At 39.5% G+C, this 144,179-nt stretch overlaps 2 protein-coding genes across 5 annotated transcripts; one reads left to right on the top strand and one right to left on the bottom strand.

Moving 5' to 3' along the window:
• Positions 1-39,670: 39,670 nt before the first annotated feature.
• EEA1 (early endosome antigen 1) lies at positions 39,671-124,532 on the top strand. Of its 4 annotated transcripts, XM_059471502.1 has the most exons (31): positions 39,671-39,797; positions 47,595-47,687; positions 50,185-50,307; positions 61,531-61,658; positions 65,518-65,572; positions 65,707-65,772; positions 66,613-66,652; positions 67,460-67,567; positions 67,649-67,770; positions 69,197-69,352; positions 71,835-71,951; positions 73,953-74,291; positions 77,656-77,805; positions 78,815-78,934; positions 79,163-79,366; positions 80,026-80,226; positions 80,431-80,544; positions 81,746-81,901; positions 83,655-83,794; positions 84,336-84,666; positions 86,086-86,187; positions 87,274-87,468; positions 88,677-88,859; positions 94,445-94,630; positions 95,051-95,182; positions 96,982-97,167; positions 97,475-97,713; positions 99,166-99,286; positions 99,627-99,725; positions 100,829-100,960; positions 124,394-124,532. In XM_059471502.1, exons 1-30 carry the CDS (start codon positions 39,774-39,776, stop codon positions 100,949-100,951), a joined length of 4,353 nt encoding a protein of 1,450 aa, XP_059327485.1. In that variant the 5' UTR covers positions 39,671-39,773; the 3' UTR covers positions 100,952-100,960; positions 124,394-124,532. The 4 variants fall into 4 exon arrangements, with proteins under 4 accessions (XP_059327485.1, XP_059327483.1, XP_059327486.1 ...); XM_059471500.1 differs by lacking the exon at positions 124,394-124,532 and having other exon boundaries at positions 100,829-107,647; XM_059471503.1 differs by lacking the exons at positions 50,185-50,307; positions 124,394-124,532 and having other exon boundaries at positions 39,704-39,797; positions 100,829-107,647.
• On the bottom strand, positions 109,409-138,564 carry PLEKHG7 (pleckstrin homology and RhoGEF domain containing G7). Its single transcript, XM_059472563.1, has 15 exons — positions 138,110-138,564; positions 131,187-131,314; positions 129,902-129,942; positions 128,282-128,377; positions 127,116-127,265; positions 125,020-125,115; positions 122,696-122,791; positions 121,287-121,400; positions 119,339-119,513; positions 117,842-117,957; positions 116,986-117,079; positions 116,441-116,520; positions 115,002-115,161; positions 111,019-111,116; positions 109,409-109,516 (listed from the first exon to the last, which is right to left on the bottom strand). Exons 1-15 carry the CDS (start codon positions 138,562-138,564, stop codon positions 109,409-109,411), a joined length of 2,007 nt encoding a protein of 668 aa, XP_059328546.1.
• Between the last annotated feature and the right edge of the window lie 5,615 nt (positions 138,565-144,179).

Here is a 144,179-nt window from a genome sequence, read left to right as displayed (position 1 = left end):
AGAGCTTTGGACAGATTGTCTAGTATGTTTAGGGAGTTCTGATATTTTTTCCTTCTTCAGACATATATAAAGAACTTACATTTCTTCCTTTACAGCTCAAGATGCATCAAGATATTTCTCTGTAAGTGAAGCACACAAGCTCCTTTTCTGTGGACTGTGCTCCTGATTTGACAAAGAACAAAGGTGCTTGGTGGCACACTTACCACTTCATCTTTCATGTCTTGTTATAAGGGAAGTATCTTAAGTTGTGGTCTGACCAATTTTTAGAATTAGCTAGAATGTAATTTCCTAAATGCTTATGAAAACTTCATTTATGATCAAGCAGTTCTGAATAATGTTTTGCTGTGATAAGTCTCAGTGATTTCCAAAATCAATGTGTCTGTGTTCCGCATGATTCCTCTTGTGCAGTCTTGTACTACTCCAGACACTAAAGCTGTTCTCTCAGAGCCACCATTGTGTCACTGTTTGTGATAGTTGCTCAGCCTGATGTTGCAGGTGTAGAAGCTGTGATTTCTGTTATCTCCTTTCAGGTACCTAGATTTGTGAGTCTCTTTTGGTTTCTTTTCTTTTAAAGTAATTTCACAACTTAGGAATTATTCAATTGCTAGTAAAGATGCCATAATCATAGAATACTTTGTGTTGGAAGGGACAGATCATCTGTTGTGGGCAAGGATACCTTCTATTAGACTGGGTTTCTCAGAGCCCCATCCAACCTGGCCTTGAGCACTTCAAGGGATGAGCATCCACAACTTCTCTGTGCAACCTGTTCCACTGCCTCACCACCCTCACAGTAAAGAATTTCTTCTTACTATCCAGTCTAAACATACCCTCTTTCAGTTTAAAGCCATTCCCCTTTGTCCTATCACTATGTGCCCTCATAAAAAGGTTGTGTGGACTGAAATTTAGTTATGTTTTTGCCTGTAACTTTGTAGAGTGATTAGTGCTTTAAAGATGTGCAAAATCATGGATAAGCACCATATTAAGGATATGAAGGAAGTAAATTTTATTTTTTTACTTCCTTGTACAGTTTCTTACAGGGTCTAAATGGGACCACCTACTGGACCACATTGTGATGCCCTCCCACTCTGCCTGCCTACATTCTCTTCTTATAACAGGATGAAAAATGAAAAGAAAGCAATTTGTACACCTTTCCTTCCTTGTAAGCTGGATGCCAACAAGTGGCTCAGGCTCTTGATACACCCCAGGTCAAGATAAGACATGCCACATATGCCTGCACCTGAGATTTACAAAACACTGCTGGTTCCCACACTATAGACACAGCTTGAGAGAATTCTTTGAGGAGATTGCTGTGGTAGCAAAAGGACCAGAAGAAGCATAGGTATCTGTATTGAATAGGAGCAATCAAAGGCTGGGGAAATTAAATTTATTTTACATTGAGTCTATTGCAACATCAGGCACTTCTTCAGTTCTTTCCTTTTAACTATTTGGATCAAGATTTCTGGAATAATTTCATGCCTTTTGTTTCACCACATGAGGAAAAATATGAAGAGAAGAATGCTGTGCTTAAATCTTTATCAAGGGTTTATGTTGAAGTCATTAGGATCTGATTCAGAACTCTTTTAAGAAAGTATACAGACCCTGAAATATAATGGAAGCAATGCTTCTAAATTCTCAGCAAAGGCTGGGTTTATTTAGGTATTTTTCCAAGGTGTTGTGCAACTATACATGTTTGCTGACAAATCTCATGGTAAGGATTTGCTTAGTTCTTAATTATCAAGAACAAAAATACTTACACATGCTTACAAACGAGGCTGCTGGTGACCCTCACTTTCTGTTTTGTAGTGTTTAACATGCAGTTTGAATGTTTTGAATTTTTGCTTAGCAGGATAAGAGCTGCACCATAACTCTTTTAAAAATAGTCTTCATAGCTGAAATGTTAATTAAAGTTTCTATTTCGGATGTTGAGATTTAAATGCTTCCGAAATAGCTTTACATGGAGCAAAGTAAGAATTAGGACAACGTGAAATATGTGCTGGTGTTGCATCAAAATCAAAATATGGAGTGCTACCAAGCCTAGACTTGTGTGGGGCGTGTTGTATAGTATCTATGGGATAAAATTGTTTCCTTGCAAGGCAGGAGACAATTGAATAAAACCCCTTTTCTCCCATATTAGCTATTTCCTATTAGGAAACACTGGATATTGTTTTTCATAGCTACACTTTATGAAGTGCATGTTATGATAATTGCCAAGTGCTGTGATACTTCTTCTTATTTGGTAAATCTTGTACATGTGGATGAAATATTATTTTTCCATGGATATGTTTATATGAATTCCAGCCAGTGCCTCTACCTAGAAAACTATGTCAATGTAATGCAATGTTATGTAAGTTTTGTTTTGGTTCTTATATGCTGCACATCACAGGGTTGAATGTCTTCCAGAAGTGCATTAACTGGTGCAATTGTCATCTGCTAGATATGGCTTTCCCACTCCCATTTATTCTAAAGAGGACTTTTGTGCTCTCTTTATTTTTGGCCTCTTTTAAAATAGTTATATGATCTGTATGTGGTTCTGTATGTGTGTGTGTGACTCATATTCAGAGTAGAAGATAGTGAGCTTTGTGCTGGAGATAATTCCAGTGGAAACTCATCCAGAAATCTGAAACTGGTCTGGGAAAGCCCTATTTTCTGCAGAGCTTTTCTTTGTAGATGGATAATCATGCTGCACCTGCACAATGAAGCTACTGTCTGTTTTTCCTCATCCTGTCTCTCTCTGCAGGCAGCTGTTCAAATGAGTGTCTCAGGTCCCAAATGTCTGAATCCCTCTGGAACAGGGATGCACTGGGAGCAACCCTGCAGATTAAAACAGGTCTTAGACCTGTGCCCGTCCAGGAGTGGTTGTCACTGCAGCTGAATGTTGCCTTTGCACTCATGCACTGCTGTGTCTCTGCAGCACACAGTGGTGAGAGGGATGGCAGAACCCAGGTTAGAGTGCTCCCAGGAGGAGCCCACATTGGAAACTACATTTCTGTGGGATATCCCTCCTTTCCTTTCTTCCATTCTTTTTCAGGCTGAAGTCTAACACCGGATCTTCAAATTCAGATGATAAAGCTGAAGCAGTGGCTGATGTGTATCACACAAAGAGCAGCTCAAACTCTTCTGACCAAGAATTACTGCTGTATAGTTTTTTATCTTTGGGATTTTTCCCCAGCTGGATATTGCTTTTGAACTGAAATAATCTGTGTTTCTCTTAGGAGCTGAGCTGTCTGGAAAACATGTTGATCAAATTCCAACATAGTTTTTCCAAGAGTGTTTCTTTTGTCTTTTGCTAGCTGCTTCCTGGTGCTGTTTATCCAAAACCCCACCTGCTGTCAAGGGCAGTGCTGGCCGTGTGAAACATCTTCACAGCCATGAAGCAGCTGTACTTATGAGGCCTAATTTCTGCAATGAATTACCAAGTGTGTGTCATTTAAAACCCCCTCTTCTTCTCAGCCTTCCTACCACCACCAGGCATCTCATTCCATTTGCAAGCAGTGGTAGACCTAGGTTGCCAAGAACTTGTGAGGTTTGCTTTCTCTGCACCAAGTTTAGCATAATGTATGTGTGGCTTGCACAAGAAGGACAGTTTTTCTGTTTACCTGCCATATCACATAATCCTGGAATTTATCCTCTTCATCAATAGCAGCAATAACTATTAATTTTTGTGTATTTGAAGAAGAAGGGGGGGAAAATGGAAATGAAGACTAAGCTTGGGAGGGATGCAATAGGATGATACAATTCTCTAATAAATATTTCAGAATTCCAAGACAATCTGAACTTGGAACTGACAAGCAAGAAAACTCACATGATTTCCATATGCTGTGGATGTCCAGAAAGCTGTATCAAAGGGAAACTGAGAATATAGTTTTGCATTACAGTACTCTGTGCTATATTTGCATCAAGCAATGAGAGAAGAAAAGAGAAACTGAATTGTTTGAAACTACAAGTGGAGATCATAACCATTTCAGAAGTTTTTTTTTGTTTGTTTGGGGTTTTTTTGGGTCTTTTTTGTTCAGGAGATCCTCAAGTGCTGTACTGTGGAAAAATAGAAGAGTGTTAATAATGGATTTGAACATAAGCTGCCAGCAAGCTGGATGAATTTTTTGCCTCTTACATTCACTGAATGTCCTGAAGTATCCCTGTCAAGATTTTGATTTCCTGCTAGTGCAGACTAATTTTATTTTGAATTTTTTTTATACATCAGAAAAATTTTAGCCTCTAAACTGTATCCACAACTGAAAGGATCTGAGGACTAATGTAACAATTTCTTCCAAACAGGCTACATAGCTCTTTGTTTCTCTTGTCCAGTATCCATGAACATTTAAGCTTTAGAAAGCCTTGAAGCAGTCATTACAGTTGTATTTGACCAATGGATTGCTTGGATTGCTCACCATGCATATGTGTTCAGTACAGGCAGCCCAGTCACTGTAAGGTTAACAGTGTGGCCCTTCGAAGGATTCTGATACTGGCTTAAAAATCATGGTACTGTGGAGTTTAGGGGACAGATTTTTTAAGTTGCATTTTTAAAGTCACATTGTCACTGTTTTCTGATCAAATACATTCATCTTTATCAACACATTTTTCTCCTTCCATCCATGTGTCCACATTCCTTTATCTCCTGTCAGTCAAGTTTTTGAAACTGCTTTTTGCAGCATTCTGTTAGAACAGGGTGTTGGGACTTGTGACATTTCTGAGCAACTCGTAACTGAGAACTGTATTGAATTCAGTGGGTCTGTTTTAAGAAGGTTTTCGTGTTATTTCATCAGCTCCAACATTTGTTTACCTGGCTTTCCTGCAAAAACCACTTTTCTCTTTTTTTCTGGGGTTACCACTAGATATCACATCTGGTGTCAAAGTCTGTGAGACTTGCGTAGGTCTGTGAAAATTTCTCAACCTCACTTAAATAACATTTAACAAAAATATACATTGCATACTTGGCACTGGAGAGATGCCACAGTTAGATGACAGAGCCAACCTATGAAAAGGGACTCATGATGCATTCCCAAAGGACATATCTTGTAAAAATAAAATACAAGGAAAATGAGAACATATCAAGAATAGTCTCAGTATTTCAAAGGGAACATGGCATGCCAAGAAAAACATTGTAATCTTGCTTCTGTCTTGAAAGAAAATTTAGAAGCATTTTAAAAGCTTTTTACTTCAATTTGGTGCCACTTTGGGTTTTCAGGCTTACAGGGCTTTTTTTTTTTTAAATCTAGATGCACCATAGAAAATACGGAATTAAAAAAAAAGCATTCCTAATTGGAACAGTGTGAAAGAACAAAAAACCAGGATGCCTTGGAAGAGAAAGAAAAATGTCCTAGAGAATGGATTAAAACCATGGAACATCTACATTGGGTGGGTTTATATACAAAACCAGACAATCAAATTGATATTAATTGAAAAACTAGAAAAGAAATTAGTGTTCCTTGCAATAATGATAATAAGCTGGTGATGGAAACTCTTTAGTTACCTGAATTCAGGGATAACAGTATGAGCTGCAGTTCTGTCTTCAGCTGCTGTTCTCTCTTCAACAGAGAACACTACACAGCAGCTTCTGCTGGATACACACTGTAGGTTCTGCTGAATATTTTTTCTTGAAGCAAATATTAGTGGAATAGGAATGACACAGAGTTGGAAAAATACCCACTAAGAAGAATTGCTTTTTTCCAAATCACATTGTTATGAATAACTGAAGAGTGTGACTGGTGAGGGAATGGACATGAAGAGTAAAAGGGATAATGCTCTACAGGTTTAGGTGACATCTAGCAGAAGGTGCCATCCAGAAAATATATCTGGTTTGGGCAGGATTGAACTATGGATGAGCCAAACTGAGTAGTGCTCAGAAAGGAGTATCAGGGCTTGTATTTCTGGTCAGCCCTGTGTTGCCATCTGTCCTTGCTCTAATGAGCATAGAAACCCTTAACCTTCATGTGTACCTGCTTAGGCCACTACCTGAGCATCTGTTTTGTTTTGCTGGAATTTGGTATTCCCACCAATGAGCAGGAGTACAGAACTCTAGAAAGTGAGTCTATATAAGTAAAAGTAACCTAACCCAGCTGTAAAGCAGGAGGGGAAGGAAGGGCATTGCATTCTTACTGCTTACTGCTTCTGTGCAGTGTGCTGTCCACTCTGGTCCTCTTGACCTCTCCAGTTTCCGTCTCTTTCCACTTTGGCTGCATTTATTTGGTGACAGTACATTTTGTTTCTCTGTGTGTATAGTTTAAGCTACAAACCTGAACATTATTCTATGCATTTGTTTCCATATATTTCCAAAGATTAGAGGAGTAAGGGTTTGGGTTTTAGATAATGATGTTTGTGATGGTCTGGGAGACATGAGTTAGAGCTTTATGCTCAGCCCCACTGGAGCAGGCAGCCTAGGACACTCCAGACCAGGCAGCTTCAGCACTGTGAGACTACCTTGTCCTATTTCCATCAGGATTTTAAAATGTGTCAGATAAAACAGCCAAACCAAACCTTTGGAAGAAGGCAGAAAATGGAATTTCAGTAAGAAGAGCTATAACCAAATTAAAAGTTTCTGAAAAACAATGAGTTAAACACATGTCTGGGAATTATCTAGCTATTAAAAAATAAATAGACCTCAGATTTTGTCTTCATTTTTCTAGAAAGTGTCTGAAGTTTCTTAAGCTGCCTGATGGGAAGCAGTGACAACCTAGGATCCTGTAGGCTACTGTGTCAGGGGAAAATGTAACTCTCTTTTATGGAATTATTTCATTCTGCTTTTCATATTACTAGATTGTTTTGGCACTGGGCATGTTTAAATTACATTGATTTCAGAAAACACACAAACAAAAAAATCCAAACAAAATTGGTTAATTAATTTCAAAACCTTTTATTTGAGAAATAATGTATGAATAAAGACTGTCAGATTAATGCAGTATTAGATAAGGAAGAAGAGACTTTTTTTCATTTGCATTAAATGCTTAGGGCAAGCATTCATGTCTGAGGCAGCCCAGCTGATGAATCCTGTGGTTTCATCCACAACATCACCCAACCAGGCCACCTAAACTTTTTCTGTAGGTAGCAGAGAATGAGACCATGAACCAGGCAACCAAAACCACCTGGGTTAAGAGTCTTGATCAGCCAGTGAAGGAACTTCCTCTCTGCTGGATATGGTGAGAATTGCATGCTTGTGAAGTGCCTAAAACTGGGTGATGCCAGTTATCCTTCCTATATCACTTTTTAAACAGCTAATAGATTACCTTGAGTCTTCTCTGAACTGCCATGAAGACACTTATTTTGTGTTGTTTTAATTTCCCAGGAGTATATTTTTATTTCTTTCAGTTTCCTAAATTCTTCTTAGCTAGATTTTATGTGCCATTTGTTGCACCATGATGATAAGATCATCAGAACAACACTTCATGATTTGGCTTATCATAGGTGCATCAAAACTGATGTACACTGGGAAGTATTTCTTGCTAAATTTAAACATCAAGGTGAATTGTTATTTACATGCAAGACAGCTTTATTGTTATGATCATTTATTTATTGCACTTTTAGTGTATTGGGAGCTTTGCAGCACATATTGGTAGGTGTGCTCTCTGCCCTTTGAATACTGCTATTTTGAAATTCACCTGAGGCTGGTTAATTTACTCTTGAAGCTTGACAGGTGATATTCTTCTTTATCTTTTGAAAGTGAGAAAAACAACAACCACCATTCTTTCTGAGCATCTGGAAAAATGTATATAGCAGGTGTGAGCAATTGCAGTTTCCTTTCTCTGTTAATCACACTGTGTAGGAATATATACAGGTTTTATGATCTGATTGCCTTCTTCATGCAGTGTAATTCACCACCACAGGGATAAATATTGCAGGGAAGGTACTGTGAAAAGTAAAGTATACATTCTTCTTCAAGGTGGTGCATTTATCTGCTCAATAAACCTGGTTCACTGCTTCCAAGAGCTATAGCCAGGCATTAATAATGTAATTTGTGTCAGTCCATAGGGGCCTGGCAGCAGAGGAATCAGGACACCTGGCCACTGAGCCAGAGTCATGAGTACAGGCTGTGCTCCAAATGTGTGCTGACAGTGGTTCCCAAGGGATCCTGCTTTAAATGAAGGCTTAGTCATGCAGGCTGGCAAGAGAAAGGTGGGCAGGGGTGGTGCCAACAGCCTCATAATGGTCCTTACTGCTTCTGCATGTTTCTGGGCGTATTTTTAATTGTATTCACCCAGGTCTTACCCAGGACTCAGGAAAGTGATGGATGTGTTGTAGGTATATACCACTGCCTTCTAACAGATGGACTCAGTGGTAATCAGGAAAATATTCCTGAGTCCCCCAGCAAGGTGCATGGTATGCTTCAGATTGAGAAAGTCTCTGTGGAGCAAGGGGAGACAGCCTTAGCTTTCCCAGGGGTAAGATGTAAGAGCAGTGTCCTGGTTTATGGAAAATTTGGGAGAAAACCTCCAAAAGGGCCCCCCGCCCCCAGAAAGCCAACCCACGCATCCCCTCCCCCCAACTGGTTCTGGAAGAATTTCCTTGGAGCGAAGTGGAAAAAAACCTGTTTATTTAACAAACCAAGCACTCCCCAGCACACAAAATGAACAATACTGGATGACAAAACTCATTCACTACTCTGAAGAGATGGCAAATTCAGAGTCTCTCCAGTGGGTGGTCACTCTGCTATCAATCCCTCTGCGAAAGGCTGCTGCCCAGAGCAGGCCCCAGCAGGCCACAAAGTGTGAGCTCTCGGTGCTCCCTGGGTCCCGGTCCAGAGCAGGTTCAAACAGCTCCAAAAAAAGGGAAAGGAAACCAGTCCAGGGAACTTCTCTGCCTCAGCTAGCTGAGCTAACTAAACACCAACAGAGCCATGTTCTGCCCTGTCCGTGCCCAGACACCACTGTGGAGGAGTGAGAGCAGTCTCTGATAACAAACTCTGTGCCGCTTCTTCTCCCCAGCTTCACTCTCAGAACCAGCCTTGAAGGCACAGAATGTAATGTCCAGCATAAACAGAGCACCCCACTGGGGATACAAGCATCATTATGTCACCCTAGGACAAGCAGTATATGCTGTAACTCTGCTAACACAGTGGTTAGAATTTTCTGGAACATTATTCCAAAACTAACAACAATTCTTAATGTGGTACTGGATATTCTGTTGGGCCCCACTGGATGCAAAGGCATCTAGTCAACCAATAATGTCTTTAATAACTTCTGCTGCACAGATCCAAAGCTTTCTCTTGCTGAAGATGGCCACTTGGTACACCCTTATTTAAATGCACAGGCTGTCCTTGGAGCATGTTATGAAAGCAAAATAGATTAGGAAGATGATATTATTTGCAAACAAACTGAATAACAGTATCAAATCTGGTGGGGTAGCACTGTGCAGTCAGTTGAAACCAAGACTTAATAACTTCTCCGGTAAGGGAAAGAGGGTATTCTTCTTAGCTGGCAGTAAACTTCCCTGCCTATATTTTTGGTCTGCTACTGTTTCAGTCTCTAAAAAAGAATTATATCAAGCTCCAGCTCAATTATATGTTTGCAAGCTCCTTGTCAATCTCTTGGGGTCTCTTGGAGTTCTGGATGAGGCTTTGATCTCCACTCCTAGCACAGAGCAGCTTCTCCTTTTCTCTGTGCCTGTGCATCTGAGGTGTCCATCAGTCAGGGGCAGTTACGTGCTATAGCTCCCAGTCTAGTGAATTATTGAAGAGGGAAGATCCTGCTGCTCTCCCATGCTCTATTCATCCTTCTTCAGGCTGCATAGTTCCAGCTGTCCTCTTCACTGTCTCTAGATATAACTGTATCTAGATCTAACCTGATTCAACTTGGCAGCACTAAATAAAAACATAATTCCAAAAGAAAAGCAAAGCATGGGGGTTTTAGTGCTTAGTAAGTTGAATTGGCTTTATTTTTCAGATAGAGCATCATAAGTTGCACAAGAGAGGAGCTGAAGCTCTGTCTATGAGAAAATGGAAACGGACAAGGAAAGGGTGAAAATGCTGGAGCAGGACCATTGTGTCTTGAAGCACCCAGCCATTGCTTTAAGCAAACAAATCCTCTTTGTTACACCTCTGGCTGTACTCATATCATCTCAACACCTCTCTGTCTCCAGGCTTCCTTCTGCCGTGCCCATGATGTTCTGCTATTGCCATTTTACAGCAGAAGGCACAATCAGTGGGTCTCTTGACCTGACAAGAAATCGAAGTCAGTTGGGTGACCTCTGTGAGTGTCTGAATCCCTGGCCATTCCTCCTTATCAGAAGGGGGAACTAATCTTTCATTCTCCCTCTTAATTCCTGCTCTTTTATGGTAACTCTAGTTCTGCTTATGAGCACACAAGAGTATTTTAATACTACACCGCAAAACCAGAGTTTTGGTATCTTTCTCCTGTCCTTTCATACATGAACTATTATAAATAATCTGCTAGCCAGGGAGCAGAATGCAGGTTGCCTTCATGTGTTGCTGCCCTGCTGTAATCTCACTAGTTAGCTGCCAGAATTTTCTAATTTCTAATATAAATGTGCTAGCACTTGGATATCAAATTGCAAAACCCTGTTGAGCATATTTGTATCCAGGAGTGCTACTAATTGGAGTTTTTATTACATTTTTCTTTGTATTCAGGACTAGTAACATGAAAAGATATTATGCTGTTTGAAAGCTTGAAGCTAATATACACAAAAGATTAGCTTGCTTCTATATAATAACCATGTGTCACTTAAAAGTCACTGTGCAGACTGTACATGATACTCAGGGACATGTTTAAAAGCAGTGTAATCAGCTTTTAGTCTGGTCTTTCCCTTTGCATGCATTTAGAGTAGTCAGACAAATATTCTACTCACTGGTCTTGCAGAGCTCACTTTAACTGCTCACTTATACAATCTTGTAGTGGCATGGTACAAAGGCAGAAAACAGCTCATATAACATCTTTAAAAGGAAGTAACATGCTGGAGTTAGAATGCATCTGAATGATGATATATTAAATGCATTTCAGATTATCCCAAATAGTTTTAATTATCTACATTTTGGTCAGTAGCCTCTTTGTCTTATGGAGTTCATGCAGACTTGACTGTACTTTCTTTGTTCATGTTCTGGGAGTATTTTTGCAGTATGGAATACTTGGTATCCATAATACAAGCTGTACTAGTTAGCTATGATTAGTTACTTAAGACATTTGTTATTATTTCCATTACCTAATTGGAGGAGAATAATTTATAATTAGCAGGGTGAGTTTGGCTTCCTGAAAAAGGCAGTAATTTGTGGGATGGGACTTAGCAGGAATTGGAATTAGGACATTTTCCCTTTCCTTGATTATATAGGTCTTGTCCTTAAAATCAATCCTGGAAAGTTAAGTTATTCTTAACACTTTAGGTAGGGAATATCTTGATTTTAAATACTGTATTCTATTTTTAAAGGAAGGCAGCTCTGCACTTGACATTTACTGTGAGAAGTGCTGTCAGTACAGTTTGGTTTAGGTCCGGGTGTGTACAACATGTGCATTGTGTCTATCGCATACTTGGATAGCTTTGATCTGTGGGCTGTGGCTCACCCGTCAGTTTGAACCTGTAATCACTGACAGAATTGCAGACAGAGGGTAAAGGTTCGGCACAGGGCTCTAGATAAAGCTACTCCTTGCTCTTAAGGTGGCTTTGGTACCCTCTCTTCTGTGGTACATGTGGGGAAATGACTTAGGATTTTTGACAGTTAGGAGCCAGGAACTTATTGCTCCTCCCACTTTTGGTTGGACTGGAAGTGTCTATAAGGATACATTTAATGTTAAAGTCGGGGTAATGATGAGAGTCAGGAATGGTTGGAGACTTCAGCTTCTGCTGAATTGGTATTGGAATATTATACTCTGGGTAGGAGTGTTATCTTTAACTCTGGACAAATGTCATTAGGTTGTTTAAAATATTATTTCAAGCTTCAGTTTTGGATTAATTTTAGTGAGCTATTCTTTGATGTATAAAGTTTTAGTTCAGTCTGTATTTGGCTTTCAAATTGCATTTGAACTCTGACCAGTAGAAATGAGAGACTGAGGTTGAAATAAAAAGTGACAGGACAGTGCATGGAGCCTCTCATTGGTCAGTGATGAGAGTGAATGTTTGAGTATTGCTTGGAGGGCAGTTTTGACCTCTGATGAGCTGGTAAATTAGATGTTGCAGTGAATTATTTTCAGGAGGTGCTTGCTACTCTTCATGGATTACACAGAGGGACTGGTGTGATCTGGTTTCTGACTCAGGTGTCTGCATTAAATGGATGCTGCTAGATGGAATTAATTAGGCCTTTTTATTTTTTTTTTAATGTTGGCAGTAGCACTAATGAGGATCAATTGCCTTAATTTTCAGCAATCTAGTCCTTATCTGGAATTTACTCAGATTGTTTTTGTCAGTGATTGATCTTCTTGTCAGTTATTTAAAATCATGTTTTGAGTCCTTTTGGCAAATATGGAAATACTGTGAAGATGAGAAACCTGGAGTGAAGGTAGGTTAGTTCATTCCAGCTTTGTTCAGGCTTGATCTAATTCTGAAGCAAACACTTTTCCACAAAATGTTGGGTGGAGACATCCCAAATTCTGTAGCTCAGCCAGTCTGGCTAATCCTGTTGGAAAATTTTATTTCTTTCATTCTTCTGTTCAGGTCAACTTTCTGCTTGTTTCTTCTTTCTGACACATATACAGACTCACCTGGTTCCTATACATTTGATAGAGTATTCCCAACAAGTTCGGGTGTGTGAAAATATTCAATAAGCAATACTTAATCACCCTGCCCCACACCTGAAAAGGAAATTGTAGTGATGAAGAGGTTTGAACGGGAATTGAATCTTCCTTCTCTGAAGGCTGGTATTAACACAGAGTTCATTAATCTGCAGCTCTGGCTCAGGCAGGCATTTTCATTGCTCTTTCCTCCTCCTTTCCCTTCATCCTCTTGGCTGCTTGTCCTTGTCTGGCTCTTCCTCCACCCTGATTGTGAGTATGACTACAGAATATGTTGGACTGAGGAACTGCTCTGGAGAGAAAAAATTATTATTATATTGGTGGTACAGATTATATTTCAGCTGATTCACTTCCTTAGGAGACTACACAAATGTTTGTGCTGGGAGGACACTGTGAGAACCAGGACTGGAGGTGGAGTAGGAATGGCCTCAGCTGGCAAAAAGCACCAGACTGCTGCCAAAGCCTCAGTCCCAGGAAAGTGCTGTGAAAGCAAAGGCAAAGCTGATCAAGCAGCCAGATATGGTGTTGGCAGTGGATCTACTTGGAGCAGGGTGTTGGACTAGGTGAGCTCCAGAGGTCCTTTCCAACCTTAATTATTTTGTGGTTCTATCATTCAAACTTAAATCCTTTCCCTCCATCAGGCATTTGCATGCATTTCATTCAGCACAAATACAAAGCTAATATCAAAACTGTTCAACAGAGATAGAGGCCTTCTCAACATTTGGTATGCTCAAGACTGTAAAAAACAGATCACATCCGCACAATTTTCATTTATTAAGAAGAACTTTTCTTTATTCTTTTCTGCCTTATTGCACTATGTAGGCTGTTGAATTTTGATTTGTTACAATTTGTTAGTTGTAAATGTTGTGAAAGCTGAAAGGGTGATATCTAGGTACAAACAGCAGGTAACCCTGTAACTGCACCACTGTCAAATTTTCTGTGATACCCATGCCTGTTCTTACCATAGCCAATGACAAAGTAGGCAGTGCCTTATGTGGTATGGGACTATCCTTGAAAGCTCTGGTATCATCTCTCAGGGTCAGTGCCACAGTGTAGTGGTAGTAGGCTGTATAGTGATGGTGAACATATACCTGTTCCCTTCTTCCTTCCCACAAAGCTGTTGCTGAGAGCCCTTTTCCTTTCCAGGTGTGTGGCCTCATGTGCAAAATGCAAAAGAGAAGGCAGCACCACTCTAGCTGCAGTAATGCAGATACCAAAGAAAGGCTGAAGTCCATGGCTCCCATCCATCTGGTGTGTCCCCTGGGATTCCAACTCTGTCAGCCCCCGCTATTTTCCAATGAGATGTTGTCCAAAAAGACCACAACATACTGCACAAAGAGATCCAAGGCCAAAAAAGGAGTACTTTGTCCAGGGCTCAAAGAGATGTACCATGCTTTTTCAGCAGCCTGCACAATATCAACTGAATAAACCCCATAAAATTCTTTTTAGTATGCATGAAAGTAAAAACAGGACATCTAATGTTAAAATGTCAATACAATGTGTATTATTTTGCTGTATGGTTTGCTGCCTCATGTGGCTCTGCTTCCAGGTGTTCCAGGTGGTGGGAGAAGATCCTGTGTACTGACCAGCCCCTGCCTCCCCTGAGTGGGGTGAGCCAGGCTGTAGTCACAGCACCTCCACTTGTCAGTGATGTCACTGGTGAGGCAAAGCAATCCTGAAGGACAACTTGCTCTTTTAAAGGAAGGCAGGGAGCCATTGCACATTTAATGTTGGCATGATACATACTGGTTATTTGAGCTGGAGTGGCCAAAATACCTTAGGTCTGTTGCTCAGGCTTTATGAGTTTATCTGGGTATTGCTGATAGCTTGCTGTCCCCAGCTCTGTGCCTCACCCAGGATGTGCAAGGTGCCTCTGAGTCAGCTGCTGCATCACCTCAATTTACATCATGGTTGTGGTCTGGAGTGTAATAGGGCTGATTCATGTTGATTCACCAGCAGCTCAAATCTCTATACAGTCCATGCTAGACAGAAAACTGGGACATTATTTTTCTCCTTTCATCCTATCTGAGCTATTCCTATTCTTCACCACTCTTTGCCCTTAGCCAAGCTTGACAATGGGGAGATTCAGTGTTCAGCAGTAAATTGCTAGAAGTTCTTCCTTCTCCTGCCCCACCCTCACCTCCCCCTCATTTCAAGAGACTGTCTTCAGTTGCAGAAGCACAGTATCAGATGGGTCCTGCTGTGCTGCCAACCTCTGCATGTCTGCAGGAGGCTGCCCCTTCAGTTCTTGATAGCTCATTGAGGCAAGTATTTGGCAATTTTCTCTCCTTTGCCATTTTTTTCTCCCCTTACTCAACTGGGTCCTAATCTGTTCTTGTGCCTTTTAACTTCATGCAGAACTGAAGAATATTATGACACAAGTAGATTAAAAGTATTGCAAAATGCTCCTATATTTTCTGCACAGCAGCTGTATACAAAATTCACGAAATAATATGTTATTATGAGGTACAGGGAAAAATAATACCAGTTGTACACAGGCTGCTTCCTTGCTACTGTGAATGCTCCTTTCTGACCCCCTGAGGATCTCTACAGGGCAGAGGCACCCTAAGCATTTCTCTAGCTCACCTCACCACTTTCCTCCTTCACCCTATACTCAGCCTTTCATTCCCACCCCTACTTCATCCTGCTGGCTTTGTCCCTGCAACTGTGTGCCAGGAAGTGGATTGAACCCTCTTGCTGAAATGACCAAAGCTGAAGGGAACTCCATTTCTGAGGGTTATTTATACTCCTGATGGCTGCACCAGGACAGCACCATCATCCAGTTATCAGGCAGTGCCTGGCAGAAAAAGTGGCTCTGGCTGGATGGGAACCTCTCTGGTGGCTTTGTCTTTTAGAAGGCTGAGTTTTGTGGAGCTGCTTCTGCCTGACAAGGGCCTGTCAAAGGAGCTTCAGCGTAATAAGAGTAGGGGATCTCAAGAGGATTGGCTCAATGAGGCCTTGAAGAGGTGGTGGGGCAGGGTGAGAAAATGGGAAGATAGGTGGAAATGAGGGTATGAAAACTCAGTGCATCCAGACAAGGCTGGGAGTGCTGTCAGAATGGAGATAGGGTTAGAGGAAGCTTTACTGGGGATGGAGAAAGCTGAGCATCAGATCAAGTAGAGGGGTGTTGATGGGGAATGTCATATTTTCCTAGACAGATATAGATAGAAAAAACTCTGACGCACTTCCAAGCGTGGAGATGAGTTTATGTGCCTGAAAATCTGTCTGGTTCCTGTCCCATTAATTTAATAAAAATAGGGCCTGCCCTTACAAATATTGCCTTGGTCACATTCTCAGGCCGTCACAGCTCCAAAAGCCACGTGAATACAACCAGAAGTAGAGTTGGTGGAAAAATGGCAGTTGGTGGAAAAATTCAAAGACAATTCTTCTTGCCAGCTTTCCTGAGGATGTGTTAAAAACAGGCCTCTAACTTTCTTAAGCAGTCTCTGCCCAGCAATAGATTTTACATTCTCTGGGCTCCCAGAGTTCAAACACACTTTTAATGGCTAAAAATGCTCACCTCACAGTTCTATAGCTGAGTCCCTCTTGGCTTTCATCAAAATTAGCAGAGCTACCCAAATAGTAGATGTGATGAGGATCAGTCCTTTTCTGTTACCTTTCTGCACATTTTTCTCTGATCTTTAGTGCCTGATGCTAAGTATGGCCAGCATTTGTGTCATAGCTCTGTCCCTAGGCTTGCCATGGCACAGGCGCTGTTTGGAGGAAGTCCCCTAGCCTATGGTAACACACAGCCCTCGTGCTTTGGGTTAGTGAAGGGTAAGCAATGATATACAATTGCAGGGAGGATCACTGGTTTGCAATCTCTCCAGGAAATTGTAATGTTCACTTAGACGCTATCCTTAGTCTGAATATGTTAAGTCCCTGGTGAAAAGATAGCCACAATTTAAGTTAATTGTACAGTTACTGGAAACAATAAGAGTTCTCTTTGTAGTCAGTCCTCCCACTCATGGCATTAGCTGGTTTTGTATCCCCACTATCTCACACCACAAACTAGTGGGGAGAAAACAGTAATTCTTGACTCTTTTTTTTTTTTTTTTTTTTTTTTTTAGGTGGAGGAGGCAACATTTTTGCCTTCTGTGCAAATTCATTTTCCCGCAAGCTTTGATTTAACTTCAATTTTCAAGTGTCTCACAAATGATTATCACGCGGGTCCTGAGAAATATCAGCAAGGGAACTGTCACTTTATTGTGAAGAAAGAAAACAAGACAAAAAAGAAGTGAAACTGAGGGAATTGGTGTCAGGACTTTCTGTCTCTAGTTTAAGGCTTAGTTTGTTAAAAACTATTAAATGGGGAGGTGAGCTTTTTCAAAAGGCTTTTTGATAAAATGCAATCCAATGGTAATGCTTTCGTGTTCTTCTCCCCCATTTACACCACAGGGCTGTGGAATAGGTAATCAGGCAGCATTCTGTCTCACCAGTCCTTGAATCCTGAGAATGGAAAAGAGAAATAGGCTGTTTGCATCTGAAGTGCTAAGTTGCCTCCAAAGGATCCTTAGCTTGTCATTAATAGGAGAATGTTCTTCTTCAAACGGAAGCAACTGTTTTGGACTTTATGGACTTGGGCACCAATGCTGGCAAGAGTTAGATATTGCTGTGCAAAGGACTTTTCCCTGGGCTTTCAGAAGGAATTTTCAATAGGTCTGCATGTTTACTCCTCAAAGCAGGAATTTCTATGTGCTTTCTGTGGACAAATGCTGGTGAAAGCAGACGCCAAACCACGGCACCACATTAAGGCCAGAAAAACTGCTTAAAAAACCAGATTGTTCCTCTTCCCTTTTCTCAGTCAGTCATCCCTATTCTTATGGAAACCTTCTTACAACTGCAGCATAAGCATTTGTATGACTTTGTGGGGAACTATATTGCAAAAATTGCACATTTTTTCCCAGGGGCTGTTTTTCATTTGGATCAGTTCCTTGATCTGGTTAACCATGCAGCCACACAAATATTTATGATGGCACAGCACAAGAGATGATCTGGGAGAAATTGTGGGAGTGGGAGAAAGTGGGGAATGCTTTATTGGTAATCATGTCCACTTAAAAGAATACCAAACTGTAGCTTAAAGAAGAAAGGAATAGAAGTGGGATGACATGTCTGAGAAGGGAGTTGAGGCATGTGCATTATTCTTCAGAAATGAAAACACAGCTTCAAATATCAAATGGTGTCATTACAGGGGGTGAATATCAGCTGACACAGCCATTTCCAAAAGTTGCAGTCTGCAGGCAGGGAGACTTTTCAGAGTTGCAGTCTGTCTGAAACTTCACTTTGAGGGAGCTGGGAAACAGAAGATCCAAAGGGCTGCAAAAGTAATGATCTGCATGTAGATGACCCTGTGCCTCCATGTAATCCACAAGATCTGAAGTGAGGTGCTATGTGAGATCGTTTTGGATAAATATGCTGGTATCTCTGTGTGTTTCTGAGTGTGCACAGATGGGTTCTTGCATGGTGTTCTTCTCCTGCTCTTCTCCTGTTCTTCTCCTCCTTTATTGTAGGTTTCTTTTGAACTGGTTTGTCCAGGACAGCATGGCATGGCCCACAGATTTATTTACTGCTATTTTCTTAGGAAGGTGTGCTACTTGCAGCGCTCTTCTGGGCCCTGCACTCTGCAGTGGCACAATAGCCTGTCAAGTCCTCACAGAAAGATGACGTGGCCCCTTGTTCCATGTTGCTGGTGCTCATCCTGACTTCTGTCACTTGCCACTTGGGCTTGTGTGGCTTTGGGAAAGGACCCTCTCTCTGCCTGCCCATACTCACCAAAACTGACCTTGCTGAGCCTTTGATGGCCTCTGGACATTTGCTTAAATATATCTGAGTTTTATGCCAAAATATCCTAGTTCCAGTGCAATCAGGTTGAGAGGGGAGAAATTGAATAAATGTTGTTTCCTGCTTCCTGAGACTCTACTACATTTTATGAAACCCTTCAGAGACAATTCCTACCCAGAAGGGAGCTCACAACATGCTTCAGCATTATTAAGCTAAAGCAGTTGCCAAGTCTATTCAGAGCCTTATGGCTACATGTGTGCTGAAACGCCTTTCTGGATAGAGGTCCAAAATACTGGGCTATGTCAATGCTGCAGTTTCAACTCCCAGTTGGTATCTTTTCTTTCTCTACAGGACCCAAGGTATAACTTAGACACATCCAAGCTAATTTTGGACATGTTAACTCAGTTGCCTACAGCAGTCTAAGGAGCAAGGAGTTCATAAAAAATGTCCTGTCAAAAAAATCAAGCTAGATTAAGCAGCAATGAGCTCCATGGTGCTGCAAGTTTATGACTGTTCCTGGTCTAAAACACAAAAGTTTGGTTCTTTTCACACGGTACAGTATTTTGAGGGCTGTCATACCTTTATATTGTGAGGAACTATGCTTCTTGAATACTGCTGAAATCAGTATTCTCTGTTTACACCTGCCTTTTAAGAGATTTTCTAGCCCACTGCTGCATAGTCTCATAGTTGTATGCAAGGTAAGAGAAGGGGCTTGTGCTCTGTAGTCAGTGTTGTGGCAGGATGGACTATGTTCAAGTACTTTGATTCCAGACTAAATGCCACGTCTGGTTTAGCCTGGCATGTCTTGTGTTAGTGTTTCCAGGGACACATGAACCAGTTCCCTTCAGAAATGTTTTTTAATGAATGAAGGTCTGAATATCCAAGTGACACTTCATTATTCACAGCTACTTTATTTCAGTAGATGCTGTTTCAGTCAGTATCTCCCTAGCTTCTAAGTGAATAATGTCATTATACCTTCACTTCTTCAGAGGCTCTCAGGATCAAAGATGTCAGCTACACTGTGATCTTCATTAGAAGGGAAAGACAACAGGGACAGGGCTGGCTCATACAGTGAAAAAAGATATTTTAAACTCTTTGTCTCTTCAGACCATAATAATAGAACAGTGACTCTCACTGGGTAATGGATGCAGGGTAAGAAGCTGAACAGGGCTGAAATCAGACAATTTGGTAGTTTTCTTCTTTAGTGCATGGGGAAGGTGCTTTCCAGATCATTACAAATGCTTTGTTGCTCCCACATTTAACTACATTGTAGGAAATCTGATGGGAAAAATGACCTTGGAATAGGTTTACAGTTCCAGCTGCTGCAAATTTAAGGGCAGGGTTGTTGGCTTATAAAGCTATGAGTGAAAAAGAAGCTAAAGTTAATCCATTGCAGCACCAGAAATATGAACAACCTTTTTAGTACTAATGTTGCATCTCTGCATAATTATATCAGGGCCCTGAGGGCACCCCCATTTTTGACTAGCCTTGCCCAGCCCTCTGGGGCTCCCCCCACACTGCCTACAGCCCAGGATCCCGTGTCAGCCCCCTGGGGCTGTTGGTGTCTGCCCCAGATGCTTCAGCAGAGGCACTCTCCAGCTGCCCACAGCCCTGCTCAGCTGTGAGTGCCCCAGGCTAGGAGCACCACAGGCCTGTGTCCCCATAGAGTTACCCAGTGCCCAGGGCTGGGACTCTCTTGACTTTCCTGGTGCCTCCCAGCAGCTCTGTTTTGCCATCTCATGGCAAGACCCCAGACTTTGCAGGGCCCTGACAGTCAGGTTGCCTTTGCTGGAATTCAGCCAGCACCTTTCTGAGGGCTTTTTTCCTGGTGCTTTGTCAGATACATGAATACATCTGAGCTGACTAAAAATATTCTTATCTATTATTCAATAATCTCTTCATCTTTCACCTTGCTGCTGGGTTGCTTTGTAAAACTTTAACAATAAGCTCATTTGATTGAAGTGGAGATAAGGAGTCAGCTCATAAGTGCAGATTTTTGCTGGAGAATGATCTGTGAAGCCCACGTGTATTTGGCCTGTCTGCTTGTTTCAAGACCTACAAACCCTAGTGTAGGTAGTGCCCTAAGAAGGGTACTTGTTTATTTCCACAGGCATTTCAACTATGTAACATAGGACAAACATATTCTTTAACCTTTATTTAAAAATATCTACTACAAAAGCTCTGAGCTCTAATACCCAGGAATAGCAAATGAGCTATTTACCAATATGAAGCAATGTTCTAAACAGAGTATTTTCATCACCATACTCTTTTTATTTGAATGATTCTTTTTTATCAGAATATTTGGTGAATGTATTTGACAATGTTGCCTTAAAGAGTTTATGACAGCCACATGTTTGGGGCTGGAAGAGGGGGAGGAAGGGAAGGTTGCTAATGTGAGAAGATATTGCAGACCACAACAACCCCCTTTCCTCTTGTCCTGTGTTGGCTATTATGACACAGTTCTGGTTTTGAAAATATGTGGTTTCTATTTTTGCTCCTGAAAAAAAAGGAAAGGAATATATTTTCCAACAACATTGTGATAAGAAACTGTCATTGTTCAGTGTGCACATGTGCATGCACTATGCACAGGTGGTGTGAGAATGTCTGTTTTATGAAGACCTTGTTCAGGAGTGATAAAGGAAGCCCATCTCTAACCCAGGCCATGGTGGTATGTGTGCTCTGAAACACTTGTCCTACCTGTCTCGGAAACCTGCAGGTACTGCAAAGTATCTGAGGGGTTCCCCCAGTACAGATTGGTGGATATTTGTCACCTTCTGCTGCTTTGTCACCAGTGTGATAGGTGTGATAGCAGTGGCTTTTCCATGCTTACTGAGGAATCTCTTTCACTTGAGATATCCCTCCAGGTTTCCTGTGTAAGCAGTACTGAAAAATAAACTATCTATTTTCTCAGGACTTCCTGGAATCATGGTCCCAAAGGAAGAGAGGGTTAAAAGCATTTTTTAAAAAAGACTTGCTAATTAAAAATTAATTAAAATATCTTATTAAACTTCTTTAGCCTTAGCTATACTGAGAAAATATACTGATCTAGCACATAACTTGTTGTGCAAGTTGTGTTTAATATTCTAAGAGCATGTCACAAATTTCTGTCCTTGCTCATTCCAAGGACAAAATGATGTTTAACAAAATGATAGAAAATAATTTTACCTCATATATTTTAACACTGCATTTTCCTTGTAGAGTGTTGAGCTTAGTTATTCTAATTTTGTCTTCAGTAATGTGTTTCTAATTTTGTTGTTGTGGCTGTTGTTCCCTAAGGGTATTTGGTAATGAGATTCAGCATTTAAAAAAATGCTTAGATGTAAAAGACTTCTAATAATGAAATCAATGAAAGAGTATTTCTAACTAGAAATCCTGAATACTTTATAATTAATACATGAAAAGTTGCTACTGTTTGTTGGATACTGAGTTTTTAATTTCTGGTGCATGTAACCACTTAATTCTCCTGGGCATATTCTGTGCACATCTGGAAATCTTCATTCAGAAGGGCCAGTCGACATGTTTTCCACCAAAGTGTATGTCAGATGTGCTGAAATCCACAGGAAACCTTTTAAAACAAGAAGGCTGTGTGGCCAGTACAGTGTTATGGCTTTATGACCAAGAAGCTGGTTTAATTTGGAAGCAACAGCAGAAATCTCCTTTGAGACAGAAATAAGTGCAATTTTTCTTTCGCTTACCTGGAAAAGTTGGTTTACTCCAGATCTGGAAGGAGGCATGTATGGCTAGGCAGGATTCAGGAACTTTCCAACAGTGGCTGCGTGCAAAGGTGATCCATATCTTGCTATATATTTTGCCTTCTCAGAAGATGGATTTTTCTCCTGGGGGAGCTCCTCTCCATGCTTCCTTCTTGACAGCAGCTTGTCTGCTCTACCCTGTCTCCCCAGCATTTTTATCTGAACCATTGAGGCCATCTGGAGGTAAAAGGAAAGTCCCAGACCAAGAACTTTGGGATGGCCAGTGCTCCCTTTCCCTGATGGCCATAGCATCAGCAAAGAAGAATCAGCAAAGGTGTCAGTGTGGTCTGCACTTGCAGATTTTTTCATTGACATACCTGTAGATTACTCAAATAGGATAATGTGTTAAAAAAGGGATTATCTTGCTGGGTCTTGTTTTCCAAATATCAGCCCAGAGCAAGTTTTTAGAGCTGATATACAATAGCCTGATAGAAATACTTATGCTAGAAATTCTGCCAGCTCTTTATTGCCAGCAGCACCACTTAGTCACTGGGGGACTTTGTTGTCAAGATGACTCTTTCTTTTGCAAATGACGATATGTTTTGGCAACACTGTTTGGTGCTTCTAAGAGTAGGGGCTCTGTGCAGGTTGGTGGTTAGCCAAGCCCATAGCTCCTGGGTGCCAATGTCCCCATGCAGCTCTGCCAGGAACAATAAGGTTGGGTGCTCAGGCAGCACTTTCCATCTTCAGGTGAGTTCACAGAGGGTGTGGGACCCAGCTGCACTCACTGTGGGCTGCAAAGCTCCAGTGGCAGCTCCTCTGTGGCTCTAGGCAGGAATGATCCTGGTGGTACATGGGACACATGCTGCCTGTCGCTTCACATGTTGCTTGGAGAAAAAGCAGCACGTGCCCTAAGGCAGGGCATGCAGCACAGCCCAGCTCAGGCACTCACTGCTGTTCATGGCTGCTACCACATCATGCCTGCCTGGAGACAGGACTTCTCTATCAGACTAGATAGGTGAAAATATCTTTATTCAGATATTTTTAATGGAAACACACCCATGAAACATAAGGCTTCCTAAATCCTTTCCACCACTCTGTGTGTGACTGTGGGGGATTTTCTAGCTCTTTTTGATCCTGATTTAATTTCCCAGACTTGGAGCACTACTGGTAAAGAATGCCAAATATGTAAAATTATATTCTGTGTCTGAGTAGCATTTAGTGTCCTCATGGAAAAAATGTTGACATGGCAAGCTCGTGACAGGGCACTCTGCCTTTGTGGAACTGCTGGACAGCCTTTCTGTGGACATGCCCTTAGGAGATGTTCAGAAACAGTGGTCTCACATGCTGGTATGGACAGAAGCTATCACGAATTTGGATAAAAAGGCAAATGTATTTACTGAGCCATTCTTGGTAACATAACAGCTTGCACGGTAATCTATTTGTTATCATTGGCCTGATTTAGCAGCAGGTTATGTTCAGCACATAATGAATAAAAACCCATGAAAAATAATATTGTGATCTAAGACTACTGAGCTTTAGCTAACATGGTACATTGCCTGCTTTCAGTTAGGCTCAATTCAATGAAAATTAGTGCCAGTTGTGTTTCATTAGTGCACCAAAAAGAGAGCTGTGTTGTTGTTTTCCAGAAAGTTGCTGAATCACATCACTGTGCAGAGTATATTCCTCAAATGGCCTTTCTCTAATGATGGAAAAAAAAAAAAAAAAAAAATAAAAAGAAAGCAGCAGCAAACCTATAATAAAAGTCAAATGATGAACCATATTATGAGAAAAAGTAATAGTATCCTTTTATTTTATTATATTTCTCATGCTGCATTGCCTTGGAGTTGAAGGGCATAGTGTATTCCTTTTCTCTTTTACTGCTGCATGGCTTGTGCTTAACTATTTATGTTGCAGTGCTAAGACCTGCTCTTGCTCCCTGGGAGAAGCACGCTAAAGTATGATTAGACCTAAGTGCATGGCAGGGAAAGCTTTTAGTACAATTTTTTATGTATAAATATTGCATACTTTATACCCATCCTTAGACTTTTACCAAAAGATAAGTTATCTGATACACTCTGGTGGCCAGTCTTCCTACAAGAACTCACCGGTGCAACATGGTGAATAATGCATGTGTGTTTGGCATGTATTGTGCTCTGTTTTTTATTTCTGATTGTTATTTTTAATTTAGGAATGCATGTACTGATCGATCAAGCTCTGAACAGGTGTTTTTAGCTGCTAGTCCTTTGGTCTCTAAGACTGAAACTGGGTTGGTTTAATAACACCCAGTTTCTGTTAAACTTTCTTTTTCATCACAGCTCTCTATCTGTTAAAAAAAGAAAAAGCTCTTATCCTCTGTTTTTTTGGACTATAATAAACACAGTAAGGTAGAGGATTTTGGTACAGATTTGTGTCATGCTCAGCAAACACAAAGCTGTCTAGCACGGGCCTTCTGGGCTTTACAGCCATACAAATAACTACCAGCTTTCTGGACCTTCAGTACAGGTATACATGGCTTAAAGACTTAAACATTTTTGTGTATGCACATGTGAATTCAAATACACATAATGTTCAGTTCAGTCACATAGCCTCTACTGACAATAACTAACTATGACAGTTCTGTATATTCTATCTTCTGAATTGGCTCTGCTTAATACTGCTTCTCTTACGTTGTCTGTGACATGATTAGCCTTTTTTCAGTTTTTCTTTTTGTTCAACAGGAAATGCCAGGCTTTTCTGATGGCATCTTTCCTTTTCTTCTGGGCACTACTCTGTTACTTCGGCCATAGGTGTTGGAAGATGAAATTCTACTCAACTTCCAGGCAAACAAATCTCCATCCTGCAATGTGCAGGGAAGCTGCTGAAATGCTGGGACAGAGACCAGGGGAAACACTAAGAAATTCCTGACTCCCTGTAGGGCACAAAGTGTGCGCACAAAGAAGAGGGAGGAGGAAGATGGTAGGTGTGAACCTACAGCTCTCCTGCCCAAGCCCTGAGAGGCAGCTCTGGTGCTGCTCCCCCTGTTTGCAGGGCAACTGCTCTGGCCCTTGCGTAGGACTCTGCTTCTTAAGACATTTTCCTCCTCTACCTTTTTATTTCCTTTCTCTCAGAGTCATCAATTAAGGTTGTAAACTCCTCTTGCTGAGGAAAAGAAGGCGGCCTGCTCCCTCTATAGGCTTCTCTGGTTGTTGCTTTCATGAACCAGCCATCCAGGGGAACAGAGCTACATGCTTTTGAAGACTGTCAAAAACGCTGAAGTGAGATGTATTTTGCATTTATTTTAAATTTAGAGATGGTTTTTGTGTGTGTAAATGGGTGTGAATATGCATCTGTGTGTGTATGCAGGTGCATGTATATGTACATATGCCCACACACATTCTCTAACACCCATGTATATAGCTACTTTTGCTGCAAAAGTCACATATGGAGCTGTTTTACTGTTTAATTTTAGTCTTTTTTTAGAGCAGGTGCATGATCCTTTTGTGTGAACTTGCTGTTTGTTAATGGTTTATGACAACAACCTCCTGACTGCATCTTATCCTTATTAATTACCATCTGAGCCAGCAGTTCCATGAACTCAGGCACGCTCCCTCTCCAGTGTCCTCTATCCCAACTGCCTTTCTCTCCTCTCTGTGCCAGGACTTTGCCTCCTCAGCTGCACCAGCACTGCCATTTCTGGCATTGTTCTGGTAAGAAAAGCAACCTGTATTAAGAACAACTCTGTAAACAAAAAGCCTACTTGTACTTTGGAATAACTCAGTGACCTGATTTACAGCACAAACCCAAAAAGAGTTGCAGAGAAGCAAGAGTGTGAAGAAGCAGCCGGAGGCGAGGCAGGGATGGGAGACAGATGTTCCCAAGCTGTCCTTGCAACTGAGTCCCCCTTGTGTATAACTACAGCTGCCACTGTACCTTTGCTCTGGCACAGATATCAAAGGGAATTCCCCTGCACTGCCTGAAGTAAGACTTTAGGGAAAAACTGACACATTGGTGAGTTATATATTAACCATTCTAGAGAGTGGCAGCGTGACAAGGCAGTGAGTTACTGATAAAAAAAATAGCAACATTTCCATTATGCAGAGCATGGGGAATAGCTCCTAGGAAAAAACGACCCAGCTCTTTCCACTAAATGATACTGTGTTCAATTCTTCCATACTTTCTGAAATGTGAATATATTGTTCAGATGTTTTCAATGCTAAATAAATGCCTCTGGCTGTTTCTTGTGGGTTGCTGAGGGGAGAAGGCAGGAAATGTTTTAGCTAAAATGATGCAGCTATTTCCAAGGAAGTGTCAGCAGAGTAGCATACAAGATTTCAGGAGTTACAGAAAAAAAAATAATTGTAGCAGTCATTCAACACTGTGCTCAGTTTTCCTTCCCAAGGTCTGACCTTGCTCTATGTTCAGCATTATCAGAGATCTACTGCAATGAAGTTTAGGTTCTTATGTCTCATAGGACACAAATTAATTGCTTTAACTTAAGTTTAAAAGCAGAACCTTGCCAGAGATGACAAATGGGAGTATTATATATCACCAGTTAAATGACTAATGTTTTATTTGTCTTTGAAGTTTCTGGTGAAAGCTGAAGCATAATGGTGAAAGAGAAAATAATTTAAGTTACATAACACCTCACATATGGAATTAATAATGCTCTGGTTTTATGTGAAACACATTGCTCTTCAGTGGTTATATACATATATATATATATACCTGTCTAATGAAGATGATTCCATTTGGTGTTCTAATATGTGCTGTGCATTTATTCAGGAGATTTAAACTTTTTGACTGAAGATGAGAATTTTTTTTATAGAAGATCCTACTTTTGGTCAATGTATTCCACTATTTAATGAAAAGAACCCAGTCCATGTTTCAAGTCAATTGTTTGGTTTTCAAGAGATTTTTTGGCTTTCAAAACCACAAAAATGATCCTTGCTTTAGATCAAAATGCCATCTTTTTGAACTAAAAAAAAACCAAACAAACAAAAAAAACCCCCAAAAACCAGCCAACCCCCCTTTTTCCCCAAAACTCTTCTTATTTCAGGAGTAAAATATTTCTTTAAAGTTGTATGTTTGGAATTGAATTGCATGGAATTTATGTAGTCAAGGCTTTAAGCACACTCACACAATGAATAATTTAACCAAAATCCCTGAAGTCTTTTTATCAGGAACTCAGCTAGACAGGCACTTAGAGAGACCCTTTTTCTATTCCCAATACTATGGGAAGTATACTCTGCACTTGACAAGGTGAAATAAAAAGGAATTCAGATAACAAAAGGATGGTATGAAATACTAATGCACACAGGAGAGCTGAGGGTAGGCCATATTCAGGGCAGGATATTGCTCAAGTGTGTTTGGGAAGGGAAGTACTGACAGGGATTTCCTCTCCACCCCTCAGATGTGCTGACCTCTTCATGTGGGTCAGGGTTGCCCTGGCATGTGGAGGCTGCATCTCCTTTCATCCCACCCTGACCTCTTGAAGAAGACAGAGGCATGAGTAAGGGAGATGAATGATTTTGGTTAAATAGCTGGTGCTGGCTGCCAAGGAGGCAGCCTGTGACAGGGGAGAAGAGCAGTGAAAGGCAAAAAAGGGTAATCAGGATTAGGTCAAAAGAAAGGCTAAGCCAAACCAGAGAGAGAACCATTTAGGTAAAGACTTAGCCTAGGGATGAGTGAAGCAGAGTTTCAATGGGATTGATAAAATCCAGGATACAAGTATACTTAGGAATAGTGTGATTGTTGTTTGGATGCAAGGGCACTGTATGTGTACTAGCATTGCAGATACTGACCATCTCTAGGCTGGTGCCAGAGGTCTGTCACATACACCAATTTGGAATCCCTGCCAGTTTTCTGAGTACAGTGTGTCCAGATGATTATTACAAGTCTGCAGTAAGAGGCACACAAATTATGCTTGTATCTGATATTCAGACCCCAAGAAAAGGGCAAAGAAATGTAGGTCTTTTATGTGACAATTTTGATCAGTCTTATCAGGGGAAAAAAAATAGCTTTGTACTTGCCCATAAAATAAACAGCTGTTGTGATTAAAATACAACAAAGTCAGTTTCTGCTTGTTAGAAATGTTTTGCATAGAGTCTTTGGCAACATCATTTCTCCTCACAGGAAGAAGACTGTAAGACAACCCAGCATTACTTTTGAGATGCCATCACACTACAGTATTGCACCACCAGGGTGTTGCAAAGAATGCCCTACAATGCAGAGCTACCCAAACCTAACAAGGCTTGGGAGTCATGTATTTGTTACTGTATGCATGACCTCATCTTCAAAGGAAGATTAGCATTAGCTAAATTAGTATGATGGAAAGGGAGGAGTTGGTTTAAAATTCATTTCAGCAACAATAGGGTTGAATAAAAATTCATTATTGTCATTATCCTCTTTGCCAGTTCTGCATGTAAGTGTTCATTTTATTTCAGCAGAGACAATTGCCACAAAAATCAGGACAAACTAATTTCTCATGTGTGTGCCAAAGCAACATCAGTTGGTATGTCTGTTTGGGCTGCTCAGCGGGCCCATGAAGATCATGCTTTGGGCTGGGGGCAGGCACCTGTGACTGAAGGACAGGGGAGGGAGATACCAGTAGCTGCCAGCAGTTCTGGTGTCAGACTCATGCAAAGCATGACTAAAACAATGCCACTTCTGAATACAAAATTCCCCCCTTTCTTTCTTGCCCTAGTGAGAAGAGCTCTGCAGATGTGGAGACAGGGACAAAAGCAGCCAGTATTTCCTCTCTTTGTACATGCTAGTCAGCCAGTCAGTTCATGGGGCACTAGCTCATCTCTCTGGCTTCTGAACTGAGAAAAGAAGATGCTCCTCTTCCAAGTAACTAATGAATCATCCCTTTTAGTACATAGCATGCATGACTGCATTGTTAAAAGCAGTCTTAATCACTCACTGAGAAAAATGTTATTGATCATTTCTCCCTTTTTGTTGTTAAGTGGAAGCCTTGGGAGTTGTGACTCACAGCCCATGTGATGTGGCAAGACCAGAAAGACTTTAGCAGATTTTTAGATAATGGTAGGAGCCCTCTGCATCTTATTCCTCACATCTTCCTACTATAGCTATAATTTGGAAAAATGGTAGATCTCTTAGTTTTATATTATTCTAAAATCACTGTTTTGCAGATGGTTTTGGCCTGAACTTTACTCAAAATTCAACTAAGAGAAAGATTTGTGGCAGGCAACTGACTTGTGGCAGGGGATAGAGCAAAACAGCTTCTGGGCTGGAGGAAGTCCACCCCCCCCAGTTTGTCTTTAGCTCTGTAGTGGTGTTGGACATGTTGTGCATACAGCACTTCACCCTGGTTTATGAGCATAGGACTATGTCAACAGAACAGTGAAATAAGGAAAAAAAAGTAGTAAGAGTAAATTGGAAGGTTCTTGACAGCTTCCTGGAAAGAGAATGAATGGATCTGAGGTAAGAAATAAATTGTCTTGTTTACTTGGAATTGCCAAAGGCAGAGAAAAGTGAATAAGTAAAATGTTTTCAATGTGATGTGGGAAAAAATGTATCTGTAGCTATTTTAAATGTTGACAGATATACTGATTGACACACTTGTGTATTAACTGCATTAAAAATACTTACGTGAAAGATTATTATCAATGCCAAATGATAAAGTTTTCAACTGGTGCAGTATGCCATAGTTAAGACAGTCCATACCCTCTTAAATCAGTCTTTCCATGTTTGTATGTCTATTATATGAGGATAATACAGCTGTATTCTATTACTGCATCCAACTTATTTAATTGAACTAGGCATTTGTTCATTCCTCCACAAAAGCAAAAGAAGCTACAGGGCCTCCATGGAGGATGAGGAGTAAGACGTGGGGACATTTCTAGTGGTGAGTGATTGAAGCATGGCTGTTGTTATAAATTTTTTTCTGTTATTTCTCCTAAATAATCTTTCTCATTCATTCTGAACAGAGAGTTTCCTACATGCCCCTCCATGACACTACATGACATATTGCTGGACAGCAGGTCCTCTGCTCTCCCACCAGTGCCTTCCTTAGCTTCTGGAAAGTGGAACCAACCTCTGCTGTGAGCAGACACTCGAGAGGCAGGGGTAAGAGGGGTAAAAAGGCACCCAGCTAGTAACTGATTGTGTAATGATTCTAAAACCCATGCATTACAAGACTTCATGTTTGACTCTAGCTGGGAGCAAAGGTGATGTAAAATAATGTATGATAATAGTTTTCTTTCAGCATCTTTGCCTAGCACCGGATAAGTAGCTTTTTGTTTCTTGGGCTGCCATTGTTGGAAAAAGTATTGCCATCAGATGTAGGTCTTAAAAATATCCTTTGATATATGGAAAGGAAATGGGATTTATTTTGAGACAGAATTTTGCCCCCCTGGTGCATTGGTTGATGAATGTGGTCACTTGATGGAAGCATGCTGCCGTGGGGGAACAGCTCTTTGAATCTGTCCCTGTGTCAGCTCAGCTCTCAGAGAATTTCAGAAATCCTTGTGGAGGAAGCAGATGTTCCCAGTGGTATCACAAAGAAAGAGGAGACAAGAAGACATTTGAGAAGGAGGGCATACTAAAGACCATAGCAAAACTTCATTTGGCATCTTCAAGGGAGGATTCAGTGAGAGCGGAGATTTAGAGTAAGCCTTGCTGGGGGACAGCCCTGGAGTAAAGCTGAGAAGCTCCAGAGGCCTCCCCAGCCATCACAGGCTGTTGGTGGGAGTTCACATTTTGTGTGATGACCCTACAGATGCAGAGAAGTGTAACTTGTAGAGCTCAAATCCCAACCATCCTCTGTATAGGATATAAAAGATCCTAAAAATTCAGGGAGAAGCAAATAATAACTGTACAAAATTCTAGCTTTTACATAGTTTTGTCTTGGGAGGAAATAGCCTGGGCCTTGACAGGTGAAAGGGGACAGACCTGATATAATAATCTGTAACAATTTTTGCAAAGATAGTTATAGTAGTTCTTGTTCTTGTTCTTTGTGAGCAGCAGACATCAGGAAACCAATATCTTTTATAAGAAACAGCAATTTGAATTTCTGACTGTGACTTCAGTTTGAAGTCTCTTTAATACTCTTAAAATATATTTCAGTTTAATAACCTCATTCAGCATCAATTTTTGCTTGGATTGGAGAGCACCTTTTATTATCTGCTATTTTTTACATTTATAAGAATAGTACTTAAACATCAAAGGAAGCATAAAAAAATAAGCTGTTTGGATCACTTCAGTAAATTGCTTATTGCTACTAATTGCCCACCACTTCATAAAATCCCTTTCTGTTTCATGGCTCTTCCTTGCAAAGCTCCGGTGAGCCTGAGATAACTCCATATCTGGTGTTGGGCAGGATGAAACAAGAAAACCTTTCAAATATGACTGCCTAGCAAAAGATTTTGAGAATATAGAAACTATATGCGAGATTGAAATGAAAGCAACCTTTGAGATACCTTAGTTGTGACCAGTTGAATGTAATCACCCCTGGAGGAAACAATTCCCTCTGCAAGCAGGCAGACCTAAGATTCAGAGCAGGCCTTGCAGCTTGGCAGATAAGCCCAAAGAATAAGATTTAGGGTTTAACACATAAACATAGTATGGTAATGTAGTGATTCTTATAGGTTGTGTGGAAATGTTATAAGATATGCATGCTGTAGTAGATTGGTTAATGAGAATCTGCATATTCAACACTGAAGACAATTTATTGTGTTGTGACAGGAGCTTCGCTCTCTTTTTGCTCTCTTTTTTGCTCCTTTTTGCTCTCTCCTGTTGCTCACTCTCCGTGCTCTCTTATATCTCTTCTCCCTTATCTCTTTGCCCGCCCTCATGCTCCTCTTTGCGCCCTTTTCTTTCTTTGTCTCTTTGTCCTCCCTCTGCACTCCTTCACCCCCTCCTTTTACATGCTCTCTGCTCTTAAACTTTTGTCTTTAACTCTCTTACTGTTTAAGCCTCTTTTCTCTCGGCCCTGCTCCGAGCTGCGGCTGGCAGCTCGCAACAGGGCCCTTCACCCACGCCCTTTGTAATAAACCAATAGTTTCATGACTTGGCTTCAAAGAGATCTCGTCTCCATCCATCCCTACCGTGCGTGACCCTTGTCACCTACAATCTGGTATCTCAATATTTAAAGTATAAGATTGTGACCCTCAATTCATTTTTTTGCCTTCCTTTTCCCATGCACTTCTAAGTCTCAGGTCTCCTTGTGAAACTTCAGAGCCAGGCCATTGCATTGTGCATCTGGAGGATTCCCACTGGTTCCCATACTCAACCATGTCTATGGTTATGGTCTCATACACCTCTCTGACAGGAACACCCTCATGCTATCCACCTTTCCCTGTCAACAGAGGCTCAAGCTGTGTTTCTCCCTAACAGGAGCGCCCATCCTTAATGGGAATCAAAAGTCAGGATGACCAAAAAAGCCCTGCTCAGTCATGAACCATGCGTAGTGGGTTTTCTCTTCCTTTAGTGTAGACTGGAATATTGATTTCAAAACCATACTGGGATCAGGTCCCACTGTGTGCAAGAGAGCCAAGACTCCAACGTTCAATATTGGGAGATTTCTTTGAATGTCTTGAAACACTGAATGCCTCCTCATTTCTTTTTCTGCCTTGGGCCATGCTACAACATGGATGTTCTGTACAAATTATTGTGACCATAATATTCCTGGGCAGCTGGGAAATGATGTAGAAGTAGATGATCCTTACCTCCTGCTTAAAGACAAATGACATTTTAACCTTTGTATTTTTGCAACTATACTGCCAGAATCTGGGAATACATTACACAAGCTTAAAAATTTAAGATTTTCACACTAATCAGTATTGTCCAATTGCCTACCAAAAAAAGGGCTTTATTATTCCCTATGGGAAATCTCTATACTTGATCAGAAATGTCTAATTTGAATAAAATGCCCTAACTTCAAAGAGTACACTTGATTTTCCATTTCTTGATCATTCAAATCACCTGGCAAACTCATCAAGAGGTTTTGGTGCCCTAAACACATTTTCTAGTCAGGTAGTTAAACCACCACTGAGACATTTTTTAGGTTGGATGATTTTATTTGGTTTTGTAATATTAAATCTTAAAAAAAAAATCTTTATATGATGCTTTTCTTGCTTCTTTGGTTTTAAAACTTTTTGGGGCAGACATGGTCCATGCTAAAACCTTCTACAATACATATCCAGTTTTGGGCGAGCCATTTCAGTGCCAAACTGGAAGTTAGGAATGAATATTTATTTTTGGAGCAGATACATCAGTGGCATTGCTCTTACTCATCTAAGAGAAGAGAGGTATAGAGGCCAGGCTGGGGTGACATGGCTTGGCAAATGGGACGTCAGAGTACTTAACTGTAGATCAGAAAAGCTACCAGCACAAACAGCACAATTCAGGTGTTTTGCAAATTTATTCTACCTAACAAAATGTATTAACATTGTTTTAAAGCAGTTAATGTCTTCTGGCCAGCTTTATAATGAATTTGATGTGGAAGATTTTTTGCCTGCAATCAACTTGCAGTCAACAGAAAGTATAAAACTGCTTTAACACTATAACCCACACTCAGCTTAGATAATACAGAAATTCAGTGGTGCATGTGTATTTGTTCCAGATTAAATCTGTATTGTTAGTTGACCCAGTAATGCATCTAGCTGGCATTAATTGAAAGGAGCATCAGCTGTTGAATGGCTGATCCTTGATAACTGTGTAACCATGTGGCATTTCATCATGTCACAGGAAGTGCATTTGTTACTTTTTCCTTCACTGATAACCAGTGCCTCTTTGCCCTAGGCTTTGGTACATGCATTTTATTTTCCATTAATAAATTAGATGGTTTGGGTTTTCCTTTTTGCTTCAGTATTTTGTGAAATTGCAAATTGTACCTGCTCTATGCCAGAAGAAGATGAGTGAAAGGTCCTGCTCTTTAGTTTTTTAGTACAAACATTTTAGCTAACAAAAGAAAAAAATAGAAAAAAAAAGAAAAAAAAAGAAAAAAAAAAGCTTAACTAAGAAAGATTTTTAATCCTCCTTTGTTTATACCCAAGATCCTTCCTTGTGTCTAAGTCATTACTACAATTTCTTCATGGACAGGTTTGGCTAGTACTGCAAGAAAATCAAGGGCTGGCCAGCCAGCATTTTGCAGTGTGCGCTTAGTTGTACACCTTAAAAATAGCATTTTAGTTCCTAGATGCAGTACACATTAAAATACAAATCTGGATGGCTTTGAGAGGTTATCTTTATAATAAGAGATATCATTAAGCATTATGGGATTAGTGTAATGCTGTGGGTCTATTTGTTTACTGTTTTAAGAAAGCCTGTTAACATCCTTGTATAGTTAAAATTCAGCCTCTTTATTTAGCAGCCTGTATTCTGACAATTTAAAAATGTTTAACTGAATTGCTGATGCAACACATGTACACAGTGACTCTCAATAAAGCCAACATTTATTGCATTTACTTACATAGAAGGCCATGAACAAATAGTGCATTAATGTTCAGAGAGAGGGAGGACAGTGTTTGAAGCAGTGCTCCATGGACCTTTCTATTAAAAATAAAAACAACCAACCAAACAAAATAACCCAAGCAGAAGCTTGTTGTTGCACTTGGTTAGATTTATGTTTGAAATAAACCAACCCATGTCAGACCTTCAGCAGTTTTTGCAGTTATGCAGAAGGGTGACCAAAATGATGTCCTTAACTATTATCATTAAATCTTCATACACTGAAAAGTTATCTAATTTCTGATTTCCTAGTTTCTGCTGTAACTGGGAAAGCACTACTAAAGTTAATTTTAATAACCATTAATACTGACATGCAAACGATCACTATTTCCCCTACTTCTTTCATTTGGCATTTAATCCATTTCGCTTAAAAATCTTTGAAATAGTCTCAAACGTGCCTAGACTGATTGAAATGAATAAGTTTGCTTCTAAGAGGAGGGAACGAGAAGCGACATATGTATATTAGCACATCCCAAGGTAAACAGATAACTCCAAAGAATCTGTTATTCAAAATATTTTAATTTTACTCTGCAGTGGACTTCCACAAAGGCCCTTTCTTGTTCCCTTTGACCCATTTTCTGTGCCATTTACTGGAAAGTACCCAGGCAAATTGTCAACAATTCCTAATGTCCCTGGAGTAATGGGATCAGAATGGCCATGGTATCACCACAGCTTTTTATGGTGGAATTAGAAAATGTTTCTTTTGTGGCAGGCTTTCAACTTTATGCGGAATAATTTCTTAGCTGAGGCATTTGGCTAAGAGTGCTCTGCATGACTCAGCAGCAGATCTTCTCCATCTCAGATTTTGGTTATATTAATATGAGGTTTATTTTTTACATGAACTTATACATATTTATGACTTAAGCTCCCTTGCATGCTGCTGGGCTTTCTCTAGTTCCAGTGCCTGCCTCTCCAGCTACTCCAGCAGAGCCACATGACATATGCTACACAGGGGTTCAGTATTGAGGTGGATGGAAAAGGAATCCGTGACTGAAGCAATTTTTTCATTGATAAAAGAGATAATTTTGTTATTCTGTCCTTAATTAGGGTTTCTTAAGGGAGAGCTGTGCAAATTTTCCAACATTCTGTAATACTAGAATGAAGTCATGACTTGGAGCTCTTGGATTTGTTATTGATGCTAGCCATGCAACCTTTATTAGCACACACACTCATTACTCATGCAAGCAATTGCACTGACTTGAAAGAGGCTCTCTGTAGCACAGGAACCAGCCTCGAGTCACCAGCTCTTTGTTAGAGACATCACCACAGAGTCAGCCAGGTTCTGAAGCAGCTGAGCAAACACACTCTCTATAATACACGCAGAGGGAAGTACTGGTACTCTGGCCAACCTCCTCAGTACCATGAGTGAAGAATTGGAGAGCTGTTATTTTAAACTGTAGTGAGAAGGGAATGGGTCAGGAACTATTGGTGATTAGTTCAAGCATAGACTGAAACTACCCTATGTGTTGCTAAATAGCCCTGCCTTCAGCTGAAAATACATTTTTGCTCAAATCTGCTCTTGATAAATTTTCCAAATTTTGTTGTACACCTTTCATAGAGTCATTGAGGTTTGTAAAGACCTGCAAGATCATCAAGTTCAACCTTTGACCAAATTTCGCCATGTAAACTAAATCATATTCTTTTAACAAACTGTTCAACTTGAAAGGAGAGAGCTTCAGCAAAAGATATGGGTAAATTTGAAAGCTCCTTACTGAAAGTATATAGAACAGCACACAGTGACAGTCAAAAGTGTACAGTTGAAGAGCTAGGAAAAAGAAAACAAACCAGAGGCTGATATCAGGATACTTAGAAATAACATCTTGAAAAAAATGGCATACTTTTCCAGTGCAGCACATCTTGAACCAAATGAGCTTGTGACCATGCCATTTTGAAGTTGGGAATTTTATATGACTGAAAATAGTCATCTGTATGAACACTAAAAACATGTAGGGCAATAAATAGCCCAGAAACTTGTAGGCTGTAAGTATAAGGAAGCATATGTACTGTGCATATACCACATGTGTTCCTTGACATTTTCTACCAAATTACAGTGGTTCCTTGTAGCCCTCAGTTGGGGTAGAAGATTGTGTGAACACCAATTTTTGTGAACCATGGTCCAGACATAATTGCTTTTTATTTGACTATATGCATAGCCATTAAAAACAAACAACAACTCCCTGAAGTCCCAACAAAACCCTGAAGCTATCTCTTGGAAGATCTGAGAAGTGCTGGTGCACACTGGGCCATCCTGAAAGCTGCTTGTACAGTCGACTGATTTCAGTTCTGTACTGAAAAAAAAAGCTGGCTTTGACAGATACACAAGAGTTGTTGTAGTTCGGACTCAGCCTTCAGCTTGTGTTTAAAGGAAAAGGTACCTGTTTCCAGCTGGTTTTGGAAAATCTTTGCTGTGATTGTGTTCTGAGACTTTCTACTAACAATTGACTTTTTAGGAAGGCACCTTCTAACCCTCTTGTCACCAAACCCTTAAGAGAGCTTGGATGAAATGAAAGTTTACAGCTCCCATGCCTGAGGACACAGCCTATTTACCAACAGCCAAAGATTCTACTGAATTTTAGGAGAGCGCATGATATGAATTCATAGATATTACCATACACACAATAGTTAAAAACAAGGACTTCCACTATAAGTGGGACAGATTTAATTTTTTCCCCCTAGATCCCTGCCCCAAGGATGAGTTTTTATGTGCATTCTCTGGTATGTAAAAGCAGCCACACTGCAGTCTTTCCTTGTGGCCAGGATTCAATAGGATCTCTCTTCTCCCTGGCTAACTATTTAAATTTGTAGGCACTTTGTATCTTTGAGCCTTATCTGACTCTGTTGTATTTGAAATTGGCCCACAGATTAACAAGTTACTGAGGGAGTGATATTTGGACAGGGAGACATGTGCATGTGTTCTAGTATTCAGACAAGGAAAGGATCATGTATTTCCTTTCAAGTCTTGCTGAGAAAAGCCTCCTCTGATATAAGACTGTTGACTAGTGTCCTCAAATCATTATCATCTTCCTCTGAGCACTCAGGAATTGCTAACCTAGAAGAGTAAAATACATTCTACAAAGATGGGTTAGTCAAGTTACTCAGGCCTGGCAAATCAAGCAGTCTGGCAGTTTGTTGTGTAGGCTGTCACTCTTGTTGAAATATCTATAAAACTTGCAGTCATTTCTGTTTAGATTCAGAGTAAGTATCTATGGTCTGCCTAAATATTTAAAGATCTGTACAGCTGTACAAAACCAATCTTATTCCCATTATTAATCCCAAGTACAAAACTCCCAAGACCCTACCTGCCAAATTTCAAAGCCATTTTGTACTATGGACACATAAAAATGATGTCATAGGTGTGACCAAACTCACCACTCAGCTGAAGCCATTACCAAGTGTGTGTGCTCTTAATGTGCCTCAATTGTGGATCCAATGACATGAACATGAAACATACTGGAACCTGTAGCTGGAGCAAACTGAGTGCAGTCATATAACACTGCTATGCTTGAAGCCTCCAGCTGTGGCAGCCAAATTCTTCTAAACATGTGCTCACAACTCACACCACGTGTGAGGATTTTAGAGTACTTAGAAATGTCAGCCTCTGGATGGAAAAATGGTTTTGATCTTTACAGCACAACTGGTGCTCTGCTGTGATATTTGTTCTAGCCGGCACAATTAGTCATTGACCAAGTTTATTATTTACTCATGACCCTTTGCCTGGCATCCAACATGTGAAAATTGCAGCTTTTGGACAGAAAGGAGAATTGTAACTTGTTGAATTACATATTCTAGAGGGTACAGGTATTCCGGTAACTCTCCTGCCACGTCTGATGTGGGGTTTTGTCTCAGCACCTATGGATACTGATTCTTTCTCAGTTAAACTTGTCAGGAAAATTAATCCATAAACACCAGAGGTTTATGTGCAAAAAGGAGACAGAGGAGTCCTGTAACTTTATCCAAATAAAGGGAGAGATCATGGGGCATTACTCATGGTGCCTCTCAAAATTTTTAGGGGACACAGCTCCTCCTTTTTATCCTAATTTCCTGGCTGCATTTTCTCTCTTTGTCCATTGGCTGAGGTACTTGAGAGGTACAGACTCCTTAAGACACTGAATACCTAAGATGCCGACTACCTAAGGCGCCCTTCTAATGTATACCACCCTCCTGTTTTTCTTTTTCCTTGTGTCTTTTTTTTTTCTTCAAATCTAGAGATTTAGCAGTCTTAAGTGAGTAACAGTCTGTGTCAATTAATGGAATGTGTACGGAATTTATGGTCCCCCTACCATCAGGCTCACAGTTTGTTTGTAAAGATACTTCTTTCTAACTCCTTTTAACCTGATGCTTTTTTGTACCCTTTTTTTTCTTTTTCTTTTTTTTTTTTTTAATAGGTGTGTGTGTGAGTAAAATGTTCTTTTCTAATATTTAAAAAACACCTAATGGGTCATACCACAAGGTCGTCTTTCCAGCTGAGGGCTTGAAACAAGGAGCTGCTTCATCAGAATTAAATTTGAGGTTAGTTATCCAAACAAGTTCACTCCAACAATCCTCCCTGAACGCTCATTTGTCAGTACTTTCCGTGCCGCACGAGTGATAAAGTAACACAGGGCTGCATTTGCGCTCCGCCTCCTCCAGTGAGCCCTCAGCCGCAACCTCAAACTACAGCCCTTGTCCTTCTCTCGGCCGATGCCAGACTGATGCCAGTAGCAAGGGGCCCGCAGCTGACGGGAGCCTGGTGCGGCCCCCGAGGGGAGAACGGGCGAGGGCAGGGGGCAGAGACACCGCAGCCCCCGCCCTGCCCTCAGCAGCCATGACAGGGCAGCGGAGACCCCGGGCACGGCGCAGGGACAGACCGAGAGCTGCGGCGCTGGGCCCGGTACGGGGGGAAGGAGCGGGGCCCGGGCCCCGCGGAGCGATCAGGGCGCAGACCCCATCCCGTCGCGGGAGCAGCCCCCGGCACATCCCGCACCTCTATCCCGCTTTGCCTCCCCCGCTCCTCGCGGCCGGGCGGCGGCTGCCCCTTCTGCGCGGGACCCGCCCCTCCCCGGGGCGGAGCGCGGCGGCTGCCCCGCCTCCCCGGCCGCGGCGGCTGTCACGGGGCTAGCGGGCCGCACCGGGCTCCTGCGGGGCCCCGCGGCTTCCCTTCGGCCTGGCCGCGGCTGCCCGGCGGCATCCGCGCTCTACCACCATGCTCAGGCGGATTCTGCAGCGGGTAAGGCAGCGAGGCCCGCCCCAGCGGCGAGGGCGGTGTGCCGTGCCGTTGCCGCGCCGGTGTCGCTTCCTGGTGCCGGCCGGGCTCGGAGCCGCGCTCCCCGCGGCAGAGCCGGAGCCACCGGCCCTGTCCGGCCCGTCCTGCGGCGCAGGGTGCGGGTTAGGGCCGTCGCGGCCCCGGAGGCCGTGAGTTTGTCCGCCCCCGTCCTCTCGCTGGGGGACGGCCCGAGCCCCGACGGGACAGGACGGGCCGGGCCCGCCGTCCCGGCTGGGGGCGGCGTCGCGCCCCGGGCTGGGCGGAGGTGCTGGCGGCGGGCGGTTCCCGCGGCCCGGCCTGTCGGAGGGGCGAGGGGCGGCCCTGGCCGGCGTGGCTCCTTTCCGTAGCGCGGCGGCGTCTCCGCCCGCCGCCTGCGCCCGTTGCCGCGGCTGCGGCCGCCCGCTCATAGGGCAGGATAAAGGGAAGCCCGGCCTGGGGAGAGCCGCCGCCGCGACCTGCGGTGATTTCCTCGGGGGCTGGCAGGCAGCAGGCTCTTAACGCCGTTCGGCCGCCTCCCGTGTTTTAGGAGCCGGCTTTTCCGGCAGCTCTGCCGGGCCAAGTTGTGCCACTCGTTTTTGAAACCCTTCTGGCTTGCCCAGATCCCCGCGCCGGTGCTGGTCCCCTTGCAGTTGGCCTGCGGCTCGGGGGGCGCTCCGGGGAGCGCTGTTGCGGGGCAGGTGCCGGCGCGGTGCCGGCTCGGTGCGGCCGCGGGCTCGGCGGGGAATGCGCCCAAGAAGGGTGAGTCACGGCGGCGGGGGGCAGGCAGCGCTCCAGATCCCGCACCGGCAGGGAACCGGGTCCGTGACACGCAGGAGGCGCTCACGGCTAGAGCGAAAACCAGCTGCTCTCCCCGTTTTATCCGCTGTTGCTTCCAAAGCGTGCTGTCTGTGTAACACCTCTGCGAAAGAGTGTTTCGTTGGAAACGCTGGCTTGCTCTCCTTATCTGCCTTACAAAGAAGCCTTGTTACAAAAATGAGAGTTAGAGGAAATAAAGTAAGCATACCACCAACTTTTTCAGTGTAAAACATTTCTCTGGTTATTTTTCAGTCGTAGACCCTGAGCAGGTGAAGATCTTGGTCTATTTGGAGCTTCGTGTTTACAAGGAAGAACTTCCTTCCTGAAGCTTAATGGGAAGCCTTGCTAACGAACAGGGAAACTTAGTACGGACTTAATTAAATATTGGCAGCAGTTAACTGGGTGTTTATTGATTCTGAGAAACACCAGGCCATCAGGGAAGGCTTCTGTAAAAAAGGAGAAAGCTTCATACAGTGCCAAAGGATATTTGCCCCTAAGTAGGAATTCTGCTAAACACATCTTATTAACATCTAAAGTCAAAGCAAAAGTTTCTGTGTGAGAAACAGACATCTTTTCCTAAAAGATTGAACAAATAGTTCTCCAGTTGCTCCTGAAAATTATGAGATTATTGTCAGGAAAGGTGAAACAGACTTCTTTCTGCCTAAAAATTAAACAGAGAAATGCCAAGATTTTTGAAGGTGTTAACCTTTAATTGCTGAAAATAACTAGGTTTTTAAAAATTCACCTCATACTAAAAGTGGCTTTAGGCATTTTGTAAAAATGGTGATTACATGTACAACCTTGTACATACCTACCATTTTGACTTGCACTCTGGTTGGCAAACTGTGAAAAATACTTCTGCTGTACTTTGATATTAAAAATGAACCTTAGGTATATGTCAGATATTTTAATAAAGAACATAATTATTAATATCTTTCATGTGTGTTGTGCAGTAATTTGAAGGACAAGGAACCTCCACTTGACCATTTGATTGTCCATCATTTGTATAGCTGGCAAAAAACTCCTGCCTTTCTGTCACTGAAACATAGTTTCTTGTGTATCTGTTTGGTTTGTTATATGCTTATAGGTGATGTCACTCTTTCTAGCCAGAGAGCTGGTCATCTTGAGTTACAAAAGCATGTTTTTTGAAAAAAGGAATTCTTTATTACATTCCTTTTTGTTGCAGCTGGCTGACAAGCTGCAAAGGAGGAAGACAACAAAGATATGGTTTATAGTTTCTGATTCCTGAAGTTTCTAAACCTCAAATGTTTATTTTTTATACTACTTCTCTACCTTGATCACCTTTCTGTTTCATCCCCAGTTGTAATTTCTGTTTTTAAAAGCATCTTCACTGTGACTTTGAATGACATATTTTCAAAGTAGAAAGAATTATATACTAAATATTACTTATTTGGCTTTTGAGGTTAGCATCTCCATGCTGTCTTCAACTAGCTTCTCATTTTACATCTTCCCTACAAGCTTCTAAATTTTTTTACAAGTTTCTAAATTTTATGTGTGTTTTCAACATGGTATCTCAGAGATCCACCTGTGTTGTATGTTTGCACCATAACACCCCCTTTGGTATGTTGTTGTCACTTCCTGGTTTCATGCATTGTTCATCATACTGATCTAGAAAAAGGTAGTTTTTCCCAAAGGCATCTGCATGGAATGTCTGAGATGCCCCTTTCCTGCTCAAATAATTTGAGTAATAGTCTTTTCTTTATTGTGTTCAGCTTTGATGCCCTCTGTGGGCATTGTGTCATCTCTCTGTTAATCTACTATGGGACAGTGGCAGTTGCCTCTGGCCTGTTAAAGCAGAGCTCATTTCTTGTATTGGCAAGGAGGAGGCATTTATTTCCAGCTGGTAGAAAACTGATTACTTTGACCTCCTTCTGAGCCTTCTTCCCATTGCTCATGATTTTTTACTGGGCGACTCATCTATTGGAGCAGTGTGACTACTTTTGCATTAGTTTTTGTCTCCATTATTTGTCTTTAACAGTCTACAACTGTTGGCTACTCTGCTCTGTTGGGTGGGTGCTCTCTGCTCTTCTATTGCTTTCTGTTTCTAACTAATGCTCGAGTTCTTGGTCTTGAGATCTTGGTGTCTGGGGGAGAACAGGGCTTTTCAGGCATTTCTGTAGCTCGGGTAGTACAGTCACCTTTTCTCTTAATCCAAGCTCAGGCACAGAGGTATTTACTTGTCTGAAATCATTGCATCTCATGCCTGACTTATAATTTTCACATTTATAAGTGCAGGGCTCACTAGATAGCATATTTACTTGGATAGATGCTGAACTGCAGCTGTGCCTCTGCCCTCTCCTCAAAGGGAGCACGTGTGCCTCTTCTTGGGCACAAAGTGTGCTTGTGTGAAACTGATGGCATGATGAGAAAGAAAAGTTTTATGCCCTCTGAAGTCAGGAGTAATTTCATTTTACAGAGTCATAAAGTAGCATCACACTGCTTTAGAAGTAAATGGTGATACTGTTCTGTATGGCAAGATATACTGTTCTGAGCACCGAGAGTTCTTTGGCAAAAAGGGCTTTGGCCCTCTTACCTTCTCATTTTTGTGCCTTGTTTGTTGCTTCAGGACCTTTTTATGGTTGTAGTAGTACCCTTAGTAGTCATATTTAAATCTGTGCTGGAAAAACTGTTAAATCCGTATTTTTTCACATTTTCTCAAGGCTTTACATATTTTTTCAAAGGTTTTAATTTATTCTGAATTTAAAATTTCTGAAAAGAGTCTTCTGACTGAAAGGAATGTAGCTATAGACAGATAAAAGACTATGCAAAAATGACACAGTAGTGGTCCATATTTATACTCCCTCATATTAAAGCATTAACTCAACTCACTCATTATATAATTTTCTATTCCTTTTCAGAAAACAAGCTGTAATCATTGTCATAATTTTTGTTGTTAATGATGTTTCTTTATATTAGCTTGCAGTTTTGAGAAAACATAGAGAACAGCATGATGAAGTTTAGCATATTACTTCTACAACTCTAGGGCTAGCAGTAGAAACACAGGTTTCTCTGCAGAGTAAACAAATGTAATTGACAGCTAGGAGGGAACTATGCTGGATCAAAGACTAACTTTGCATTAGTCTTTCAACTCTGGGTATGCCTTCAGATGTCAAATGCTACTTTTATAACTATACATACACAGAAGCCTGTGTGGAAATTTCCTTTTTCTCTGGGATTAGTAAGTCATTTATTTGCTCCCCTGTATAGCCCATCTGAAAACAAAGAATATCATTCTGAGTCCTTTCATAGATCACAAAGTCCAAATTGTTCAATGTGTTGTGATTCTTTTTTGTTTAATGGAATGTGATACCACAGTGGTATGGGAGCATAGCATGACTGTGTGTGTGAACCCATTTGATGATGCAATGATTAATTAAAAAAACACCTTTGCAATGTCCCATTCTTTATATGGTAGGTGAAGGATATTTAAATTACATTACAACCTTGAAAGATAAATTAATTTTGTTTTTGATCTTGGCTTCCTTAACATTCTTCCAATTTTTTATTTAATTTTTTGTATCCATTTTGCAAATGGATACTATGAACTATAACTTGAAAGTTACTTAATGACCTCTTTCCTTCTCACTCTTCTTTCCCATGCATGGCGCTCACCAGTAAATGTCACCATTTGTACTAAGCTTTCTAAATCTAGCCTGGAATTATGCTTTCTCTTTTCAAGAGCACACATTGATTTTTGAAAGGTTAAAGGATTTTACCAGGTACTGTGTAATAACTTCTGTCATACAATGCATGCAATAAGACATGCCATCCAGTGCTTATTAGTGTGATCATAGCATGCCTGAAGAGTTTCATAAAGCAAGTACTTTGAGCAACCATGGAGTAATAGCAGTGTAAAGTGGAGTAATAACAGAAGAGCTTGCAACCTGGAGGTTGTAATAATCTCAAATTTGTAGTGCTAGAACTAGCAAAACTTAATATGCAAATCTCATTGCAAAATGGAGTCAGCTCTGGGGTGAAATGGGATGGGCAATTAAAAATGTGCAGTAGTGTTGGATAAGGAGTTACGATATGAGGTGAAGAAAATTTTATGTTAATTGTTACAGAAGATTCTTGGTTTGGGGACAAAATGATTCATTAGCTATGCTGAAAGTGTTTGTTCAGATATTGCAAAAGTGGAGGTAGATGCTGCCTGTCTAAAGACACAGTTGGACCATCTCTTAGTGCCTCTGAAACATTAGATGCAATATTCTAACTTACCTGTCTTCTTGGGAGACCTGGCTTCAACTTACCATTTGTTTTAGATATTATTCTTCTGACTGTCAATGGAACACAACCCACATGTTCATTCATGGAGTTACTTACCTTGCATTTCAAAGCTTTCCTGCAGGGTGTGTGTTTCTGTGGGCAGCACTTCTTAATGCTACTGAACAGTTGGGGCAGGAAGGGAGCTCAGGAGCTCCCTGGTCTGAGCAGTTAGCAGGATCAGCTTGGAGGTCAAGAGCAAGTTGCTCAGGCCTATCTCATACTGGAAAAGCTGTTCTTTACATCCAGTAGGAATCTCTCATTACAGTTTTTGTGTCTGGACTTCCCACTGTGGTCTTCCCAAGCTTAGACCAGCTTGGCTTCCTCTGTTTGATGGCCTCTTCATGAGTGGTGATGTGCCTGCTGTTTGGCACTCCCAAAGCTGTCTCTACTTCCAGGCTGAGCTGGCTCTGTTGCCTCAGCTTCTCACATGGGTCAGATGCTTCATCCCCAGATGTGTTGGTGGCCTTTTGCTAAACTCATGTTTATCAGTGTTCTCCCTGGACTGGGAGAGCAGTATCTGATGTGCTCCACTGGCTGCTGGCCAGTGGGGAGTGGTCACTTCCTTTGATCAGCTGGCTGTGCTCCTTGTTAGCACAGTCCAGGCTCCTGGCAGCCATCTCTGCAGACCGGGCACGCTGCAGGCTCCTGTTTGGCATGCTGGCTGACACAAGGCCTCAGTCCTTTTCAGCAGAGACCTCTGTTACTGCCAGGAGTTCTCCTTCCCTGGCACAGGACTCTGCATTTGTCCCCGTTGAATTGCATAGGGTTCCCCTTGGGCTGTTTCTTCTGGCATTTCTAGGTCCCTCTGAGTGGCAGCCCTGCCCTCGAGTGTATCAGCTGGCCCTCTCAGTTTGATGTCACGTGGAAGCCTGAGGAGTGTGCAGCTGTGGTCCATGCTGGGATGCACCTTGTTTAGTGTCTGTATCAGTAACCCTGGGAGGAAGTACCAATGCCTGCACTTTGACATATTTTGTATGTGTATGGTATGTCTGCTTACCCCCTTTTTTGCCTCTCCTATTATTACCTTGCAGAGCTTGCATTGCCTTGCCTATTCCTTTTGTATGCTGTGCTAGAAGGAAGTGGTGTTCATACTTTCTTTAGAAATACAATACAGCTAGAGTGAAAAAGCCATGGAGTAGGAAAACCAGAGTATGTTGATCACATAACTGATAACTTCAGAGAAGGCTGGAATAAGGAAAGATGGTTGTCTTCTCTTACTGTCACCAGGCCCCATAGCTTAGTGCTTCACTCCTCACTTCCCTTTGGCCAGTCTTCAGAGCCTTTCCTAAACTGAAGTGTATATCACTGGGAATTAGGTCCTTAATCAGTAAACTTGATCTGTTTATAACATATTTTTTAGATTTGATAAAAAGTAAAAGGCTTTGTTATCTTTGTTATCTATGAAAGTTGAAAATAAAACACCTTTTTAAAACAAAGCAGGAAAATATACTTAATATTCAAAGAATGTGAATAATGTGTGCTTCAGATTTCTTATAATAGGTTATATAACTGATTTGTCTTAAAAAAAAAAGGAACTATTTGAGTAAGAGAATTCTTTTCCAGATAAGATTTTGGAGGCACCAAGATCAAGAAACTAAAATTCTGTCCCTCTCTCTGTAGATTTCAATCTATATATTTAAATTCTTTATCCTCTTAGATTAAAATATAAAATCCTTTGTAGCATTACAAGTATTTCCAGATGGGCCAAAATACAGCCATAGCATTACTTTATTCCATTTGAGATTGTCATACTGGAGCTAGATAATGAACTTTTTGTCCTTTGTTGAAACTAGGATTGTATATACATATTGAGATAATTTTTTAATGATGTTTCCTTTGAGAATGCTTACTCTTCTGCATCAGTTAAGCAGTGACATTCTGGAGATGAGTAAGAGAAGTTAAAACAAATTTAAATCAAAGCTATAGTTAAATAAGGATTATAAGATACAATCCATCTACTCAGATTTTGAATCATGTAGTATTTAAATTTTATTCGCTTATTTTATCTAAGTCTGTAATTTCAAATCAATGCTGTAGTTTTGATTTTCAGCCTATTCATAGAATATGTCTTTATAGGTTGTCTTACTGATTAGCATGTTTTAACTTTACCACAGGCTCGATTATTACTTTTATTTTTTCCAATCAAGACAGTGTACCTGCTTGGGTGCTTGTTGGATCAACAGGGTTCTCAAACTTCAGTTTTCTGTCTTTCATATATTTAAGGGCTTGTCCATAATGTAGACAAGTTATCAAGAAAGTAGGATAATACTAATTTACTACTAAAGAAAGTTTTTAGATGGTAATTTCTACTGTTTTCCTGTAGGATACAGTGACCTAATTTAACATCACCGAGAGTAATACAATGGCAGAATTTAGCCAAAGTTTTTGTTTTGTTGTGAGCATTTATGAGAGGAAGTGGTTTAAAATCCTGGCCTTTGCTTCTGGTATCTGCTTGGATTTTTATGAATGGAGAGTGTTGGATAGAAGCTCTTTTTGAAGTGTTGTGCTGAAAGTTATATAATTGCTTGTCAACCTGTTCACTTCTTGTGGAGGGAAAATACCTCTGTATTCCAACAAGTAGAAGAGGGGCCTTTGCATAGGATATGTATTGTGCTTTATTAAATATTTATTAAGTATTAAGATGTAGACTCTCACTTTTGTCTTGCCCATCTATTTCAGACTCCAGGTAGAGGTGGGTCTCAGAGCTCGGATTCGGATTCATCTGCCACGCCTGGAAATGCTGTGGACGTGAACAACGACGGCTCCTCAGAGGTACTGTGCACATTCACGGGGCTGGTGTCTTAAATCTTGGATGCTGCTTCCATGGAGCTGTTGGAGTAACTTTTGATGCCCTTCTTAAATATCAGGTTGCAAATGTCATATTCTAAAAATTGTTTGTTATTTAAATAAAAAAAAGACGAGGCCATGTTTATATGTAACTATTAATTAGGCTTATCTATCCAAGTAATCACAAGCAATTCTTCCTGTAATTCTAGAGATGAATTATTAAAATTAAAAGCAATGAGATGTAAGCTTAAGACTCCTTGTTAATAAATCTTTCATGAGAGCTGCAAAAAACAAGGATTGACATTTTATCATGCCTGTACTTCAGTTTCACCTTGCTTCTGCTAAGCTATAATGTATACTGGAAACCTCTTCCTTCATGTGAAGTATCAAATATATTGAATTTTATTTGGTAGATAAATGTATTTGGAGTATAAATCCTATCAGTGTTTCATGTGTTTCATGTGCTGCATGCCATACTTAATCATCAGAATAAGTTGTTATTCTTGCTGCAATCCCATATTTTAATGTCTTTGTATTTACAGTGTTGTCTGTCATTAACTCTGAAAAATGCAAACTGACTTCACTGGCTGTTGAAGCTCATTTGTGCTAATGTAGCCTGATTACCTATCTTGGAAATGTTTTGAGCTTAACATACATACACAGTGCAGGGTTAATTGCCCCTATTGCAACATTAAATGGAGCGAAGTGCCCTTTATTATACTGAGTAAAATGTGTGATGATTCAAATATTCCAATGTCTGATACAAGATAAGAGAAACTTTCACTGTGCTGTTTAAAATCCTATCTGTGCATCTGCTTATTTCTACTTTCTTAATGCCTTATTGCAGTCAATGTAATCAGACATTCCATAATATTTTGCTGCATGTTCTACATGTCACACATTTTTGAGTCCTAGTCTGTTTTGTGTGCATATTTAACAATCCCTGAAGCAAATAAATATTCTTAAATTGAAGACTGAAAATCTTACTACTTTCGTAGTTGATTAAGGCATAAAAACATGCAATGGGATGATTTCTCCTTTCTAAAGTTTGGTTAAAATGATACAGATCTGTTAATATGAGTGCAGCATCGCTGACTGTACAGCTTGTGGGTGCCATAGGGTACCTCACTACTAATGGAGCGGTGTTTTCTTGGCATGTGTGGTGATGTGCCTGCACTATTGCCCCATTGGCTGTTCTTTCTACTGAGTTGAAACTGGGTCAGACCAAAGGCTGCCTTGTCACTCTTGACATGCATTTGTTACATTAAAAAAAAGTAAATTCCATCATTACTTGCATTGGGTATTATCCTTAGCATTGAATTCCGTAGTCTGTTTGAAACTGAGCTCCGAACCTGGTGATGGGTTTTTAATTTCACATGTAACGCTACTCGAATCTGTTAGCCTTCCTTTTCCCTCACTGCTTCCCTGAGGTCTTGTCTCTCCTGGAGCTTCTCTTCAGGAGCACTATAGTTGGTCTCTGCAGAATGTTTGCTGTTTGTTTTATCTTGATATTCCACATTATTCTGCAGTCAGAAGTCCATTAACTTGTTTTCACTCCAGTTTCTTAGCTAGATTTTCTAATTTGTATTGCTGCAAGATTCAAATGGAGAATAATTGTGAAATCTGTGCAGATTTGTATGTTTCCTTTCTCCTCAAGCCTGGTTGAAATAAATCCTGATTTTTGAGAATTGTAGTATGAAACAGAAGGAGTGGGAAAGTCTGAATTCAGACTGCTCAAACTGCTCAAGAAGAGGTAAAAATTTGCTCATGTCCTGTCTGTGACCATATTGGCACTTCAGGTCCCAGGCAGACATATAATGAAGTCTTTTATTCACTGTGCAATATGCCCAGGGAGGAAACATTTCAGTTTCTCTTACCTTTGCAGCTTAGGTCCCAGTGCAACTGTCAACAGTACAGGGTTGCTAAATACTCCATGCTTGCAGTGAGTCTGCCAGTGAGATGGTGCTTTCCTTGGTGTAATGTAACTGTGTTAACTAGACAGGTTTGCCTCAGCCTCTGCTGCTGCTGTTGCAAACTTGCTTATTAATTTATAGAGGCATTTCTGCAGTCTCACTGCACCACTCCTCCCTTTTTGTCTGAAACATCTGAGCAACCTTATGGGAAACCTTGTGATGAGGTGGCTTAATGCCTTGTAATGCTTCATTCACAATATTTTATGCAGCTTGTTCCTGTGTCACATGAAGGGGCACCAGGAGTGTAAGGAAAACACATAGTGGTATGCAGCATGGTTCTAGTTTCTAGGGCATGTTTTAGATTTATTTATTTTCATGTCCTTAATAACTCTTCCTTCTTGCTTTCTCTATGGTATTGCTATGGTTTTTAAAAATTCTCTCTCCAAAAGGAAAACATACTTTGCTTTTGGTGATTGTAGAGAGCTTTCAACAAAGAATTCAAACTTTTGATTCCAGATCTGCATTTTTTGTCTTTATTAGTTTCTTATAAACAAATATGCGTTTCACAGGGCTTCATCTGTCCATTGTGTATGAAAGTGTGTGTAACTCCCACTGATCTGTCTGAACATTACCAGAGTGAGCACACTGGGACAGAAGGAAGACAGGAGCTTCGTGACCTCCCAGCTACTAGTGTGGGTCTTGTTTATTTTGTTTAAATACCTTTGGTGATGGGCTGCTTTAAATGAATGACATATTTTCCTGGTGTCAGCCTTTTAAATTGTTTCTTTTGATTCCTTGCTTAAACAAAATTTGATCTCATGTGCATGATTCCAACGTATACATTCACCCGAAGAATTAATTCATGTCTAGTTTTGTGGTTTGCAGTTGTCTGTCACATGAAATATTTGCAGTATTGGAAGACTTGCATTACTGATATATACACTTCTCTTTTTAAACTACTTTTGCTTGATTTTCTTATTAAAAAGACTGTTTCCTTATTTGATTGTCTTCACATCAAACTCAGTATCATGATAAAACATGGTGTTGGATCAGGCACATCCTTTGTGAAAAAAAGTGTTTTGAGTTCTTATTAGCTAACTTTTTTTAAAAGTGGATTTTTAGTGCAAGATAGGTACATTTGGTAAAGGGAACAGAGGGTGGTAATATAAAAAAACTCAGAAACTTCTCTTTTTGAACCTGTTTAAGAGCTTATGTATTGCAGCAAAATTATAAAAATAGTTAGGAAAAAAAATTAATAGATACTCTTACTGGATTTTTTTATGCCCTCAAGAAAATGTAAATGCTGTTTCAGTTAATAGATGTAAATTGTAGTGCATTTCTGAATTCTTCCAATTGTGCAGTGTAAAACTCACACTAGCCTCCAGCTGCACAAGGCTATCTGATTCTTTTTGCTGCAAACCTTGAGAGAGTAGATTGGACTTCTTGGGGTAGGCAGCTTGCTGTGCACTGAATGGGTTTGTATAGAGGGGAAGTTTTCCATTGCTTCTGCCAATGTTACTTTTGCTGAGTTTTGAAATCTAAGTGTTTATTCTAGGATGTGTGTGTGATGTGATTTTATTGGGTTTGGTGTTATATTTGCTAGGTAGTGCCTTTTTCCTTCCTTATACTTGATGTGTATTTACACTGTCTTTTTGAAGGGAAAACTTAAAATTGTTGGATGTTATTCCCAAAAATGACGGAAGGAGTCAATACATTCTTTATTCTAGAGATAGCTTGAGATATCAAGTGTGAAGTGTCAGCTGATAAAGTGAGGAAGATCTGTGGTAAGACTGACCTGTGCTGCTCTCTTGGAGTGGTGTGGGACCTCTCAGAGCCAAGGCAACTTGAGTATGGCTTTTGATGGACTCCTCACTGCCTCTTGTTGAAGCAAAGGCTGTCAGTAGTGGTCTGTTGTGGTCAAGTCAACTTCTTCTTTTCTTTATTATCTGGTCATGATGCAAGTGCTGTACTTGAATAAGCTGTGGCATTCCTGATGTGATGGTGTCAGTAGGTTGTGGCATGTGAGCCATCAGAGGTGGTTTGATTACCTGAAGAAGTTACTGTTTTATTTAAGCTGCTTGTGCTTAGCATATTTTATGGAATTGACTGCTGGGTTTTTGCCCACTTTGAGTTTTTGTTTTTCCACTGACTTTTTGTCAGTTCCTTGGTCAGTACTTTTCCCTTGAAGAGCTGATTACATCTTGTAACTTGATAAACCTATGTGTTGAGTGTAGCACTTGAAATACAAATTCACTTGTTTCTAGCTGTTGCTCTTTCCTGTTGCTAAAGCTGTGTTTCTTTGTACTGTCGTTCAGTAAATATCTGTAAGAGGTGAGAAACAAAGAAAGAAAATATATGTGGGTTTTTTTTTTTTTCAGTTTGATCTTTTATTATGTGAGAATGCCTAGAAGCATTGGGGAATTCTGTTAATAACTATAGTCAATACTAGTATGAAAAGTTTAACATGTTTGACTGCTGAGAAGTTAACAAGCAAGCTGATTGTTTGCTGCTGGAAAAGAATAGTTTGCATTTGTAGCAAACACATAGAAAAAGCAACACAGCCAGGCTGTCACACCTCACTGAATCTCTGCCCTTTCTGGGACAGCGTTATAACAATGATAAAATGTTATCAGTGTCATCTTATGTAGCAGACATATGAAACATTGCTCAGTTTGCCTTATTTAAACTGTTAATATTTAGTAGTATTGCTTGTGATTAGTACTGTGGATAGTACATAGTACTGGGAACAGTTCAAATACCTTTTGTTGGAAAGAGTGCTGAAGAAGCTTGTGAGTTCAGGATTTTTGCTAGTGAACTCTCCTTAAGCAAGGAGATAGGATGTGTTGCAAGGCCAGTGTTTAGATACACTTTGTGAGACCTGAAAAACTGTTACACGATTAAAAAAAGCCTTTATACCTTGCTTTAGATTTCACATGTAGTTTCTTTGCTAGTTCTCCTTCCATTGGTACACCTATCAGCTGATGAAAATTTTAGCAAGTGCCCCTGTGTTTTCCTTGCTTTTCCTTCCTTTCTGACCTCCATGCAGTGAGAATTGTCTTTGTTTTTCAGTAACAAGCATTCTCACCTGCAGTGTCCTGTTGTGGGAAAGGTTTCTTGCCACTCACCTGTAGCCTGATTTATGGCCATCTTCTTGAGCAGCTCTCTGCAGCCCTCTTTTGCAAAGTAGGGGTTGAAACCTATGATAACTGGTGAAAATGTCAGTGTAATACTTCCCCTGCCCCCAAGATGTGATGAAGCCTTGCTTTGAAATACAGTGGCCTATTCAGCTGCAGGAATAACCACCAAAATGTTGGCAAATGTCTGTCCATGTGTAGCAAACTTAGCCAAACAAATGATGTGTGAAAGTCCCACACATTGCCAAGTTCCCAAACATTGTTTCCCAACTTCCATGTATACAGTGGTGTCACTAACAAAAGCTGTGTGGTGGCTTCTGTTTTGTTTTCTTTTCTTTGAAAGGAATGATACATTTCTAAACTGTGTCATGCATTTCCTGACAGTTTCTGTTGGATGTTCAGATGATCTAAACAGTGAGTCAGTACAGAGGCATAGTTTGAGACCTCCTGTGCTGTTTTTGTCTGAGGCATCCAAAGCAACCACTGAATGATGCCCCTGCAGCATTTAGAATATAGTGGCTGTTAATATCTGTTGTCTTATCCACCATTGGGCTAAATCTAAGGCAATTTCCAGACACTTCTTTTGGGTAGTCTTCATAAATTTCCAGACTTTTGGTAGGAATGTATTTCTTGGCTAGTACAAGCAAGATATGACCTTGATGTTTTCTGAATAGGCTTTTCATAGCAGAATTACAGAGAATGTAAATTGGCATAGTAGTTGTGCAAAAATGTGTGGTTTTTAAATCAGTCTTTTAAAAGATCACATTCTTTATGTTTTTTCCCGCTGACTGTCTCTTATTGTGGATGCAATTGATTGAATCTTCTGTTTCTATGCATGCCCTTGGAGTGTTGCAGACTGTTATTGCACAGAACATAATGTCAATGCTTTAAAGCTGATATTTTATTCTCTTTCAGTTGCTTCTCAAATTAGGTTGTGGTGCCTGTTTTCACCTCAACAGTACTCGCCTGCTTTGCACACAAACAAAAATTATTGATTGAGTTATATTAGTATATTAACTTCCTTCAACATCTGAACAGTATTAAGAGAATGAAGAATTAGAGATACTGATTTGATTTGACTTGGCCATGGAATATGACTTTTCTTTAAGAACTAGAGATCCCACTGGATTAGAATTTCTAACTGATGACAAAGTTGTAGTCTTGCAGGTTGTGACACAATTTTAGTCTTACTCATCAACAGCAGTAAAAACATAAGACAACTGAACTAGAAATTATGTTGGTTCTATTCTTCTCAGGAAGAATCCAGCTTCTTTTCTAGGAAGAAATCAATTCTACATTCTGGTATAAAATACTACATAAATACATCTTTGCTCTCTTTGTCCAGAAGTTTAAATACTTGTAAAATTGAAATGGACTGCAGGTCTTAATTATACTCAACATGACCTTTTTACCTACTTTCCTAGTGATTAAATAGAGATGTTATCTGAGAAAGCCACTGTCATCTTAACTGTTTACATAAACACAGAGGGAAGGGTTTTATCTGGTGAAAGACATGAAAAATGTCAACTGTATTTTCTTTTTAGCAATATATAAAAGGAGCGACCTAATTTTTTTATTCTTTAACTTAAAATATGTCATGATTTTTTAAATCAATATGTAGGCCTTCTGAAATAAATTATGAAATGTAGTCTTGCCCTTGCTGTCTAGGCAGACTGTTTAAGCTGCTTCTGAGAACTTCCTGAGGATTCAGTTAATTGCTTTGATATATATTTGGAAAATACAATCTAGAAGCTACTTGATACATCTTTCAGCTCTGAAATATCACTTATGTTTCTCTCCGCTGGCCCTAAATATATAGTTTCTGATCTTCCATCATGTAAAATGTTTCAGCCTTTAAATCACTGTGTAACTGGGGAATATCTGGGTTTTAGCTTGGATTTACTGTTTGAGTGCTGGTGAAGATGTGTATCTTATATTGAGGAAAATTTTGGAGGTTCATCTGCAATGGAAGAAACATGAATGGTGAGTTTACTTTCAGTTTTCTAAACATGCTGGACTTTATTCACAGCATACAGCTTATTGTACAGTACAGCTGTGTGAGAGTAGGTCTGTATTCTGAGAGATGGACAGACATAGGTCGTGGCCAGAAGGTGTTGCAGCCCTGGGCTTCAATCACTGCTGTTGGCTTTTTGGTCATGCAGCTCACTGGAAACAGGCTGTAGCTAGGAATGCTGGCCTGGTATTTCTGGAAGGCCAATAGTGAAACTTAGATACTCAAATCTATTTAAACTTAAAGCCTAGTCATGTGAATGCCAAGCATGTTAAAGTGCATCCTGGGTTTTGGTTTGGGCTAAGCTGTCCTATAGCATGTATATAGTAAAATAGTCATGAATGTTTTCCATATGGTAAAGTGTCAGTTATCCTGAAATGGTTCTCTGAGGTTGTGAGGTCAAGGTGTGGCCTTTTTTGGTTTGGTGTTTTTTGTTTTGTTTTATTCTGTTTTGTTTTGTTTACCATAGTTCTTAAATATTTTCCAAGAATGCAAAACAGTGAAGCAGTGAAGTTCCATGGTTCCCTAAGCTTGACCCACTTACTTGTTGTAAGTGCTGGAATAAAAATACAAGATGTTGCAGGAGCTTTGTTTGTATTAGTAAATGCAGCTCTGTGCTATATGAAGCTATTTGTGCTATATGGCTCTCTACCACACACAGATGTAAATCAGCAGCAATCATAGCATCCTAAATAGGAGTACTTATTCAATTCTATGCAGTTTTAAAATGGGATTGACTTCACTATCCTCTAGATCATCTTCTAGATATTGCTAGAAGGTGCTAAGGAAGCTGAGTTGCTATGGCTCTGACTTTAAAACTTAAATAAGGTGCCTTATTTCTTGTATTCTAAGGACCTGAGCACAGCTGAATTCCATCCTGTAAAAACTGTTTTGCCCATGGGGCTGTCCTTCAACCGTCCTCCAGTTTTAATTTGTGAAAGAGGGACTTTGAGTAAAGTAAACTGTGCTCTCACTCGTTAACTAATTAAGGCAAGATTTCATATTGGCTTTAAAAGACCATTTCATTAAAGCTTAGGGCAAAAGGAGAGCAGTTGGCAGAAGAAGAGAGATTGAAAGAATCTGTATGGAGGTGTCTGAGTTACAGTTACTGATGATGGAGCCCTGGGAGGTGTTATGCTGACCCTACCTAAGGTATTCACATCTGTTCAGTCAGGTGACTGCTTTCTTGCTCCATTAACTGTGTTGAATAGCTCTGCATTGGTAGTGACTGGGGAGTAGACATCTACATGTAAATGTTGGGGGTTTTTTAAACCTCAGTTGGGAGCCTTCAGTTAATGAAAAAAACATCATTAAAAGTAAGACAATATTCTGAAAAAGCTGACATTTTTGAAATACTTCTTTACACAGCCAACCCCATCACCCCTAGTTCTACAGAGCAATTTAAGAAGACAGAAACCCAGAAACCTTTCAGTCCTACACATTCATTTTCCTGTTACATGATTTTAAACTGGGAATAGTTTATGTGAGGATTAGGAGGACTCTATGGTAGCCTGCAGTTGGTCTGGTTGTGCACTTGTCTGCCTGTGGGTCTGTGCCCTGCTTTTGCTGGGCACTGTGTTTCAATGTTGTAGGTCAAAGTTATTCCAATAGTTAATAGCTCTGTAAATTATTTTAGTACAAAAAAACCCCAAATCCCACGCTAGTTTTTGTAGTGCGATTTTCCTTCTAGTGTTGCTTTTAGTATCCTGGCATACTTCCCAAAGAATGCTATCTTAATGATTCATACAACTATTAATGTTACCAGAAAGAAATAATTTACCTTGAATGGCTTTAAGGAGATAGAGCACTGAGAAGCTTAACATTATCAAGCTTGAAAATAAATCTCAACTATTAGAGGAGATAAGTAGTTTTTTGTTCTTTGGGCTTATTTGTAAGTCTATCTTGAGAAAGGTAGGTGAAAAAAATCTGGTGCTTTCATGGAGTCTGAGATCTTTAGTGAAATTTGGCATTATAACTCAAGCTGAGGCAAGATGCTTTCCTATAAAACTTCTGTGTAGCAGTTTCTGTTCTGCTCTGAGTGAAACCCATGTGTTTTGGAGTCTTTGCACTGAGGAAGGCCTGTCCCACTACAAACAGCATGGTACTGTGGTGGTGCTCGATGCTTGGCATGGCCCGTGGGCCTCCTGAAAGAAAAATGTTTCCTGTGGGATCAGAAAATTGGGATTTGAAGTTTAGCATCTCACTCATTCTCATTGGAATGCCTGGACTATTGTGTCAGGGTCTGTTTTGAGCTGTAAATTGTGTGCTGTCTCCTAGTTGTTTGTTTGTACATGTATATTGGAGTTTGGTTTGAATGCCTTTTTAAAAAATTGTTCTTTCTGTGCATGGCTTCAGAAATTCTGTGGTGATCTCAATAACTTCTTGCTGATAAAAACTAGTGCATGTAGTTGTGGATTATGTTTTGTTTTCTGTGAAACTGTCAGGCATCTGCAAAAGTCCTTGAATTCAATAAATTGTCATTTCTTGGTGAGAAGATATAAAAACAAACCCAAGTAATCATTATTTAACTTCTTTTAGGCTCTTTGCTTTCTGTGTAAAGTGAAAGATAAACCCAACCAGAAACTTCAACTAGGCAATCATGAGTTATGGTGTCTTGGAACTCAGTACATCCCTCCGGGTGTCCAGAGTTGCCGAGGCCCCTGCCGGGGGGCTCGGACAGCCTGTGCACAGCCCAGAACACCTGTGGATTTGATTTTGACCTGTGGAGCAAATTACCAGCTTTGTATGAGGACCTGAAAGTCACAGAAGTTTAAATAGTGTAATAATGAAATTATCACTGGGTGAAAAGGTAGATTTTGGGATTTTTAGAATGGGGGTTTGGGGACAAGCTGGAGCAACTTTGGCGTGTCTAGCGTTTTTTCTTGGTCTCCATCTTCTGCTATCATGCTGGCACTTTGGGATTGGTTTAGAATAGAAGTTCACTGTCTAACATAGGTGATAGGTATTGGAAAGTAATTGTAAATATGATATACATTGTTTGTAGTATAAAAAAGACAACTCTGCCCCCAGGGCGGTCAGAGTGCCGCTGGCTGTCCTGCTGAGCAGATCTCGGCTTGGCAGAAAGAAAATTTTATAGACAAGATTTAATAAACAACTTCAAGACCAAAAACTGAAGAGCTCTGACTTGTTCTTCGGATGCACAGGCCGAAACAGAGACATTTCACACATCTTGGGGCTGCAATTAACAACTAAGCTCACGAGATATTCAAAAAGTCAATGGTGCAGCACTGAAGGGGCTGTAAGTGATGTCTTTGCTTTTATTAAATGGAAAATGTGAAATATCTTTTGCTTCTCTGTGGCTGTGCTTTATGCAAAGTAATCCCTAAGTACATGTTAAAAGGAAACCAAAATTCAAGATACTTTCAACTTGCTTCTTCTGTAAAGGAGTCTGTTAGTTAAGGTATCCATCCAGGTGCAGGCTTACTGGCAAGGATGCCTCAGCTCCTCCCCTAGGCTCTGATGACACCTCTTGGTTGTAGCTGCTCCATCTCCTCTTTATCCAAGACAGGTGTGGTCCTGATGTAGGAATATGTTGGACCTGATGTAAATTCCTGCAAGCTGACAGAAATGTTTACTGAATTTAAGCACCTCAGACTATCAGATTTCTTCCCTTCTTACATGTTTGTCTTTAGAATAATAAAATACACTTTTCAACATATTTAGAGTTCATCTCAAGATGATACTGAGAGATGTTTCTATTTGGCTGTATTTAATTTTAATTTTTTTTAAGAGATAAAGTTAGTGATCTACCAACCCAGTTTCCTAAACAAAATTGTCACTGGGGCTGATAGTTACAGATCCAGGAAACTTACATGCTTCTATCTGTTACTGACTGCTGCCTGAAGGATCCTGATGATTCTGATTTTCCTACTGTAAAGCCAACTGAATTGGTGCTGCTGACATCAGAGTTGACATTGGATATTATCAGTCTGTGAGGTGCAGCTGATTCCTGGGTTTGTGCAGTTTGAGGCTCTGATGTATGAGTGCTAGTTGCCTGTGTTTGTAGGAGCTGGTGTTCCTGTCCACCTCTGTACAGGAAAGATGACATTTCCCATGGCAAGGGTACCTTGTTGCTGAAGGGTGCTGGCTCATTCTGTTAGAGCCTGTGTGTCAGACCTCCAGCAAAAGCTGCGTTAGAGTAAGGGTGCATCTGAGAGCTGACTCCAACAGTGCCAGGTCCCCCAAAACTGAGGCCAGCCACAATCATGACAGTGCTGGTGGAGAGCCTGTGGCTGGTGGGTGATGCTTGCTTTATCTCTGCTTGTATGGGCGGAAGGCAGTTTCTAAAAAGAAGAGGAGGAGGTTTTGTCCATGTTTCCCATCTACCAGTGACAATATGCCTGCCTCCCTCCACCCTGCAGGCTCACAACTGCAGCACATTCCCTTTGCTCACCAGCTCTGCTCTGCCTCTGGCTGCTTGTCCTTGTGGACCTTGCCTTCAAATCTGCCTCCCTGCCTGCCTGGAAATCTTGGCTGGCTTTGCCCAATAATTGAGATGAACGATTGCTGTCCCCCTGGGCTAATTGCACATGTAATCTATTCTTTCCTCTTCTCTAGGGCTCCTATTTGCATAGAATAAACCCCAAGCACAAGAAAACCACAAAAAAGAAACCCAAGCAAAAAACCAGATTTTGCTGTTCAAATGAAAAGAGATAAAGGGCAAAAGGAAGGAGAGGCCAGAGCAATTTTCTGCTCTCATTCTTTCTAGATGCACTTACTGGAACTGTGAGGAACACATGCTTTTCTCTATGAACAGCTTTTCTCTATGAACAGCAGACCTTCCCATCACTGGGAAACTAAACACAACACGGAGAACTGCTTAGTAGAGTTTCATCCTGAAAGGATGCTGTCGTTGCACTGTGTGAAATTGACTTCTTTCTGTATAAAGCTTACTAGGAGAAAACCCAATCCTATATTTTGTAACCCCCTGTAACCACAGGGGGTTGGCTGTGTGCCAAGCAAATCCCTCTGGTTCTTGCGCTCAGAGTGACTCTCACTGGCATCCTATGCTAATTGCATTAGATAAACATTACTGGGAACATAGTAGCTGAACAAATTCTGTACCTATACTTATATATTAGTTAACTTGGTTTAATCTTGAGTGAAACTGTGCTGATCAACTCTGCCAATAAATAAATGGTTGTTAAGGTTTGATGCCTGTTTCCTGCTTAGGAAAGAGTACTCTGTTTTGTTTGGTCTAGTTGTGACAAAACTAGTTTTCCATATGATATGTGGTGGACTTGACAAGCAACTGTATTTAGTAATTAATTTCTGAAGCACGAATAAATAGTAGAAGTTATGAAGGCTCTGTTTAGAGCTGGGGTTACATTTGAGTAGCTGATCATGGTAGTTTTCTTGGGTTAAAATCATGTAAATGTTGTTGAATTCTTAGTGACTTGTGAAACAAAATACTATGAATGCCAAATTAATAAATTAATGCTGTTTGTGGTTATCAACATACGCATTCATTATGTTCACTTTGTCCTAATATTTAAATCTGTTAGCATCCAGATGCAAAGTTAAGAGCAGTAAAGTGCCAAAAGTCTTCATGTGTACTCCATAACTCATATGTGAGCCTGTGGTAGGTGAAGTGTGATAATCCCATTTAGAGGAGTGCTCTCATCTTGGATGCTGGAGAGCCTTGGTTTAATGTTGGCATACGCTACAGTTTGTAGCGGCATAAGAAAATTAAGGATAACATATAAATGTAAAAATACATATTTGAAATTAGTTAAAGGGACAGGGGGTCTTTAAAAAGTTAAAGACAGGCACCCCACTTACATGAGGTCCCTTCTGCACTGCTTGGAATTACAGGGAGTCTTTAATGTGAGATGAGGTTTTTAGCTCTTACTCTGGGAATGTCTCAGTGTCGCTGCTGTTATGGGCTGAAGTGTGGATGGGAATTGGGCTCAGAGTTGGTATGATAACCACATGAGTGAGGAGTCAGTGTGTAGTCCAGCACTCAACACCAGATGTAATAAATGGTGAAAAATTAGGCGGATGGTACTTCTGGTAAGTGGCAGCTTGAACACTCCATGAATGTTTAGAGATACATAAAGAGGAACATAACACTGTTTTCATTTGTGGGCTAATGGGTAGAATGAGGGCATTGATCTGCTAAATTTCCACTCTGGTAAGCTTGTAGTATGTATGCTGGAAAGAAAATTGAGGGTTTATGATTCTTAAGGCTGTAGAGATCTGATTTTTTTGATGTGGTATTTATTTGAATGGCATTTACCAATTAATTATATGAAAGGTAAAAGGTGATTCTTCGTTGTCTGGCCCATATTAAAATCAGTAGTTTCAATATGGAGATAGTTGGTTTATTAATAACTGTGCTTTAGAGTGGATCGTTATATCTCCTTTTTAAAGACCAAACTCCAGATGCTACCTTCTATTTGGAATAAGAATGTGATTTTATGAAAAGTTGTGTGGAAAATTGTTTTGTTGGAGGAGGGGGAAGGAATTGCAGAACAGTCCTTTTTGTTTTGCTAAGTAAAATTTTGTTGCTGGTATGTAATACTGTTGGGGGAAAAAACTCACTGAATAATGGAATGTGCCTTTTGCAGTCATTTTCTAACATTTTAATTACAAAAACTCTTATTAGAGCATGAAAGAATTAGCATGAATCTTCAAAATTGCATTTACTACTTGAACGCACAAACAAAATTTACGGTTCTGTATAAAAATAAGAAGGAAAAGAAATGTATTTCATATTTTTGTTTCTTTGTTTTTCCTTTTTGTAATAGGGCTTTATTTGTCCTCTCTGTATGAAGTCTCATGGATCAGCAGAGGAGCTGTTCAAGCACTATGAAGCAGTTCATAATTCTGGCATTGATTCAAGTCACGGAGGGGAAGGTCATCTGTCACCAGAAAGGTGAAACAGTACTCATTTGTGCATGTGCCTTTGTGCTGGTGTTGAGCTGCTTCTAGTTACACTGAAGGTTTTATTAACTTGAACTTATGCAGTCAAGTGTTTAAATGTTCATGTCCCATTTCCAACTAGAATTAAAAGGCATCTTGTAGCTTACGTTGTCTGATACTGATCTGACAGTAGGTGAAAATCAGATACATATGTGGTATTAGGCCACCTGTTTCTGATTCTGCAGACAATTCAGCATTAGAGACCAGAATGATTTTTACAAGTGTGGCAGAAAAAAATGTGGGTTTCTCCTAATTTCTAACATAGAGCTGAAATATCATCATGGGAGAGTGGAGAGGACAACCCTAAAGACAGGGAAGAAACCCAGTTTTGTCCCTAGTTAATTAGGATACTTACTGGGGAATTACAACATCAGTATTTGCCTAAATAGCTTCCCTAATTACCTAGTTATTTGCAAATCTGAGAAATTTCTATGTGTGCCAGTACGTCTCCTTCTGTGTTTCAGAAAATCCATGCTGATTTTCAGAAATCTTAACTAGTTTACTGATTTTTTTTTGGTCAAAACTGTATTATTAAATGCATCCCTAGGAAGAATATCAGGTTGTTTCTTTTTTGAGAGCAGTGGTATGTAGCAGGAATTGATAATGTGAAACTTTCTCTAGAAATATTAACTGAGTAGTCTCAGTTGCTTTGGGAAGGTTTTTCTTGGGTGTAACATTTTTATAGGTTTCCTCTTGCTTCCTGCTAATTCCTTTTCTGTTCAGTGCTTGTTTTGTGCTGCTGTAAAGAGCAGTCCATGCTGCTGTTTTGTCACATTCCCCTGGTTTGTACACAGGAGATTCAGAGCGAGCAGCATGGAGGTACATAGAACATGACCCCGTGGCTTCTGCTGATCCTGGGGAGCAAACAGTTCAAATGTTCTCTCACAAGCACAAATACAGGCCAAAAAGACAAATAATTACATTGAAAGAAATACATATATTTGTGTAACTAACTCAAGAGAGGGTCACTCTTTGGTGAAAAAAGAGTGTGGAAGACAACATGTTTCAGTTGTTACCCAAATGCATATCTGTATTTGATCTGACCAAAGCTGGCAAGCCAGCACTGAGCAAAGCTGGCAAGCCAGTAGGAGCCAGCATTAGCAGAGGTCTTGGATGACTCTTTTCTTGTGGGTAGCTGCCTTTTCTCTCAGTTGCTGCATCAAAAGAAATCAAAATTGAAGCTTTATACAGGATAAAGTGATAGGGTACTAATGAAATCATATTGGGCTTCTGATGTGCACATTTATTCAATACTATTCTTTTTATGCCTAATTTAAGTCTTTTTGGAGTAATTCAACTTAGACCTGAAGTGATACTTTTGTAGGATAATAGCATTCACGTGGGAGAATTATTGGTCATAACTATATTGTTTATATAGTTTATGAAATTCTTATTTTTATGCCTGCAAATTTCCAAAATCAGCCAGATGTTGGCTGGTGAAATTTAGTTATTTTTCCCTGGCTCCTGACAGTTTAAGGACAAGTAGTTTTGTTTTCTCTCATGTAATTGAAAAAGTGGATGAGGTCTGGGAGTTAAGATGGAATAAAGGGAATCTGGTGAGAGCCATTGTGTAACACATGAGCTGCATTTTCCTATTAGTGTGGCATTCTTTAATGCTACTCATTTGCTTGTTTCCTTGAGAAAACTCTCATTCAACATAAATATGTTTTTCCATGCCTTGGAATTCCATATTAAAGAAATATTGTAGCCTGCAGCAGGGAGCCACCCCACTTGTTCTCCATGTGTGAAGCTTATGTGCAATTCTTAGGACCAAGAATGGGAGGTGAAATTCCATATGTAGTCAATAGGAAAAGTTAAGTACTGGGAATTGCACAGTTTTCTCTTCCTGCCATTCCCCAGTAAATGATGATGAATAAGTTTCAAGAGTAAATCATGTAACTCCCCCAGTGTGATTCAGCAAGGCCATCAGAACTCAATACTAGGGTGGAGGCACTGGCTTTACAAGTGGAAAACTGAATGGACCATAATGAAAAGGCACTAAGGATTTTCTAGTTGGTAGTCTCAGATGTGCTGAGAGGAGGAAGGGATTGTCACAGTGCTAGCAGAAAAGGAGATTTGGTGAGGATTTGGATGATGGGAAGAAAAGCAAAGTTACAGTGCCTGTAGCAATCACTTACACTAAATCCCCTCAAACCATCCCCCCACCCCCTCCAACCATGCACTTTCCACTGGTTAAACTAAATTCAGGTTTCATTTTAGAATGGTTTAGCAAAATTTTATTTGGGATATGAAGGCAACTACTGTAGAAGGCCCCTTACATTGCAAACTCATTCCTTTCTCCTCCCTTATCTCTACTACCTTATCTCTACTACAAACTAGCTTTATACAACTCAAACCCTTTGATGCATTGTGAAGACCAGGGCACATTAAATGCTTTGGTATTGCAGGTGTGGTATATGTTCAGTCCAACTTCAATACAGCTGACAGTTCCACCTGCTTTTTTATTTATAATCTTAGATCTGAGTCTTACCTCATTGACTTGTACTGATGAGAAAGTGGCTCCCTCTTCTCCACCCACAGCCAGGTTTTGGAATGCAGCTACACCTGCCTCAGTAAAGTTGTATTTGCAAACCTCCAGTAAATCTGTCACACAGGCAGAATAATGTGTACATAACAAAATTTCCCTCTGAAAAAAGTAAATCTCCCAATATCCCATGTTTGTTTTGTCATTGAAATTGGTCCACCTTGGAGTTTTTGCTCCACTGGTTCAAATGCATGTTTCACTTGCTACTTGATGACCCTGACCCTGACTGGTGAGGAATAAATTCAATCTACACTAACATATTAACATCAGTTAATATGCTAATGTAGATTGAATTTATTCCTCACCAGTTCAGCTAAGGAATAACTTGTTTTGGTGGTTTATTTTCTACTAAGTATGAGATAATTTGAAAGAACATCGGTGGAGGAGGGGATAATGCACACTAGCAGCAATAAAATTATATGGTATAAAAGTGAGAGGATTTTTTGGCACTGGTACCCTGACATATATATTCTGTGTAACCCTTAGTATTGCTACTGTACAAACAGTAAGAAAAAATATTTTTACATTATTTTAATGACCCTTGTGTTCTTGATTTGGAGTGTCTATCTCAGTAATGCAACATTATTCTTGTGTGTATAGTTGTGCAACTCTGTAAGGAGACCTATGATTTTGAAGGATTCTGTGTGAATCAATTACTAACAGTTATAGCCTTGGATTGTGTGTTCTTGTATGGCTGGAGGCTTGAGCATGAAATTTGAGAATTTAAAATTCTAAGGCTTTAAATATTCAGATCATTAAGTGAATATGTCTGTGGGGCATACCAAATTGCTGTGTGGATGAAAAATTATGTAACTGCATATTTCAGGAGTAAGATAGTATGCTGTTGCTTACCAGTAGTCCATGATATGGAAAGTGAAGGAGAAGAAACCTGTCCTTTTTTTAACAAAGGCATGCAAACCCATTAAATGTTCCAATGCATAGGTTTGTCATTCTGAACTCATGTGGCTGAGCTGATGCACTGATTTAGATTTACATTCTGTTCTCATGAGACTTTTTATTCTTATCTATTTCTTTACTTATCCATTTAATATGTTTAGCATTTCTCAGATGTGCAAAGTGATATTAATCTTGTTTGTTCTAAGTTAAAAAAACCCCTAAAAATAAATATTTATAATTATGTAAGTTACATTTATGTAGTACATGGCTATCAGTCTGATTATTTAACATGCATTACAACTTGTATGTAATTGACAAAATGTAACCACCGTCTATTCATTTTCTCCACTCTGTGGATATATTTATTCAGAGATGAAGTATCACTGCTCCGACAAGAAGTCCAGGACTTGCAAGCTTCACTGAAGGTTGGAAATGTATTTTACTTGCACTTGGTTCTTTGTTTCAAATTGAAGTGTTCCACTGTCTTGAGCAACCAAATTTATAGTCTCACTCCCCATCTTCTTTTTTTTTTTTTTTTTTTTTTCATTTTCCCCCTTAGGAGGAGAGGTGGTATTCAGAAGAGCTGAAGAAAGAACTAGAGAAATTGCAGGGGCAGCAGCAGCAAGTAATTGCTTTAAAATACTTGAAGCAGGTTTATCGTCAGCATTGACATTGAAGATTAAAACCTTTTTTGTAAGGCACGTGGCCTGATTTAGTTAGTTCTGTAATTTAAATATTGACGTGTTCTTGCAAGCAAAACTAGTTATCTCTACACAATGTAACTGTGTATATAAATGTGTATATGGAAATGTAAAGAACAAAGTCAGAATAGATAATGATTCTTCCATACTACTCACTCCAAGTTCAGTTCAGACTTTTACTTCTGTTGAGCTTATTCAGAACTCTGTTTATTAAAGAAAGTAAATTGAATGTGGTGTTTCATCTTTTATGAAAAAAGGCTGTGGAGTCCTTGTAAAGAACTTTTGGAAAACAGTGGTGTTTCATAGGTATCCAACTGAGCTCAAAAAATAATGCAAGGCAAATTGTGGTGTGTTGTGCCCTAAAAGAAGCTTGCTTTTTTTATTACTATGAGCTGCTTAGATGTGGGATAGTTACAAACCTCAGAAAACCTCTGTCAAAGCTCCCTCTCAGGATGTTCTTGATGTCTGTAACCTCTGTTTTTAGGACAGATTTCTATATAGAGGAAAGGGAGGGGGAGGGTATTCTTTCTGGAGCCTTATGAGTGGAAACCTTAATAGTGTAGTGATATATGAAATGAAAAGTCATCTTGGCCTTTTCCAGTCTTCCAAATATAAGTGTTTGAATTCAGGTATTTTTATACTGCTGTGCAGTATTTGAGCACAGAAGTCCTTGTTTCCCTGTCTTTTCCAAAAAATGGATGAACTTTGGAAGTAGTAGTTTTTATTCCTACTGTCTAATGGTGCATTTATTCTGTTTTCTTAAGGAATCTAAATCTGATGGATTGACAACAGCTACGTCTACAGGTGGCTAACATTTTATTATAATAATTTCTGCACTGCTTTGGAATTTAGTTTGGTTTAGCTTTTAGGTAAATTAGCACTTTTGGTAAATTAAAGAGCTAGAAAGCTGGAATGTTACAGTTACTGGCAAAAAGTTAATTGTAAGATCTATTAAGAGCTATTTATGTTAAGCAGTGGTCTGGGGAAATGTTCCAAGGGCTCAGGATTTGAAATTTTTAGAAGCAAAACAGGAGTTCTGAATCTGAAAGCAGTTCTCATGAGCCATCTGGAACACTTCTTTAATAATTTCATATATTGAAGCAGTGAGCACTACTACAGCACTATACTATATCAACTCTAGCATTTTTCAGTGATGGTCTTATGGAGTGTTTTTCTGTGCTCATTGCTAGCAAAGAAAACAGTGAATTTTTGTTTGTTTTGATGACCCATAATTTTTGGTCCATTTTTCTCCATGAGGCTCTCACAGAATAAAATTTTCCCTATTTGTACATAAACTATCTGACTGATATTGATTAAAGGTTTTAATTACAGTTCAGGGCTTGGAGTTTAACATCATGTCACAGTGATCTGCAGGGCTATTTGTGACCAATGAAAACCAATATGTACTTAGTCCTGCAGAGTACTCAGCTAGTGACAGTGACATCATGCTTGCAGATATTTAACTTCAGTAAAGTTGTTCACTTTGCTAAGATGATTGGATGTTAAGGGATTTTGGTTTACATATTCACCTCTCATGGTTAGTTATGGGCATGAGGAACTGTATTGTCCTAATTCTTCTAGAAAATAATACTGTTCTTTTTATGGAAATAGAATCATTAGAACGGCAACTAGAAGAGATCCAAGTAGAAAATTTTAACATTAAGCAAATGAAAGACTTATTTGAACAAAAAGCAGCACAACTGGCCACTGAAATTGTGGGTAAGTGTATTAGCATGAGATCTGATTCTCTTCTTGTGCAGTTTGTGAAAGGGATCATTTATTCAACTTCTTTCTTACTAGATCTTAAATCAAAGTATGATGAAGAAATCAGCCTTCGGGAAGGTGCAGAACAGAAGGTGACAAACCTGAGACAAGAACTGCAGAAAGAGAGAAGTACAGTAGAAGACTTAAAGACAGAGCTGGTATTCACATCACATTAATGTTTTTGTTGTTTTCAAGTCAAGGGAGGCGTTTATGTAAACGCTTGCAAACATGGTTTTAAAGCAGGCAAACTCTGTCAAACTTGAAGATGTCTGCTTGTGGGCTGAAAAAATCCAGAGTACCATTGTTTTTGATCTGCATTTTCGGTGTTTTTCCAGTGAGAAATTATATGTTGTTTCTGACATGTATTAAAATCCAGCCTGCATTATGTTGCAGTCTTCTCATTTGATGCTCTACCATTCAGCATTTCTGCAGTATATTACACATATACATGTGCTGCACAGACCTGAACTTGGAGCATGCCATTGCTGACTTCAAAATCTATCTTTAGGTCCCTTTTTCCATGAGGTGTTATGCTCTGACTGTCCTTGGGCAGCTGGATTTTTAAGAAGTGCTCAGAGAGGTGTTTTGTGACATGGTGGTTGAAAATCTGGCAGCTGTCATCATCATGCCTATGTTAATCTTGTCCCTCTTGTACTTGGCTGATAATACCAATGTGTGTGTATTCCAGGATTTGGGCTCTTGATGACTTTTATATTCAGCCATGGCTCCAGGGAGCAATCCCAGTGACTCAGCAAGTTGGGGCACTTCTAAAGCAGTAATGCAAGGAATTTCCTAGTTTCTCACACTCAGCTACTGCTTAGACTCTGGAGGAAAGTAGGACTTGTTTATCTCCCTTCTTCCCTGTAGCTGACTGCCCTCAAGGGCCTATTGGCCTTGCCCAAATGCTGGACCTATCCATTCCTCCCTATTCAGTTGCTTCTTGTGTTGCCTTTTCCTTATTATTTATTCTGTTCCTTTTCTATTCTAAAGATGCCAACACTCCTTTTCGCTGCTTTCTTTAGTGCTCTTAGTTGCCACCCCTCTCCTTTCCCTCCATACTGTTTCCTGCTGAGGGATTTTATTCTGCTTGAGATGCAATTACCAACAGATTTTGCCTGTGGGTTTGGTATGAGCCCCATCTGATAGCACCTTCAAGATGCTGCCTTCAGCTGCCCTTTTGTTTTGTCTGTGGTGATTTTCTGAAATAATTCTGGAAGACAGGGGCAGTATCCTGTATCTAGCCATCTACCTACATAAAAGTTACAAAAATTAAATCTTTGAGACAATTTTTGTTTTGTCAGATTTGGTTGAAATCAATCAGCAAGTTCAAAATTTAGCAGACAAAGCCTAAAAACTAGCCCTTAAATCCTGTTTTCTTTGGGAATTATAAGCACTTCTCTGTTTTTTTGCTAGTTTTTTGGGGGAGGGTTTTTATCTCTTTTTTATTTATTAAGCCTAGCTGTAATACTGTATATGTCACCTTGTCTATAAGTGGATTATTTGATAGATTTTTAGAAATGCCATTGACTCTGGAAGCATGTCTGCCATTGTGATGTTTGTTGCTCACTGTTCCCAACTTTTCAGCTACAAAGGCCTGGTGTGGAGGATGTGGCTGTCCTGAAAAAGGAGCTGGTCCAAGTTCAAACACTGATGGATAAAATGACCCTGGAACGTGAAAGAGAATCTGAAAAGCTGAAAGATGAGTGCAAGCGCTTGCAGGCTGAGCAGGCTAACTCTGAGGTACAATAATCATGTATTATAATAGTCATAATCTTACATAAAGATGTGTGTTCTAGCTTTGCTGCGATTATCATGTGAAAATGGAAAATAATAACCAATCATAATGAAAAAGCATATTTCATTATGATTATTTCATTATGATTATTAATCATAATGGAAAAGCATTTAATTGAATCTTCTCACTTCTTCAAAAGTTTTGGTTATTCTGCTCTTCCATCAGTTACAACTTCCACTTCTATAACAAGCAGAAGAAAAGGGAGGCAGCATCTCAGATTTGGATCTTTAAGGATATCTTCAGTCCTCAAACTGTCTCAAACAGCTGCTGGCTAAAACACAATTTTGCTAAGTGTTACTCATAAGAAAATAAGAACTGGAAGTCCTTCATGGCCACATTGGCTGCAGTGCTTGACATGAATGTTTGGCCATGTTTCATCTCAGCTTTGCTCCTCAAGAACACATCAAGGACTGAAAGTTCAAAGTGGTTTATACACCATTCTTGGCTGGTTTTACAGGCTGGCTGAGAATATACATATTAATATTGGTTTCAAAGTAAATATCTGTAAAATAAGGTAAATGCTCAGTATGGGTGAAAATAACAAAAATCATATTAGCCCTATATGAGAATCTTCAAATACTGCAGGAGAGGCATGTGAAGAACAGTGTAGTCTACAATTGTCACCTAAATCTGCTGGGTGTTTATATCTTTTTCAGAGCTGTTCCTGAAACTAGCATCTGCATCTTTCACATGAATATTCATACTGAGTGGTTCCTTTCATCTTTAGTTTTTCACTATAGTTGCTCCTGCATTGTGAATGTGTAATGAAAACAGCTGCACTGCTTTGGAGCTAAGCATTGCTATTGAATCTCTCTGCTTATTGGGATTTGTTTCACTATCTTATAAATCTTCAATAAATGAAGCAGCTAGGCTTGATTGTTAACTTGAGTACCCAAAGAAGTAAACAAAATTAGTAGCCTAAATTGAGGGTAAATTTAATAAAGCCAGGACTAGTGTTTTTTTTGTTTGAGGTTTTTTTTCCCCTCCCACTAAGCAAAGGCATTAGAAACACTGGAATATTTATAAAATAAATTTGAGGAAGTGTGCAGCTTTTGCAACTGCTTCTTTCTGTCTTTCATCCATCAATTTTATCCTTCTGCTTTCTAATAGAGACACTTAAATTTGAGGTAATTTTTTTTCAAAGCATTTAATTTTCATAGCAAATTTCTGTCATATCAAGACAATTTCAAGACATTATTAAACAGATGCATTCCTGGTTTTTTAATGGTTCGTTATTCATACAGACTCATCAGCAAGAAAATACCAGGGCTGAATATTTACCCAGGATATATTTCCCTGTTAAGAAAGAAATGTGAGATTGTCTTACTGAATTGTGAACAAGAAATGGATCTTTATGCATTTAAATTATGATTCTAGTTGGAAAGGCTGCAGTGGTGTCCTTTGTAAGCTACCTGCACATTTTCTGCATTATATTCTCTCAGTGAAATAACCATACTGTTTTCTGATAACACCCTGGAATGTTTGGCCAAAAAAGACCAATCCAAGGATATGTTTTAGCTAACAGCTCTGTTATGAGACAGCATGGTGAGGCACAGAGTTACAGAAAGTCAGTAAACTATATGCACTATATGAAAATTGTTCTTATGTTCTCTTTGGTGTTCCTTTTTCTCTAGGAAGGTTGTAAATTGGATGGTCATTGTCTATTGCTTCTGTTCTGCTTTAGTTCACTTTTGGATTCAGTATTTATGCATTTGTGCTGAAATCTCTGCTTATGGGAACAATAGGAAAGAAAGCTTCTTTATAAAAGGTCACTGCTATATAGTATATTTTAAATGAGTGCATTAATACACAACATGTTTTAGGGTAGCTATGCCCAAAAGTGCTTTTCTTGTTTTTTTCCATTACTGTATTCAAATACTGTGCAGTCATTGATATATTTTGTTCTGTACTGATCCTGTTTAATGGGGTAGTATTGTTCCTCTGATTATGCTGACCTGCAGGGTTGATGTGTCCAAAAGTCACACAGCAAGTTTGCATCAAATGCCAGATGCTCTTGCTTCTAGAGCCTTTTCCAGCACATTTCCCTTCCTAGAGGGGCCAAGATTTTGGCCATGTAACTGCAATGATATGGAAAGGTTTCACCTTTGGCTAGAACTGTGATAATTATCAATGGATAATCTGTTATTATTTTCATAATTTTGGGTTCAAGCTGGCATTTGCTGGCATTCTGGATTGAGTCAGATTTTTGTCTTCCAGAACAGGATATAAATGAGTCTCAGCTGGGAAATTACACTCAGTGATACTTCTGATGGTGCTTTGAGCTTAGTTTACTGGTGATTTTTTTCCCTAGGCATTTTATTTGTATAGAAAATGTATTTTTTATTTTACTACCAGACTTCTTGCTTTTGTTGGATTATGCATGGAAAGCTTTGTTTTAAATGTGGATTTTTCTGTTTGTCTTTTCAGGCTACTATTAACCAATTAAGAGCTGAACTTGCCAAAGGACCTCAGGAAGTAGCTGTGTATGTTCAGGAGCTGCAAAAACTTCAAAGTTCAGTCAAAGAGCTAGAACAGAAGAATCAGGTGAGAATGTTATTATTTCCTATGCTTGTCAGCTCACATTAAAATGGAACCACATCACACAATGCCTTTGGAAACACTGAAGACTATCTTCTTGCAGAAGTTGAGAATTCATTTGCCATTTTGTTTAACAATTGGATTACTATAATGTGCAAGCAAACACCATATTTTAATGATCATCATACCCTACAACTGAAATTCTTTAGGTTGCTATGATTGCAAATTTTTAATAGCTGTAGTTCATGCTTACCTATCATTAAGCAGAATTGCCATCTCACACATTAAAAGTAGTACCCCTGGAAATAATACATTTGCCTAAAAATCATAATTTGAAAGATATTCTTGGTTCTCTTTGTTGGTTTTCTAGTTTCTTAGCTTTTAGATTATACTTTCATCATATTTTTCAGGCCATTTACTGGCATAATGAATGGTAGAAAATGAAAATTTATTCCAGAAATTTCTCAACTTACATTCTTTGAGAGCTGTTACCAGAGCTTTTGAGCTTGCTGCATTTTGTATTTGTGTTTAGAAGTCATGTATTGTGGGGGTAAAAATGGAACTAAAGGGGGGCAGGAAGCAAGGACAAAGATGTGTACTGCTTAATGTTGCATGTAACACTGGATATGAACTGGATATAACATACAACATACGTGCATTTACTAGGAACCTTGTCAGCCTTGGAAAAAGGAAAGGGCAAGGACAAAACAGAGTCTATTTAATGTAATCTAATATTAAAACATTTGCAAAAAATATAAGAAGGTGAAATAAAAATTTGGCAAATGAAACTAGCTTTAGCAGGATGACTCTGTTTGGCTCACTAAATCAAGTATAGAACTGAAAAGTAAGAGTTGTCATGATGTAATTTTCCATAGACCAGCAACAATGAATCAAGCTTTTGGCAGAAGTGTTGCTGTACAACATATAGAGCCCTATTCTGAATCTGTTGGTATTTCATTAACAATGAGGAGTGAAACAGATTGATGCTTAAGATAACCACACATTAAGAGAGAGTCCTCTGCTATGTCAGGTTAATGCCAAACACCACTTGAGGAATTGGAAGAGGAGAAGTGGCAGTGAGCTGCTTTTCCTCTTGCAGTTTTAGTGACTTAAAGCAGTTTGCAGCCATCTTTTAATGCAGCTTTTTGTAAGGTGGTATCCATAAGAATTATGTGCTAGCTATGGAATTTTGGCCCTGGAGGAGTTGGACCTAGAATTGGAAAAGGTAAGACTAGCTTACAGTAGGAGAAATTGCTTCCACTTTGAACGATGTGTCATACTTGAAAAATGTATCAGGGAGGAGCCATTAATTCATGATAGAGCACATTATATGGAGAATATGTAGAATATAATACATTTGATGTGAGCATTGGTTTATAATCCAGTTGCAGTGTGAGAAGATATTTCTGTGCATTGATGTGAAGTTTTTCAAGCTCATGTACAACCTCAAGCAAGAAAGCTGTTTCTTATATTTTCAGGAGCTATACTGAGAAAAACAGAGGGATATATAAGTATATATATAAGTATATAGGATCAGTTTTCTGAGCTCAGCTGGAGCTCTCTCTCTGTCATTTTTAAAGCACAATAATTATGGGGCTTGGCTTGCCTTGCAGAGGCCAGTAAGGGCCTGTAGCCCAGAAGATAGCTTGCATGGAAAACTTTTCAACTTTTCCCTAAGCAATTGCAGTTGTAATTAAGTTGGTTTGAACATTCAGGGAAAACAAATTAGTTTTCAGGATACAGAAATGGAGTTTGTGTCGTGTTCTCAGTAAGAGGAAGTGAATTTATGTGAGAATATGAAAAACAGTATTTCCAGTTGAAACTGTGTGCTCTATGGGCTTTAGAACCAATGTGTGTGATACAAGATACAGGTTAATATTTTCTTTAATACTGTTTTTTAACAAGCTCTTCACTGTTCAGCATCAAAACTTAGAAAGAAATTTGAACAATATATTGAACAGCTGCAAACAGAATTGTACTTGAATTGCTGTGTAACTCTCTTCACAGAGTCTAACTGAGAAGCTGCTGAAGAAAGAACAGGACTACACCCAGCTGGAAGAAAAACACAATGAAGTATCTGTGAGTAAGAAGAATGTGCAGGCAAGTTTTCACCAGAAGGACCTGGACTGCCAACAGCTTCAGGCAAAGCTGTCTGCTTCTGAAGCCTCGATACAGAGACTGCAGACAGAGCTAGGCGAGAAGGCAGAAGCAAGCCAGAAGCTTAAAGAGGAGTTATCTGAAGTAGAAACAAAGTACCAGCATCTCAAGGCAGAATGTAAACAGCTCCAGCAGCAGAGGGAGGAAAAAGAGCAGCATGGCCTGCAGCTCCAAAGTGAGCTCAGTCAGGTAAGTTTCCTTAGGCCTCCTTGATGGTCTAGGAATGGTTCCTTAAAACCTTCTCACGAGTTAAAAAAACTGCATATTTAAATGTATGTGCATATTTCTTATGAACATGCACTTACATTTCCTTATTTGAAGGAGAGTAATTAACCAGCACTTGTGTTTTACTACTCTGTAGGAAGTCTGAGAAAAGTAAGTCTTGGTTTTGCATTTGAACTGAACAGTGCTTGATTTAAGTCTGAGTAGTGAATGTAGTAGGGAATACCTAGTGGGAAAAGCCAGGGTAATGTGAAATGTTGATATTGCTTCCTTAGTGTTTCTCCCCAGACAACTTCTCTTTATGTTGCTCATAGCTGGGAAAGCATCCAGAGCATACATCCCCCCCACCAGAACCTATTATTCTGCTGAGTCAAATGACTTAGAGAAGTAGGACTTTCATATAACATTGAGCATTTTGAAACTTGAGGTTGGTTGAATTCAGTTTATCTTTTTTTGGAGAGTAATGTGTTAGGAGAAATATGTGTGTATCAGTAATCATGTCCAGACTTGAGATGTAAAAAATTATATCTTTATTTGTTAGTATGACATACTTCATTTTAATCTTGCTAAAGCTTATTGGTGTTAAAGTGAGTGTTTCTGAGTTCAACCCTTTGTAAAATCTGAAACATATCAAGTTGCAAGCTCCCTATGTATAGTTTATCTTGGAAGAACTGTGACTTGGCTGAACCACATTTATGTGTGTATTATATCCCCAGAATTGTCTTCCTTCTCCCATCAGTCTTCTGTCAGGATGAGAGGAGATAATTATGTTAGTTATCTGCATTTGGTGAAACTGCCTGGGCAACAGAATCATAGCCAAGAGGTTGAGCTGAAATCTGTCTTCAGCCTTAGAGGACATTTTCAAGATGATTTTTGGGGTGGGAAAATTAAGGAGGAGGATGGTGAGTAAAGCATTGCTGAATGAATTCCTATGATAGGAAATGGAGGCATGACACATTCTCTGGTGATACCATTGGGAAGGAAGACAACCTAACAAGCCGCTGAACTTCAGGATGTGTTGTATGGTAAAAGAATAGTGCAGGAAAAAAAAATCCTTTGTACCTGGTATAAAAGAAAAGAAAAGCTAAGCATAAACATATTCTCTTTTTTCTTCCTGCAAAGGAGAGTTCATTTACTATTGCAATGAAAAGACTAAATTCCTCATATTTATTCACTTGGTACTTCACTGGAGTTACCTTTTTATGCATGTAGCCCATTAGCTTACATTTAGCATTATGAATTCTGTTTATGGAGGTATATGTAGAGTTGTTTAGTCAAATCACATTTTTTAAGAATCCTTGTCATCTTCTCAAAATTCATTTGAATGAGTGCATATCTGCTTAAGTTTGTACATGTTAGAATTTGGGTGATGTGGAAGAAGTGATATTAATGGAAGAAACTTCAGTTATAATGTTGGTTCTAACACAGCAGTAGGAGGAGGGTGTGGACGAGAGAGTATGGACTCCTCTAGTTTTGAAGAAGTGTTAATTGCTACTAAATTTTGTGCAGAAAATTTGAATCTACTTGATTGTATCTTTAAAAGTCTAGATATTTTCTCATTAATTTTTTTTTTTGCATTCTGTATGCAAGAATGCATTCTGCATTCTTGCATCCGGGTTAATCCTGGATTTTATGGTCCCTTTTACTTAAATGTCATCTTAAAGTTCTTCAAAAATACTTCACCACGTCTGTAATAAAAGTAACTAGTGTAAAATATTGTTACTGATTTCCCTTTTTCCAAACATTTTCTCCTAGTATCAGCATAGCAATGAATAGTTATCTTGTTGCACCCTTTCTTCAATAGATTTTTTCCTACAGTTCTTGTTTGTATTTTTGGTGATCCTGCAAGAAAAGACAAATGTTCTTAGTTACTGTAAGAGAGATATGGTCTCTTTCCTCATCCTATCCTCCCTCTTCTCCTATCTCTTTTTTAACTGTACAGTCACTGTTAGCAGTCGCCATCTTGGCCATATGCCAAACAGCTTTTCACTCATGATTTTTGTGGTTGTGTGGAGATAATTTAGTTTGATTTTTTAAGAAGGTAAGTCATAGATACATTTATTTCTCTGTCTCTAAACCTTTTAAACTTTTGCAATTTTTGATAAATTGAGCTAAATTTTGACACATGGCCCAAAGGACTTCAGTGTTAAATTCTTTGGGAAACAGGCAGCAGGAGAGAGGCTTCACTCCAACTTAACACCTGGGTGGAAAGTGTAATGGTATCACAATTACTGTTCCTTTTTCTGCTCCACTGGGCAGCCAGTTGGTCAAACAGTGATTGCTTGCAGTGAACAGTAAAATTGGGCTGCCTTTTGCATAGATATTAGTAGGGATTTAAGGGAAGCATGAGGAAGGTTTAGGGGTATTGAAGGGAGGATCTGGAGTTAAAAGGTGAATGGTTCAAGGGCCTTGGACATAAATGCATAGGAGGATCAAGCTTCATTCATAGCTTTCCCACAACCTATGGAAAGTTCTTGCTGTGCTGCAAGGTCTGATCCTTTGTCTGGTTTTGGACTGAGTTAACATGTCATTGTGTCCTTGAACATGTTCATGTAGAAGTAGGCAGGAGGCAACCCAGGACCTATAGCAGCAGTTTCATGTAGAGTCAGCTGATTTTATGAAAAGAGCTTTTTAGAACAGTGAATTGTAAAAGGTCATCCTTGCACTTTGAAGATGGTGCAGTACTGCTTTTAATGACTGATAAAATCATGAAGCAGGTTTGTGTCCAGCTGGAAGAGCACATCCACCTACTTACTCTTTGCTGCTGGAAAGTGCTGGACTATAAGCCACCAAAGCTGCCGTGTACCCTACAGTGACTGTATCTCTTCTCTGTGGAGAATGAATGCCATTGATGTAGCCAGCTCAAGCTAAAAATTGCACTCTTAATATTCTAGCACAACAGTGTATTGTGGGAGGCAGTGGAGCAGGTAAAGGCAGGGTGCTTCAGCCACTGGATCTACAGGAGTCAACTGGTGAACTGGATAAGCCAAGGTGGCTCAAAGCATCATTATTTTACACAACAGTCCTTATGCTTTTGAAGGACCACCCTCTTTCTGTTAAATCTCTGTGACTTGTTTTGAAGGGCTCCTGTAGATAAATGAGGATGTTTCTGAGTCCTTCCAACCCACTTTTTAAAATATTTCTTCTTGCCTATGCCGTTGATGCTGTTTTTTAACATGATTTGTGTTTCTGAGGTACATACATGACTTCAGGAGGCCATGGACTTGTTTTGGTCTTGGTTATGAAAACTTCACATGAACATTGCACAAAATGAGTCTGTGTCACTGCTGGCTAAGGAATGACTGCAAACGTGGGTGACTCTTTTTTGCAGTTGCACAGTAAACTCCTAGAAACAGAGCGGCAGTTGGGGGAAGCACACGGGCGGCTCAAGGAACAGAGGCAGCTGTCCAGTGAGAAACTGATGGACAGAGAGCAGCAGGTGGCTGACCTACAGCTAAAGCTTTCTCGTGCTGAAGAGCAGGTAGGGCTTTTTATGCAGATTCTATAGTTTGTTCTCTGTGAATATGATATGTCTCTACACACACTTGTGGTGATAGTGCAGTTTATGAAGTTTTTTTTCATGGGAATTTCTTTTGACTAATACTGTCAAGGACTTACGGTAAAATGATCAAAATCTGCTTTAGACACTGTTTGTCTTCACAGATGTATGTGTGTTTGTGGTGCTTAGCAAATAAAAATTGTGCATTTTGCACTTAGGAGCTTTGTCTAAGGGTCTTGTGAAAAAATAACTTAGGTGCACGAAGGCCGATATAGGTAGTTTTGTATGTAGATATTTTTTTAAGATAAAGCCCTACATGAAGAAAAAGTAAGCATGGTGCAGCAGGTCATTGATAGTTAATAATCAGTGTGGGTTGGATAGGCAGAAAACACTTGTTTTATTAATTTTTATTTGTTTTAATGAATATCTTGTATATGTTGCTGATTTTCTGCTGGCTGTAGGGGGATTGGCCAAATATCTGAGTGGTATGTTGTCAAAGCTTTAAACTTTTCTGTAGCTAATTTGCAAAGCCTTGACTAGTATAGAAGTTGAGAGACTGCTAAACTGAAGTTGCTACTAAAATAATGACTGACAGTTGCTACTGAAGTTGCCAAAAAAAGTAATAATAATGTTGTTTTACAGGTATCTTTATTATCAGTCGTGTTACATCTTAACAACTATTGCAAAAAAATACTAAAAATTTCTTATGTTTTAGATTATTTGAGAGCTAAATTACATGCATCTGATAATTCTTTTATAGTTCTTGCTTGTGATATAGAATCTCACCAATTAATTGTAATGAATGCTTTGATTAGATTTTGATCTAGTGTTACAGATTTTTGTTTTTATACAAGTTTTTAAAAATCCATGTTTACACTAAAATAGTTTATAGTTAGAGTAAACATTGAGTACAACTGGCATACTGAGTGGTGCTTTTTTTCCACTTATTAGTCTGGTTTGTTTGGTATTTGGTTTTGGGCTTTTTTTTCAGCTAAAGGAAAAAGCAGCAAATTCCACAGAATTGCAACATCAATTAGAAAAGGCAAAGCAGCAGCACCAGGAGCAGCAGACCCTTCAGCAAAATACAACAGCAAAACTACGAGAAGCCCAGGTAATGTAGTTATGTATCCTCATGTGAAAGTGGGTTCCAGGGTTTCATTATGCTAAATACTTCTTCTTCCTAAAAGTGACTTGCAGGAATTATATTAGTTTCAAGAAATTAACTTCTAAATCTGGACTAGAATATAGGGAAGGTGTTTGATAAATTTATCTGATATTTTATGCATTAGGACCAATTTTTAAGGTCCTTTTAAATAAACACTATTATCTTCTTGTCTAGAATGATCTGGAGCAAGTACTACGACAAATTGGAGATAAGGACCAAAAAATTCAAAATCTTGAGGCTTTGCTTCAAAAAAGTAAGGACAACATCTCTCTGCTAGAAAAGGAAAGAGAGGACTTATATGCAAAAATTCAAGCTGGTGAAGGAGAAACTGCAGTTCTTAACCAGCTACAAGAGAAAAACCATGCATTACAAATACAGGTAAGAATGTCAAGATCTGGTTCTTTCTCATTTTGGAATTTATTTCCTTTTTTTTTTTCTATCTCATCAGATATGACACTAATCGTTTCTATACTATTTCATTTCTTTAAACTTGCTTTAATGATCTTACTGTAATTTTCACATGACATGTGTTTTGGTGACTTCCATGCTATCAGCAGAGGGAAAGGAATTCCTAGATATTTCATTTGTACATATGCTAGTAATATGTACTTACAAATAGTCATACACATAACTTTATATATTTATTTGTACATGTGTATGCTTGTAAAAAACTATAAATATATTTATAACTGTATGTAAATAAAAATAATAGATACATTTGTTTCACTCATTTTAAAAAGAGGTTTGATTCTGGCTTTCAAGACCAAAATTCAGTTTAGCTTGCATCTGTTGTCTCCTTAGTATTTTGTTTCTGTTACAGTAAGGCCAAATTGACAATTCTCTTTTGCTTCTATTTTCAGCTGGTAACCTATTTAAACTCTGGTGTTGTGAACAATATAGCTTTACTGTAATGGTTCAGGAAAAGAATTGTGATAGCATTGAGTCTCCAGAGCCATAATAAGACACACTAAAATTAAGTTTTTACTTCCTTGGACATGCTGTTCCAGCCTTCTCATGTTGTTTCTTTTCCACTGCAGGTAACTCAGCTGACAGAAAAGCTGAAAAATCAATCCGAAAGTCATAAACAAGCCCAAGAGAATTTGCATGAACAAGTGCAGGAACAAAAGGCACACCTAAGAGCTGCTCAAGATCGTGTGCTTTCCCTAGAAACAAACATCACTGAACTAACCAGTCAGTTAAATGAAAGTAAAGAGAAAGTGTCACAACTTGATGTGCAGGTAATGGATCTCTGTATTTTATGGTGATGAAAAATTCTGGTTGTGATTTCCTATTTGGGAAAAGGTGAATTTTTCTACAAGGAAATATATGCACTAACACATGAATACTGCTGATTTTACTATTAAACTTACTGATGGCTATCAAAAAACTAGAATGAGCTATGGTAAAACAGATGTTTTAGTGAAGTACAATTTATCTTTCAGGTAAAAGCAAAGACTGAATTGCTACTTTCAGCAGAAGCATCAAAAGCTGCTCAGAGAGCAGATCTACAGAACCATCTGGACACTGCCCAGAATGCTCTGCAAGATAAACAACAGGTATTAAGCGACACATAAATTTTCTGTGTTACCTAAAAACTGCTTAAAAACCTAAAAATAGTCTATTTACAAACTCAATGAACATATGAATAAGCACTGGGAAATGATAATTTAGGATATTTTAACCATGTGGCATGCATTCAATTCCTTTTGCTGCTCCGGAGCAGATATATTTTGCAGTGCAAGGAATTTACTTGGGAGTCTGCTCCTTGCTGTAGGGTTATTCTTCAGAATCTAAGCTTTCTTTAGGCATTCTGGAGGTATTATTCAATTCATGTGTGTATGCTATGAAGAAAAGATTGTAGAACGCACTTACTAGAAGCAAAAACTCCTAACTCTTACTGCTGACTCAGATAAATTTCCTGTCAGCTGCTGGTACTCAAAAATAATTCCCTGTGGGCCAAAAGGCTGGTGATAAAATGACATGTTTTTTAATGTGTTTTAATCCTAGGGAAGCATTTTACCATATGTTGAATCAAATATTTGCATAGTTAAAATCAGTGCTGCTGTGGTCTTCATGGAAACATTACCAGCAGATGTTAATATGGCACCATTTTGTAGCATGGGAATGTAATTAGTTACTGTAAACAGGAGACAACTTTTTGCAACCATTAAAGAATTAATTAATAACTAAATACATCAGCTTGGTTGGAGAACAGTGAAATTCGATGTACCTGTTTTCATACTAGATGAATGTGTTTGTGTCTCTTGCAGCATTTATTTGTTTTGTGTTGGACAAAATGTTTTGAAATCATCCCTGGTATGTGGGGAACTGAGCATTTCCATATTATTGGCTTTCCTCTTTGATGGTTGATTTCATGAGAAAGAAAGACGTCAAAAATTTTATCTCAGTTTTTTAATGTCATTTGCTAGTTACTGCTGTACTAACTTGAGGATCTAGCACCTTTATTATCTACAATTCCTTTTCATTTACAACTTCAAACACCTTTGTTAACATTTAGGCCAGGGTCTGTAAGGTTTGAGAGAATATTGAGGCTTTAAAATTATTTTTTTCAGTGAAACAGAGGGAATTTGTGCATGTGTATGTGTTTCTCCTTTCAATATCCTGCTCCTCAGAATAAAAAATAAACATTATTTTCCTTTTTAATTTGAACACATTAGATAATTTAAAGCATATATGACATTAGTAATTTTTGAAGTTACTTAAAAAGTAACAACCTTTGTATTTTGTTTTACCCAGGAGTTAAATAAGGTCAGTGCTCAGTTGGATCAGGTTACAGCTAAGCTGAATGACAAGCAGGAGTACTGTACTCAGCTGGAAGCCAATCTTAAAGAGTACAAAGAAAAATGCCTTTCTTTAGAACAGAAAACTGAAGAACTAGAGGCACAGCTTAAGGTTTGTATTGAACACAATATCTGGACCTACAGAAACTGATCTCTGCTGTTAGGCAGCATGTGGTAAAAGCTGTGCTCAAATTAGGGGGGAAGGATTATATCAATATCACTATTGTGGGTTTTCTTTCTCACTAATGTTTCCTGATTCACCATTTAATCCTGTTCTCTTCTTCCATACTAGTATATCACATTAAGAAGATAGGTCTATGACACTGCCACTATTGTGTCATTTTCCTGTCTGTGTGCTTCTACCGGCCTTTCTGCTACCTGGAAATCTTTATGTTAAGGAACATGAATATATCCCAAAATTTGAGTTTTCAAGTCGAACTTGCACACTTTAAAAGTAGTAGCAGGGAATATGTGTTACATTGGCTAGGCTTGCTTAACACTGCCTGTCTGGTTTAATTTATTTCTGAAGCCTTTCAGCAGGCTATTTAGCAAGATTTATTTCTCACTCTTTCATCTCTTAACTTGATCTGGAGTTTTGCGTTCCACTTCTGAAATCAGTTTTTATTTTAAAGTCCACATAACTCTGGCAGAAGGTTTGCAGAACTTCATGGTGTTTTGATATACTAGAATTTTCAGTTAAGGATATGAATTAGTCTTGATGCTTGAGAGCTTTAAAATTTAGGAGAGAGCTTTGACTTTTGTTCACTATTTAAAAAAAAATCTTGGTAGTCAAAATTCATAACACACAAAAGCATATGATTCAGGGATCATGGGAGCCATGCAGAACTGGTTTTGCAGTGTTGTCTGTCTCTTCTGAGGGAGGTTGGTAGTCGTTTTGCTCAAGACTGAGTTGGGTGTTTTTCCTAGCTTTTGTGCTCTGTAGAAGAGGACAAAAGCTTTTTTACCTGTATGAAATTTTAAATCCAATGCTATTAAAAGCTGTCATGCATTTAATTGTCAGCATAATTATTTTGTTCTTGCATCTCTTCTTTTGGACACTGGGATTTTTCTTGCCTACTTTGATTTTTGTTTTTAGTTTTCATTCTTTTGCTGAGGTTTCACAAGTAGCCAATGGACACAAATGCTTGGGAGAAATACAGAGCGTGCTTGTGTAAGATTTTATGGGGTTCCTGGTAGCTAAAGTGTGAAACTGAGCAGGGTTGTTGATGCTGTCAACAGGAATGCAATTCTATGTAAAATCTTGGCATCATCACCATTCTTTGAGATTATTCCAGTTGAATATGTGGCATTTAAAAAAACTTGAAAACAAAAAGCCCTCAGGAAATTTTATGGAGAAACTTGGCCACTTTGTTTTGTGGCCTCTGTGTGAAAGCAGAAGTGCCTGTAAAACAGTCAGTATGTTGAAGAGTCTAAACAGTGCCCATTTACTGAAGGCTTCTGTGTTCTTTATATTCTATGTGAGTGAAAAAGTAGCCTTGGAAAAAAACAGAAGAAAAACCTCTTCCAGGCAAGCACAGAATTTCTTCACCACTTCAGTTTGTGTATTTGCTTCTGCTGTAAAGCTTTTTGTCTATTACTTTGCAATAAAATGCCTGCTTGGCCTTTTATTTAGAGATGCTTTTAAGAGTGTTTTACACAATAATTCAGTTCTGGAGGAGCAGGTGATTAGCAGGAACTAAACAATGAAAGATAAATTGCAAAGTAATGAAACAGATGATATGTGAGAGTTGTCACTGCTTTCTACAGTTAATGCACTCACAGACTAGATGACTTTGCTTTTTATTGCTATTTTTATTTTGTTGGTTGTGTTCTGACGGCTCTATCTTTTTATTTTTCTCTCTCAGAAACTTGAAGGTGACATTCTTGATGCTAGAGCAAGTAAAGACCAAGCTCTTCAGGAGTTACAACAACAGCAACATCAGAACAAAGAATTAGATCTCCGGACAGCAGAACTGAGTAAACAACTTGAAGCAGCAAGAGAAGCGTATGCATTTCCTGTGTTATAGTACTTTTCAAAGTCAGACATAAAACCGAGGCAGTTTGGACTAGAGTTGAAATTTTCTGCTTCTCTCCTGTGATTTCAAAAAGTCATAAATAAGTGCTGTGTCCCCTCTGCTACAAGAAATGTGTTGTATCCCACCTGTTGTCTTTCACTCCATCTGCCATGTTGTCTCACAGGAGTCACTGACTGCTGCGATTCACTACACTTCTTCATTTTATTCACTGTGCTTGTTGTCACCTGAATGGCTGAATAGTCTGATGTAGTGAGGTCCATCTTGAAATATCTATACCTCTGCAACCTTTTTCAAATACAAATTTGCGATTTTTGCATAAGCAGCAAAGGGGTAGTTTCTGTTCATGATAGTTGAGGAAGAAGGAACCATCTCAAAACTAGTTTCTGAAATTGGTGTTTTGCCTTAACTGGAGAGATGTAATGGCCATGGGTGAAGGTAGAGAAATTTAAGGATACAAAAGAACCTGTGAAGAACTTTAAAAAAATATGTTTTATCCTTTTGTATTTGCAGGATGTCTAATGCTCAGCTGGATTTGCAGAAGAAATCTGAGGCCCTTGACCAAGCAAATCAACAAATTAAAAAGCAGGAGGCAGAAAAGGCCAGTCTCAAACAAAACCTTGAGAAATCAAATCAAGATACAAGTAAACAGCTCAAGGAACTTGATTGTAAAATGCAAGCAGCCACATCAGAGCTGCAACAAGTGAAGTTAGAGAAGGACACTCTATTAAAGGACCTTACAGATACCAAAGATAAGCTCTCAAAAAGCTCTGAATCCTTCAAAAAAAGAAAGGAGGAATTAGAAAACGAAATTAAAAAAGGAAAAGCAGCTATGGCAGAAATGGTTAGTAGATTCTTTAGTTAGGCATTAAGTTTGGTGTATATACATTCTGATAAAATGACTTTGCTTTCTGTTTGAAAACAGTGTACATATGATGAAAATGCATGAATATTTAGTACTGTGAGGAAAACCAAATTGTGATTTTTAGTAGTTCATACATGTTTCCCACCTTAAATTTTTGCCTAGATATTTACAGTAGTAAGCATCAGTCATATCACATAACAGAATCCTTTCCTCTTCCTGCACACCTTTAACATAATGAAGAAACTAAATGGAGATGACAAATGGTGGTGAAACAGTTTGATGGCAAACGTCCCCTTTTAAAAAATGCATCAGCTGTATTATAACAACAGTTTTAGAACTTTTAGAACCTTTGCTAAAATGCTGTTGTATTGAAGAAGTTATTTTTCTGAGACCATTTTAATTCCCTTTCTGAAGTCTTCGTATATAGAACTTCCTGTGTGTTTGTCTGGACATGCTGGAAAGCTGCAGGCAGAGAGTAACATCATCTGTCATTTGGGGAATGCCTAGCTTAAGGTATTATGGGAGTACTAGAACTATTTGAATTTCAGAAAGGTCTTAAAAGTAACAGTATAACAAGTACTTGACCACCAGAGCAACCTATTATGGTAAAGAAAGTAAACTATTACTAGGGCTTTTCTTACCTCTTCTGCCTTGGTGATATGAATGGGCACTGTATGAATACAGTTGTTCTGACAGCGTTGTCTCAGATGTGGCAAGGGCTGTCTTCCTCATACTCTTCCCATCTTACATGTCACCATTTTCCAGAGCCATTCAGAGCTGCTTTTATTCTGATCTGCTCCTAGTTAAAAAGAACATTTTTCTCTTATTCATTCAGCTTTTGAAGGAAAGCTCTTTTGTTTGCTTTTCTTAGTTACTGCTGTTTAAAGATTTGTTTCTCCTAAAAACTTGAAGGATTTTCTCCCCAGTTTAGACTTAAAGGCAGTAGTCCAGATTCTGCTTCTAGTTCTGGAGTCTTTTAGAGGCTCTCCACTGTCTTAAATATGTAGTATTTGGACTTAATATATGGTTGCATATGCGTGGAGGTCTGCAAATTTACTTGCTTGTGAGTTTTAGAACATGAAGGAATTTTAGACCCTGAGTGAGACCAGTGAGCCCACTACTTCATCAAGAAGGAGAAGCTTCAAACAGGGAGGCTATCGTTAATCAGAGAAACTCTGGCACCTGGCTGAGTTTATTAGTATAGGGCATCTAATGTGTGGCTTAGATTTGCCCCTTAAAGTTTTGACAGGTTTTGAGCTGAAAGTGTCTGCAGTTGAGAGGCAAGATTTTTCATTGGAAATGAAAGCGGTATTTTTCAGAATGTGGAACTCCTGCAAAAATGCTCCATACACAGTCGTAGAAGCTAACAGGAATATTTCCTTGCCTTATGTTTTTTAGGAAAAATCTTGCCAAGAGTTAAAACACCAACTTCAGATACAAACAGAGTCTGTAGCTAAAGAGAGGAATGAATTGAAAAACTCCCTGGAGAAAAAAGAGGTGGTAAGTTGTCTGCTTAGTTTCAGAAATCTAAAAACCAATAATAATAAATGTTCAAAAGATTGATTTTCATTCTCACCTGCTGGGACTGATAAGAGATAAAGATGTTTCAATTCTCAAATTGTATACTATCTTTGGCACTGAAATAAGGTGATACTAAAACTTTCCTAGAGGGTAATGTGAAGCTTAAAATATAGGTTTTAGTCATAGTTTTCAGTGCTTCACATACCGTAGCAGGGGATTTTAGCCCTTCAGGTTTTTTCATTAGTGAAATGGTTATGTGGTATTACTGTGTCCTTGTTTTTTTTTTTTTTTTTTTTTTTTTAATTTCCTTACAATAAAAGTTGTTATTTCATATCCTTAGATCTACTTTATTCTCAGGCTTAGTCAGTATGTTCTCAGTGTAGTTGGCAGGACATTTTCAGATATCCTTCAAGGATTGAATTGCTTTTTCAAACTTGTGTAAGTTGCTTGTGACTACATAAGGACCAAATGTACTTCTTTTTCAAAGATAGCATTCAGACCATGCAGTGCAGCTGGCAGCCTGAAGGACACATCTGCTTTCATGGATTTCTTTACCTAAGGCATCTTCTGTTCCCTAAAGGAATCAGAAAAGATTTGATCAATGGACATAGTTTGATAGACTGTGATGGACACTTAATGTCTGAAAGAGGTTTGAGGGTGTGCAGGTGTGATGGTAATTGCTCTGTGACTATTGCTGCTCCTTCCCTGGCTCCTCACTTGTTCAGCTGAAGTGCTGTGGTGCTCAGTGGAAAGTGCAGAAGGATGAGCTTGGTGTGTGCTACAGTTGGCAGCAGGAGAGCCCAAACCACTGCTGGTGTGAGAAAACTTGCCTGATCTTAATTTAGAGTGGATAAAAAAGACTGCTGTTGATCTCTGGGTAGTAAATTTGGAATAACAGATTATTTTAATGAGTTATGGCAGTTCTTAAAATCTGCTTGCCAGTGTTCAACCACATAGCTATGAAACAGCAGTGGCACTGTGGGATGGTCTGGTTCTGTGAACAGCATGTACAAAAAGTGATTTAAATTTAAATTATATACAGTTACTTAATATTTTTGAATATAGATTTCTAAGCAGTTGTCTGTAGACCTTGATTCAGCAAGAGCACAAGTACTGGAAATCCAGGGTCTTCTGAAGGAAAAAGAAAAAAGTGAGCAACATCTCCAGGGAAAGCTGAGAGAGTTAAAAGAATCTTTTGAGCAGAAGAAAAAACATAGTGAAACATTGCAAGCTGAATTAAAAAGTGCCCTTTTAGAAAAGGTAAGACTGTCCTTTCTTACTCTTACAAGAAAATGAATGTAAATTCCTCTGATCAATATTGAAGCTTTTATGTCAATAACTTTGTGATAAACTCTGTTTCTGTAGCCTTGTTGGAAATGGTAAGGTCAGGATATGGAAGTGAGGTCTTCAGATGCTGTTGGAGATAAAAACAGCAACATCAACAGCAGTAATGAACCAGTGCTGAAATATCAATTCCATAGGAATTGAATTTTAGAAAAGGGATAAAATAACGTAGATTGAATGTGGGTTTTTTGCATCAGGAGCAAAGCAAAAGCTGCCATTTTCTTATAAAGCAGTAGAATTTTGTGAGAGTATTTTTAGACAAACTCTGCAGTGTTTTAAAATGTCCATGCCAGTTTTAAACTGAGTCTTCTCATATTATACCAAAATTATCTGAGTGACAGTGTAAAACTCATGAACCATAATGGGAAGAGTTCAAATGTCTTACAACATTAGAGAATGTTGTGCTGTGTGCCATGCACTGTTAAATGTGGCTCCAGCTTTGGCTGCCTAATGCTCCATGTTCATATTTGTGCTTTAGACAGCCTGTGGAAACATTTGGTCTTGGTGTTGTGGTTTAACCCAGCCATCAACTCAGCTGCTGGTGCTTGGGAAGACAAACACCATCACTCCACACTCCCTCCTCCCTTCTTCTGCCAGCTCCATAAACTGGGCATGATGTCCTATGGTATGGAATTTCCCTTTGGTCAGCGGGATCAGCTGTCCTGGCTGTGCCCTCTCCAAACTCTTGTGCACCTCCAGATTTCTTGCTCATAGGGTGGTGTGAGAAGCTGGAAAGGCCTTGGCTCTGTGTAACTGCTGCTAAGCGGTGGCTAAAACATTCCTGTCACAACAACACTGTTCCCACCACAAATCCAAAACACAGCCCCCATACTAACTACTATGAGGAAAACTCTACCTCAGCCAAAACCAGCACACTTGGAAACATTATTCCTATTTTTATTGTTTAGTCTTAATGTGTTTCACTTTGTCTTTTGTAGTGAATTAAACTTTGTTGTTAAATTAGGTATAAAACATTACTGTAAAATCACAAATATCAAGTTACTGAACTGTTATTCCATAAGAACAAAATTCTCTTCTTGCAGTAGAAATACATTTTATTGAAATGCTTAAGCTAACATTACTGTCTGTAACTTTAACTAAAACTTTCTATGCTTATGTTTCAGGCAGAGCTGGAGAATAAACTACAACAGCAGTCCATTTTGTCAGCACAGGAGCTTAAAGCAGAGAAAGGCAAGCTGGCAGATTTACAGAAGGCCCATGATAAACATAAAGAAAACATGGAGAAGCTGCAGCTGGATCTTTATGGCAAAGAGTCTGAGCTGCTGGCAACCAGGCAAGACCTTAAGGTACTTGCAGTCATTTTAATGTCAGGTGTAAATTAGCAGGTGTTAATATCCATTTTGAAGACCAAGAAACAATGCAAGAACTATATAAGTGAAAAAAAAAATCTTCTGCTATATATAGTATTTAGTGCTGTTTAATCCCTTCTCCTGAGACAAAAGAAATTCTGAAACTAATTTAAAGGCAAACTTTAAAGATTTGCCAGTTTACCTGAAATACCCTTGCATTTCTGCAGCAGCAAAGTGAAGAGTGATTTGGTTTCATGTTCATTAGGGTGATTTTTTAAATGTTGCTTTTTCTTGTTATATACTTTCAACTAATTGAAAGTATATAACTACTTGTTATGTAGCTTTCAACTAATTTAAATAGCATAGCTAATTAGGGCAAGGTCTGGCAGCATGTGAGTAACTGCTATCTTCCAGATGATTTAACTAGAATATTCCTGGCTGATGGTAGATGTTAGGAGATGTCAAACTTATAGAAACAGTAGGCTTATGGACCTACCTGGAATACAAGTGCCAAAATTTACTTCTTGAAGTTTTTGGTATTCCTGAAGTTACCTGGTTTTGTATTAGTGTGCAGTGCCTTCAAAGAGGTATTGCTGAGAGTTGAGCCAGTCAGCAAAGGTGTTTTTTGGCCCTTTTTTCTGGCCTTCTGCTTAGTGTCAGTACTAAGGCAATGCTTCAGTTTGTCCCAAGGACATCCTGTGCCCCAGAGGCTGAACGCCAGGTTCAGGTTATTTTAAGAAACAGAGAAATACCTCTTTTACATATAGGCCACTGCAGTTTTATTAGACTTACTCCTCTGTAGTGATAAATTATCTGCCATGTTTCCCTGCAGCTTATTGAAGCTTCACATTCAGTGCACCATGGCTGAATTGCTATGTTAAATTGGGGGAAACTTCTGCATGATTAACAAGCAGTGGTGGTTTAAGCATATTCTTTCTTTCAGTTTGTTACTATTGCACATATAAATCTGTGAGTTTATTTCCTGCAATGCATTTAAATCACCTTTTGGTAATGGAGTGGCCTGTAGAAGCAGGCCACAGTAACAGAGCGGGGGGTTTGGTGTAGTTTTCATTAAGGTATATCACTTGTTGCAAAATAGCTGTGAATAAGTATTGTTATTAAAGCAGTTTGATGACCTCTAGTTCTGTCAAATATAAAATAGGACAGTAAGTGTCTCACATGTATTTAGACCGGATGGGGATGGTAGCAAGAGAGAGGGAGAGCTCTATGCTAAAAGGTAAAATAAGGTGATGGCAATGGGGAAAGAGGATTTTTAAGGTGAGCAATCAGGTAACTTGATTTATAATGTAAGTTTCTGTGGAGCCTAGAGAGGCTGAAGAAGATTTGGGTTCCCAAGTACTGAAGTGGTGTACCAATTTGGAGGCTGTTTGCTTGATTTAAAAATTTTGTAAAAAACAATATATTAATTAGGATTACTGAGGTCTGATCGATGCCACTTTTTTTTTCTTTTTTTTTTTTTTTTTTTTTTTTTTCCTGGAAGGGGGAAAAAGTGGGGAACTGAACTTTAATCATGGTTGTGCTACCTCAGTAAAACATTCAACTAAAGAAGCAGTGATAATTTGTCAGGACCCGGGACATCCCTCTGGCTGTCCTGAGCAGCCAAGACCCCTGCCAGGACTCTCAGAGACCCTGGCACAGAGCCCCAGAATGCCTGTGGTTTTGATTATGACCCATGGAGCAAATTATCAACCTTAGATGAAGATCTGCAAGCCATGACAAATTAAGTAGAATGATAGTGAAAAAGTAGGTTTTGGGGTTTTTAGAATGGAGATTAAGGGGGGCAAGATGGAGGGATCTGGGCGTGTCCAGTCTTTCTCCTTCTTCTTGGCCTCCACCTTCTGCTGTAATGTTGGCACTTACAGATTGGTTTAGAGTAGAAGCTCACTGTCTAACATAGGTGAAAGGTATTGGAAAGTAATTGTAAACATTGTACATGTAGTTTTTTAGTATAAAGACATAACACCACCCTGGGGCCAGGCAGAGCGCCTCAGACTGTCCTGCTGAGTGGACCTCGGCAGGGCAGGAGAAAGAATTTTATAGATAAGATACAATAACCTTGAGACCGAGAAATGAAGAGCTGTGACTCCTTCTTCAACCGTGGGGCTGGGAAAAGAGACTTTCTAACTCTTCTTGGGATCACTCTGACAAGCTAGAGATCCTGACAATAACTTGTCTTAGAAGACCTCAAAAGCAAATGCACATTCAGACAGCCTCAGAGTGAAAATGTTAATCTTGAGAGATGAATATCAAAATGCCACTGAAGAACTTTGTAGTAGAATTTCGCAGCCTATTCAAAATCAGTTGTCTGCATGATGTTTTGCCTTGGGCAAGTTACTTATTGAAAGTAGCTCATTTGACCCAGAGCTGTGTGTTTTGTGTGAAGTTTGGAACCAAAGCTGATGGGCAGACCGAGCTTTAGATTGGCCTTAATCTTCTCAGTAGGCAGTGGTAGAAGTTTCTAAAACTTGGGTGTCTTTCAGTGCAGGATTTTTAGCAGAGTTACGACCTCCCTGCAGAGCTGTTGAGTCAGCACTGTCAGGAGCCCAGCATTGTCCAGAAGAGGCATGGCCAGATCATGACCTCGTAGCGATGCTGGGTTTAAATGGAAAACCACGCTCACGTGGTGTGGCACCGTGCTGGTGGCGGGGCCGAGGGCGGTGAGAGGCTCTGGGTGCTGGGCTGGGCACGGAGCACCATCTGCCGGCGTGTGTCGGGAAAGGCGCTGCTGGCGCCCGCGGCTCCGCTCCGGCTGCGGGCGGAGGGAGCCCGGCAAGGGGATGAGCGCTCCGGGCAGCTTCGCAGCTGCGCGCCGGGTGCCCAGCGCAGCACCGAGCCATGCACCTGTGGCCAGGTGCAGCCCTGCAGCTCTGAGTCCTGCACAGGACAGGGACAAGTGTTATCATTAAAAAAAACAACAAAAAAAAAAAAACCAAAAAACCCCAAAACTGGAGTGGGAATGTAGTTATAATTTTATGATGCTATTTGCTGCAAATTTACTTTGGATTAAAAATGTCTCTAACAGTAACTTTCACACATGCTTTCGTCTTTGGGACTGGAAAAAGAAATAGATTTGAGTGTTTGTTAAAGCCATAGTTTTTGATAAAAAAGAATATATATAATTGAAAAAGAATACCACTAAATAATTTTTGTAGATACACACACATATTTATATAAGTATCAGGATGTGTATATTCACACTTTTTTTTGGTGTGTGTGCAAAAAAGGCTTTTTTTATATAGAAGAGTTAATAAAAATGTACAAACTGTTATTTTTGCCTTGATTTTGACTTAGTGCGAGAATATTTTCTGTGAATCTGATCTCCTGAGCTCTGCCAAATATTCTTGAGTTTTGGCATTTGGGCTTTTTGTAGTCAGTCCTGGTTTCTTCTGTGTTTTCAAAAGAATGTTTCTTTGTCTCCAGTGTTGGCATTGCTGTCAGCATGTATTCAGTGAATGTTCTGGAACAAAATTCATACTTGCCAGAGCTTGGTTGTGTAAGTCAGGAGCCTAAGTTGCATACAGTCAGTCTAACTTTTTTCTTAGGGAATGAAGAGAGATCAGGTTAGCATCTAATTTAATGAATAATTTAATGTTGATCCTTGTGGACTGGGATCAGGGAGCACACAGACTCAGATGCTTTTTTGTGCACTTCATGTAGGTAGAATGAATCGAATCCACCACCCTGCTAGGACCATTTGTGAATCAAACTGTAATTTTAAAATATTTGTATTTATTTAAAGTGTGTACCAGTCAGCTTAGCACTTCTCTTTATTTACACAAATAAGTACTGATTGACCTCTTTTGTTCAGTACCTGTTCCTTGTCTCAGCCTCGGTGTAGACACAATGAGATGATCTGTGCAGTGCAGACACTTTGAGGTGTGGGTTGAGAGAGAAGTCACTGTCCACTTCATCAAATTTAATCATCTGGTGTTAGCAAATTTGATGTAACCACATTTTTTCTACTAGAAACAGAATTGAATGAAAGTTGTGGCTTTACTATGTTTCTTTCTAAAACTTCAGATACTGTTGAAGATGTTATATGATGATGCTAGAATTCCTATCCTCCCTCAGTGTTAGGAAGACAATGGTATTCCACTGTACACAGGGTGAGATAATTTTGCTTTCTGAAATACCAACCCTGATACCTTGAAACTGCAGAAGCATCTCGTATTTTTTTTACAAAAAAATTCTGAGTCAACACCTTTCAAAGTATTAAGTAGTAAATTCTAATAGCTCAGAAAACAAGTGAAGTAATTTGCCTGAAAGTTGATTTTAAAGCTGGTGTGAGCTTTTTAAGAGTCATGGGGATTCTTGAAAATGCTGTTGAATCAGCAGTGTTCCGTCACTGCTGTTTCAAATTAAATCTGACTCTACAAGCAAAATACTTTAGATATTACAAAGGAGGGTCATGAGGCATCAGAAATGAATTAGCTTTTAAATCAATATGGGAGTGACTAAAGCATATGCATAATTGAATTAAGTGAAAATTCTGCTTATAGTTCCTCTTAAAACCACTAACCTTCAACAAGAGGTTTGATTAATATTTAAGCAAGAACTTCAAAAAGAATTGAGTTTTTTTTGGAAGAATTTAAATCCTTACTGTTGCACTGAAGGCAATAAACTTATTAGTAATAATAAATCTCGGCTCATTTTCTGTATCATAGCATCAAAAGTTTCCATAAAATGCCAATATTTTGGAGAAGTGGAGGATGAGTTTGTTTAGTTGTTTTTTTCCTTGTTGGTTTCAAGTGGAACTAGTCTTTAGCTAAGCTAGAAGGTTTAAAAACTGAAAAAGACCTCCCAAAGTTAGACTTTGTTGTGGGCAAACAGAATGAGCTTGGCTTTGGGTCCAAGTTTTGTATTGTTTCTTGGGATTTTGTGACCTGTTTCAGAGAGATAAATCCAAGTTCTTTTTCTAGCTAATGGTGAGAATTAGAAGCAAATAAAGTATAATCTCTGGATTTTGAATGAAAGTTTAAACTTATTGTTTACAATGCTTATGCAGCAGAAACTGTGAAACATTTTATCCGGATATTAGCATTTTTATCCTATATATTTTACTCCAGAATTTTTAAAAATTTTACAGTTGACCTAGTGCTAACTTTATGAAGTCATTGGTGGCAAATAGCATTGAATAATTTTTGAAATCTTCAAAGTATAGCTTCACTGCTTCTTAAGTAACAGCTATCTAGAGTTATAGAACAGTTGATTTGCCTAGATAATAAAATTAATTTATGTGAGCAAATTCAAGTGTATTCTCTTTATTGCAGTCACTTTTTGTTCTTTGCCCTTCTGCATGTTATCACCTTTTGTCTGTGCAAGGATGCAGGCTGGAATACGTACAGTAAGTTTTTGTTCCTGTAAATTAAGCTGGCATAGTTTCTTTTTGCTTTGGGTAACCTTGTAAACTGGAAGTTTCTGTAATTATGCTCTGTTGACATTTGAAGCTAAATGTTGCACACCAGGTAGCAGTTTTTCTACTTGGAAAATGTTTAAGTGGCTGTTTAGTATCTGTAATTTTTATATTGATGGATAACTTGCAGAACTCTCTTTGTGATTAGTCCACAGAAGAAAAACTTGCTCTAGCTCAAGAAGAATTAGTTTCCAGCAGGAATCGAATTGCTAGCAGTAATCAACAAATTCAGGAGCTGAAGAAAGCTCAGTCTGCACTGGAGCAGGATGCATCAAAGAAAGAACAGCAGCTGGGTGAGAAGACCAAAATGCTGCAAGATCTTCAGAATGACAGGGTAAATGCCTCTGCCTTTTGAAATATCCACACAGGAGATATCACATCCACCCCATGCAGGCACCCTTTATTATTTTCTGATTTGAGAGCGTAACACTGTTGTAGTGCATAGCAATACCAGTTTTACTGAACCTCTGGTGAAAAGAGACAGTTGTACTGAATTCGGTTCAGAATATGCTTTCATTTTTCTAGACAGGTTTGTGTCTAGACCGGTGGGAAAACATTATTAGTTTTAAATCTAAAACTGGAATCATGCTGCTAATTGCATTACAAACTATGGATAGATATATGGCAGTTGTTTCTCCTTAGTTACAAAGTCACCAAATAGTTTTTGGGCCCTGAATGTTTTTTGTTTGGTTGGGTTTTTTATTTTGTGAGTTTGGAAGAGGTAACTTTTCTTGCACTTCTATTTCTCTTCAAGATTTTGAAAGAAAAAGATTTGGCTAATGAAAAATGTAAAACGGCAGAGCTCCAGGAAATAAGGAGCAGACTTGAAAAAGAAAGTGCCAAGCTGGGTGAAGAGCTTAAAGCCTGCAAGCAAGAATTTGAGAAGGTACCTTGAGACAAGCTAAGTCTTCTTCATATGTTTGGTTATGTGATGAGAAATATGTGTCTACTCAGTAGATGTTTTCTGGAATGGCTTTGCAAAGATGGTTACTGTAAATATTGGTAGTACAGGTATGGGAACCAAAGCGCAGATTTTATTGAGCTCCCTCAGCAATGATGTCTTGGTTGGTGATGATTCTTGAGCCCCAGGGCCTAGTGAGCCAGGTGGGCTGCATAACTTGTCTTAGCTTCAGGATGGGTTGTATGTCCTGGCTTTTCTTCAGTTCCACTGTAAATTCACTCTGCATACCCCTGCTTGACTATTCTGAAATGAAAAGTGGTCCAGAAGAATCACAAGGGTGAAGTTTTCCACATATTCTAGGCACATCTGGGACTTCTCAAGGATCCATGGTAGAGATGAAATTCTCTTACTGTTGTTTCTTAAAATGTCTTAAAAAGTTACAGTTGGGGAAGCCTCAAAAAAGGCAAATGTCAGGAGCTTCATAAAAGACTAACTCTCTTCCAAAATCATAACAATCAGTTGAGCTCTCTAAAGGTTAAAGGTTGAGAGGATTTATTGAAATAATTTTTAGTCTTCAGTGAAACTAACTGTTTCATGCCACACTCTACATATTCTGTTTTTTTAGTCCCTGTAAAAGCTAAAATTCCTAAAAGGCTGCAGTTTGTGTTTTCCATAAGCAGTTATATTTGCATCTGTTAAGCACACTTAGTTTAAATTATTGCACAAGTATAAATACAGGTACAATTCCCTATACATTAATAAAACTAAAAGAAAATAACATGATTGCTTACAGCCTTCAGATGTTCTTTTGTTCTCCATTGTTTAGAAAATGGTCTGTAATTTTTAGGTATAAGTCTGTACTTTGCTTCTCTTGAGCACTCTGTGCTTGGGGAAAGGTATTCTAATTCTTGTTGTTCCTACAATCTCTATTCTAAAGAATAAAATTTATGAAGATGTAGAAGGTGTGCACACCAGTATCAGCTTAATAGTAATGTCTTCATTTCCCTACAAGCAATCAGACTTAGTTAGACTTAATTTAAGTCTCCTAAAGACTTAAATTCTGTTTCCCATCTCCTAGCAAGGAATAGATTTATATGTAGGGCATCCACTTGTTCTGAGGATATGTTCTTTTCACTGTCCTTGGTTTGGTTTTAACTCATATTGTGAATTTTGATTTATGGAAAATGGTCCACCCCTATTAGTCTGTCAGAACCTGTATCCTTGACTGTGTAAATTTAAGGAAAATTATTCCTGTTAATTAAATGAACTGTTCTACTTGAGTTCAATTACAGAAGAACAAGTAAAGCAATTATTTACATCACCCCATTTGCTTAAAACAGAGTAATTTTTTTATACACTGAGGACTAATAGAAACTAACTTTCTTCCATCAGCATTCAGTTTTACATTGTCATTATAAAGTTTTTAACCTCATTATTGCAAACAGAGAACAATGTGAAGTAAATTTTAGAGCTGTACCTAAAAAATGACAATGGATGCATCTTTTCAAGGAGTGGTAGAAAACAATTCAACAGATTTCCTCTCTACTTTAGTATAAACATATATTAAAATTATTTTTAGAATTGAATGTTGATCGTAATATAAGTTAAAAATCTTTGATCATGAAAATCATTGATACTTTACTCTATAAAATCATCCTTTCTTGTAGTGATAAAACTAAAAATTATCACTGTCCTCTCCTAGGAAAGAATTACAGTAATTTTAATTTAAATCGATTTACACTTTCAGAGTTGCTGCTTTAACTTTGAATTCTGTATCCTAACAGGAGGTGACAAATCTCAAGGATGGAAACCAGCTATTGATTCAACAGAAATTAGAACTGCAGGGCAAAATAGATAATGTAAATTCAACTCTGGAACAGGAGAAACAAAAACATCAAGCTGTCAAAGATCAGCTGAAAAAGAGAGAAGAGGAGCTGAAGAAAGAATGTGCTGAAATTGAAGCCAAACTGGTTAGTATGTTAGAGAGAATGAGACTGCTATTTTATGAACATGCCTTTGGATTTTTCCAGAGACAGAAAGGATGCAATGGGTTGACTTTAATGTCACTTTACGGGAGCTTTTAAATGACAAGATAAAAAAATCTGTGAGGCATTTATTGGTGTAGGAAAATTCAGTGGGGTGACAGCCTTGTCTAGTAGAGTATCTTAATTAAAAGTAGTGATTCTATTACAGTAAGATTCTTTGGCTCAATTAAATGTAGGGAATAGGGAAAGAATGCTTGGAAGCTTGTTTTTAATTTTCCCATTGTTTTTATAGCACACAGAGAAAAAAGACAAAGAAGAAGAAAAACGGAAACATGATGAAAAAGAGACCAAGCTCACCATGCAGGTGACAGCCCTGAATGAAAACCTGGCTACCATGAAGAAAGAGTGGCAAAGCAGTCAAAGACGAGTGAGCGAGCTGGAGAAGCAGACAGATGATTTACGTGGGGACAATGCTGTCCTGGAAGCAACAGTCCAGAATAATCAGGATGAGAGAAGAGCATTGCTGGAGAGGTAAGCTGTGGTCATGACTAAGGAAGTGTAGTTTGAGAAATTAAATGAACTGAGGGTGAAAACTTGTTTGAGTTGATTTGGGATTCTGTATTCATGCTTTATTTAAATCTGTATTTGCTCTTAGTGCCTGGGCTGTGGGTGCAGTTTCCAGAGTGCAACTCTCTTGTCATCTCTGCCAAAGCACAGCAAGAGGTTTTGGGAACCAACTGTGCTCTTTGTGATCATTCTGTAGAAAACAGGGCAGGCTTATCAGGATCTTTACTAATTACCAAAGCTACAGCTCTGTGCTTGCTCTCAAAGATTTATGTCGGTCTGTAAAACCCTTCTAAATCCACTGGGCTTCTCTGAGATTTCAGGTGTATAGGCTGTAGCTTCTCATCTGTTGTGTCAACCTTGTGGGGCCTGGCAGAGAGAACTTCTCTTACCTGAGCTAACTGTCCTTCTCCATCACTGTGAGGTTCCCATGCCTTGATTCAGTTTGGATACATGTACAAGTCATCCAGAAGCCTGGAAGAGACCCCTTAAGTAACACAGAATTTGCATAGGAACTCCCAGGTGTGCCCACTACTCTGTGTTAGGAGACTGAGTGTAATTGGATTAGATAGGCTAAAGTTCACAAAGGAGGCATTTTCTTCCTCCTGAAAAGCTACAGTTTTATTTTCTCCCATCCTGCTGTTGTCTCTACAACATATTTAAGTCTAAGGTAAGCAGGGTGCTTTTCCTTCAGACAGCAGGAGGCCTTGCAAGGCAGCAGGAGCTACTTGAATGCAGTGATTTCCAGGGTAGAAGAAACACCTGTGAGACAGGAAGCTTTCTTTGTCCTTTTTTCCTGACATGTTTGGTGAAGGCAGAGGGGAAAACTTTTGTCAGTACTGTCAGTCTTGGTGGTTTGACTTTTGAGCAGTAAACCTTGGAAAAGGATGGGATCAATTCAAGTGAGATCCTCTTTCTTTGGCAATCCCTTGCTGTACTGTGTTGAACTCATCCTGTAGCTGTTTACAGCTTGGCAGAAAAACACCCTTTGAAATTTGGCTTTGAGCAGCTAACTGAGTTTCAGCTGATGGGAGGTGGCCTTGGTAGAAGAAAAAGGTTTCTTTTCTGCCCTGTTGCCTGACCTGATCTGCAGCAGCTGGTTTGGGAGAGTGTCCCATTGCACAGGGGTGTTTATCAGGGCTTGCTGTTGAGAGACTGCCTTCAGCACTGTCCCTGCCTTGGGGTGTAACTCCAGGTATTGATAAGCTGCAGATACTTAGGAGCAATGCCAGTATAATCTTTAACTGGTTGTTACAACAGAATGTTTTCCTAGTTAAGGCATCCAAGAACTTTTCAGAGTAAGGATTTTTTTGGCTGGATTTTATGTGGGTAAGTTCTCAGACTGACAACTGGCTCAAAGGACACACAGTGTACGTTGTCTTAAATGCTTTCAGCTGACTGTTTATTATTTTGCCTCAGGTGTATAAAAAGTGAGGGAGAAATTGAAAAGCTTCAGGCCAAACTTGTAGAAATGAAGAAAAAGTTGGACAATACAACGGCTGCAATGCAGGAACTTGGCCGAGAAAACCAGTCATTGCAGGTATAATTTGATTTGAAGCTATAAAACCTGTTGATTCTCTGTTTGGGACCTTAGGAGAATTTCAGATTTGTGTCAGTTTGGTGATGGGTTGCCTTTCTAAAGTGAATTAAGGTGTTATGTTCGTGGTGTGTGAGGGTCTGTCTGTGTGTTATTAAATCTGCTTATAGTTTTGAAGCTTAGAAGGTTTCCTCTCTGAATGGCCATAAGCCCTGAGTATCGTGACATAATTGGTGCTTTTATTTTGCAATAGGTAGTGCATGCTGTGGAAATAGAGGGTATTAGAGAGAATAGACATGCAATTTTTAAAAAAGCCTGATTTTTTTTTACATCTTCTGTATAGATCAAACACACACAAGCTCTCAACAGGAAGTGGGCAGAAGACAATGAGGTACAGAATTGTATGGCCTGTGGAAAAGGCTTTTCGGTGACAGTAAGAAGGGTAGGTGTGTTCTACTCTGTGGCTATGATGTTTTTCTATTTGTATTGTTTCCAAACTCTTGGATTGGATACAGCCTTCAGAAAATGGCCTGAATCGTACTGTGATTCTCAAGACATCTCAGAATACAGTTATTGTTTGAAGTGCCTTAACATATTAAAAATAATGGCTGTGGAGCTTGCTTTATTCATGATTCTTTTTCCATTTTAGCAGCATCAGTTTATAAACAGAGTTAAAATGCTTCAATTCCCAAAGCAAGCAGGCAAAATTACTGTTGTAAGCATATTTACAGAAAATATATTTATAACTGATCTGAACTAGATTTATGGATATATGGACATATATATATATCTCCATATATCCATATGGATATATAGATTTATGGGTATAAAAAGAATGTAATTTGGTTGAAATTAGATATGGGCGAAAATATGAGGCATCACTATGATCTGGTGCTTTGTGACTATACATTTGTAAACATGGAGCAGAAGAAACAAATGGATGTGTTTTAGGTCTGGAGTCAGACCTTGCTTGAAAAACTGCTGTGGTCAGCTAAGATGTTATCATCAATTGACAGGGTCTGCCATTCATCCAGAGATGAGCACCCCTCCAACAAGTGGCTTGGCAATGAAGTAGATGAGGGATATTTGTGAGGTTCATTTTTGCAGAGCTTCCTGATATAGTCTTAGGTGACTCCCCCTGGCCTGCACTATTTTGGTGATGTTCTTTGGGTAGTCTTTGAACAGAGACTGCTGGATCCTTTGATTCAAGGATACTTCTCAATATGAAAGCAGGTAATTACGTATAAGAAGATGGTATTTCATGTGACCAGAACAAGCTCAAGAGAACAAATTCAAGAGGAGGATGAACTATTTTCTATTTTCTGAAACTGAGATATTCTCTTGACTCAGTGAAGCACTTCTGAATGTTTTAATCATATACCCTTTAGAAAGGATTTACTGAAATTACCTTCTCTCTGCTATGTGACTCCCAATTAAAAATTAAGAGTAAGTTTTGAAACATGGGAGTTGACTTGACATGATAGTGGTCTCTATTAGTAATCACTGCCACTGATATTCAGCATGTATGTTTCTTCTCTTTTGCAGCATCACTGTAGACAGTGTGGAAATATCTTTTGTGCTGAGTGCTCAGCAAAGAATGCCTTAACTCCTTCTTCCAAGAAGCCTGTCCGAGTCTGCGACACTTGCTTTAATGACTTGCAAGGATAACTGGCTATCGTGAGTGACAAAGAAATGTTACACTAAAATTTACTATTTCTGTTGATGCACTTCATTCAGCACTCAGACTACTATTCAGTTTGGACAATGATTGTAACACTTGGCAAAATCTAGTATATTTTAAAATGTTTATTGATACCAAGCAAAACTATTGTATTTTTTCGTGAGACATGGGCTCAGATCATTCATAGCTTACTGACATTCATCATGGAAAGAGCTTTTATGTCTAGATTAGAAATATCCAGTTATTTGTAAATAAAGTTTAAACAGAGGAGTAACAATGTATTTTTTTATCTTTTATTTTTTTGTTCAAGAGAAACAGCATTTATGTGATATTGGAATTTATTCTTGTTTCCTTCAAAGAAAAAGGAAGATGCAAAAACTTGTGAGGATTTTATGTATCAAATGTTGCTGTAAAAACATAACTAATTGTTGCATTTGATTGTGTATCTGATGGTCTTTATAACCCCCTGTGATTTGTTTTTTTTTTTCTCTCTCTGGTTCTTGTTTTTCTTTCTGAAGTTTGAACTCCACAATGAGGGTAATGGCTGGACTCAACTTCAACTCAGTTTATTTGCCCACTTGTATTATCAGCACCCAAGTCCTTATCTAATACAGCACTTGGGTGCTGGAACACCTTTACACATGCTCTGTTGCATAGTTGGTGCGTGAGTGCATCTGTCTTTCTGAGAGAGTTATGTGTGAACAAGTGATGAGACAAAGTTTATCTGGCATTGTAGCAATATTATATAATGCATTACAATATTTCCCATAGTGATTGATTTCACTTTTACAAATTTGGTTGACACATTTTAATATTCAAGAAACTCTTACATCATGTTTTTTTGCATTAAAAAGCAAACAAACAATGCTGGTAGAAGCCTGTAGCACATCTCTGCCCCTGCCCATACCCTGGAAGCATTGAGAGATCACTGATGTTCTAAGGGACATCCAGACCTTCCAAGCCAGGCATCCAGCTGAGAAAAAGTATTTTTTGAGACAGCTGTAGTTTTTCTGGCCTTTTATTCTGTCCCTTCCTCAGCTTTTGGTGGAAGAAATTGAACTCCTGTAACACCTAACAAACCTCACTTTTCCATTACTCCATTTGACCCCCATTACCAGAGGCTCTGAAGTGTTATGTTAGTTGTGTGATTTAGTCTGCTTAGAATGGAAAACTGGCTTTGTTATAAGCCAAATAGTTCTAACAAAGAGGCCAACATGTATGACAATTAATATTTATTCATGCTTTCTGTACTGGGAACAGAAGTTTCTTGTACAGTTTGTGCAGGCTCCATACTTCTTTTTTGTTGTGATTTTGTTTGCACCTCTTCATTTTTGCTTGCCTGTCTCTAATTTTTCCTCCCTTTGTGTCTGGTATTTCAAAACCCTTAAGATTATATTTTCTAAGCAGGGGTTATGCCTTCCAATATTTAGGAATTTTTTTTTTTGTCTTAAATACCCTAATAAATTCTCTACCCCTCAAATGCTTCAGTATCTTACCAATTTTTGCCAGCTGTTCAGAGAAAAAAGTTGTGTCCTGAATTCCTCTACTTCTTTTCTGAGGCAAGGAATCGAATTCTGTCACAATGATGGTAGCTTAGTCATCATTAGGAAGATTTGTTTGCTTTTATCTAGTTACAGCTCTATATGTGAATGAAGAAGTGTCTTCTTTATAAAAAATGTCTTGATTAACTGTCAAGTGAGGAAACTTTGTCCTTCTACTCCAGAAGTAGTGATCTATATGTTTCATATCCTCTTTCAACTTACCCAGCAAGTTCTACATTTGCACTGTCAAGGAGTTTTGTTAAAATTCAGTTCTTATTTCCCAGAAGCCAGCTGAATTATGTGACTTGTTCTTGTCATAGTAAAAGGATTTGGGTTGCCTCTATGGTTCATACAAAACACTGACCTGCTTTTCTGGTTTGACTTGAGTTGCTTGCTCAAAAAAGAAAAACAAACTACTGCAACAATTCCATATGAATAGAGCCTCTGGACTCCCTGTTTCTCCTCATCAGTATAACTGTTAGGCATAAGAATCTTTTGAATAGAAAATATGAACAGAATCTCTGCCTCTGGGAATTTTTTTCTATTTATTTGTTTACTGAGAGAAACAAAAAAATTTGCTTTATAGTCTTTCTTTGTCTGGCTTCAGAAATGTGGGAAAAGTAGAGATGTGACGGTTGTGCTCCAGCCTAGATGCGTTCTGCCCTTTTGTGTAACACACAACAGCCTTGTGCTGTTCTTTGGGTGAAGGACAGCCACACAGAACAGGAGGGATTTTGAGCAGGAAGGAAGAAACTTCCCACAGCTGCCTGAGATTAAAACACATGAGGCAGAGGAAAATGGGGATCTTTGAGTGGAACTTGGAAAGTGTTTAGAAGATTCAGTTGTGTTTAGGCATTTTGCTTTTGATTGGGAACATATGAAAGCTCAGGAGTGACTTCTGCAATGGTAGAAGCTCTGGAAGGAAGCTCTAGAAGCTCTCTTAATTCAGCCTTTTGGGATGTCATTGTATAAAGACAAGCAGAGTCACCTTTCTCAGCAGGCTGCTGAAGCAGTGCGGTTGGTTGACTGCAGATCACACCTTGAAGTGGAGCTCTTCAGCTTCAGGGGCAAAACCAGCTTGATTTTTGAAAGTTGCTTTTTGCTGCCTAGTTTATATAAGCAGCTTTTAGAGGGGATGGAAATGCTTTTTGAATGCACATTTGTAGAAAGAAGTATTGTTAAAATCTGGAGGAGCAGTGGGGTAGAAACTTTCATGTTCGAGCTTTGATTCTGCAGCAATAGATCATGATTTCTACAGCTTTTCACTGTGAAAAGTGAATTTATGACTCCATGGCTGAGTATCATGCTCCTTGTTTTGTACTTGTAACTCTTAGTGCTGGTCTGTATTTGTTGACAAGTTGATGGTAGACTGACTGTATAATACTTGGCTTCACTGCCAGGTTGGAATCTGTGTTCAAGCTCAAGAAAATATTCCATAATAAGGGAAACTGGAAGGTGAAAAGTTGTGTATTTACAAATATGCTTGCAGAATCTGACTGTTTTGATGGGCATGTTTCAGTAGGAATGTGGGCTTTTTCTTCCACTGCCTTCTAAGTAACTGGAAAACCAAGTAAAAAGTAAAAAGCTTGGTGACTATTACCACAGTAAAAAAAAGGATTCCAGGCAAAACAGTTTAATTCACTGATTTTTCAGACTTCAGACACAGAAACAGAGGGGAAAAATAATAAAAAGGCAGAAGAGACAGACTCTTGGAACTGTAGAATGCATAGTTATGTGTTTTTACAGCTTCTAGCAATAGGCAGAATGCTCTGATTCCCTGAGGGGCGGCCATTTTAGAGGAAGAGGTGAAAATGATGGCAAAACCAGCACTCAAACCAGTAGGTTTGTGGGATCCTCAAGCAGCTTTTGATTGCTACTCATTACTGTGGCATCAGGAATGGGACAGTGAAGTGTGGGCTTTGTTCTTGAAACTGTGCCATCTGCAGGATACTCCATCCACATTCAGAATTGCTGCAGGGGCAGAATGTGAGAGACCAGCTGCTTCATGGGCAGAGATAAGCTACAGAAGCTTTTGTAAATGTGTAAAGGATGGTCTTACTAAGGGTGGGGAGAAGTTTTTTTAACTTCCTGGAGACAACACCTCTCTTCCCAGTCAAAGACTCACAGTCCCTTGGATTTTTGCCCCACAAATGCCAAATCCTGCTGTTCCACTCTGGCCTCATGCCAGCAGTACATCATACTGGAGACAGGTAGCGTTGCAGAGGTCAGTGGCAGGCTTTTGATATTAGCTGGCTTTCCTTCACTGTTATTTATTTCTTCTCCCCACGTACTCCCTCATGTAATCTTCCCCCTTCTGCAAATGTTGAATGAAGAGGATAAAAGTAATGAGTCACAGTAGGAACAGTTGCTGTCTGGAGATGAAGAGACAAAAGGAATTTTCTGCTGCAGCTTCCAACAGAGGCAAGAGGTTTAGAGGGATCTCAGTTTTCAGCTGGCTTCACTCTCTGGCACAAATGTCCACGACTGTAGGGTGAAATGTGGGTTTTTGCCTCTGTTTTTGGAAGGTGTCAAGTAACCAAGTTGCCATGGAGTGTGGAGCACAAGGTACACAAGAACAATGAATAACTACTTTTGTTGGCTTTGGGACCATTAGGGTTGTTTGTGAACCCTCACTGGAAAAGCTTTCTTATTAGTGAAGCAAGAAGGGATTTGGGAGCAGAAGCATGGAGTAACCTCTCTGTGTTTGTATTACATGAGCCAGAACAATTGAGCTTCTCATGCTAGATGTAAGAAAAGTGACATTCATAAAGGAACCTGAAAAACTCAACTGCTTTTCTGGATTATTGTCAGTTCACCATGGAGTGGAAACAAATGCTTGTTGCAAAACTTAAAAATTTTATGGCCAGTACTCAGTGATGGACAGAAAAATATTGGACCTGAAGTTCAAATAGATTCTAAACTATACCAAGAAGAATGATATAATGATTTGAGTATGTAGAAACTGATAAATTATTCTTCCAGGTACCACCTCTGCTGCTCTCATATTGTCAGAGACCTAGGAAACAACACTGTCATTTGCACTGTGCACTTTTTGCTGTCTAAGAGAATCTGTAATAAGTGGAATGGCATCATGTGCATGGCATGTGTTAGCTGTAGTCATTGGACAGCAGGTTTATAATCAGCTGGATTTTTCACTGTATACATTTGGCCCTAAGGAGAACTGCACTCACAGTTCCTTTTACCAAAAACACATCATCTGAGAGCACATATAAGAAAAACCTTGTTAGTCACACATGTCTTTGTGGAACTTAATTTTAAGATTATAAAGTGAAAAAAAAAAAAGAATTTTACATATTTTCAAGGATCTTGCCAGTTGTCTGTTTCTTTGGTTTTGAAGTCTTGACCTCAGCATCCATTTTAGAATGAGTTTAAAACTATTGTCCAACATAGGCACTCCAAAAGGACTAATTGATGTACTTTTCAAAACCAGCTATAATTGCATGTAAGTCCTGCCATTGAAATTTGGTTTTGTGGTATTTTTTTCTGTTTCTTTTTAAATGGACACTGAATAAAAAGTTTGCATGTTTAGAGAGAATATTAGATACCACTTAAGTTCCCAATAATGAAGTGTGTAGGTAGTAGGTTATGTAATAAACTCTGCATATTGTCTGTAGCTCCCCACATACTACACACTCACTATGCAGTGGATAGAGAAGTGTCTGTGCGTTTAAAGACTGATGAAGCCCTGCTACCCCTTTGGATCAATGTTGTATGAAAGCAGGAGCCTGGAAGGCACATTTTCCAATTTTCCCTCCCCCTGTGATGGAAACTTAAAACTAAAACCAAATTTGTCTGTATTTTGTGCTTTTTTTTTTGGGTAAAGAGGGCTGGGAAAGGATGTTCATTGTTAAATGTCAACAGGTCAGTGCTGGCAGGTCCAGGCCACTGCTGTTGGCTTCATGGCAAAGTCCTCCGTTGTACCACGCTGGAGCTTGATTCCTGGCACAAAAAGGATGTTTGAAAGAGCATCTCGCTGGGTTAGCAAATACCAGAACTTTTTATAGTAATATGTCCAAAATGCTGCTTGTATAGAAATAGTCACTTTTGTAAGAAAAGAAAAAAAAACACAAAAAAAGTCACACCACACCCCCCCCATTTGATGCCATCACATAAGATTTAATTTAAGCTACCTCTCAATGTGAAATTCAAACATTAGGTAAGTTTAATAAGGTTTTCTCACGGTCATGTTATGTAAAAGTTATAGTGAATGCCAAAATTGCAAAAGTTTATTACCAAAAAGGAAAATAGTTAACTTTTTTTTTTTTTAATGTGTATTTGAAATAATCCAACACTTTCAAGTTATTGTGAATTCTCTTAAATTCTTTTAACTTCTGTAGTTTCAACCTTGCAAACTCTAGCTGCTGGACAGGAAATAAATTACATCTACAAGCTTTCATAATTAAGGTCTGCTGGGTAAAACCAATTTTGTGTGGAGCTTTGTTGTTTGGTTACAGATAGCCTCAGTCACCAAATGTACCATTCACTCGGTCGTGGTTTTTTCCTTCAGTACTCGAGATATGAACTTGATGAATGGAGTTCTGTAATGGATGCGTGCCACAAATTACATGGTCTCATTTGCCTCTTTTCTGACTTTTAATGATCAGTTTATTATTGCAGATGTGAATATTGTTCATACAGCTTAATTTCTGTATAATTGTATAAAATATAAATGGAAAAAAATATAAGTTTTTACTTGATATTTAGAAGTAATGTATTATAAAAGACTTATGTTGCAGTTTTACTTACAGAGTACTGTACTTCTAAACTGGATCATACCATCTTGGTAGGTGTAGATAGATTTTTTGCATGGGTCTGTTTTGGTTTTATTTCTTTTTAATTGAAGTTTTATTCTCTAAGTTCTGCTTTCAGTGTTTGTGTTTACTACTTGTGATCATGTAGTTGTGCCTTATATTGTGAAAGAATTTAGTCCAGTGCGCACTGTAATTCTTAAACTCTGTGATCTGGAAGGTGGCTGTGGATTTGAATGGGAAGGTGACACCCATGCATCAAAGGGTTCTGTATAAACTATGATGAATTGTTGCTGAAATGTCATTTTTCTTTTCTAATATGTTAAAGGAATGACTATTAATAATAATAAAAAAATTAGACCTTTCTAATAGACCAGGTTATATCATTCAAAACTACCTTGCTCTGTTTCAGACAGCAAAGATACATTGAAATGGTGGATATATAGTTTTACAACTATAGATGTACTGTTCTTGTAGATGAACTGTTCTTACACACATGTAAGAGCAAGCTAAATGTTCCAGTTTCTTAGAGTTGCAGGGAGCTGAAGCAAAGGCTTTGACATTCCTGAGAACACAGTAATAATGACTGTTTTTCAAATCTGTTCTTTTCACAGGTTAAATTTAGAGTAGTCTTTTCATTCCCAATAGCTGTGCAAGGCTGTTGAGTATCCCACATTTGGTGGAAGTCCTTCTGTCGCTGACTGTGTTCTGACATCACAGTTGATGCAGCTGGACAATTGGCATAACTGGAAAACTCAAAAAGTGGCACTTGTTTTATTTTTTAGACCAATGAAGGTCTCACTTGTGAAATGGAGAGCTCTTTCAGGGTGGAACTGTGTTGCAGAGAGAAGCCAGATGGTTAATGTGGGAGATCAGTCCTGAGCCACTAATGAATTATGGAGGCACAACCAAACAACCCATGTTTGGCTATTGAAGCAGGGGCTCTGTGTGGATATGGAGAAAGATGGACAAGAGAGGTTTCCTCTGAAATTGGGTTTGAATTGGGAAGTCAATTTCTCCCTCAGCTCCTTCCTGAGGTATGTTTCCCTTGACACCACAGAAGAGCCTCTTGAACTTGCATCTCCAGGAAGACAAGCCTGTGTGTAAATACTGCCTTCCCCTGGGCTCTCCTCCTTGGAGACATGCTGGCCAGGAATGACTGCTTGTCTGCTAAACTGAGTAGACCTGGCTAAAGGTTGTTTTGATAAAAAGTATCCAAAGTGAAATACCCTCTCCCTTCTGCCAAGCACATAAAGCACACACCTTAGTCTGTCAGGTGTGGCTCCTCTGGGCTTGAAATACCTTTGTCCTGTCAGCACTGGTTTCAGGATGCTCTGAGGTTCTGGTAAGCCTTTGGTGTGATGCAGTGTGCAGCTGAGCTTGGGATCAGGAGATGGAGAACAGCTGTGTCAGCCAAGTTGTGGCAAGGCATTGGCAGCCTGTGTAATGCCCTGGTGCAGATCTGTCTGCACTCTGCTGTGCCCTCCTGCTTCACACATCCCACCCTTGGCATGGAACCTAATGGCTGTTCCTTTGCCAGGAAGGAAAAACTTGCCCATGATAGACACAGGGGAAGAGCAGGAATTTGTGTATCACAGTGGCCAGGCTGTATCTGGAGAGCACTGGACCAGGTAAGTGCATACATATGTATACATATATCCACACACTCAGTATTAATGCAAAAACCATCTTGGGATATTACAGGTTACTGGGTAGAGACACATAAATATCAGAAGCTATGGCTACACAATTCTAATTTAATGAAATTTATTAAAACAGTTTGAATGATGCAATAACCCTTCTAAACTTCTCTGGTGAATGAATTGTCCTTACCAACATAGGGGTTTTTTCCCTGTTATGCTTTCTAGGAAATGACAAGCTCTATTAAAACTTCCTTGGGTGGCAAGAACCTTCGCTAGGTGAAGCAAGGAGCATCCAGGAGTGACATATTTGTTGCATGGCTCATTCCTCTCCTCCAATTTATTCCTACATGGTGTGGTCTATGCACCATACTTTTGTCAAGTCAGAAATTTGTTAGCTTCAGAGACCTAAGGCATTGTATTTATATTATAAAATAACTATATTATCACCACAAAAATCTTCCACTGGCTCTATCAGTGCAATGCTGACATTATTAAATTTCAGAGGATTCAACAGGGAAGCAGAAAGCAGTTCTTTTCTTGGTTTCATGTTGTGTGGTGTAATTGGAGATTGCTGTTTTTATCTGTGACATCCATGCTTTCTGTAACAAGAAAAACTATTTGTAAACCACGGCAACCTAAAAATTTTCCAGTAAGTTAGATGCATAAACATCCAGAGCCTTTAGTTTTATTTAGCCTCTCTTCAGGCTTGTGCTCATAATTGCTGAAGGAAACATGAATTATCCCACAACTGAGACTCTCCCAGTTGTTCAGGCCACTACATGCTGCTGGAATCCGTGTCTGAGGCCAGGGATTTCCAGCAAATGCTTCTATTTTTGGTTGGAAGGTAGGATTTTAATGCTCTGTTTGTAATGGTGAAGTTTGTTACAGGCTATTTCACCCCTTTCTTGTGATGTTTATTCATCAGCTTAACGCTGTCCCTGCAGTTGGGTTCCTCATTTTTTTGATTACGACAGCTTCCGTTCTATCAGCTTCACAAGTTCTGTCCCCTCCAAGATCTGCCATGTGCTGCCAACTGAATTTCAGTTTCTATATCATGCTGACAGCATTCAGGTCTATGTTTGCTGTCATCCAGGTATGAGGGCAGGGAGTGATGTAGAGATAATTTCAAATATGTAACTTCCTTCTCTCCAGATAGTCTGGTGACAGAAGTTGAGTTGTCTCTGAATTGCTATGATTAGACATTGGACTAACCCTAAGAGGATTTATCCTTTGGACTAAAACCTTTAAAGGGCCCTTTCAACCCAAACTATTCTGTGATTCTATGACATTAAGAAGATGGTAGCCCTGGTATGAAGGCAGTTTTGGAAAAGGAAGGTCGTATTTCAGTAACAGGAGAAAGTAATGACTTCTTGAGTGGATAGCTATTCCAAGTACCAGCCAGTGACTAGAAAATGGAAAGAATTCACTCAGTGTTTCTTTTAGAACAAGTCTACCACCATTTACTTGTAAGAATTAGTATTTGTGGTTATCAAATTTCTGTGCATTAGGTATTAGAGAAGGAAATTCAACTTACATGAGAAAGCAAAATACTGTGAAGTGCCCAACACACTTTCAGATGTTATACACATTGCTGTTACTAGTAATGTGACATGGTGTGAAAATGAGGGGTAAATTTATGTAACAGTGGAATTAATCTTACCATCTGTTCAGTCTGAAATGGCAAAATGCATGTTTTGAATAGATGAGCATGAGACAGTTTTCTGATCTGAGTACTACTGCATGTGAGTTGGGTGTAGGGGGGAATTGTTTTGGTGTTGACTGCTCTGGAGGGCCTGACCATCTACTGTGACACAAGAAATGGATATTTATTTTTTTTTGCAATCAGAATTGATAATGTTTTTCAACAAGAATATGCCCTGCTAACCACCCTGATAGAAAAATGGAACATGTTCAGCAGCAAAAATTCTGTAACAAATATGTGAGCCAGAGCACTGGGGTGTTATTTTGTTTTGTTTTAGTTTTGGTCAAGTGTCACAACTGCAAGAGATTCTTATCACAGCATGACCACTTTTAGGCTGCCACCCTCCTTTAGGAAAAGCATAGTTGGGTAATTAGAGAAGAAAAAAAAGATGTTACCTACCTTGGCAGTCTCTGTCTGAGCTTGTAGCAAGAAGAGTGCTATGCACTGCCGATACCTGTTCTCATGCTGAATTAGAAAAGCATTTCGCAGGCTGAAGACTGTGAAAAAATGTAAAGAAGTGATATAAATGCACCTCATACAACTGTCAGTCCAGTTTTATATCCAATTTTTTCATTGTTTATGATCAAAGAAATGATATATGTAAGCATCTTTTTTTATTTCTAAAAGGGCAATTGCACCCTCATAGGGTGAGTTAATTTTGTTGTGTAGGAAGCTTTCTTATTTCAAAATGTAAATTCTACTTGCATTTTTAAAATTTTAGTTGCTTCATCATTGTGCAGCTAAGATGCTTTTGAGTCTACCTCAGGATCATTAAGAAATATTTCCCTTCAAAGTGGCCTAAATCATAACTGAAGTTAAAGAAAAACAAATATCAAAAATCAAAAAGAGAAGTCCTATTTTATTTAAGTCTGTATGATGGCTGGCACATGGGGAAGTGGCTGGTGCTGTCTTTGGGTTCTTCTTGGGTGTGTGCCTGAGCTGGTGCTCCTGGGGATGCCCAGGCATAGTGCCTCTGTTCCCTGCCACACTTTTGTTCATGAGGGTGACTGTGATCATCATGTAGTGCATTTCTCTGCAAGGGGACAAAGTGACACCAATGTCACACATCTGGAATAAAGGGGGAGGTTAATCAGAAAGAATGTTGCTGCTTACAACCTTCAGAGCTGGGTTCCTACTATTGTATTTACATGTAAAGTTATATCTCTTGTCATGGTGTTTGGAGGTAGTTCTCCTTTTAGGGTACCTTCCTGGTGTTATGAACTCACCATTTTATCTTCTATTCCTTCATTAATGCATAGAAGGCTTTGGAAAAGAATTATCAGCCTGCTGCCAAAAGGATATTTGTAGGATATTGCAACATATATTTTTTTTCTAGTACTTGCATTGAGCTTTGTTTATTTTCAAAGTGATGTCAGCCTTCAGCAAACTAACAGAAGCAAAAGTACTTGCTAGATCAAAAATCAGGATTTCATTTTTGATTAATGTGATGGATCATATGACCTTTCTGAGAACATGCTAACTAATCTTTTAGTGCCACCAGTAATAAAAGTCTCTTTGAGAGTGGAGATAAATTGGCAATGTTCCCCAAGGTCACACATTCCAGACAATATTAAATATTTTTCTTTCTCCTGCAATGGGATATTTTCTGTTGACACTGGAATGTTTGCTTGTTGTTTTACAAAGAATGGTGGGAATCTGAACTGCAATCTCCCTACAGTAATTTTTCTCACTGTTTTTATTGTACCTCACCCCAAGGGGTCCTGTCTTAGGATGGGGCTTCCAAGGTCTTGTGAGACTACAAGTGAGTAACACTTGCCATGGCTACAGCTCTAGTAAAGCTGGTAAGAATATATGAGAGAGAAGTCAAGCAATGAGGCCAAGGGTGCAGGGAAGGGTCATAGCCAGTGGACAGAGCCTAGGCTGGAATGCCAGAGGCAGCTTTTTCTATTCTGATGATTGCAGCTGGATAACAGAGATAGAAAGACCCTGGTTAGGAATCTCTATGGGAAATGCTGGCTTGGGAAAAAAAAAATCCAGAAATGTTATTTCCATCTCCATTACGGTTTTTATGGCCAATCTAGTAGGTGCAAACTGGAGGGTGACTGCACTGCCTTCTCCAGCACCCAAGCAGCTGTTGGCCTTGCATTTGCATTCAGCCTGGGCTTCTGTGGGATGTGGGGCTGCCCTCCCCTCCAACCTGCAGGCAAGAGGTGGCTGGTACTTTTGCTCCATTTCTACTGGTTTGGTAGGGGAGCTAATTAGGCAGGCAGACAGTGCCTGGAACATGTTTTAAAAAAAGGTTATTATTCTTTGTGTTCATCCCCTTATCTTGTCTTTAGTAATTTGCCTTTTATTGCCTACCTTTATATCCTCTCAGCATTGATGCTGAATGCTAAATAGTCTGGGTGAATGTATTTCAAAGTTATCATAAATTTTACAGACTCTAGGTTGATTTTCCTTATCTATTGCTTTCTCACAGAGCACTGTAGCTCCCTAAGCTTTTCTTTTCAATCTTTAAGATAGGACGACCCTGGAGCCCAGAGATTTGTATTCCTTTTCATTCTCTTTGATATAGGAGTCTCCTGTGATCTTGGCAGTGTTAGACTGAATCAATGAATCCTTAAGGCTGGAAAAGACCTCCAAAATCATTGAGTCCAACCTTTGACTGAACCACCATGTCAGCTAGACCACAGCCCTAAGTGCCACCTCCAGTCATTTCTTGAACACTTCCAGGGGTGCTGACTCCACCACCTCCCTGGGCAGCCTGTTCCAATCCTTAACCACCCATTCTGTGAAAATATTCTGGTGTCCATCCTGAACCTCTCCTGGTGCAGGTTAAGGCCATTTCCTTTTGTGCCATCGCCGCTTGCCTGGGAGTAGAGGCCATCTCCCACCTGGCTACAGCCTCTTTTCAGGTGGTTGTAGGGAGTGATGATATCACCCCTTTTCTCCAGGCTAAACATCCCCAGATTCCTCAGCCACTCCTTTTAGGACTTACTCTTGAGACCCTTCCCAAGCTTCACTGCTCCTCTCTGGGCACACTCTGGATTTTCAATGTATTTTTGTAGAGAGTGGCCTGGAACTGGACACAGAATTTGAGCTGTGGTCTCACCAGTGCCAAGTACAGATCTCTTCCCTGGTCCTGCTGGTCACATTATTGTTCATACTGGCCAGGATGCCATTGGGCTGCTTGGCCACCTGGGCACACACTGGCTCATGTTCAGCTGGCTATCAGCCAGCACCCCAGGTCCTTTTTCTCTGGGCTGCTTTCCAGCCCAGGCTCATAATGCTGCCTGGTGGTGTTGTGACTGAAGTGCAGCACACAGCACTTCACCTTACTGAATCTCTTGCACTTGGCCTCAGCCCATTGATGCAGCCTGTCTAGATCCCTCTGCAGAGCCTTCCTACCTCCCATTGGATCAACAGTCCCACCCAAATTAATGCCATGTGGGGCTTAAAGCTTCCCTCTCTCCCCTCATCCACGTCTTTTATGAAAGTGTTAAACAGGACCAGCACCAATACTGAGCCCTGGGGAGCATCACTAGTGACTGGCCACCAAGGGGATGTGGCACCATTCGCCACCAGGGTGAGGTGTGGGAGCCTGCTGCGTCACAGGTTCAGACCAAGGGGAGGCCTGATGGTGCATGCCTGCTCCCTGACCCAAAATCTGATTTTGGTGACTTCAGGAACCTTGTTTTGGCAGGGTAAGGCTGGTCACTCTCTGTGGCAGTCAGCCCTCCTTCACTCCACACCCAACTGCACAGCAGCAGGGATAGGAGAAGTATTCCCCAGTGATACATTTGGATGTCTGAGAGCGAGGAAGCATTGATGTGTGCTGGGTGATTTCCATTTTCTCAGGAGCTGGTGGAGATGTGAGTAGGAGCAGTAGCAGGAGGTAAATCTCCTCTCCAGCCTCCTTGAGAATGGCTGCTGTGTTATGTGGGAGGATATCTGGGAGAACAATGTGGTGGTGCAGCTGAAAAAATGTTGCAAAGCTAGTAGGGGACTGAAAATGTTCTTGGGGTGAACTGAAAGGTTTGGGGTTTGAGATACCCTTGGTTTGAGAGACCATGTTAGGACAGTTAGGAAAGGGAACACTTGGCTTGTGAGAAAGAAGTCATTGGAGTCTTGCTGCCTCCTTTGGGGTGAATGGACAGTATGTGACAGTCACTGGTGTGTGTGAGTCACTGCTGGCAGCAGGGGCTGCGGGCTGTGGAGTCTGAGGCAGCAGCTCATGCCTCCCAGCAGGAGCAGAGCTGTGAAGCCAGGCAGGGCTGAGGCACCAGTGTTTGCACTCCAGGCGTCTGGGGGTGGTTTGTGGGCAAACAGCAGCTTGTCCTTATGCTGCCACACACACAGTGCATTGACATGGTGTTTATGAAGGCGTTCATAACAGGCATGGTGTGCATGCAGGCACTTACCTGTAACTTGGATGGGTTCAACATTTGTCAGTATGAGTCTGTCTAGTGGGATGGGCTGGTCTAGGACTGTGCAAAATCCCCCCTCTCTTATGAAGGACTGTAGCTCAGGAGTGAGGGAAGGACAGATGGGGATTAGGCTGGTGTCTGAGCCTCCATATTTCTGGGAATAGAAATGAAGTTGGTTAGCAGGTTGTCTGCCATCTGCTCATGAGGTATAGGCACTAAACAACTCTAAATTATGTGCTTTCTCTTATCAAGGATACACAGAGATCTTATTTGCCTGAGGAATCTTGGAAAAACTGAGTGGTACCTGGAGCTCTCCTGCAAGGTCACACTTTGCATTAAAAAGCTAAAAAAGAAACACAATACAAGTCCACAAGCAGAAGACAGTCATAGGCATTCCAAAAGTATTTCCCCCCTTTCCCTCCTTATTTTAATAGCAGGTTTTTTTCTCCTTTCCTTGGGGGTAAGTTTCCTTATCTCTCCTCATGCATATGCACAGGACAGATTCCCTGGAGCTCCAGATGAGTTGCAGCCCTTCACAGAAGGTTCTCCAACACATGTCCGTGGGACAGCCCTCAAAGAGATTTGCCTAAGGGTACCAGGTCCCTTGAATTTCTGCTTGCCTCACCAGCCTCGTTGCTAAGGGATGGTGCTGCGAGTCTAAAACGTCTCACTGCATGCTTTCTTAATCTTCTTTCTCTCTAAAGCAGAACACCTGCTTCTTTAAAAAAAACCCAAACAACCTGGGAGATTATCACAGGTTCATTTAGACTCAGTTTACATCAGTTGCATAAACGTAATTAGCGAAATGCACTCCTACACTGGAGCTTTAGGAATTTCAGGTTGTCCAGTTCTTCTGTTGGTGTCTAAATAGAGATATTTATCATCTATAGAACTCTATGACATAATCATTCATCAAGAAACGTTTTCTTAAAATGAGTAATTATATTTCAATTTCAAACTTGGGGAAGTCAAGGCAAAGAGAGGACAACAAGCAGTACAGCCAATCTTACATCATTTTTGCCTTTCCCTGTTTTTTCCTTTAAGTTTTTTTTTTTCTTCTTTCCAACAGTTCTGATATCTCTGGGATAAAAAATTCTCAGGTTTCAGGGACCATTATAAAAAGTCTTACATTCCTGAAACTTTTCTGAGCTTTAGGAATCCAACTCATCAGAACAACATCAGGAAGATATTAAGGTCTTGTAATGTAAATTCTGCCAGTAATAGTGTTCCTGTACCATGCTGAGCCTAGAAGCAGGCTTTTGAATCAGTGTTATGGTTTGCTAGTCACATAAGGAAGTATCAGCTGTTCTTCATGCTGATTAGTCATCTTGTATTTTTATAATTAGATCAATCTTGCAAAGTACATTCAAAAGCCATCCAAAAGTTAAAAAAATGTAACAACTGCAACCATGTATATCTCTAGACATTATTACCTTTTTGTTACGTTTAATTTTGGTAATTAGTAGGAAATCATCAAATAAAAAGAGGTAGACATCAAGGAGCCTTGTGCTTTCTGAGAAGAAAAACAAAAAATCAGTTTTATGGTGTGATTATTTTAAGGAATTGCTACTTCTAAGATGAGGCACATCTATGAATCACTGCACCTTACAGAATGCTTTTAACAAAGAAGCCTTGTCTCAGTATAGTTCACAACTACTTGTCCTCCAGTGTGCATTCTCAAATGCACTAAATCATACGTCTCAGTCATTTTGGCTACTAAATTTGTACCTTGTAGCAGCTACCTCATTCTAATATAACAATTCCTTGCTTGCCAGGAAAAAGGACAATAAACAATCATACAGACCATCATCCTATTGGCAGCTTGGATGTATCTCAGTTTCTCTCTGATAAACTATGTGGTTGCTTTTACCTTCCTGCACCTGCCCAAATGCTGTTGCAGAGGTTCATTCTAGATCTGCCATAACAATGTATAATTCTGTTAAGCTATCTCTGGACACCAGGAGATCAGGGACTTTACCTGCTAGCATCAGCTTCCCTTCATGAAGGAGAAGTCTGTTCGCTGAAGACAAAATGTTTTCACTGCTGTTTTCTCTTAAGTTTTGCTTCAAACACTTGACCCAAAAAAAGAGAGAAAGAGAATGGGGGAATCATGCATAATGGATGATGAACAGGGAAGCAACCAGCAGCTAAACAAAATGAGCATTTGTGTGTTCTTACCTCAGGCTAAGTACATCACACAGCTGATAACTGAGCATGCCTGTGTTTCTTCAGCAGTGCTATTGCTTAAATGTCTTTATGCTTTTGAAATGTTAAGCTGGGATTTACTTTTCCAAATTGAGTTTAATGGTGTTTGCAGCCCTGTATGTGAACAGACATAATCCTTGAGGTGGGGCCCACTTGATGATGTTACGATAGTGCTGCTTAAAATCTGTCTGGGTAGGTACGGCAAAAATGTGCACACCCAGGTATGCTGTGTGATTTTTTTGTAATGCATTTTAAGTGTAAATGGGAAGTTCTTTGGCTCAGCTTGAGAAGTGAAAGAGGCAAATCATTTCTACTTTATTGAATGCTGGTAATACTTACATCTATCCCATTTCCTTCTGTCCCCTAAAAGCAAATATGGTAGAGTCCCCCTGGACTGTATCATTGCCCTCTCCTGGATGTGGAGAGCAACCCATGCTGCCATCCAAGGCACTGTGTGTGTTCAGCTACAGCACTCAGTGCCCAGGCTGCAGCTGCCCCTGTTAGAGCAGAGCCATCCCCACTAGCTAGAATACAGACAACCAGCCAGCTGTAGATCACACTAGGAAGCCAGACAGGAAACTAAACCCTCCTCTAGAAAAAAACCCAAACCTCTTTTAAAATCTGCTTACCTCTGGAACAAAGAACCTTTTGTCACGATCCCAGACCTGAGGCCAAATTATGACCTCTTGCAGCTGCCTGAACTTCTGAAAGTTATCCAACCACTTGACTTTTCCTTCCAGATCCCCTGAAATGTGTGAAACACCAGTTACTCCCAGGGCTGGCAAAAGCAGTCCTGTTTCTAGAAGATGCTGAATACCAATTTTCTCCTGTGAAAGCTGAAGTACCTCACATGTGAGGCCCCAGATGAAATCTTGATCTCATTGTAAAAAATGCCTAAACTCTACTTAGATCAGCAAGTACAGAATTTAAATTCATGCATTCAAAGATGCTTAAATTCGCTGCTAAATGAAAAAATTGTGTTTACTAATCTGTCTGGGGAACAGGAAATCATATAAAACTTAATTAAACTGTAATCTTAAAAATGTCTTCAAAATAAGTTCTGTCATCCTAAACTGTCTGGTATAGTGAGAGAAAAATATTTTTCATTATATAGAGCCTGATAAAAAGACTGTTGAAATTAATGAGAATTAATTTCAGAGGAAGTGTTGCCAGAAGTGATTGACGTGGGGGTCCCTCAAAATGTGAAAAATGGGGACTGTGTCTTTGCTGATTCAAAGCCATTATGGGCAAAACTTTAATGGACCTGCAACTGAAATTTCAAGTCTTTGGGTGGAGTGATATTGCAGAAAATGGTTTCAGATAATGGTTTTCACATACCTCCCCACCAGAAGGGGAGTGCTTAGACTACAACTGTTTATTATGTTACTGGTTCACTGATCAAAACTTGTCAGGTGTCTGTGAGTAAAGATGGGTCACCCTTCTATCTTTGATTTCCTTCATCCAGAGGTGTCTAATTTCTGGAAGGACCTCTTTATTCTGCCAGTAATACTCTCCACACATCTCATGGTCTTTTGGGGCCACACCTAAAACTGCTGTCCTTATATATGTTAAATATAGAGATATTATATATTTTAAAAAATTCAGGAAAAAAATTAATATCTGAACCAGCCTCTTGTTTTATGCAATAATTAATAATCTGTAGCTGAGACAACTTTACATAGTAGGACCTGTCATTAGTGAAAGGTCATGGACATAATATTCCCCTTGTGAGAGAAAATTTATCCTATTAAGGATCAGCCCTAAAAAAATCCTCCTTAGACATAAATCCAACTAAAAGACTTCTTTGTTTGGGATCTTTCTTGATATGGTCCAATTTGAGATCTGCTTTTAATTTTTTGCCTGTCACTGCAGATGATTCTAAGAAAATAGAGGTGAGTCACTGATTTGGGAGTCCTGTGACATTGCTCAGAGAGGCTTTGACAGCACAAGGTGGCCCAAATCATTCCCTACAGAATGAGGGTCAGGATTGTAGGAAGGTACACACATCCTTGCTGCTTTTCTGCAGAGACACTTTACCAATTCATGCTTCAAAGGACAGGCACAAAAAAGCCATGTAACTTCCTAATTTCTAACTGCATACTTGACTTCTAACCTTTGTTACTTACTTATAGACTTTTCCACCTTCTCTTTAAGTGACTGGATAAAACTTTTCTCTGTTTCATCAGTGCTCCTCTTCCAGATGTTGTTGAGGAGGAGGGGATACCGCGTCAGTCGATGCAGAGGAGCAACCAGCAGCTCTGGCAGATGCAACCTCTTGCACTGTTCATTTTGTTCACACCACTGCTGAAGACAAGGAAAATGTGCCTTAGGCTTCAGCTTCCTTCTGGCTAGGAGGTAGCAAACAGTTTTCTGCATCATTAGCTGATTGTAACGAGACAGGGACTAATGAAAGATGAGTTTCTCAGTGAGAACAAGGGCACTATGAAGTTTCTTGTCATAGTTTAACCCAGCAAGTATCTAAACCACACAGCCACTCATTCACTCTTCACTCCTTCCTGTGGGATGGGGAAGAGAAATGGGAAATAAAAAATAAAGTTTTTGTTTGAGATAAAGGCAGTTTAATAGAATGGAAACAGAAGGGGAAAAAAAATTAATTATATATATAAATATAATAATAAATATATTATAAATAATAAATAATATATAAATATAATAATAAATATATAATAATATATAATATATATCTAAATATAATAATAAATATATATAATATATATAAAATAAATATACAAATCAAGTGGTGCACAATGCTCACTACCCACTGGTCCATGCCCAGCCAGTCCCAGGGCAGAGGCCCCTCCAGCCAGCTTTCCCTCTAGTTTATGTACTGAGCACGACACCATATGGTGTGGAATACCCCTTGGGTCACTTGGGGTCACCTGCTGTGGCTGTGTCCCCTCCCAACTTCTTGTGCCCACCAGAGTCCTTGCTGGTGGTGGTGAGAGACAGAAAAGTCCTTGATTTAATGCAAACTGCCTAGCAACAAGTAAGCATCAGAGTGTTATCAGGATTACTCTCATCTTAAATGCAAAGCACAACATTGCACCAGCTACTAGGAACAAAATTAACAGTATCCCAGCCAAGCCAAGGACAGCTCTCCACAGGGGAAGTTGCATTGCCCCTCCAGATTCAGTTTCTGCATTGCTGCTAAATTCCAGATGCTGTGGCTATGCTGTCATATCCGGTAAGGCTCTTATTTATCTGCTGTTTTAATTTTCTCAGATCTTCCTGAGAAAATTAACCTGAGTTAGGTTTGAAAGCCACCTTATATTTTGGAGTCACTGCTACTTGCCAGCGGGGAACATTTTTCCTGTATGTGAATGTATGCAATGTGAAACCTCAAGGCCCAAGCTGCAGAACTTGCCTGCCATAAAAAGATATCCTTCCAGTTTTGGGCTGCCTGTGACAAAAGCCCACTACTTGAGGTTTCTCTTTCTAAACCTGTAATATTGAAGATTAATCTTAAGTATTTACAGGACACACTGGTCTGCTAGTGATGCCAGAAAGAGCAGAGCCTGAGATCCCCACCCCTGCACTGCTGGTGTCAGCAAAGACAAAACCTGTTGTAGTGCTGCAACTTGATAAAGAGTCCAGTGATTGCTCTTTCCAACCCTAGAGGGAGGTAAATTCTCCCTTACAGATCTTTTGCCAAAGTAAGACATTTGAAATTGATTTTTGTGTTAGTTTTTTTTCTTGTAACCATTTCACTTTGTTAAGGTGGAGGTGATTGAGTCAAGAGATTACGTGCAAAACACATGGAAGAGGCTAGTAGTTTGTATTTTCTGCCTGCAAAAAGGCAGCACAGCTCTTCCCCCCTTATCTGTTCTAAATTACAGGTAGGGACTTTCACACATGCAGGTGAACATACACTCAGAAGGGTGACTTCCAATCAGTGATAGGCTCTGCAGTTCAAAAAAATCCATGTGAAATGCTGTCTACACAGTTTTGATTCTAATAAACGTTCCTAGTTTGCTGTTAACATCCTGTCATAAGGTAGGAAGGCTGAAGACAACAACAACACGAACAGCAGTAACAATAAAACCATCACTTTACCTTCAGGTAGATGCCAAAATCTTCTCTCTGTCTCAGCTCTTCCAAGTAGAAGACAGCAGAGGTATAATTAAGGCAATAAATCTGGTGTGTCTGACAGAGGTCACCCTGAAAAAACTGCAGAAAAGGTTTGGAAATTTATCAAGAAAAAAATGACAAAGGGAGAAACAGGAGTTTTGGGGTTGTAATGTGCATTTTATATGAGATTTCCCTGTACCTAGGAAAATGGGAAAAGAGGGAATTAAAAAAGTAAAGGGCAGTTTAAACAGCAATAAAACTGTAAAGTAGTAAAAATGCCACAACAATGCTTTAGTAATGTATAGGAGTACAGTTTTAACAGATCTACAGAGGTGTGACACAATCTTAGACTTTGTTCTCATTAGAAATAAATGATGTGAAATTCATATGGAAGTTGAAAATGAAACCCATTTTTTCTGAAACAGCTTTGATGACTTCACGTAGCATGGCATCATATCTGAGCATGTTATTTCTAAATAACAGGATAGCCTCATTTACATTGGAGATGTTGAATGTCATGCATGATGAAATGCAGCTTTGTCTGGGATTTTGTCTGTCTACACAAACATTATCAATAAGAGCACCTGGAGTCAGAGCTCACAGGGGCAAGAAACCAAGCTCTAGCCTGAATGACTCCATTAAAAATCTTAACACTGAGGCAGGGTCTTCTGGTATTTCCCAGAAGTTTTCTAATGGCCTCTACTGCTAGGGAAGGTTCTGTCAATCAATTGATTTTCTATCTTGACTAATATTTCCAGCTTTACAGGCATTGGGAAGTTGAGCAGGAATTAGAGCTCCTGCAGACTGCTGTTCAGACAAATGCCTTGTTTCTCACACAGACTGACCAAGAGGGTTGCAGGGTAGGCAGGGCTTGGCAGTGGCAGGACAGCTGTGGCTGCATCTCTCTCTTGCTTAACAGACACAGGCCAAAGTGTAATTTCAGTGTCAATGAGCTCTTAATTAAGCAATTATGAACACTTCTGGGTCTGGTCAGTGGAGTAAAGGAGGATTGGTGTGAAGGAGTGGAAGGAGGCAGTGATGGGGCTGGGGTCTGGTTTCCGGGAAACATCTTCCACAGGGTGGGAAGCTTGCCTCTGACAGTGGAAAAATCTCCTCAGAGTCTGGGCTGCTGTTCTCCAGGAAGGGAAAATCTTTCCACACTTGATTCCACATACAGAGCACCTTTCCATGACTGCTTCAAATATGCCAATGAATAGAAATATAAACATCCTTCTAATAGGAACAACCTGAGGCTGAGACCAAACTGCTGGTGACAGATGGCATGGGCTGGACAGACCTGATTGCTCTGGAGCTGTGACATGTATGTGATATGTATGCCCTGATAAATGGTCTGTTGCTTGTATTAAAAGCAAGAATACTTCTAATTATGTTACCATTCTGAGTACGGAGCTGAAATCCATAGGAGAGTCTGACTTGCTGATGTGCTTCTTCACAGTTTCAAAAAATGTTTTCAGAAAACTGAGACTTATCTAAGTAAGGGGAAGAAAATAAAGATAAATTAGCATCAGTGATCTGAAGTTAAGATTAAGCAGCTTTATTTTCCATCCCTGGTCTCTCTAAATGCTCCAAGCTTAATGGGTGCCAATACCTATCTCTACCATTGCCAGAATGTCTTCAGAATTATGCCCAGAATGCTTGAACTAGTCAGAAGCTAAGAAAAATCTATATAAAGACCCACTTATTTTGTGAAAATGCCTGATGACAGAAGCTTTGAAACAAGATTAGTTAGTCCATTAAATTTGTTTTAGGGTAGCAGCTGTATTTAACACGGATTGACATAAAAATGACAGTGGGTGAATGGCATCTGCTGGAAAACAGTGATGGTGCGTGTGACAGAGCTGTGACAGTTAAGGAAGCCTTCACAGTCCATGAGGACGACACCATCATGATTTCAAATATGTGAGTTTTTGTAGTATTTTATAGATACTTCCTTCACCTTCAATTGAATGAAATAAACTCATATTCCCCATAAGTTAATTTTACATGTTTATACGGATTTCAAAATGGCTACCTTATCAGTCAGATGGGGCTGCAAGCCTGCTCCTAAGCCCACACCTTCATCCTGAACACACAAGTTTCACTATTCACACAGTTCTCACACAAATTCATGACTGGGCTAAGGTGTTGGCCAAATGTTAGGCCAGACAGGGACCTCAATCTGCTGGGATACTGCTAAAGACTGTAGTAGCTGCAGACTGCTTTGTTTGGTGATTTATGGGGACAAGGATGCTTATAGGATGATGCTCATTCTTTAATTTTGACCTTTACAATTTTAAAGCATGCATTTTTTCATGGATTCAGCCTGCTGTCAAGAGGATATGCATGCTGTAAAAAAAAAGGCACCAAAGGCATTGAGAGCAGCTTCATTCTCCTATGTTTAATCATTTATTTAAAGTATGCATAACAGATGGTCATTTATTATCCTCATCAATAAGGAAAACAAAATTAGAAATTAAAGCAGGTCATTTCTTTAAGATAATTCTCTCAAGACATGACCAAGCTCCAGCCAAGCTCAAAGCTAAGTGAAACACAGTGATATATCCCACTCTCTTCCTTGAACAAGAGCAAGGCAATCAACAGCCACACATCTGCTGAACTATGGCAGTTATCTACATGTACAGGCTTAATCACAGTGAGCCAAAGGTGAAACCTGTCAGCTAAAAATCTTTTCCCTTGTATCTCCAAACCTACTGATTGGCCATTCAGCAGCTCACCAGGTGTGAGGTCTGTGACTGAGCAGCAGTACCTTGTTCACGTGTTTGAGTTCTGGCTAATTGTCCCTGCTTTGAAGACCTTTCCCAGTTTTCTTGTTTTGGCTAAAAAAGGAGAGATTCAGTACTAAGGCAAGGGAATTACATTAAGTGAAATAAATGGAACCCAGCAGCTGATTTAGGGCATGTGATTTGATTGTGAGTAGTTTTTCAATTAAGGCAGTGGCAGAGTTCTTTCCAAAGTTCTCTTTCCAGTGAAGGGTGAGGTGTCCTGTAAAAGGGCCCTCAAGCTAAGAAAAATTGTTTTGTTTCCAAAGTAATGTAAAAGCTATGTTTGACTTAGGGGTTCTTAACTTTCAGGAGCTGAAAATGGTCTCCCAGCAACTGGCCAAAAGCAGCAAAGAGCTGGAGCACATCACAGCCAAGCCCTGTGGCCTCCCTCCTCCTGGACAGTGCAGAGTAAGTAGCACATGAACATGGGAGAGATCCTTACACACGTGCCAAGGGAAACCTCAGCTGGAGAGAGGGGATCAGCATTTTGTTTTAACTTGCTCTTTTGGAGTGGCATAATAGACAGCAAAGTCTTTGTGCCCATCTGCTTGCAAAAGAGGCCTTGTTATGTAATTATTTTGCCATGCTTTCTGTTTTGGTGTAGGGATTGGGTAGTTTCTCTTCATCTCTTTTAAAAGGTTGCTGCTTATGAGAATTAGTCTCAAACTTGTGTTTGCTTCAGGAACAACTGCCAAATGAGCTCTCCCCCATGTTTAAAATGCCATGTATCTTTGGCTGGAGATACAAGAGGATGATTTGCACTTGTGGTATTTGACTCTCACTGATATACCACATAGAAAAGAGGAAAAGGTGGATTGTTTGAACAAAGTTCCAGATGTGAGCATTGAAACTAAATAGAAGCTTTTGGTTTGTTGTATTATTTTACTGGGCTGATTGATTTCTGATCTAAGTAACAGTTCTCTTTTTCTACTCACCTTGTTTAACTCCTCTAAGTTTGCAAAAAGTCTCCACAAATCCACATCCAAGAGAAATTCATTACTCTGGAGGTATTTTAGAGTGTTCATAAATATCTTTAAAATCAAAACAAATCCATGTTAATTACTGTTTGTGCCAATTCAATAATTTTTTATTCCATTCTGAAAATAATATTTTAACTCAAATTAATGAAAGGATTATTTGATTTAGGGAGGGCAGAAGATGGCATTGTGAGAAAAGTTTCCTGATCTGGCTGAAGGTTAAATATTGGGTTTTGTGCAGAAGAGGGTATGAATGGTGTCTCTGGGGTTTCTCTGTGGTTACCATGGAGGCAGCTGTGTCCCTGCTGTGCCCTTGGGCAGCAGAGGGGCAAATGAGCCCCCTGCAGATCCCTGTGTGAAGGACTCAGTAACATCAGAGTCACAGTTACAGATTTCTCTGACCTTTCTCAATGCTCTCCTTCCTACCCCATGCAACTGCTGCTATCTAAATTGTTTAGAGTTACTATGAGGAAAAAAGATATTCTTGGATTAAGGTAAGTAGCAGTCCTGTGGAGATTTTTAATCTCTTTGGATTGTTTTATTAGCCTGTATTCAGTGAATACTGCGTGTGTATTTATCGGCTGTTTAAGATTTTACATTTTTTAAGCTGATTGAGCTGTACTGAATCTGACCTAAATCTGAAAAAGTCTTAAAATTTATAGGTTAACGAGTAGATTTTTTTTTGTTTATGTGTATAAAGCCTAATGAAAAAACCTGTCAGCCAGGTGCCAAGACTGAATAACTAGTGAGAGTGTTTGTTTAGCCTTGTGTAATTCTTCAGTTACCATGACCTGGTTGTCCTGAGAGCTTAAAGTGGATTTATGGTGGTCTAAAAGCTCCCTGTGGAGATTCATTAAAATCAAAGGAATATTTCTGTACTTGGGGGTAACCAGGTATCTTTGAAACTGGTTACCCAAATGCAATGGGTTCTTTGTTTAGCAGGAGAGTTTGGGAAGGTGGCATGGACTGAACAGTTCATCATTCATGGGCCATGCAGGGCTGGCTGAGGCTTCTCTGTGGGCTCCTGCATCAAACTTACAAGGAGCTTGCATGCCTGCTGTTACCATCATTCTTCCCAGTATTCACAACTTTTTAAACTTTTCAGGTTTCTAAACAAAGTGTATGGAAAGAAGGATGCTCTTCTCCTGCCTTGAACCAATAGCTGGTCCTGCTATCCCGTTTTCTGTCCCTTCCTGTTCTGCCCCACCAAGGAGGAATTCAGCCCACTCCTCTATTTATTTCCTTTACTTTGCAGTAGTTCTTGTACTGTTCAGGATAATTTGCCAGTAACATGGAAAATGTTTTACAAATGTTTTTTCTTCGACTTAATAAGAAATCAGGAATTGTCTGTGCCAAGTATGAGAAACATTAAAAGAAAATGTTTGTGGAAGCTTCCCTCCTTTTGAATGGGTACATTAACTTTTGGTGTGTGGTGAATATAAATAGTGCAGCTATTCTTGTAACAGTCTGTAATATTGCTGTCCATATTTCAAGCTCTTAAAATTCACTGGATTGGAGGTAAGACAGAGTTTTTGGGAGTGGAGTTGTTTTCAATATACTTGTTTTCATGTAATATTAAGTTACAGGTCTGCTGAATTCTGAGGTTTTCATGCTCCAGTCATGATAATCTAGCCCCAGATCTATATGAAGTTAAATATAATGTTGCAATAACATTAGCGATAATGTTATTAACAATAAAATCATTAGCAATTGGAATAGTCCCGTACAGAAATAAGTGTTTGCAGCATGGCTTCAGTGCAGTGTTTGCTAGAGGACTAATGGAATATCAGTTGAATATCCTGGAAGGCTCTGCAGTCAGATGGTAATTGCAAAGCATTGGATTGCATCACTCAAAAGTCATGTTAAAAGAGATACCATCATAAAGTCAGAAAGGGGAGCTATGGAAACAGGATGAGCAGGCAAGGTGGGAGGTAAAGCAGGTGCTTAAGTCATTCCCCCCCAGACCTCTAATGAGAAGTTTGAGGAGGCTTTGTGTCCATCACAGCAGAACAAATAATGTTTCATTATTTTTGCAAAGTGAAATCTGACATTACCATCTTGAGAACCAGCAAATGATCCAGAAAGTAAGTGCATTCACTTGTGAAAAGTTCCCACACTGCTGCTTCTTTTTTCACTTCTAACTGGCTCTTGACATCTTTCTGCTCAGTCTGTTGCTCATTTAGAAATTCATGCCAAGATTTACTCTATGGATTGAAGAAGAAAGAAAAAATTGTTGCTTCAGGCATTATGAAAGGAACCTATGTCCTATTGACTGTGTAAATTTCATCTACCAGTATTAGCTATTTTTATTCTGAAGGCTTAAAAGTTCCATTAAAATATTTTAAAACCCACCATTCTCCTCTAAAATACTTACAATATAAACTCTGAATTTGAAATCAACACATTGTGATACTTTATGTTTAGGTATGTTGTATCAATTAGTGGGCAGCTTGCAAATGCTAAGGAATGTGATCTGTTGTGCTGCTTTTGGGTGGATGATATCTTCTTATTTTCTGGATGATAAAATCAAGGTACCAAAAGACTTGGTCTTTCTAGTCACTTGGAAATTGTGGTGGCCATGACCACATTATGGGCCTGCTCCAAAGTCAGATGTCCATATATAAATTAGGCACTGGCAGAAGCCCTCAGCAGCTCTGTATGGGGACCTGCACAGAACAGCCTACTGAGAGAAGCAAAAGGTTTGGTCAGAGAGGGGATGGTGTTATGTGGTTAGGGGCCAGAAGCCTTGTTTGTCTGGCAGACAGGCTTTGGTGCCTTTTCTGGAGCCAAACCTTGGTGTTGGCACTGACCTGCATGTGGCTGCCTCTGAACACAGCAATGGGGTGGCTGTGTCCCATTTGGCATCTCTCTGATGCTGTAGATTCTTTCCTCTGCTTTTCTAGCACCTGTAGGTGTTGCTGAGAGGGTTGCCTTGAGACGTTTTTCTGAAGAGGATACCTCCCTGATCTAGGGCAGTCTGGATCCTTGGCAAAATCCAGGTGATTTTGAGGTCCCTTGCTAATCTACACTGACCCTCAGTTTCCCACTTGCCCCTCTATTTGTCATTTTGACAAAAATATACCATATACTTCTGCATTAATTTGACAGAAAGGTCTCATATCCAGATTAATGAACTGAAAAATGTTAGCTTATAAAGAACACAGAATTGCTCCTTCCATCCTTGAGTATCCTTGATACAGTATACTGAACATTTTGATACCTTAAAGCAGAAAAACTCATCTGTGCAGCAGCCTGTGATCTTAACAGTAGAAAGACAACTTTCCAGATCAGATGCTAGCTTCTGTTTGTCTTTACCCTGTGGAATGACAAGAAACACCCCGATTCATACAGTGTTTTAAAGACTGTTAAGAAGTTTACCCCTCTTGCCCTAATCCTTAAGGATTGCCCTTAAATGAGTGATTTCTCTGTATTTCCAGGCTCTTCTACACAGAGACAAGGCAGTGATGGCAGATTTCTTTGTAGCTGTGGGTGGGGTGTGCAAATGCCTCAGGTTTGGATGTGTAAGACATTGTTAACAGGCAAAGGGCTACCCTTGGAAGATGGAACAAATGAAATGTTTTGCTTCCCTTAGAACTGTCAGAGATAGGGGACAACAGATTCATAGTTGCAATCCTGTCATAGGTATACAAATACATGTTTATTTATTTTTAATTTTTTGAGCTATATATGGAAAAAAGTCCCTTGGTCACCTTCAGAGTAGTGTCTGTAAAGTGAAATTTCAGAAAGTTAAAAGAACAGCAGGAGTTTGTGTGAAGGACCATGATATATATAAAAAAAAGCTTTTGTTTATGCTTTGTTTATTCAGGCCTTGTAAAAAATTTAAGCATTCTTTATCAACTCTAATTTAGTTCTGTGCCAGAGACTTATAAGGTGTTTGCTTAAGTTTTATGTGTTCTCTGGAAGTATATTCCCACTTCATGGATTTCCATTGTCTGAACTTTAGGCACTGAACTCAGGCCAATTTTGAAATATGTGTTTGATTATAATATTTGAAACTTAGAGTTTAAGTTCAGCTCCTAATTTTGAAAGATAGATTGAAATGAGGCAGAAAAAATAATGCAGTTAACATATATGCACACTGAACCCAGTGTAACAGCAAATGAATCTTCATGAATTAAATTTTATGGCATTTAATAGTCTTAGAAATCACTTTTGTCTAAATATCAGATGTTTTTTATTGCAGATTTAAAATATTTTGTTGAATTTAAGAATGCTCAGGTTTAGGTCATGCTCCTTCAAATGCTATGAAACTTACTCTCAAATGAGAGGGAGTTCTTGTACATATAAACCTGAGTACTTGCGTTGGTTCTGTATGCACAAACTATGCTTTGATAAAATTCAAAAAGTACCGAGAAGGGGCTGTTCTTAATTACATGGTTAGGGAGAAAAAGTTGTCAAGACACTTGTATATAATTTTTTGAATGCTGAACAGTACACAGAAAGGAAATTCAGATATATTAGTAAGTAAAAGTTTTCATAAATGGAAAAGACAAGGAATTGTGTTAGACAAGGAAAAATTCACTGAGTTGTGCTTGTGCCAAGGACACCTCTCCTGCCACCACCCACTGGGAAGGGAAGCAGTGGCTCTGACTGTGTTTTCATGCGCATCACATGCAATGGCTGCACTGGAGCCACCCAGTCTTCATTGCAGGTTAATGTGCAGGCAGTCCCAGGGAGGGCTGAGACACCTCTGAGCTCAGCTCACCTGCTGGCTGCCTTTCTCCAAGGGCAAGGAAGTAAGGAAGCTACTTGTACCCAGGTTAGTTGTGGGAAAAGGCAAGTCAGAGCAAGGAAAAACAAAATGGTAAAAAATACTCACGACTCCTCTTTTGGCAAATGGCCACCTTGATTTTTTGGACTCTGATGGGCAAAACAAGTGTTATCAGTAAGGAAACAAGTAGATAAAAAAGAAAACTATTTTTATATATGCAGCTTGATAGACTATACTCTACTTGGCTCATATTTAATACTTGAGTTTAGGCAGTTTGTGCACCAGACTTAAAACCCAATAAGCTTGTTGGGTTCCTCCCAGCAAGAACTGTGACTGACTGTGGTGGGATCCTGGATGGTGCTGAATGCTCCTACTTGTTGCAGGTGATCACTGTGATCACTATGTGATTCTTTACCTGGGAAAACCATCATAACTCAAGGCAAATTTGAAGATGTTTTAAAGCAAGAATTAGTCTATGTCTTCTCATCATGATAAGTTGGAGTTATGTAGGTATTTAAATCTCCAGTAAACAAACAATCCTATGAGCCCTAATTCTCAGATCTGTCATGGGGCTGGCACAGTGAGGCAAAGTGTAATTTGTGGTCCTTGGTGAGGCACAGGGAAAGCTGGGGATGTAGATTTAGGAGCGCACTGGTGACTTGTGAGGACCTACTGTGTCCAGCTAGAAATCTGCAAAGGTTTTCTTTATGTGGCACCCATCTTCAGGTGTGTCAGCGAATCACAGTCCAAACTTTGTGTTTCTGTATTTTGAAGGTTTAAGAATGGCTGGCTCTGCTGTCATGGAAATGCTGGTTGTGACCTTAGCTAACTTGCTTGTTGAGAAACTTTTGATCTCAGGCCACCAGGATCTCCGTCAATCACACCATACTATATTCTACAATAGCTATTTGTGGAAATTGCTAGCAGGTCTGCATTTCAGTTTTGGAATATCTTGTGAGCAACCTCTGGCCATGAATTGGATTTGCTGCCCTTGTGATCAGAACACCACTGCAAAGGGCAGCATGGGCTGCTCTTCTCTCTGCTTGAAGCTGTGGAGGTAGGAAATTGTACCTCAGCTGCTTCCAGATGGAGATCCTGGCCTGAGCTCTGGTAGCTTCTAGCCTTGGAGGAGCAATGTGATCTGTGTCCTACCTTCTCATCTACTTGATTTTTGCATTCAACAGTAAAATGCAGGGGGAAAAAAAGAAAAGAGGAATTTTAAAACTGGCAATGAAGTCAGTTTGGTGTGGGGTAACACGATCCCCCACAGAGGCTGCACCACCTTATGTTCTCATTGCATATTGCATACATCATCATCCCTCCCATGCCACATGCACACATGTTCCAGTCCCGCTTTGCTGGGCTCGGAGGAGCAATCCCCGCTGTGTCTGACCTGCAGTGAGCAGGAGGGATGAGCAGGGCAGGTAGTCCATGGCACTGTCTGACACCAGCAGGTCTCCAGGGAACACCTCAAGGCCCGGCAGGCTCACCACCAGGGAGCTGCGCCTGCGCTCGGCTGGTCTGTGCGACACAACAACAACAGCAAATGTCATCTCTGTCCATGGAGGCTGCAGGGAACTCCTGCTGAGCCAGGGGGGAATCAGCTAAAAAACCAAAGCACAGCAGCTATGACATCATGTGCTGAAAGAACAATGAGCAGGGAATTTCAGTGACAGCAAATACCTACTTGAGTTTCAAACTCCACATTGTTGCTGAGATCAAAGTTCTTATGGTCATGGCTTGCCTCAGATAATAAGCAGTTAGAGCATTTAAATATTGAAAATTCCTGGTTTCTCCTGAGGTTAGACAAAAAGTGAATGAGGATTTTAGAATCTATGTTTTGGCAGTGGAATTTAATGGAGCAATTAAATACTGTTTTTAGCTGACATGTGTCTTGTTACTTTTAACCTTCCTGTAGCTCAGGTGATTTCAAGAAAAGACAGCACACTAGTGACACAGTTAAAATGTTGGGTTTTAAAAAATTATTTAACCTTTTGGCTAGTTTGTACTATTTTCTTTCTAAGTATTTCTGGCATTTTTTTCTTGCTATTTAAAATATTTTGAATGTAACATGACTCAGTGGTCCTACTGATCAAAAAATGTATCTTTCCAACTATTGTTGTTCCTAATGGAGAGCATTGTCCAGAATCCAGATCCATGAAGAAAAGTGGCACAGGCATTCTGTATCCAGCAGCATGTTTGTGCCACAGGCTGTTTGCATTCACATACAGAAACTGGTTGGTGCATGTTAAAAACCTTTTCTATTTTGTTAATATCACACTGATATCTAATGAATTGTGTTAGCATGTGCTGCAGAGGAACTGCTGTCTGCTGCTGTGCTGCCTCCAGTACATGAATGCTGCATTAGGGCTCAAAGGGTCAGTAATTCAGTAGCTGAGGGAGGAGGCACAAAGTACATGCACATTTATAAAAATTCTGTTTTTCAGTCATCACTTATTGTGAATGTTATTTTTGACCAGTTAAGCATGATTCGTACGGAGATCTTTTTTTGTCTAGGCAGTTATCTTACTGTGAATTTCTAGCCACTTGCCACACTTGGTGTGAAACCTGGCAGGTATATTTTTTCCTTTAAGTCCATGAATAGTTACTTGACAGCTTATCAGCTGACAGATGAGCTCTGAGGTGGAGCACTGGGATTTGATATGTATGGTAAGACAAGGAGAGTGTGCCTTTTTTATGACCTGACAGTGACACTGCTTGCAATTGCCTTAACTAAGCAATTGAATGGTCAAGATGAGAGCTGCTCCTAGCGAGAGAGGTCTGCAGTCTATCAGATGGGCCAGGCATAGGACTTCAACACTTGAGCCATGGACATATAAGGGCTTAAAAACTACATCTTGAGGAGGTTACAGTGTGAAATGCAGGAGTTCTTTGGAAGTTTCTCTGCTAGTCCTACTGAATGGAGAACATGGAATTTATTTATTTGGCTTTAGAGTTTACAATGAAACTCTGTGGTTTCTCATGAAATTGGACCCTCAGTATGTGGTTGAGAGCTTTAATGGGTGGGGGGTCTGTTCCCTGGCTGTCTGCAAGCCCATACCACTGCAAGGGAGAAAGAGGAGTGCTCCTCTCAGGAGTGCCTCCCTGAGACATGCACTGAGTGCTACCCAATGCAACTTTTCAGTGTTGGTAATGATTGTATTAAGATGCCACTGAACCCTCTAGTGATTCCATGGTGCAATCTTTTGGGCAGGTAGGCTATTATATAAGTCAGGTGCTGCAATATAGTACAAGGATAATCCTCAAAGGTGTTATTACTGTACCAGGAAATTCAGGAGGTTTACTTCAGGTTGGCTTCACAGTAAAATTTTGCCAGTGTATTATTGATCTTTAAAGCATCTAGCCTACTTCTATTTTCACAATGTATTTGAAGCTGCAGGCTAGTGGCTTATGAAGACTAATAATGGAAGCACAGAGTCACTATAACTGAATTAAATGACATTATTTATCCGGATCAAAAAGGCCTTCAACTTCAGGCACACACATGGCTAAACAAGCTCTTTGCACAGGTGCATGAGCCTGTGAAATGTGGGGGCATGGCAGGATCACTCAGGTGTCTGTCTACAATTTTCCTTTGCAATCCCATGGGCCTGGGCTGCTTAATGGCTTGCTTCAGAGATGGAAGGACAGGTATCTGTGGTTTCCTGGTCTATGCTTCTGCTGGTTTTCCTTTTTTTTTTTTTTTTTTTTTTTTTTTTGTTTTGTTTTTTTTTTTTTTTTTTTTTTTGTTTTGTTTTGTTTTGGATTTTTTTTTTTTTTTTTTTTTCCTGGAGAAATTAAATTACTAAAGTTCTGTGTAGTTAAATTTACTAGGTTTTAAGTCTGAAATATCTTAGCACCTTCTCATGCATTCAGACTCTGTGGCTTTGCCTTTTTCTTTATTTTTTGTTTGTTTCACTTATTGGAGACAGAGGACTGTAGTCATGGAATGAAAGAAATGCTGGTGCTTTAGGGACAAACTCAGGCATTTGAATTATTACAGATGATATCTCCCCATTCTTAAAATCCACTTTTTTTTTTTTTTAAACATGATTATGTCATAGATTTAGATGGGAAAGTTATAGAAAATTATTAAAGACATTGAAGCAGATCATGGTCTGGCAAAATAAATATCCTGAGTTTGTATTTATTTCTAAGGCACAGGAAGTGTGTTTATATGTCCCTAATCTTAGCCTGACTAGCCATCCCGGGGAACAGACATCTATACAGATCACCTCACTTAAACAGCAGATATATTACTTAAAGGACTATCCACTAGATGTGAATAAAAGCAACAGAGGATATATTTTATAATATAATTTATAATTTATAATTTTATAATATAATTTATAGATAATATTTACTGAGGTAAATATTGTAGGGTGCTCACAGTACTGAGAAAATTGCCAGGCAGTGACACTCTTTTCCAAGCTGCTCAGGGAGGGTGTTTGGACGCCCTGATTCAAAAAGTTAGCATGGAACATGACCTATTGCGAAAAGTAAACTATTCTGTGATTGCATGAGAAGTTAGGTTTAGTGTAATTGATGCCATCCTGTGCAATGTGCTCCAGGATGACCCTGCTTGAGCAGAGAGGCTGTAACAGAGAAGCCACTGTGGTCCTTCCCAACCTTACCCACTCTGTGATTCTGTGATGCTGTGACACTTTACAGCTGTGTGAGTCATTAAAAGAGGAATGGGAGTATTTCAAGATAGATGAGCCCAGCTCCTTCAAGGCATTGAATATGAGCTGTCTTGGCAGTTACTGTGAAGGCTCTTCATTAGCTGATTTGCTGTAGGAAATAGTGCAGCGCAGTTTTCCACCCAGCCTCTGATAATGCTGAATAGTGCAAGGAGAAAAGGAGATCAGAGTAAACTTGAGGTTTTGTTTTATCAATGTTTTCTTTCATGACAGTGTTGGTTTGGCATCTCACCTTCTCTCCACCACATGTATCTCTATCTGTGCTGCCCCTCTTGCCCTTTTTGTTTATTTATTTTGGATGATTCTTTATAAACAGCATCAGCTCAGCAAGTTGCCATGCTGACAGGGATGTGCTGGCATTCTTGACTGAGGACTGTGTGGGAGAAGGCTGTTCAAAATGAGTATGAGTGCATTAAAGATGTTTTTTGAGAGTACAGCTTGGCAGTGTGGAGAAGAGATGTTCATTAAAACTGAAGGACAAAGGCATGATTTTACCCAGGACAATATGCAAGTCAGTCTTGGAGAAGAGGTGCCAACTGCCCTAATGTGCTTCTAGATGGAGAAAATAATCTGACATGTGAACAGTTTTTGCTGACTGTGATAAGAAGGGATTAGCTGTTAAGAAGTTAGACTAATGATCTTAATGAAGGAGGAGCTGAGCACAGGCTTAACTCAGACCTTGGACCAAATTAGATTTGACAAAAATGTTTAAAGCAGAAACTGGTGAATTTTAAAATACATTTTTGCACATTCTAATATTTATCCGGATAGAATTCATAATACATCATCCCAACCACATTTTGACAGTCTTTCCAGCTGGTTCCTATGGAAAAATCTTGGTTTGTTTCCTTGGGTTGTGGTTTCTTGATTTTAAAAGGTGTCTGGATAGAAGTCCAAAGCCAATACCCTAGCTGTCATATATTTACTTCCTTCCTGAAGCCACTGTAGGCAAACAGCACTAAGAGAAGGTGTCTACACTAAATGTTCAGTGTTCTCCTATTAAACCATTGGTAGATGGTTTCAGTATCTTCAATTTCCCCCCTGAAGTTGGTTACATATCACAAAAATCTTCATGCTGACAGTGAGATATGTTTATGTATTCCTTGTTTGAGTTGGATCAGACCAGACTTTTCCCACAAAAAGTGTATATTAACTTGTTTTCACGTCCAGATAAAAAAGGTGTTTCCCTCCCCTTCTCTCTCCATCTCCATTGTAAATTCAAAATGCTAAAGGGTGGGTTGGAAATTGCACCAGTTCAGAATATCCAGGTGGTCTCTTCTTCAGTGAACATGTAATTTCAAAGGCATGCACACATCTCTTGAATCTCCTCTAGTGAACTGCACTGTGTAAGGACTCCTAGACTTTACCAGTCTGCTCCAAACTGCCCAGTCTCAAACATCCTTGAGGGGACCATGCAGTAAAGAGAGCACTACTCCATTAATGAGAGAGGGGTCAGTATTAATAGAGGAACTATCTACTGCTTCCTTGTTGTGTGGGGAGAAAATAAAACTTCCCTTCTGTAAACATTTGAACATCTTAAGGAAACATATCTTAATAAAAATAATTTCTAATAGCACTTTTACTTTATGATAATTGTTTAGAAGACCTTGACACAATTCACTGCACAGGTATATGGTATACAATGCCCTAACTTGTAAAATCCACATATTAATCCACGTATTCTATGTACTCTTCTTAGTTTGTAGGATTAATAATCCCTCTCTCCAGTAGCAGTCCTAGATCTTCTTTGCTTATGTATAAGAACAATATTGAGCTGTTCTCCTACCTCCTTTGCTCCCTTTTCCCTTCTACAAACTTTTGAAGAATGTCACTCAAGATTATGAGATATTTCACATTCCTCAAGCTGAAGTTTGACCCTGCTAAGCCAAGCGACCAGACCTTTTGGCAGTTGGTTCCAGGTGCAAAGCTCCCCGATGATCCCGATGAAATATTGTGTGAAATGTAGCTAAACATGCTAGGGAGAGAGCCACCTTTGAAAGAAAATCTCATTAGAAAGTTTAGTGAGCTGGTGACAAGCATTTCACCTAGCAAATCTACAAATTAAGGTTGAGGTATGTATACATGACTCAATGTTCAGTTTTGTCCTAGAGTGAAGCAAATTCATTAAAAATGTAGGAGAGTCAAGCTTAGAATCAGATAAAATAAATATGTGCATACCTTTGCATGGGCAGTCCACTCTCCTGAAAGAAAGTGAATATTCTTAGTTAGTTGGTGAGAAAGCAAGCAAGCAATCTGACTTTTTGTGAAAAAGGAGCTCATTTGTAAAGGGAAATGTACTAATAATAGTGTAATAGGCTTGGGTGTAGGCTAATTAATTTCACTGTTGTGGAGCAAGGAGAACTGATTTGATATCCAGAATGTTTTCTATATTTGAAGGGGGTGCCGGGAGGAGGAAAATAGCTTTTGGTTTATAGTGCAAAGCTAATGGCTAGTGAAGAACTCTACACCTATTTGACACCATCCACCCTCAGGAAAATGTGTGTGTAGGTGCTTTGCATAAAGGACAGAGCTGAGCATGTGTGCCTCTGCACACAGGGGAAGGTCTTTGAGAGCAGATCCATAGTACACCTAGCTTGTACAGAAATTCTCTCCTTTTGTCCTTGTGGAGAATTTAATTGTAGTTTCCTGCCCTTGAAAGATGCAGAGCTGGCTCCTCCCTTGCTTATTTCTCTTTACTGATTCTGACACTCACTGGGCCAGGGTTTCTTTTTTTTCAGAGGACATTGCACAATTGCTTCTTTGTTTATGGAGCTGGACATAAAAAGGGAGGGGGGCCACTGAGTGGCAGAGCTAGGTAAGCTGAAATAAATAAAGGGAATTGTACCTCTTCCTTTGGTAGCAGCAGACCTTGAATTTGACTCAACCAACTTAATTCTTGGTTTTATTAGGGTTAGTAATGCTATTCAGTAAAACAGACAGGAAACTTCCCTGTCTTAGGAATAATCCTGCTGAAGGGTTAAAGAGATAAAGTAAAGGGCTGAAAGAAAATAGCCTTCTAAAAACCAATCCTAAACAGGATCAATTACTTAGTCTTATTCTTCCATATCCACCACCCTGGCCCACCAGAGTGAATGGGCAGAGATGGGAAAGAGTGGCCCTGTACAGGAGTGGACTAAGCTAGCCTGGTCACCGTGAGGAAAGGCTGGAGCTGCTGTCTCTTACTGATCTGGAAAGAAAAATCTCCCTTCCTGTCAAGTGTAGAAGCTGGACTGCTGTATTAGAGGATCACGACCCAACATGCAGTCCAGGTTAAGAACTGGGGTTTTGTTTGTGCATTGGTTTATGATGGACTGACACTGAATATGAAAGACTAAAAAAGAGGTTGCATCCTCCTGTTCCTCTTACCTGGATGCCTGCCCAAAGTGTAGGGCTCGGGCGGGGGAGTCTCGTAGGAAGCGTAGCAGAGTTGGCTCTCCAAGAGTTTCTGGGTGGCTCATTGGGACTGTCATTGCTGAGAGGATTCTCTTTGCTGGGAAGCTTTGATCTGAGTAGGTCAGACTCTGGAACTGCTGTAGTTCTCTCAGACTTGGCTTTGGATGACAATAATTTTGCATGGACACAAGAAGGCAGTGATAATGAAGAAATTGTAACGCACCGAGGCGGACTCTTACAAATGTGGTGGAGAGAGCCAGCGTATTCCTTTTGATTTCCCAGCTGAGCTGTGTAAGAACAGTCCTGAAATGACAGTGCTTGTGAGGCAGAGGCCATCCTGAGGCGCCTTAAAGTTGGAGAAGTGGAAATTCTGGCCCGAGCGTGGCGGTCGAACTGGAAAGGTGCATGGTGGATCCCATTGCACTCCTCTGCAGGAAGCCTCAGAAGTGAAGACTCTGTGTAACCTTGTTGGAGAATGTAGTCCCCAGGAGGCGAGGTGGTGTCCATGAAAACTGGTACTGTCTGCACCTCAGAGGAACTGAAGACATCTTCAGGGCTGCTGCTTTCAGACCAAGCAGCATTTTCCTTATGGAGATCAGCTTCCCTGTCTAGAGGTTCCACGCTGGTGCAGGTTTCTTTGACCAGGTCTGGGGAATAATCAGAGCTTGGTTGTTGCATTCTTAATTTGCAGCATGAAGATTTATACCTATGTGTACCTAGGAAACATGATCAGAAACAGTCCTTACAAACTTGCTATATGAATTTTTAAATGGGAAAATATGCAAATGGAAAAATATCCAAACAAAACAAGGCAGATATGTGCGCTAGCACAGAAATGATTACCTTTGCATTGTATCCTGCTCAAATGCAGGTTTTGAGAGGTTCAGGACCCAATTTTGGCAAGCTGATTAAACAGCTGCTAACTTGGAGTGTGCCAGCAGAGTGAGCACCAGTCAGTAGAACTAATTAGATGGTGAAGAGTAACTGAGTTCAGCAGCTCTGCTCCTCTGGCACTGCCGCTGCCTGATTTCCGCTGCCACTCCCCCATCGATAAATGGGATTGTAGCGCTGCTGTAGGTGGGATAAGAATGAAGTGACTTGCTCTCACACTTGCTGCAAAATTCTTTGTGTATAAGTACTAATTTCTTGATGAATTCTTAAGCAAATACAAATTTAATACTTAAGTAAGGTATGTCTCATCATTCTTGCTTTCTTTTCAGCCTAAAAGGACTTTGTAGTACACATGATGTATATGTTGTAATCAAATAATGAAAAAAATTATTTATCTTAGTAACTTATCTGTTGATTCATCAGTAAAAAGTCTTATGTTCTTTGATTCATGAAGCTTTAACATATTTTCATGTTTAGTCTTACTAAAACTGGACTGACATTTCAAGTAATAAGATTATGAATTCAACCTCTTTAACTTCTTTGCTAAGTGGAATCTTAAATATGTTCATGATTGCTAGTTTATTTGGGGAACTGTCATTTATTAGAATTAGTTTATTCAAACCTATGTTGAATTTCTTGAATTATTGAATATCACACATTGATTATCCTTTTAAAAATCTAATTATATAGTTCCATCAGATTGATTTACAAAGTGATTAGAAAAAGTTAATTTATCAAGTCTGCCAGTCAAAGTATTGCTTTTCCAAAACCTTCAGAAGATGATCATTCAGATTCTAACAGAGAGAAAAGCATATCTACATGATAGAAATGGCTTCTTTCACAACTCTAGAGAACAGCCACAAATATATTAGCATCTATTAATTTCTCTCTAGTGGATAAGAACTAATTAACACATATGCTTATTAAAAATCTCTTTTAATATGCTGCAGAATGATAAAGAAAAACTGTTACTATTTTCCTCTTTTGAAAGAAGATATTGCATACCATTGCTCTGAGATTTGCTGTTATTGCTTTTTAATATTTCAAGACATTTATTTTGTGATGTGTAATCACGTCTCACTGATTGTTGTTTGGCAATCATTCTCACTGTTTTTTAAAATTTTTTTTTTAATTATTTTTTCTTGGTAATCCTCTCTTCTCCAGGCACAATTTTGCAAGCTGGCATGCAGTTTCCAGATATTCATGTGAATAGTGATCTGTTGCACAAGCAGAAAAGTTTAAAGACATCTTTTTGTGGAAGTTTTAAAAATAGGACCATTTTTTGCTTTTCAGTTTAGCAAGCTTTATTTTAAAGAAGTAAAAATTTACATATTTATTTTTGGGTATTTCCTTTTGTGAATAGAATTTCTCTGCAGTAAAATATTCGCAAAAACAATAAATACATCATTTTAAAAAGTGCAGAAATACACCATGTACATGCAGAAAAAATATATGATCAAACTTACCAAGATAGCCAATTGAATATGTCACATCCTTTTGAATCAAATTTCCAACAAGTCCTTGATTAATTGATAGACAGTCTTAACAGTAGCATTTTGTCTCTTAAAGCCTCCTTACTGAATGCTGGTATGGGGAACATGCTTTTTCTTGTAGATTTATTTCCAGGGGATTTGTTCATGAGGAAGTGGCTTCAGGACCAATGCCCCTAAACAAAGGTAACATGATCCATTGGATTAAATGTCCTGCCTTTTATATTTCTGGACTTTTCACGTTGCAAAAATTTGGGAAGACAGATCTCATGCAAGCATATAATAATTTGCAAGAGCAGATAAAATGCACCCACTCCTCCAACAATCTTTTTTTCCTCCCTCTTGTCTTCATTCATTCATTCATTCATTCATTCATTCATTCATTCATTCAGCTGGATCTAACTATGCATTGCTCATCTTTCATGGAAGTATAATAGTTGTCTATCCCTTGTTTATATTATTTATGATTAGTTTTTAATTTTAACAAGTGTGCTAAATAGTTAAGTAATTTTGAACACAGACTTTAGTACCAGAATATTTGAGAATTCATCCAAACATTGATAATTCATTGTTTTGTTGTATTGTAGAACTGATTGAAAAATACCAGACTTGATTAAAGCATTTTTTGGTAATATGAATTGAAAGTGAAACCTGGGAAAAGATGATTTATTTGATAGATAACTTGTGAGGAAGCACTAACGTCAACAAATGTTTAACTCTCTTGTGTAATTAAGGCACATTTTAAGAGGGCTTAGTGAACTTGAAATGTTTGCTTGAAATGTAGAAACCATTGCAGTACAATGCTTTCAATTTCTGTAAAGGTTTTTTTGTCAAAACTCATCCACAAACCAAATCAAGATATCCCTAAACTGGTGTAAGTGCCTTTGATTTTATATAGCACTGGATGTGACTGTGGATTGAGGGAGGATTATTCTGAGAGAAAAAGTGAGAAAACAAACTAAGATTTTTGGCTTCAATTTGTTTTTCTTCTGTAGATCACATGAAAATATGATCTACACAAGAAAAACAAATCGAAGCCAAAAATACTCCTTAATTATTGCTATTAAAAGAAAATATTTTTAAAATGCTATGAAGTTTCCCATTGAAAGATAATTGCCTTTGAAAGGATTTAGGAACATTTGCTCAGCCAGTGATACTGGATGGAGCAAAGGCCACAAATTTACAATAGAAAAGGTACCTCATTTTGAAGAAAAAAAAAAGCTAAAAATTAAAGATTGGAATTGATACAGAAATAGCCCTTCCTGAACTGCAGGGCACTGTATTGTTTTGCAAATTGATTTTAGTGGGTACAAATATGAGCATTTGGAAAGCATGTTATTAAGGGGGAAAAAAGTTGCTATTTTGAAAGAAATAGTCTATGCTTGCATAGTATAAACAAAGCTCCCTGAACCCAAAACCAATTGCAAACTGGATAGCATTTAATTTTAAAAAAAGCTATTCCAGGGAGTAATGAAAGATGTTATTCACAATTCACTTATATATTACTTTAAAGGCAGCTTTGTTACAGGGGAGTAGAATAAAGTGATAGAATTGGACTAATGTAGAGTCAAACACCAACAACATTTCATGGTGTCTGTGTAATTATTGTCTGAGCAGCAGAGCTTCAAAGCAGAAGGAATTAGGCTTTTGAAAGGTTATCCTCAACAGAAAATCACAAACAAACAACAAATCCAAGGGAAATCAAACACAAAGGCTGACATTAACTGCTAAACACCGGGAAATGCCACAGTTCAGCCTGTGTCATTGAGGCTGTGTCATTGAGCTGCTGCTTTTTCCTGTGCATTATCTCACAGGCTGAAGTGAGATGCCTGAAGTCCCTCAAGCAGAATCTATCAGATGTAATTACCTCACACAGATATAAACCTGGGTATGTGTTCACTATTTCTCACCAATATGTCTGTAGCCAGTGACAAATTTGTGGTTATCAGGTGGATATAAGAATGCATTCAAATGATGACTGAGAGGACTGGTAAAATAAAAGTCATATCTCCATCATCTCAAGAGCCACAAAGAACTCTGTAAGGGGATCTCAGATCTGGAATAGAGACTGAATGCTCATGTGGAGGAGTATAAAAAATATGTCTGGACACAGCAAATTAACACATCTTTTCCTAGAAATATGAAATCCAAGTGGAATGTGAAATGGAAGCATGAAGTCCTGTCTCTATTGGAGACCAGTAGCTGAGATTTCAGAGCTGGCCTCCAGTTGGGACCACTTGAGATTTACAGGTAATATTCTCCTGTCTCTCAAGTCTTGCAGCCACTGCTGACACCTCCTGCCATGCTGGTCTGTTGCTGTTACATTCATTTTTGGCAGGCTGCACAAGGTCCCCATAGGTGAATCTCTTATCTTTCCTGTTTCTCTGATAAGCCCTGCCATAGCCTGAGCTCCAAGACTCAGGTAACTATAGCAGAAACATGCTGAGTGTATATGTGCCTATGTATGGAAGGGAAAAAAAAGAGAAGAGAAAATTCCAGAAAAGGACAGCCCTCTGGGCAACCAAAGGATCATCTCAGAGATACAAAAGGGGAAGATGAAAATTAAATCCGTTAACTTCCAGAGACAGAAGGGATAACTGTCTTCTTCCTATGGATTTACAGGTGAAGGGACAGGTATGCCTCATTTCTAAAATGAGTTTTGGATCCAGACACAAAGTTCTGCTTTGCTTGCAGCCCTATACTATCTCCTGACTAAAGAATGAAGCAGAACAGCTGCTTTGTGTTAATCAGCAGTTGTAGTGTCCCAGTATGTGATGTGTTTTCTAGCTCTGCTTTCTATCTATGCAATCTAAATTCTTTTTGGAGCCTAGAAACTGTTCATAGCACCATCCCATTGTGCTGTTTCCCTCTCCTCTTGTTCTAGGCAGATCAGAGTGGGTGGGATTTTCCGGGATTTGTGTGAGATTCATGGTGTGTTACAAGTCCTGGCATGGGGCAGGGGCTTTCTAAGGTATAGTGGTGGCAGTCCAAGTTTCTGCTCTCCTTAGCCTTGTTCCTCATATCTGGGTCTGCATGAAGCATGCTTGAGGAGCTGAGAGGACTCATGTATGCAACAGCACCTGGGAGAGGGTAGGGGGAGGTAGCTGAGCTGTTTTGTAGGGCAGCTGTAGTGAGAAGGCAGGGAGAGAACACTTACAGACAGACTGGGAACTAAGGGAAACAGGAACTCCTAGCAGCAGTAGCTGTGGTAATCATCCTTGTTCTGAAAAAACTGCCTGCAGGAAAATCTGTCCTTCAGCCATGTACTCATTCTCCCTTTTTTTCTGAATTTTCTTATTGTCAGAGTGTCTTTGATGGAGCAAGGGCTGGAGGGGGGACATAGGAGCAGGCTTACAGGGCTGAGGAAAGAAACACTCACTTTTCCTCCGATATGGTAGTTCTGTGTAAGCTGCAAAAAACTGGATAGCTTCATCCTGTACCTGTGACTTCTCACCAAACACCTTGTCAGACTTATATATTGCATAAATTTCTGCATGTGGCACTGCAGCCAGATTTTACATTTTTGTAACTGGTTTCAGTGTAAACTAACAGGAATAAACAGCTGAATGAAACTTTTTGAGGCAGTGTGGAAGTACCTTACTGAAGTTTGGATGAAAACTTTCATTGGCACAATTCTTTCTGCCTTCCAGCTCCTGACAGTACAAATTGCTAGATTGAAGATTTTGCCCATTTGTGAGATTCTGTGTGCTCAGAATAAAAAATTGGATGAGGAAAAAAAAAAAAATCAATGTTTCATGTGAAGGCATGTGTTTGGTTCAATGGGGAACTTGTAAAGAATGTTAGGAGTAATTCCAGGAATTTGGAGGTGGGTCAGTGTGACCTACATCCCTTCTTGTCATCCTTTCCCACTGCCACATAGGACTCTACATTTTCCTAGAAAACTAGTTTTTG

This window comes from Ammospiza nelsoni, chromosome 5, assembly GCF_027579445.1.
Source record: "Ammospiza nelsoni isolate bAmmNel1 chromosome 5, bAmmNel1.pri, whole genome shotgun sequence".
NCBI lineage: Eukaryota > Metazoa > Chordata > Aves > Passeriformes > Passerellidae > Ammospiza > Ammospiza nelsoni.
The sequence above is the reverse complement of the archived record's forward strand: the minus strand, read 5'-3'. Positions and strand labels throughout refer to the sequence as shown.

Bases quoted from the DNA above. Each gene is read 5' to 3' on its own strand.
- EEA1 (XM_059471502.1), top strand. From the start codon at position 39,774: ATGCTCAGGCGGATTCTGCAGCGG. The intron at 74,292-77,655 runs GTAAGTTTCCTT...TCTTTTTTGCAG, and splicing joins TCCAAAGTGAGCTCAGTCAG to TTGCACAGTAAACTCCTAGA. The intron at 81,902-83,654 runs GTTTGTATTGAA...TTTCTCTCTCAG, and splicing joins AACTAGAGGCACAGCTTAAG to AAACTTGAAGGTGACATTCT.
- PLEKHG7 (XM_059472563.1), bottom strand. From the start codon at position 138,564: ATGCAACAACCAAGCTCTGATTATTCCCCAGACCTGGTCAAAGAAACC. The intron at 127,266-128,281 runs GTATCAAAATGT...TTCAATCCATAG, and splicing joins ATGAGTTTTTCTGCTTTAAG to AGTAAATCTTGGCATGAATT. The intron at 109,517-111,018 runs GTAGGTAACATC...TTCTTGTTACAG, and splicing joins CTCAGACAGAGACTGCCAAG to AAAGCATGGATGTCACAGAT.